The sequence below is a fragment of the Anomaloglossus baeobatrachus genome, chromosome 2, assembly GCF_048569485.1.
Source record: "Anomaloglossus baeobatrachus isolate aAnoBae1 chromosome 2, aAnoBae1.hap1, whole genome shotgun sequence".
NCBI classification, from domain to species: Eukaryota; Metazoa; Chordata; class Amphibia; order Anura; family Aromobatidae; genus Anomaloglossus; species Anomaloglossus baeobatrachus.
Window position 1 is genome coordinate 662,881,128 of NC_134354.1, and position 144,179 is coordinate 663,025,306.

General features: G+C 47.3%; 1 protein-coding gene across 1 annotated transcript; it reads right to left on the bottom strand.

The window, feature by feature from the left end:
* Positions 1–4,791: 4,791 nt before the first annotated feature.
* DCTN2 (dynactin subunit 2) lies at positions 4,792–90,780 on the bottom strand. The gene is made up of 14 exons (XM_075337079.1): positions 90,524–90,780; positions 80,993–81,061; positions 51,036–51,132; positions 33,216–33,277; positions 32,435–32,533; positions 31,972–32,132; positions 12,850–13,000; positions 10,672–10,737; positions 10,543–10,581; positions 9,366–9,443; positions 8,969–9,040; positions 8,634–8,736; positions 7,111–7,202; positions 4,792–5,398 (listed from the first exon to the last, which is right to left on the bottom strand). The coding sequence occupies exons 1-14, from the start codon at positions 90,557–90,559 to the stop codon at positions 5,312–5,314; spliced, it is 1,212 nt and encodes a 403-aa protein (XP_075193194.1). The 5' UTR covers positions 90,560–90,780; the 3' UTR covers positions 4,792–5,311.
* Positions 90,781–144,179: the final 53,399 nt, after the last annotated feature.

Genomic DNA, 144,179 nt, shown 5'->3' on the forward strand with positions numbered 1-144,179 from the left:
GCGACAAAGAAATTACGTTTTTTGGTCGCCGCAAGTGTTACGCAAAATGCAATAACAGGCGATCAAAACGTAGCATCTGCGCAAAAATGGTACCATTAGAAACGTCAGCTCGAGACGCAAAAAACAAGCAGTCACTGAGCCATAGGTGCCAAAAAATGAGAACGCTACGTGTTTCGGAATATGGCGCAAAACGTGCACCACTGTTATTGGACAAACTTGTGAATTTTTTTTAACCCCTTAGATACAAGTAAACCTATACATGTTTGGTGTCTACAAACTCGCACCAACCTCAGGCATCATACCCACACATCAGTTTTACCATATAGTGAACACCGTGAATAAAACATCCCAAAAACTATTGTGCCATCAGACTTTTTTTTTTTGCAGTTTTTCCACACTTGGAATTTTTTTGCTGTTTTCCAGTACACCATATGGTAAAACTTATGGTTTCATTTAAACGTACAACTTATCCCGCAAAAAACAAGCCCTCATACGACAAGATTGACGGAAAAATAAAAAAGTTACGGCTCTCGGAAGAAGGGGAGCAAAAAAACAAAAACGCAAAAACGGAAAGTGCCCCGGGGCTGAAGGGGTTAAAGTACAAAGTGGCTTGGTCCTTAAGGGGTTAATCATTTGATTTATTGATAGACTATCCAATATGTATAGCCTATATTGGGTCTAACGAATGTAATTAACTACCAACCGAAGTGAGTTTTGTAGCAGCTGAGGTGTGTATTATGAAAGGTGTTAGTCATCCGCGTTCTAATTTCCCAGCACTTTCTAATCATACAGGAGATTAGACAAGGAATAGTGATGATCCGCGTCCTGCAACTCGGGTAAAAAAAAAAAAAAGTCTCTTGCGCGGTTGTACACTGTTTCCGGGGCTGCTCAGTATCCTTCATGCATATGCAATATTTTCCCCACCCATCGAAAGTGTCGGCATTCCTGATTGCAGTCAGATGCGCCCCCACCCTGTATGACAGAGTGTCTGACTGCTTTGAATTAGAGACGCTGTCCGTGTGTCTAAATTGGTGTAAATATAAATGAAAAAAATTGGTGCAGTAACCCTATATTAGGATACCCGGCACAGATAAAGCATATGGCTGCAGGCTCCAGCCCCCAGCTTTGCACTTATCTTGCAGCTTTTTTTTTTTTTTTTTTTAAAACAAAAGAAATTATTAATGAAATAATTTTAAAAAACAGGGTGTGGTCCCACCCAAATTTTGAACCTTTACATCAGCACAGAGATAGCCAGTACCTAGCATAGGGTCCGCCAAAAGAAAAATGAATAAAGGCTTCAAGAAAAAGGGACTTGGGGTGCCACATACCATAATAAAGCCCAAATCATATTTCAAATAAAATAATTTTATTAATGGCAAGAAATACATAAGGGTCATGGGGTAATATGTAAAAAGACTTATAAATAACATAAGAACAGGCATAGGCACCGGTTCCAGACTCTACTCTTTCTTCCCCCTTATGAAGCCCTAGCGAGACACGTAGGGGAGCGTTCATTCACATTAACTGATGGGGGAGTACCCCTTTATGTGGTTTTAGTGCTGTCCACTTTTGGAGTGACTTTCATCCCTTATTGAAGCACTTATGCACTTTATATAATGACTCCTGTCATATGAGATGCACTTCCACAATCTTATTAGGTGAACCCATTCAGGTTTATCAAAATAGTCTATCACCTCTTTCACTACTTCTAAGGGAATCTTCTGTGCCTCTTTTCTCTCATTTCCTGTTCTTATGATATTTATAAGTGTTTTTACATATTACCCCATGACCCTTATGTATTAGTCATTAATAAAATTCTTATATTTGCATGAAATATGATTTGGGCTTATTTATTATGGTATGTGGCACCCTAAGTCCCTTTTTCTTGAAGCCTTTATTCCTATTGTGTGGGGCGTGCCAACACAGCCTACAGAGAGCTGTTTCTGTCTCCTTTCCCTTACGGATCTGTTTTTCAAAAGCAAAATGAGCAGGTTCCATATCGGATTTAGAGCAGTTTAAGCTAATACTTAGTATAGGGAGCAGTATATCTTGGATTCTGAGGTCCAGGCCAGCAGTCGTATAACCCTACTGCCCAGGGGACAGTTGTCGTATAGCTTTTCTACCTCGTAACAGCTCTTGGATAGCCCTACTACCCTAGCCCTAGTACCCAAGGACAGCTGTTGTATAGCCACTCTAACCCAGGGACAGCGGTTGTAAACCCCTAATACCCAGGGGACAGCTGTCATATAGCTCTTCTACCCAGGGACAGCTCTCTTACAGCCTGGCCAGTTTATGCATTGCAGTCCAAGCTTGTACCATGTTGCATGGAGATCTGGAGTCCTTAAAATTACAAGCAGCCTTTTTAAAACGCAACCATAATGCTGAAGTGGCCTTGGTGATAATGAGTTTGACATCCCTGCTATAGAAATTCAAAAGAGGCCTGGATGCTTTTCTTCAAAAATATAGGCACTAAATTCTGTTAGTGTTGTTAATCTAGTAAACTAATTCCAATTGGAGTCCAGAAGGAATTTTTACCTTATTTTGGAACAATTAGCATCTTCTTCCTCACGGGGTTTTTGCTTTCCTCTGGATCAACATGTTAGGTTATAGGATGGACAAGCAGCTTCATCTCTCTCTCTCATGGTCGGCCATTAGGGGTTTATGGGGTGCGAGCCACAGCCACGAGTTCCTCTTACCATCAAAGTAAGCACTTACAGGATGTTGTGCTATATGGACAGAGTGTCATTGGATTTTGTGACTCCGGGGCATTTCTCACAATAGCTGATCGCCAGGTGGTTTGGCCAGAGGCGATACATCATGGACCAGGGGTGGTTATTGAATTGGCTGGAGGACAAAGGAGAAATCTACCAAAAGCGACTGTAGATCTGTACTTTGGCTTTGCGGTCAAGCAATGCATGGTTGGGGTGATGAGCGGCCTGCCTGCAGATATTCTCCTAGGAAATTATGTGGGCGATCTACAATGCCGATTTGTGGGTGCAGGAAACACAGTTTGAGTGAAGGAGGACACAAAGGGAAGCTTGTCCTTCCAATCCTACCTCTGTACAAGGGACTATCCATACCTGAGCAACATGGACTTAAGTGACGTTGCCAGAGGTCTGTGACCTCTGGCGTACTCACTTATTAAGGAGGGAGAGGTTGTAATGGTGGAATATGGTGGGTTGTGTATCAGTTTGTGTAGGTTCGTATTTAAGGCGTGGTGCTCTGTCCATTCTATGTATTATTTATCCTGTCTGCAGGGTTATAACCCCCTGCAGTGCTTCTGTCCCTAAGTCTGGAGGAGGGAGCCTGGAATCCACCTAAACGCTCTGCTTGCTTGGGAAATTATTCATTCTGGTTGAGAAGGAGAAGAGAAGCAGGAAGACTGATCCTCTGAGGGAGAAGCTGTGGCTACAAACAGCACCCCACCGAGCCGTTGAGAAACCCAAATTTCCCTAGAGAGGGACTGCTGGAGGATTGTGACTCATCCCCAGGACATTTATCCCATTACTGGACTATTTTACCCTCTGCGTGGTGGATTATTTTAAGGACCATCTGCTTTTGCTTGGAATAAATGTTCTTTGGATTATTCATCCATCTCTCGCTCTGTTGATTGTGTGATATCAGAGAAGGACCCCGTGACAAATTCGTTCTGCGACAGAGCTCAACTGAAATTGCTCTGAAGTCAAATTACATATCCCCGTTGAAATGAATCCGTTCCAGCCCCTACTAATGACCCCTCCCCCCCTATCTTGGTTTATGGCCTCCATCCTGATATTGAATATATGATTACTCCACCCTGGAACATGGCCCCACAATTGCCGGCCGCATGCTTATTATACTCGCCCTCCCTCCGGTCCTCCACAGAGCAGCGTCCTCATCAAATGTAGTCAGCTGATCAGCGTGTCAGTGCACACCACTCGCAAAGTAATCACCTGCCTGTATGAGAGGTGGACGCCACGCTGCAGGGGCATCAGAGGGAAGCTGAGTATAAGCTGCTCGTAACTCACATTCCTGCTCGCATCATGAAGAAAAAAAGATATATTTGTAAGTCGGTGTACTCTTAAGTCAAGGTATTACTGTACTTGAGAATGTGATGATTTTAAGATGTTGAAACAAAGTTTACCATTTTGTTTGGAAAACGGCTAGAGCATCACTTTCTTAATTGAATTTTCCGATTCATTGTGCCTGTGGTTTGGGCAGCATAAAAAGGTAGTTACAGGTTCCATTTAAATGGGTTGTCCGGGACTTTAACATTGATCCTTTGGATAGATCATAAATGTGTGATTGGTGGGCGTGAGATACCCGGCGCGCTTACCAATTAGTTGGTCCAGATGGCACTACTGACAGGAACTACACAGTTGTCGAGTTGCACCACACAGCTAAGTTGACAGAATAGTGTCAATGGCCAGGTATTGCACATCCACGCCTTATTAATTCAAATAGAAGGTTGATGGAGTTGGGCTGTGTAGCTTCGCAACCGAGTAGTTCTGGCTGGCGGAAGCACCGACAAGGGTGCTGGATGTGGCACCCACACTGATCAGGATTAGGTCATCAATGTTGAAGTCCCAGATAACCCCTTTAAGCATTAATTCTTGGATCGTTTATCAAATTAAGTACCTCAAGGCCAGGTGACTTATTTTTCTGTACATTACCATGGTTTTGGTGCTCCCTTGAATGACTTTCCTACAAACATAATAAAATGCAAACTGTGCTACACAGGATTCAGAATCACAGGACACTCATTTTGTAAAGATTACTTTTATGTAAGAAAGAGCCTATCAAGTTCCAAGATTTTCATCCTTATAATTTACTTATGTTTATTAGAGGACAGTTAGTGAAGAACAGATCCCCTCCGGTCAGCAATGCTGTTATAGTAAACGTGGCACTTGGTTCAAATATATCTTTATGGACATTCTGCAACCAGAGGGCATAAGGACATACAGATATAAATAAAAAGCCTAAGAAAGTTGTCTCCTCCCCAGACAGTCCGAGTCCGCATCACAAGTACCAGCATGCAAAACGCAACACCTTGAAAACTTGAATGCTATACTTCCTAGGGCTTAGCCCATGGTAAAGCACAGGTGATTTGTCCTCTTGCATGGCAGGTATAGATCAAGCACTCTAAGCATTACCAGGGGAATGAGCAGAGGAATGCGCAATACAGGATGCTAACGAGACTATATATGTACACAATAGTAAAACTTTCCTTATTAGGCCAAGGGAATTTGGAGGAAATTCTTAGTGCAGCGTTTGTAAGAACTTTTTTTCTTTGCACTTTACGGCATTGAGGCTTGTATGAAGTAATTGAGGCTTATTTGCCCAGCTTTTTTATTCTGGAGTCGATATTTGCAAAGTTATCCTCCACAGTGGCAAGGTTCTCCTTCATGGCCTTTTGGACCTGCAGAGAAAATGGACATTAATTTAATGAAGTCTATACATGTATGGTAGCCAAAACGGCTGTAATGACTTCTCGGATTTTATCAAGACCCGATGTGATGCACTAAATAATAGGAGCTAGACGTTCTACACCAAGTAACGAGGATAAGACGCAACGTTATGGAAGGAACAAGATGCTGTAAAGCATGACTACAGCTGAAGCCTGTATCTGCTTCTGAATGGATCAACATTCACAGGGGTTACTCATTTCCATGGCTATGCCCAATATTGAAAGGGGAAAATGTAACTTTTTTGTATTTTTGAGACGACTGATAAAAAATGATGGACTGCACTATGGAGGTTGGATACTATCCACTGGAATTACGTGTAGGCACCATGAGGGTACGCGCACATGCATCAGATATGCTGCGAGCTCTCTGATACAGAAAAATGTAATGCAAATGGTGTAATTTCCCTACACATTTATGGAGGAGGATAAAAGCAGCAGTGAAACTGTACAGCAGAAGAGGTCATACTGCAGATTTAACATACACAACAATTTCTTGCCGTGGGGTTGTGTAGATTCCCACTGGCACTTTAATATGCTGCACATTTTCTGTTCATATCAGACTCTTCTGGATTTACAGTAAGCGTCTGTTTAATGGCAGCCCTGGGGGACTGTGGCTTGATGAAAAGAAAATGTGCAGTCAATGCACCAACTAAATTGATATTAGACACTGGAGATGAGCAGATCACTTCATTCAACCCTGGTCCAGGTCAGTGCTCTCCAGCTGAGAACAGGAGCTGCGCAAATTTCCTGAGCTTGCTGGTTCCCCGACGCAGCGTTTGATTCACCGGCCTAGAAAGACGTCATCTGTGTGGCATCTAGTGCACAGGTAATGTCTCCAAAACTCAGCAAATCATAAGCAGAGCCTAGCATCTTAGACGTGAGGGAAATTCACACAGCTCCACTCCACGGCCAGAGAGCACTGACCTGAACCGTGGATGTGCAAAGCGATCTGCTCATCTCTGCTAGACACTCGCACATCCAGGACATCTAGAGAGGGACACAGCAAAGGCTGCCAAAGCAGGCAAACAATTGAAAGCGGGGCATGAATTAAAGGGATACTCTGCACAGCCTTTTATGGCCGTGATGCGAGTAACACAATTCAGACCCGGGCCACTAGAGATGGAGCCACGGAAACAGTAATATTATTGGTACGGATAATTCTTAATATTGTGAGACCCTAGAATGATACTGTAATCCATGTGACTTCCAAAGTGAAGCTTGGGGTTGAGATCTCCGAACAGTTTTTACTGGTTTATATTTTTGTATAAACTTAATGGAAATTAAAAAAAGTCTTCCCCTACTACTGAATATCAGCCGGGAAATGAAGCAGGAAATAAATAGTACAAAGCTATAATTGGGAACACATAAAGAAGTAAAACATTGCAAAAATAATCTATAGCTCCTGCCCACCACATGAATGTTTCTATTTAGGCAGAAACACAACAGGAGCTGGAAGCCCAATAGGCAGGATGGGATTATTATAGTGCCATTTATTCCATGGAGCTTTACATGTGAAAAGGATATATATAATAGGGACAATTACAATAATCATGAACAATACAAGGCACAGACAGGTACAGAGAGAGGACTCTGCCCGCGAGGGCTCACAGTCTACAGGGGATGGGTGAGGATACAGTAGGTGGTATGAAGAAAGCATTACATACCATGGCCAGAGCAGTGGTGTTGTCCTTCAGGGAGTTGGAAATCATTAGCTGTGTAGTGTCCAGATGGGTAAGCAGCTGTCCAAACTGCATGGCTGAAACACACAGGAACTGCCACTTCAATATTTATCCAGTGACGTAGCTATAACTGGTAATATGTAATACACAGCTCTCCTATACAAACTGATTTCCTATTTCCAGTACATTGGAGTATTTAGGGATATGCATATAGTCAGGCCCTCCATTATCACACAGTGCAGTTGTTTATTACTCGGTGTAGACCTACCTTTAATATTAGGAATTCACAAAGTCCTTTCTCACATAAAGAGATAAAGGGGTCACAGGACTGCGCCAACCATCCAGAAAAGCAGGAATGTGGATTCCCGCACTCCTTTGAATGCAGCTTTGCTACAGCTCCCTGAATGTGTGTGGTGCCATAGCATCGCTGTGCAGGAGAAATATCAGTGAAGGGGAATGTAGCCTTATGCAAACGTTACACACCCTTCATTTACAGTCTCCGTTTTCAGCATCTTTCCAAATAATTTAAACAATAAGAGGAAGACTGCGGTGCACGGTCACAGTTGTTGCGAATTTAAAAGTAACACTTCAGTCGGCAGACATTACATCTTTCCTGGTTACCAGAATACTGAACAGCCCCATAGAGGAAATTCCTAGAGTGTAGTAGGATGACTCTCGACCGTTACTTTGTGTGAACATTTCTGGGAAATATTCATGGCAACAGCTGTCACCATAAATCTCAAGCCCGCCATACACTTTAGAGAGCTGTTGGTTGAACAATGATTGGACTGATCGTTCGGCTGTCAGCCACCTCTCCCATGCTCGAGTTCTCTATGAGAGAGGGTCACTACCAGACATCTATGGAACAGCTTATCTTATCTTATTGATAGATTGGCATTCCAAAATCGGGCAAGCCGGATCCTTATCTGCACCGGCAATCGTCAGTCAGTGGCCTCCATAAGCTCTCTCTAATCTGTATGGGGGCCTTAAATTGGCATTTTCTAAGGTGGCTAGAATTGGGAAGCAGCAGATTAGGACAACCTGAGCTCCTGCAGCAGAACTAGTCCTAATGGGTCAGCACATTTAGATTATGTGCGCAGGTGTGCGTATTGCATGCAGCTACGCTGCGTTCTGCACCGCAGCGTAACTGCATGCGTCCTGCGTCCCCAACACAATCTATGAAGATTGTGCATGAGCTGTGCGCACGTGGCCTATTAGAATGCAGCGATTCGGCTGCTGCCCGCAGCGTGCGTTCTAAGAAGTGACATGTCACTTCTTTCGTGCGCTTTGCATGCTGTCTATAGGGAGAGGAAGCATGCTGAGCGCACGAATTGTGCAGGCACCGGAGCTTTTCAGCTGCGCTCTGAAGCGGACCTTTTGTGTGCGGTGCAGAGCGCACAGAGCCATACATTGCTAGGCTATCTTGTGCCATAGTGTCAGCAGGATTTCAAAATGAACACCTTTGGGTGCCAATTCTGAGCAGCACAAAAAAAAAAAAAACAGATCACCTTGCTCATGAAGCTGCTTTAATGACACCAGTCTCTGGACAACCTGGGGCAGAGTGCCAGACATGGAGTCCCACTTCTGAACTATGTCATAGAGTTGATGCACCTGGACAGAAGATAATAAAATGAACTTCAGAGTCGGATTCCATATACAGATTCTGCACATTATCTACAACACAATAGATTATACATTATGTAAACACTGAATCCATATACATATGGTGAAAGCCTGGGCTGACATAACTGGATCTGAGGGTGCGGTGCCATCAGATCTGACCCTCCTTAAGTAAACACCTCCCTCATTACCGCTGGGATCCGTGCAGTTAGCACAGCAGTACCTTGCTTTCTGTATCCGCATCCTCAACAGCTGCCTTGTGCTTTGCAATTTCATTCATCTTTCCCAAGACACTCTACAGAACAAAATGCATTAAGGAAACCAGAAGCAGAAGAGGAGTTACGGCTGTTTCACACATCTGGCATTTCACCGGATCCGGCACACTCCAGTACAGTGTTAATAATGTACAATGGCATTGCGGCACGCTCCGGTCGCATGCTCTGGTCACATGACAGCATGTGACCGGAGGTTGCCGCGATGCCATTGTTCTGAATTACACTGTACTAGAGTGCGCCAGATCTGTCAATCCAGCGATGCCAGATGTGTGAAACGGGCCTTAGTCAATCGTTAGGTTTGTAAACTTTTTGGGGATAGTTTTAGGATTTTACTACTGGCCTTACCTGTAGCCTGGCCTCCACCTGGTCAAGTGACGCAACATCTAACATGTTTACTTTAGCCTGTAGGATTTCCACAGTGTCCTGAAAAGACATGGTTCTTACATTACACAACGGTATAAAGAATAGAATACAAACCGAACGCAAAGAGATGCAAATCATCATGTGTAAGCAGAACATAGCCATATTATAGCCGAATGTAATGGCGAATGTCGGTAACTAGATCTGAAAGCAGTGGCCTCTCATAACATGGCGCAGGTAGGTTCTTGTGTGCACCATCCACGTGAGCGATGCCTCATCTTATTTTTGGAACCATTATGGTGCAAAAATTGCCAAGAGACGTCCATGTTACTCCCTCACCTCACTTATTTTCCCTTTTGTAGGGACAAATTGCTGTAAACATTTTACATTTACCTGCAGATTTCATTAATATAAAGTTATACAGGGCATAATTTCTCCTGTGATTACAGCTCGGATGTCTTCTGTTGTAAATGGTCAGACACGATAAATACATTTTCAGAAGGCAGTTTTTGCTCACAAACCGGCATGCTTGACTGAGCTTACATGCTTAGATCATCATCAAAACACTTCATCACTCAGAAAAACAGTGTCAGACATGGTAAAATTCTACATGTTGAATCCTGGTCTCTGCCTACATCTGCCATTATGACAAAACAATCACTGATCTCGGGGAGAACAGCCAGAGAAAACACTGACGGCAGCCAACGAGGGCGCTCAACACAGTGAAATCCTAGGTGCATTGCTCCCTGGGAAATATGCAAAAAAAAAAAAAAAAAAAGTCTATGGAGCCTCTGTTAGGAGTCTCGACACAGAAACTAGCCAGATATCCCTCCGGGAAGGACCTAGCCAAGGAGTGGCTGTTTTTAGGAGACCACCATATTAAGTGGCCCTTTTAGTCAATATCCAACTCTTTGACAAGTTTAAAGATATGGCTAGGTCCTTCCCGGAGGGATATCTGGCTAGTTTCTGTGTCGAGACTCCTAACAGAGGCTCCACAGACTTTTTTGATTTGTACATCTGCCATTATGGAAGACTCTGCACACAGGTTTACATGTGACACAGCCCGTGGTTTTGGATAACTCATCTGATGTGAATGGGCACGGCCAGGAAGCACGATACCTATTATCACATACTCATCTGATCTGGTTATAGATGTCCTTACCATCAGATTTGAACCCTGTAATCCAACAGTGAGGGGGTTCTGCAACAAGAAACGGGAGCAGGGTTATTCATAAAGGTTTACTAACCTCTAAAAGTTAACTAGATAATACTTAAGCCATCTGCAACATACCTGTGTATCCTGATCAAAGCGGACGGAAGCTTCCAGCTCACCCAGCCTCTTCTCAAGCTCAGCTATCTGTAATGCAATGGTTAAGCTATTAGTAACATCACAATAGTTTCTAAGTAGATTGACCCCTATGAAAGGTCATCTGTCACGAGGTTTTTGCTACACATCTCAGTGCAGCATGATGTAGGGGCAGAGACCCGGATTCCAGCGATGTGTCACTTATTTTACTGGATGCAGCAGTCTTGATAAAATCACTTATCTGCAGATCTAGCAGTTCACTGAATGCTGAGCTTTGTATAGCCCCACCCACACCACTAATTGGCAGCTTCCTGTGTAAACTGTGCATAGGCAGAAAGCTGAAAATCAGTGGGGAGGACAAGTTTATACAGAGCTCATGAATAGGGAGGACTATATGGCAGCAGGTTTACTAGTCATCTAGTGAGGATCTCCTGCTGATAAAACATTGATTTTAGCAAAACTACAACAAGCAGCCCAGTAAGCAACATTGCTAGTATCAGGGTCTCTGTCTTTTTATTATGCTGCTATCAGATTATTTGTGGCAGATTCCCTTTAAGGACTACACATACTTTTTTTTGTGTTTTTTATTTTCATTTTCCAGGAGCCATATTTTTGGTATATTTTTCTGGTAGTTATTGTGTTGGGGAAAGATGAAGCTGTATGGGGGCTTATTTTTTGAGGACTTGTCATTGTCACCAGTTTGTGGCACACACTACCTAATATATAACTTATCTATTCTTTATGTGAAGAAACAGACACTAAATTTTGCTGTTTCTTGACATTCTATATTTTACGCTTTTTATTTACTGCACAAATAATGTCTTTGCGTATTCTGTGGTTCAGCACAATTATGGAGATACCAAATTTAAGAAGTTTCATTAATTTATTACTTTATATAAAAAAAATACTGTATTCAAAGACAAAGCTTTAATTCTTTCCTGGCAACGGAGCTGTGTGAGGTCTTATTTGTGCGCTACAGTTTTCCCCTGTTACATATTTTGGTACATGTGAGGCTATCACTTTTAATTTAATTTTGATGAGATGAGCAAAAACTCCCTTTCTAGTATTTTTTTCTGGCATTCTCCATGTAAGATAAATAAGACATAGCTTTATAGTTCGGGGGGGGGTGTCGATGAAATTACAATGATGCCGCATAACTAACTTTTTGGTTTTACTACTTTTGCACAAGAAAATCACTTTTACAATATTTATTAAATTCCACGAGGGGATTTGCACATGCGATCTCTTGATAGCATTGGTAATGCTCTGTACTACCAATGCACTATAGAGATATTATACAGCCCATCAGTGTTATGCCTCACCACAGATGGCAGACCTGGAGGCCATTTTAAGTTCTCCGGATGCCATAAAGTTTGGCTCCCTGAGATAGCACTGCAGGGAGACGCTAGGGTGACAAGAGGGAGCGATCTCTGTCACACACAGCAGTTGCTTTGAGTAATTAAGTGCTGCAAAAACTGGCAACATTTACTGCCCTCTGCTGAGGAGTTACAAAGGTGGAGGAATTACTTTTCAATAAACCCTGGTAATATCCTCAGCTACATTTCTGCTAAACTAGCAGGGGGAATTGAATGTGGTTAGTGTTCACTCCAAGATCACGATGGCACTGTTTGTTAGACTGTGAAAACCCAGTGCAGTGAGGGGAACTGGATTTCTCATGTTTCTGCAGGAGCACACCGCTCCTCTTCCTCCTTCTCTGTCTGCTTGCAAGGGAAGGAGTGGCGCTCCTGAAGATTGCCAGTTTGGGTCACAGCATTGTTACAACACTGTCCCGAACTAACGGCTCTTCCAGGCGTCTAGCACAGCCAGCTTTGCCTCTGCAACATGGAAGCAGCTCTGGGGAAATAAAGCCGGCCAAACCCAGTGATCCAGCCAAGTTCATAGTGCCGAGAGCAGGTTCTAAAGAATAGATTCTACAAGTAGCACTTCCTCCTTGCTTAGGTAACCAGGCACTCTGAGATCGGAAGGTGGCCTTTAACCCTGGTAACCAGCTCTATACAAGAACGGCGAGAATTTTTCATAAGGAGGCAAGTTGCAAAACTGCTTGGCTCTAAAGAAATTTCGCTATTTTACCCATTTAAGAACTTGAGACAATCCGTTTAAATAATAAGTCACAGCAGATGGTCTATCCCTTCCACTACGTACCTTTGCAGACTGGGAAAACTTGTTTTGTTCAGGACGGCAGTGTAATTCATAAGTCACTAATCCTCCAGCATCTTGTGCTGAACCCTTTGCTGGGCTTTTTCCTTCTGGACCTTTTTTGGTTTTAGCAGCATCCAACTGAGTAAGTAAACGCCTACAGCAAAAATCAAAGCAAGACAACATATAAAGATAGTAGCGGATGAAATGACTGTTCACCCTTCCCAGATTTATATACAGTGGAACCTTGGATTAAGAGTAACCTGGTTTGAGAGCGTTTTGTAAGACAAGAAAAGCTTTGTACAAATTTGTAACTTGGCTTAAGAGCAATGCTTTGCAATAAGAGCAAATCCTCACTGTGCACACATCCAGTTTTGTCCTTTCACCGCGCTCTGAAGGTAACTTTCTGTACATATGTACTGTATAAAATATACCACTGTACAGTATACTGTATAGCATGTCAATTTGCATTCGTACTGTAATTTTATATGAATACAGTACATTATTTTGTATTACTGTAATAAGTTTGTATAAATACAGCAAATATTTTTGGGTTGTGGAACGAATTGTTTGCGTTTCAATTATTTCCATTGGGAAAATTTGCTTTCATATAAGAGTAACTTGGTTTAAAAGCGCACTCCTGGAACCAATTATGCTCGTAATCCAAGGTTCCACTGTACTTAAGATTCATTTACACTATCTCACCGGCAACACCAAACGACTGCCGATCAGCAACTGGTTTGTTGACTGTTCTAATGTCTGTTTACGCATAGCGCTCTAAATGTGCACTGTCCAATCATTGTGCATAGCCCGCCAAGCTTTTTGCCTTTTGGCGACACAGAATTATGCGTTGCCAAACTTGATGTTTTGTGCAGCAGAAAAAAGAATTTTGTTTACTTACCGTAAATTCTTTTTCTTATAGTTCCGTATTGGGAGACCCAGACAATGGGCGTTTAGCTTCTTCCTCCGGAGGACACACAAAGTACTACACTTAAAAGTGTAGCTCCTCCCTCTGAGCTTATACACCCCCTGGTGAACCAGATCTAGCCAGTTTAGTGCAAAAGCTGAAGGAGAATAGCCACCCACAAGTAAAAACAGAGCAAGAACCGGAACAACCGGAGACTCTGTCCACGACAACAGCCGGTGATAACACGCGGAACAAGAAATTGCCAACAGGCAACAGGGAGGGAGCTGGGTCTCCCAATACGGAACTATAAGAAAAAGAATTTACGGTAAGTAACAAAATTCTCTTTTTCTTTATCGTTCCTATGGGAGACCCAGACAATGGGACGTATCAAAGCAGTCCATGGGTGGGAAATAAACAGAAAACTAAGAAGTAGGCAGAACCTAACTTCACAAATGGGCGACAGCCGCCTGAAGGATGCGTCTGCCCAAGCTCGCATCTGCCGAAGCATGAGCATGCACTTGGTAGTGCTTTGAAAAGGTATGCAGGCTAGACCAAGTGGCAGCCTGACATACTTGTTGAGCCGTAGCCTGGTGCCTGAAAGCCCAAGAGGCACCGACAGCTCTGGTCGAGTGTGCCTTGATCCCCGGCGGGGGAGGCACCTGAGAACACTGGTAGGCATCCGAAATGGTCGACCTAATCCAACGGGCTAAGGTCGGCTTAGAAGCAGAGAGGCCCTTGCGCCGACCTGTGGTTAGCACAAAAAGAGAGGTGCACCGCCTAAGAGCAGTGGTGCGAGACACATAGATCCGGAGAGCACACACCAGATCCAGAGTATGCAACGCTTTTTCAAAGCGATGAACAGGAGCCGGACAAAAGGAAGGTAGGGTAATGTCCTGGTTAAGGTGGAAAGGAGAGACCACCTTAGGAAGAAAGTCCGGAGTCGGACGGAGAACCACCTTATCTTGATGAAAAACCAAAAAAGGTGACTCCGAAGAGAGCGCAGCCAAATCGGAGACTCTCCTGAGGGAAGTTATGGCCACTAGAAAGACCACTTTCTGTGAAATACGAAACAAGGAAACCTCCCTAAGAGGCTCAAAGGGGGGTTTCTGCAAAACCGTGAGAACCAAATTGAGGTCCCAGGGATCCAAGGGCCGCCGGTAAGGTGGAATGATGTGAGACGCGCCCTGCATGAAGGTGCGAACCTGAGCCAGCCGGGCAATAAGCCGCTGGAACAGTACTGACAGAGCAGAGACTTGTCCCTTGAGAGAGTTGAGGGACAGTCCAAGCTGCAGACCGGACTGTAGAAAGGACAGAAGGGTCGGAAAGGAAAAAGGCCAAGGAGGATGGCCGGAAGAGCGACACCAGGACAGGAAAATTTTCAAAGTCCTGTGATAAATCTTGGCGGAGGAAGACTTACGGGCTCGAGTCATAGTGGAGATGACTTCAGGAGGGATACCAGAAGCCGTCAAGATCCAGGACTCAAGAGCCATGCCGTCAATCTGAGAGCCGCAGAATTCTGGCGGAAAAACGGACCTTGTGACAGAAGGTCTGGACGGTCCGGAAGATGCCAAGGCACCTCTACGGACAGATGGAGCAGGTCTGGGTACCAAGCTCGCCTGGGCCAGTCCGGTGCAATGAGGATGACTCGACGGCCCTCCATTCTGATCTTGCGCAGGACTCTGGGCAAGAGAGCTAGAGGGGGAAACACGTAGGACAGACGAAACTGGGACCAGTCTTGAACCAAAGCGACCGCGGCGAATGCCTGAGGATCGTGGGAGCGAGCCACGTAAACAGGAACCTTGTTGTTGTGCCGGGATGCCATTAGGTCCACGTCCGGAGTGCCCCATTTGCGGCAGATTGACTGAAAAACTGCCGGATGCAGGGACCACTCGCCACTGTCCACGGTTTGACGGCTGAGATAATCTGCCTCCCAGTTTTCCACGCCTGGAATGTGGACTCCGGATATGGTGGACTTGGAGTCCTCCGCCCATTGAAGGATGCGTTGTACCTCCAACATTGCCAGGCGGCTGCGTGTCCCGCCTTGGTGATTGATGTAGGCAACCGCTGTCGCATTGTCTGACTGTACTCGGATGTGCTTGCCCGCCAACAGGTGGTGAAGAGCTAGGAGAGCCAGAAGCACAGCTCTGGTTTCCAGCACATTGATTGAAAGGGCCGACTCGGACGGAGTCCAAGTGCCCTGAGCTCTGTGGTGGAGATGTACCGCTCCCCAGCCGGATAGGCTGGCATCTGTGGTGAGAATCACCGAGGACGGAACCAGGAAGGAGCGCCCCTGGGACAGAGAGAGGGGCCAAAGCCACCACTGAAGAGAACTCCTGGTCTGTGGCGACAGAGCCACTAACCTCTGTAAGGAGGAAGGCCGCTTGTCCCAACAGCGGAGAATGTCCAGCTGCAGGGGACGCAGATGGAACTGGGCGAAGGGAACAGCCTCCATTGACGCCACCATCTGACCCAGCACCTGCATCAGGCGCCTGAGGGAATAACGGCGGGGCCTCAGCAGAGAGCGCACCGCCAGTTGGAGGGACTGCAGTTTGACTAAGGGCAACGTCACAAGTTCCGGCAGAGTCTCGAACTGCATCACTAGGTACGTGAGACTCTGGGTCGGAGTCAGAGTGGATTTGGGAAGATTGACAAGCCACCCGAATTGGGCTAGAGTGGCAAGAGTGAGCGAGACACTCCGCTGACAGTCTGCGCTGGATGAAGCCTTGACTAGAAGGTCGTCCAGGTAAGGAATCACTGCCAACCCCTGGAGGTGCAGCACCGCAATCACTGCTGCCATGACCTTGGTGAATACCCGAGGGGCCGTGGCTAACCCGAAGGGGAGAGCCACGAATTGGAAATGTTCCTCTCCGATTGCAAAACGTAGCCAACGCTGGTGTGAAACTGCAATTGGCACATGCAGATAGGCATCTCTGATGTCGATGGATGCCAGGAAATCCCCTTGGGTCATTGAGGCAATGACTGATCTCAGAGACTCCATGCGAAAATGCCGCACCTGAACATGCTTGTTGAGAAGCTTGAGATCCAGGATGGGCCGGAAGGAACCGTCCTTTTTGGGAACTAGGAAGAGATTTGAGTAGAAACCTCTGAACCGTTCCCGGGCGGGAACCGGCACAATTACTCCGTTGGCCTGCAAGGATGCCACGGCCTGAGAGAAGGCGGCGGCCTTGGAGCAGGGGGGAGTTGAGAGAAAAAAATCTGTTTGGCGGGCTGGAAGAGAATTCTATCCTGCACCCAATGATCGGAGACGTGTTGAAACCACGCGTCGCCAAAGTGGGAGAGCCTGCCACCGACTAAGGATGTTGCTGGAGCGGGCAGATAGTCACGAGGACGCTGCCTTGGCGGCAGCACCTCCTGCGGTCTTTTGTGGACGCGCTTTTGGGCGCCAGTTGGATTTCTGGTCCTTGGCTGAGTTAGTGGACGAGGCTGAGGGCTTAGAGGACGACCAGTTGGAGGAACAAAAGGAACGAAACCTCGACTGATTCCTGCCCTGGACAGGTTTCCTGGTTTTGGTTTGTGGCATGGAAGTACTCTTCCCGCCAGTAGCTTCCTTAATAATTTCATCCAGCTGTTCACCGAACAGCCGGGACCCAGCAAAAGGGAGTCCAGCAAGGTACTTCTTTGAAGAAGCATCTGCCTTCCACTCTCGAAGCCACAAGATCCTGCGGATAGCGAGGGAATTAGCCGAAGCCACCGCAGTGCGGTGAGAAGCCTCCAGCATGGCAGACATGGCATAGGATGAAAAAGCTGAAGCTTGGGAAGTCAAGGAAACCATTTCGGGCATAGATTCCCTGGAGAGGGAATGCATCTCCTCTAGAGAAGCAGATATGGCTTTGAGAGCCCACACTGCTGCAAAAGTCGGGGAGAACGAGGCCCCTGCCGCTTCATATACAGATTTGGCCAGAAGGTCAATCTGGCGGTCAGTGGAATCCTTGAGAGGTGCCATCAGCCACCGATACAACGATCCGGGCTGAGAGTCTAGACACCGGGGGGTCTACCTTTGGGGAGTGAGCCCACTCCTTGACCACCTCAGGTGGAAAGGGAAAACGGTCATCAGAACCACGCTTCGGGAAGAGTTTGTCAGGACAGGCCCTGGGCTTGGTCACAGCGGCCTGAAAACTGGAGTGGTTAAAGAACACACTCTTTGCCCTTTTAGGCGAGGTAAACTGGTGCTTTTCTGCCAGAGAGGGTTGTTCCTCTGATACTGGCGGATTGAGATCCAGTACGGAATTAATGGACGCAATCAAATCACTAACATCAGAGTCACTTTCGGACAGATCAATGGGGTATATGGAGTTAGCCTCCGAGCCCCCAGTAAAGGCATCCTCCTCATCCTGCGAGTCAGCTCCTGAATCAGAGCCGCGGGACGAGGAAGGAGAGGGAACCCTGTGTCTCTTCTTAGAAGGACGGGGTCTGGGCCCTGATGATTAATCCTCTGTGAGCTCCGGTCCTGAGAGACCCCTAGCAGCAGAGGCACCCTGTGAAGGGGGATGATGCATATTCAGCAAAGTCTTGGACAGAAGTCCCATGGACTCAGCAAAGGACTGGGAGATAGACCTAGAAAAGGATTCTACCCAAGCCGCGGTTTCAGCCACAGGAGCAGGAGCAGCTTGACAGACCACTGGGAGTGAGACTCCAGGCTGAGCCAGGTTAGAGCAGGCATCACAATGTGGATAGGTGCTCGGTTCAGGCAGTAGGAGCTTACATGCAGTGCATACTGAATACAGCTTCGGAGCCTTGCTCCTCGTGTGAGACATGCTGCTGGAGTGGGGGCTCTGCCAGAGAATGACCCCCAGAGAGTATATACAGAGGTCCACAACCAGAGGTTGTGGCTTACCAGACCGCTGGAGCGGTGTTGTGTGCCCTCCAGATCCCGAAGCCCGGACCCCAAGCACCTCAGCAGGGATGCTGCAGACCAGCGCTGCAATGACTGATCGCAGGGGGAACGCTAAGAAAATGGCCGCCGGAGCGGACAGGGGGCCGGACTTGCTTAAGGAGCGGGATCTGGAGGACCATAGAGACCTACAGGGGAGGGGACATACACTGCAGTGAGGAGTGTCCCTCCCCTGTGCAGAACGGCCGCCGGGTGGAGCCGAGCCTGTCCATCTGCATGATTGACATGCGAGAGCAGAGAAACCGAAACTAGGCCTCCGGCGAAGCCGGGGCCTAAATTTGAGCGATGCGGCCGGCGAGCAGGCACCATCGGCGCGGTTCTCAGGCGACAGCCAGAGAACCCGCCGGAAATGTCATAAAACACAATCAGCACACTCTCCCACAACAATAAAGTACAGGGACCCCCAATATATAAACGTCTCAGGTACTTAGCTTGCTGAGACGCAGGGTTCCAAGTCCCTGGGGATGAGTGCTCCGGTCCAGCAGGATCCTGAAGGGCTGCGGATGGAGACCAGTCTCCTGCCAAGCATGGAGAACCGTGCTGGCTCCCACTTCAAGCCAGAGCCCAGGAGGGATGGTGAAGGAGCGCGGCATGCAAGGCTTCAGCCTTGGAATCAACCTTAACAACACCGCCGACACAGTGGGGTGAGAAGGGACATGCCGGGGGTCCACTTGGACCCGCTTTTCTTTAAACTCTTTCCAAAAATCAAAAATCAGATGAGAATGCATGTGTGGATGTATGCCTCCTGAACACAAAGCGATAAACTGGCTAGATCTGGTTCTCCAGGGGGTGTATAAGCTCAGAGGGAGGAGCTACACTTTTAAGTGTAGTACTTTGTGTGTCCTCCGGAGGCAGAAGCTAAACACCCATTGTCTGGGTCTCCCATAGGAACGATAAAGAAAAATAATTTCACTCGATCGAGTATTTTGATCATTCATTAGGTGATCGGCTGTTGGTTTATATCGCAAGATTAGAGTTCACAAGTATGTCTAAGGCTATGTGCACACGCTGCGTTTTTATGACGCTGCATTTTTGGCCGCTGAAACCGCACAAAAACGCACCCGCAGCAAAAAACGCATGCGTTTTTACCGCGATTTGGTGCGTTTTTGATCTCTGCGTTTTTCCAATGCATTGCATGGGGGGAAAACGCAGAAAAACGCAGGAAAGAATTGACATGTCCATTTTTTTTTTAAGCTAAAAAACACAGCTTAAAAAAAAAAAGTTGTGTGCGGACAGCAAAAATGAAAACTCAGACTTTGCTGGGGAAGCAAAATCATGCAGTTTTGAGGCCAAAAACGCACCTAAAAAACACGCAAGAACGCCGCGGAAAAACGCACTGTGTGCACATAGCCTAAGAAAGCTCATTCATTATAATCTCGCAAAGTAAACAGACCCAAACATTGCTGGCCAACTCTTCTAAACAGGCATGTTACTTTTAGGTGAGAATACCTCCAGTGCTTACAGTTCTGATTAACACGGGTGATACAAGGGATTGGACAAGTTGTAATAAAACATGTCCAGTCAGTGCTTTCACTGCATGGAAATTATGGGGTAGTCTATCACCACTCAGGGGAACTGCAGGTATAGATGTGTTTGTAATGAGAGAAAGATCAGTTCTGCTGAACGCGATTGCAACTATCAGCCATTACATGTCTCACATTAGTTACCCCACCTTTAAAGTAATAAGTTCTGGAGGCAGACTCACATGCCGATTTGTTTCGCTACCCATACTTCTTCACAGCTAATTTACATAATAATGTGAATTTCTGTGAAATAAGACATCAGATTGCAGATATAGACTGCGGGGGTGGGGGTGTGGGTGGGGGTGGGGTGAGGCAATACTATTGACAAATTACCTGATAAGGAGTTACATATATATTTAAATATATTTTTTTGAAACACGCGAGCATGGAAAGCCACAAGTATAATTCCTGCCATTGTGGCTTGTAACAAAAGAAGGGAATTTTGTTTACTTACCGTAAATTCCTTTTCTTCTAGCTCCAATTGGGAGACCCAGACAATTGGGTGTATAGCTTCTGCCTCCGGAGGCCACACAAAGTATTACACTTAAAAGTGTAAAGCCCCTCCCCTTCTGCCTATACACCCCCCGTGCCTCACGGGCTCCTCAGTTTTGGTGCAAAAGCAAGAAGGAGGAAAAGTTATAAATTGGTTTAAAGTGAATTCAATCCGAAGAAATTTCGGAGAACTGAAACCATCGAACATGAACAACATGTGTACACAAAGAACAACAGCCCGAAGGGAACAGGGGCGGGTGCTGGGTCTCCCAATTGGAGCTAGAAGAAAAGGAATTTACGGTAAGTAAACAAAATTCCCTTCTTCTTTGTCGCTCCATTGGGAGACCCAGACAATTGGGACGTCCAAAAGCAGTCCCTGGGTGGGTAAAGTAAAACCTCGAAATAGAGCCGTAAAACGGCCCCTTCCTACAGGTGGGCAACCGCCGCCTGAAGGACCTGCCTACCTAGGCTGGCATCTGCCGAAGCATAGGTATGCACCTGATAGTGTTTCGTGAAAGTGTGCAGGCTCGACCAGGTAGCTGCCTGACACACCTGCTGAGCCGTAGCCTGGTGCCGCAATGCCCAGGACGCACCCACGGCTCTGGTAGAATGGGCCCTTAGCCCTGAGGGAACCGCAAGCCCAGAAGATCGGTAGGCTTCGAGAATAGGTTCCTTGATCCACCGAGCCAGGGTTGATTTGGAAGCCTGTGACCCTTTACGCTGGCCAGCGACAAGGACAAAGAGTGCATCCGAGCGGCGCAGGGGCGCCGTACGAGAAATGTAGAGTCTGAGTGCTCTCACCAGATCTAACAAGTGCAAATCCCTTTCACATTGGTGAACTGGATGAGGACAAAAAGAGGGTAAGGAGATATCCTGATTGAGATGAAAGGGGGATACCACCTTAGGGAGAAATTCCGGAACCGGACGCAGAACCACCTTGTCCTGGTGAAACACCAGGAAAGGGGCTTTGCATGACAGCGCTGCTAGCTCAGACACTCTCCGAAGTGATGTGACTGCTACTAGGAAGGCCACTTTCTGCGAAAGGCGTGAGAGAGGAATATCCCTCATTGGCTCGAAAGGTGGTTTCTGAAGAGCCATCAGCACCCTGTTCAGATCCCAGGGTTCTAACGGCCGCTTGTAAGGAGGGACTATGTGACAAACCCCCTGCAGGAACGTGCGGACCTGTGGAAGTCTGGCTAGGCGCTTCTGAAAGAACACAGAGAGCGCTGAGACTTGTCCCTTAAGGGAGCCGAGCGACAAACCCTTTTCTAATCCGGATTGAAGGAAGGAAAGAAAAAAGAGAATTTTGTTTACTTACCGTAAATTCTTTTTCTTATAGTTCCGACATGGGAGACCCAAACCATGGGTGTATAGCTACTGCCTCCGGAGGACACACAAAGTACTACACTCAAACGTGTAGCTCCTCCCTCCGGGCTATATACACCCCCTGGATGACAATCTACCCAGTTCAGTGCAAAAGCTGAAGGAGGACATCCACCCATAAGTAGAGATAGAGTAAAACTCGGAATAACCGGAACTCTGACTACTAACAACAGCCGGTGAAACACACGGAACAAAAAAACTGCCAACAGGCAACAGGGAGGGTGCTGGGTCTCCCATGTCGGAACTATAAGAAAAAGAATTTAAGGTAAGTAAACAAAATTCTCTTTTTCTTTATCGTTCCTTATGGGAGACCCAAACCATGGGACGTTCCAAAGCAGTCCATGGGTGGGAATAAACCAAACTGAGAAGTAGGCAAAACCTAACTTCACAAATGGGCGACAGCCGCCTGAAGAATGCGTCTGCCCAAGCTCGCATCTGCCGAAGCATGAGCATGCACTTGGTAGTGCTTCGAAAAAGTGTGCAGACTGGACCACGTGGCAGCCTGACAAACCTGCTGAGCTGTAGCCTGGTGCCTGAAAGCCCAGGAGGCACCGACAGCTCTGGTCGAGTGCGCCTTAATCCCTGGCGGGGGAGGCGCCTGAGAACACTGGTAGGCATCGGTGATAGCCGACCTGATCCAACGAGCTAGGGTCGGTTTAGAAGCAGCGAGACCCTTGCGCTGACCAGTGGTTAGCACAAAAAGTGAGGTGCACCGCCTAAAAACGGCAGTGCGTGACACAGATTCGGAGCGCCCGCACCAAATCCAAGGTATGCAACGCCTTTTCAAAGCGATGCACAGGGGCCGGACAAAGAGAAGGCAATGAAATGTCCTGGTTAAGGTGGAAAGGAGACACCACCTTAGGGAGAAAGTCCGGAGACGGACGAAGAACCACCTTGTCTTGGTGAAACACCAAAAAAGGTGACTCCGAAGAGAGCGCAGCCAAATCAGAGACTCTCCTGAGAGAAGTTATGGCTACTAGAAAAACAACTTTCTGTGAAAGTCGAAACAAGGGAACCTCCCTGAGCGGTTCAAAGGGGGGTTTTTGTAAGGCCGTGAGGACCAGATTAAGGTCCCAGGGATCCAAGGGCCTCCGGTAAGGAGGAATGATGTGAGATGCGCCCTGCATGAAAGTGCGCACCTGAGCCAGTCGGGCGATACGCCGCTGGAACAATACCGACAGAGCTGACACCTGTCCCTTGAGGGAATTGAGGGACAGTCCTAGCTGTAGACCGGACTGTAGAAAAGACAGGATGGTCGGCAAGGAGAACGGCCAAGGGGCATGGTCGGAAGAGCGACACCAGGACAGGAAAATCCTCCAAGTCCTGTGGTAAATCTTGGCCGAGGAAGACTTCCGAGCCTGAAACATGGTGGAGATGACCTCAGAGGGAATGCCTGAAGCCGTCAGGATCCAGGACTCAAGAGCCACGCCGTCAATCTGAGAGCCGCAGAATTCTGGCGGAAGAACGGACCTTGAGAGAGAAGGTCTGGGCGGTCCGGGAGATGCCACGGCACCTCTACGGACAGACGGAGCAGGTCTGGGTACCAAGCTCGCCTGGGCCAGTCCGGAGCAATGAGTATGACTCGACGGCCCTCCATTCTGATCTTGCGCAGAACCCTGGGCAAGAGCGCTAGAGGGGGAAACACATAGGCCAGACGGAACTGAGACCAATCTTGAACCAGTGCGTCTGCTGCGAAGGCTTGAGGATCGTGGGAGCGAGCCACGTAAACCGGAACCTTGTTGTTGTGCCGGGATGCCATTAGGTCCACTTCCGGAGTGCCCCACTTGCGGCAGATTGATCTGAACACTGACGGGTGCAGGGCCCACTCGCCGCTGTCCACGGTTTGACGGCTGAGATAATCGGCCTCCCAGTTTTCCACGCCTGGGATGTGGACTGCAGACATGGTGGACTTGGAGTCCTCCGTCCACTGGAGGATTCGTTGAACCTCCAACATCGCCAGACGGCTGTGAGTCCCGCCCTGGTGATTGATGTAGGCAACAGCTGTCGCGTTGTCCGACTGAACTCGAATGTGCTTGCCCGCCAACAGGTGGTGAAAGGCTAGGAGAGCTAGAAACACAGCTCTGATCTCCAGCACATTGATCGAGAGGGCTGATTCGGACGGAGTCCAAGTGCCCTGAGCTCGGTGATGGAGAAATACTGCTCCCCAACCGGAGAGGCTGGCATCCGTGGTGAGGATCACCCAGGACGGAGTCAGGAAGGAGCGGCCCTGGGACAGAGAGAGAGGCCGAAGCCACCACTGAAGGGAGCTCCTGGTCTGTGACGACAGAGCCACCTGCCTGTGCAAGGAAGAGATCCGCTTGTCCCAACAGCGGAGAATGTCCAGCTGCAGGGGACGCAGATGGAACTGAGCAAAGGGAACCGCTTCCATTGACGCCACCATCTGACCCAGCACCTGCATGAGGTGTCTGATGGAATGACGGCGGTGCCTCAGCAGAGAGCGCACCGCCAGACGAAGGGACTGCTGTTTGACTAAGGGCAACTTGACAAGTGCCGGCAGAGTCTCGAATTGCATCCCTAGGTACAAAAGCACCTGGGTCGGGATCAGAGTGGACTTGGGCAGGTTGACAAGCCACCCGAACTGAACTAGCGTGGCGAGAGTGAGAGAGACACTCCGCTGGCAGTCTGCACTGGATGAGGCCTTGACTAGAAGGTCGTCCAGGTAAGGAATCACTGCCAACCCATGGAGGTGCAGGACCGCAACCACTGCTGCCATGACCTTGGTGAATACTCGAGGGGCCGTGGCTAAGCCGAAGGGGAGAGCCACGAATTGAAAAATGTTCTTCTCCGATCGCAAAGCGTAGCCAACGCTGGTGTGAAACCGCAATAGGCACATGCAGATAGGCATCTCTGATGTCGATGGATGCCAGAAAATCTCCTTGGGTCATTGATGCAATGACCGATCTCAGAGATTCCATGCGAAAGTGCCGCACCTGAACATGCTTGTTGAGAAGCTTGAGGTCCAGGATGGGTCGGAAGGAACCGTCCTTTTTGGGGACTAGAAAGAGGTTTGAGTAGAAACCGCTGAACCGTTCCCGGGCGGGAACCGGAACAATTACACCGTTGGCCTGCAGGGATGCCACGGCCTGAGAGAAGGCGGCGGCTTTGGAGCAGGGGGGGGTGGACAGAAAAAATCTGTTTGGCGGGCTTGAAGAAAATTCTATCCTGTAGCCGTGGGAGATGATATCCCGCACCCACTGATCGGAGACGTGTTGCAACCACACGTCGCCAAAGTGGGAGAGCCTGCCACCGACCAAGGAGGTTGCTGGCGCGGCTAGATAGTCACGAGGAGGCTGCCTTAGTGGCAGCGGCTCCTCCGGTCTTTTGAGGACGCGGCTTTGCGCGCCAGTTGGATTTACGATCCTTGGCTGCGGTAGTGGACGAGGTCGAGGGCTTAGAGGACGACCAGTTAGAGGAACGAAAGGAACGAAACCTCGATTGGTTCCTGCCCTGGACAGGTTTCTTGGGTTTAGCTTGTGGCAGGGAAGTACTCTTCCCGCCAGTAGCTTCCTTAATTATGTCATCCAGCTGTTCCCCAAACAGCCGGGACCCAGTAAAAGGGAGACTCGCAAGGTACTTCTTAGAGGAAGCGTCTGCTTTCCACTCTCGAAGCCACAAGATCCTGCGGATCGCGAGGGAGTTAGCGGAGGCCACCGCAGTGCGGTGAGAAGCCTCCAGGATGGCAGACATGGCGTAGGATGCAAAAGCCGAAGCTTGAGAAGTTAAGGCATCCGTCTCAGGAATAGAGTCCCTGGAGAGGGAATGAATCTCTGCCAGAGAAGCAGAGACTGCCTTAAGAGCCCACACTGCCGCAAAAGACGGGGAGAACGAGGCTCCTGCCGCCTCATATACAGACTTGGCCAGAAGGTCAACCTGGCGGTCAGTGGGATCCTTAAGAGAAGTGCCATCAGCCACAGCTACGACTGTGCGGGCTGAGATTCTGGACACCGGAGGGTCTACCTTTGGGGACTGTGCCCATTCCTTAACCACCTCTGGTGGAAAAGGAAAACGGTCATCTGAACTACGCTTCGGAAAACGTTTGTCAGGACAGGCCCTGGGCTTGTTAACAGTGGTGTGAAAGCTGGAGTGGTTAAAAAAACATACTCCTAGGTTTCTTAGGAGAGGTAAACTGGTGTACCTCTACCAGAGAGGGTTGTTCCTCTGACTCTTGTGGGTTGAGGTTCAGTACGGAGTTAATGGACGCAATCAAGTCACTAACATCCGCATCACCCTCAGACAAGTCAATGGGCGGTAAAAACACGGAGGGCAGAGAGATACAGGAAGAAATACAGGGGAGGGAACATCTCCCCAGAGAGGAGTGCCCTCCCCTCTGCTGGTCGGGCGGAGGGCGGCGCCGTATGCAAAACATGCAGAGAAGCCAAAACCGAAACTAGGCCCAAACTGAAGCCGGGGCCTAGATTTTAAAATGCGGCCGACGAGCAGGCACCTTCGGCGCGGTTCTCAGGGGAAACCCCCAGAACCGGCCGGAATTAACAGTAACGCTAAAGCACATACTGTCCCTCCAATAAAAGTACCCGGGACCCCTGAAAAAACGTCTCAATACTTAGCTTTTGAGACGCAGGGCCATGTCCCTGAGTGGGGGTTAACGCTCCTTCCAGCAGGGACCAGACAGGGCTGCGGATGGAGATCGGCCTCCTGCAAGCAGAGAGGACCGTGATGGCTCCCACTTCAAACAGAGCCTCGACAGAGGATGCGAAGGAGCTCGGCATGTGAAGGCTCCAGCCTTATTAAAGTCAACCTTAACAGCACCCGACAGAGTGGGGTGTGAAGGGACATGCCGGGAGTCCAGACTGGACCCGCTTTTCTTCCAAATCTTTAAAATAAAAAAAAAAAAAAAAAAAAAAAAAATATATCAGAGAATGCAAGTGTGTGATCCTCCTGAAACACAAAGCATTGAACTGGGTAGATTGTCATCCAGGGGGTGTATATAGCCCGGAGGGAGGAGCTACACGTTTTGAGTGTAGTACTTTGTGTGTCCTCCGGAGGCAGTAGCTATACACCCATGGTTTGGGTCTCCCATAAGGAACGATAAAGAAAGTGGGCAAGGCAAATGGCCAGGGAGAAAAACCCTGATCAGAGCACCAAGATAAGAATATCCTCCACGTCCTGTGGTAGATCTTGGCGGACGTTGGTTTCCTAGCCTGTCTCATAGTGGCAATGACCTCTTGAGATAACCCTGAAGACGCTAGGATCCAGGACTCAATGGCCACACAGTCAGGTTGAGGGCCGCAGAATTCAGATGGAAAAACGGTCCTTGAGACAGCAAGTCTGGTCGGTCTGGTAGTGCCCACGGTTGGCCCACCGTGAGATGCCACAGATCCGGGTACCACGACCTCCTCGGCCAGTCTGGAGCGACGAGGATGGCGCGGCGGCAGTCGGACCTGATCTTGCGTAACACTCAACAACAGTGGGCAACAGTGCCAGAGGAGGAAACACATAAGGGAGTTGAAACTGCGACCAATCCTGAACTAAAGCGTCTGCCGCCAGAGCTCTGTGATCTTGAGACCGTGCCATGAATGTCGGGACCTTGTGGTTGTGCCGGGACGCCATTAGGTCGACGTCCGGCATCCCCCAGCGGCAACAGATCTCCTGAAACACGTCCGGGTGAAGGGACCATTCCCCTGCGTCCATGCCCTGGCGACTGAGAAAGTCTGCTTCCCAGTTTTCTACGCCTGGGATGTGAACTGCGGATATGGTGGAGGCTGTGGCTTCCACCCATAGCAGAATCCGCCGGACTTCCTGGAAGGCTTGCCGACTGCGTGTTCCGCCTTGGTGGTTGATGTAAGCCACCGCTGTGGAGTTGTCCGACTGAATTCGGATCTGCCTGCCCTCCAGCCACGGCTAGAACGCCTTTAGGGCAAGATACACTGCCCTTATCTCCAGAACATTGATCTGAAGGGAGGACTCTGGCTGAGTCCAAGTACCCTGAGCCCTGTGGTGGAGAAAGACCGCTCCCCACCCTGACAGGCTCGCGTCCGTCGTGACCACAGCCCAGGATGGGGGCAGGAAGGATTTCCCCTTCGACAGAGAAGTGGGAAGAAGCCACCACTGAAGGGAAGCCTTGGCTGCCCGAGACAGGGAGACGTTCCTGTCGAGGGACGTCGACTTCCTGTCCCATTTGCGGAGAATGTCCCATTGAAGTGGACGCAGATGAAACTGCGCAAAAGGAACTGCCTCCATTGCTGCTACCATCTTCCCTAGGAAGTGCATGAGGCGCCGCAAGGGGTGTGACTGGCCTTGAAGGAGAGATTGCACCCCTGTCTGCAGTGAACGCTGTTTGTCCAGCGGAAGTTTCACTATCGCTGAGAGAGTATGAAACTCCATGCCAAGATATGTCAGTGATTGGGCCGGTGTCAGATTTGACTTCGGAAAATTGATGATCCATCCGAAACTCTGGAGAGTCTCTAGAGCAATGCTCAGGCTGTGTTGGCATGCCACTTGAGAGGGTGCCTTGACAAGCAGATAGTCTAAGTAAGGGATCACCGAGTGTCCCTGAGAGTGCAGAACTGCTACTACTGTTGCCATGACCTTGGTGAAGACCCGTGGGGCTGTCGCCAAGCCGAAAGGCAGTGCCACGAACTGAAGGTGTTCGTCCCCTATGGCGAAACGCAGGAAGCGCTGATGCTCTGGAGCAATCGGTACGTGGAGATAAGCATCTTTGATGTCGATTGATGCTAGAAAATCTCCTTGGGACATTGAGGCGATGACGGAGCGGAGCGATTCCATCCGGAACCGCCTGGTTTTTACATGTTTGTTGAGCAGTTTTAGGTCCAGAACAGGACGGAAGGATCCGTCCTTTTTCGGCACCACGAACAAGTTGGAGTAAAAACCTTGACCCTGTTGCTGAAAAGGAACAGGGATCACCACTCCTTCTGCCTTCAGAGTGCACACCGCCTGAAGAAGAGCATCGGCTCGCTCGGGGGGCGGCGATGTTCTGAAGAACCGAGTCGGAGGACGAGAGTTGAACTCTATCCTGTAACCGTGAGACAGAATGTCTCTCACCCAACGGTCTTTTACCTGTGGCAGCCAGGCGTCGTAAAAGCGGGAAAGCCTGCCACCGACCGAGGATGCGGTTTGGGGAGGCCGAAAGTCATGAGGAGGCCGCTTTGGGAGCGGTTCCCCCGGCGGTCTTTTTAGGACGTGACTTAGACCGCCATGAATCGGAGTTCCTCTGATCCTTCTGAGGCCTTTTGGACGAGGAGAATTGAGACCTGCCCGCGGACCGAAAGGACCGAAACCTCGATTGTACCTTCCGTGGTTGAGGTCTGTTTGGTTTGGACTGGGGTAAGGATGAATCCTTTCCCTTGGATTGTTTAATGATTTCGTCCAATCGCTCACCAAACAGACGGTCGCCAGAAAATGGCAAACCGGTTAAGAACTTTTTGGAAGCAGAGTCTGCCTTCCATTCACGTAGCCACATGGCCCTGCGGACTGCCACCGAATTGGCAGATGCTACCGCCGTACGGCTCGCAGAGTCCAGGACAGCATTAATGGCGTAGGACGCAAACGCCGACGCCTGAGAGGTTAAGGACACCACTTGCGGAGCAGACGTACGTGTGACTGCATTAATCTGCGCATGACAAGCTGAGATAGCTTGGAGTGCCCATACGGCTGCGAATGCTGGAGCAAAAGACGCGCCGATAGCTTCATAGATGGATTTCAACCAGAGCTCCATCTGTCTGTCAGTGGCATCTTTGAGTGAAGCCCCATCTTCCACTGCAACTATGGATCTAGCCGCCAGTCTGGAGACTGGAGGATCCACCTTGGGACACTGAGCCCAGCCCTTGACAACGTCAGGGGGGAAGGGATAACGTGTATCCTTAAGGCGCTTGGAAAAACGCTTATCTGGGCAAGCTCGGTGTTTCTGGACTGCCTCTCTGAAGTCAGAGTGATCCAGAAACGTACTCAATGTACGCTTGGGAAACCTGAAACGGAATTTCTCCTGCTGAGAAGCTGACTCCTCAATTGGAGGAGCTGGTGGAGAAATATCCAACACCTGATTGATGGTCGCTATAAGGTCATTCACTATGGTGTCACCTTCAGGTGTATCTAGGTTGAGAGCGGCATCAGGATCAGAATCCTGATCTGCTACCTCCGCTTCATCATCCAGAGAGTCCTCCTGCTGAGACTCCGAACAGTGTGATGAGGTCGAGGGAATTTCCCAGCGAGCCCGTTTAGGCGGCCTGGGACTGCGGTCCGTGTCAGAGACCTCACCCTGGGACCTATGGGTCACCCCAGGAGCACTTTGCTGCTCCAACTGAGGGGGGCCTGGGGTCAATGATTGAACAGTGCCCGTGGCCTGAGTCACCGGTCTGGACTGTAAGGCTTCTAGTATCTTAGCAGACCATTTATCCATACTCTCAGACAGTTTGTCAGCAAATACTGCAAACTCCGTCCCTGTCACCTGGACAGTGGTAGCAGGTGGTTCCACCTGGGCCACCAGTAGCAGAGGCTCCGGCTGAGTAAGTGCCACAGGGGCCGAGCATTGCACACAATGAGGATCGGTGGAACCTGCCGGTAGTATAGCCGCACATGAGGTACAGGTTGCAAAGTAAGCCTGTGCTTTGGCACCCTTGCTTTTTGCGGACGACATGCTGTTGTCTCCTCTGAGTACAATCCAGGAGGGTATATAGCCAAAAATCAACAGTGCGACCGTACAGTGTAAATGTATAGCATATAAGCATATATATATATATATATATATATGTACACTTCGGCACTCAGTGGGGCCAGCACCCAGGTGCTGCTTACCGACCGCTCAAAGCGGTTGTGTGATCACCAGATTCCCTTGCCTGGGCCTCCCAGAGCCGTGTTGTCTCTCCTCTCCAGCGTCAGAAGTGCTGACAGGAATGGCTGCCGGCGTTCTGTGGGGAGGAGGGGGCCGTGGGCGTGCCCCAGAAAGTGCGGGAATCTGATGCCCCACTGAGCTGAGTGAGGGGGGAGGAGGATACAGAGTATGCTCCAGCCCTCAGCGCTGACGTCCTGTGCAGCGTCCCGCCCTTCCCCTGACTGGCAGGCCTGGGGGCGGGAATATGCGATACTAGGCCGCAAAAGCCGGGGACTAAAGTTATAAGCGCGGCCGGCAAATAAGCGCGGCCGGCGCGGTAGTCCCCGGCGCACTAACACACCCAGCAGTGCTGCAGTGTGTATGGCACAAGCGCTCCATGCGCGGTCCCCCAGGGGGACACAGAGTACCTCACAGTAGCAGGGCCTTGTCCCTGACGATACCCGGCTCCTGTCCAGCAGATTCCCCAGGGGCTGCGGAGGGAGCACGGTCTCAGTGCCTGGAGACCGATTAGGATCCCACTTCACCCAGAGCCCATTAAGGGATGGGGGAAGGAAAACAGCATGTGGCTCCTGCCTGTGTACCCGCAATGGGTACCTCAACCTTAACAGCACCGCCGACCAGAGTGGGGTGAGAAGGGAGCATGCTGGGGGCCCTGTTATGGGCCCTCTTTTCTTCCATCCGACCTAGTCAGCAGCTGCTGCTGACCAAGATGTGGAGCTATGCGTGGATGTCAGCCTCCTTCGCACAAAGCATGAAAACTGAGGAGCCCGTGAGGCACGGGGGGTGTATAGGCAGAAGGGGAGGGGCTTTACACTTTTAAGTGTAATACTTTGTGTGGCCTCCGGAGGCAGAAGCTATACACCCAATTGTCTGGGTCTCCCAATGGAGCGACAAAGAAATACTTGTAACACAATAAGGCACAAGTATCTTTTCTCAGTCTTGAACTTTGTATTGAATGGATGTGTCACATCATAAAGCAATCAATACTGACGGACTGCTAGAGAAGTGAACTATAACAAACAGGCCTAAGTACAAAAAAAACACAGCCCACACAAAATGTCAAGTAGTAAAGTGGATTACTTACTTTGCAAGTGCTCCATCAGGATCTGTCAGGTTGATGGCAGCATCAGGACCTAACAACTTCTCTAGGTGGTTGGACACTAGCTGCTGCTTCAGAGCAGCCACCTGTTTAGCCAGGGCGACCGGAGTCAGCTTCTCTTCAGCGGCCGATTCCTTAACCGTGCTCTGGTAACAGGAAGCAAAAATTAGGATCAATATATTACATAAAGTAAACATCTGTAATAAAGGATTAGAGCTTTACATCTCTTATTGTGTGTCATACTGTACATATGGACCAAAATGTGTGTAACGTCTTGTGATCTTGGCTATGCTGGTAGATTGCCTTCACAGGCTGTTACTGAACATTGCAGAATTGCCCATTATTGTCGGCATGCCTATGTAAGTTGATTGAAATAGGCAGAGGTATTTTTTTTCACCACCTAAACCATCCTTAGTTCTTCAACAAAGCGTCATTGGAAGACACTTGCCTGTATTTTCTCCACTTCTTGGGTGAGTTCCTGGACTTCGTGCAGGAGCCGTTGATATTTCTGCTGTGGCGTTTCTTTCAGTCCTACTCCATCTCCCAGCTACACAACAAGAAGGGAAAATGGAAGATTTAACAAGATGACTAAACAGATGGGTCAACTGACGGCAGGATATTCACATCGCGGCTCCCTGAACTCCACAGAAGAGTCCCGCTGACAAGTCAGGAGGCAATACAGAGCAGGATGCCTTCTCCCATCCCCCATTCAGAATGCAAATCATTCCAGCAAAACCCCACAATACAACGAAGAAACGGTGCAGTCTCAGCAGCTGAGCCTGCGCCATCCGCAGCAGAACCCGGCTGTAATACACCACTGGGGTCCTGGTGCAACAGCCGAGGTCAGGGAGAAATCCCTGCGATATAACCCCTTAAAAGCCATAGTGACTAGCGGCATCTAAGGGTTAAGCTAGGGAGACTTTTGCCATTATAACTGTCCTCTACAATATAGTTGTTGGTGTCCAATGATTTGATATGGCAGCAAAGTGCTTAATTAAAGCCCTTCATTGTGACACCTCATTATACAAATTCGGCCCCAAAAGGGCAAAGAATCTACGACAGATTGCAGCAAATGATTACAATTTTGTTAAAATCACATCAATATGGAAGAACCGTCTAGATAAGGATATGTGCCATCTAGTAAACAGGGAAATGTCACATGTGATGCATTAATCAGACAACAAAAGCAAATCCCATAGTAATAAATAACATTATAGCACGGGACTCACAATTTCATACTCCCCAGACTCATATCCGGTCCTCTTTGTCTTGCTTATACGGTCAGAGAAATCTGTAAATAGGAAAAATTATGTCATTTGACCATAGATGACAGGCACAGTATGAAACACCTTTACATTGTAGTGTATCTGCCTTCTTAAGGAGTCCAAGAAGTCTGACCAAAAAGGGAATCTGTCAGCAGGTTTTTGCTACCTCATCTGAGAGCAGCATGATGTAGGCAAGGAGATTCTGAATGCAACAACGTATCACTTAGATCAGGGTTCCCCAACTCCAGTCCTCAAGGCCCACCAACAGTGCATGTTTTCAGGGTTTCCTTAGCATTGCACTGCTGTTGGAACAAGCACCTGGGCAGGTAATTACATTAACACCTGTGCAATACTAAGGAAATCCCAAAAACCTGCACTGTTGGTGGGCCTTGAGGACTGGAGTTGAGGACCTCTGACTTAGATTACAGGGAGCAGCCATTCTGACACAATTAGAATTTTTAGATTTAGCCATGTAGCAGAGCTGAGAGAAAGCTGCCCCCCCCACACCAGGCTCTCATTAGAGATGGCACATTGACAGTGAGGTGTCAGAGGGAGGGGTGTGTCGGACTGCATTGCACGTGACTTTGTAGTGCAAGCAATGGTAATGGTCCTGCTGCTTAAATAAAAAAAAGCAAATAAACAACAGATCGGATTGTGACAAAACAGACATCCCTGAATCTATTGTTTTAACCCTTGTAGCATGCTTTCTTCAGCTTATATAGCAAAAACCTGGTGACAGATTCCGTTTAACAGTACAAAGTGATGGCACATACCAGACCCATGTTACATGGGAATATCCTTTCAAAACCGTCACAGTCATATAATGCATATAATATAAATTTACGTCATATAGGCACAGATGTGTATGGAGTGTTGCCAGCAGCACGACTAGGAACTTGATTTTTTTGCGCCTTTTTTTCTTCCCTATTTTTCAAGAGCCACACCTATTCTACTTTTCAATTGACATTGCTGTAGGACTTTGTTTTATTTTTTTTTGCAGGACAAGTTGTAGTTTTCAAGGACACCATTCACTTTAAGATACAATGTACTGAAAAGTGAAGAGACATTTTAAAGGGGCGTCAAAAATGTTGGGAGAGGAATGTAAACATTTTTCGGGTTTTGTTTTTACGATGTTCATTGTGCAGTAAAGATTACCTGATTCTAAGATTCTTCTGGATTACGGCACTACAAAACTTGGATTGTTTTGCTTTTTTTTTTTTAATTTTAGTAGTTAAATAAAAAAAAAAAAAAAAAAGGTTTGAAACCACACAGTTGAAATATCAATGGCTCCTCTATGAAATCCAGGAGTTCACCCAAAAAGTGGGGAAAATACAGAAGCGCTCCTTTGACACATGTGGTGTTTAAATGTAAGTCCCCTGCCCCAGTCTTAATCTGTTTGCTGAGTCGCTCCGGTCGGCTTCTGGCAATTTGTGACCTACCGGCATCTCCAATGTTTCCTGAAGGACGTTAGAGGATAAACTGTGGAAGAGAAGCGCAATAGGGTCTTACCCCAGTAGATGGGGGGGGGGGAATCAAGGAGGGTGGTCTTACTCACCTATAGGGGTTGTGAAAGTCACAACGCCTATAACAGCATGTTAAGAAATCCAAGCCACGGCAGCGGACCCAAAATTGGCAGATAACAGAGTAGTAGATAGGGATGTCAAACCGCGCCACTGACTCAGCCGATCCAGGAGATTATGGATTAATGTTGCTTTTATTCATTACACAGATCAAGTCAACGCGTTTCGGGAGGCACAGCTCCCTTCATCAGGACAGACTGGCAAGCAAAACAAATCCTTTTGCTTGCCAGTCTGTCCTGATGAAGGGAGCTGTGCCTCCCGAAACGCGTTGACTTGATCTGTGTAATGAATAAAAGCAACATTAATCCATAATCTCCTGGATCGGCTGAGTCAGTGGCGCGGTTTGACATCCTGAAGGACGTTGGAAGTCACAACTCAACGCAACTCTATGAGATCCTTATTCTGACTCGGAGTTGTTTTGGGATCTTGGGTTCAAATCCCACCAAGGACACCATCTGCAAGGAGTTTGTATGTTCTCCCCGTGTTTGCGTGGGTTTCCTCCGGGTACTCCGGTTTCCTCCCACACTCCAAAGACATACAGATAGGGAATTTAGATTGTGAGTCCCAATGGGGACAGTGTTGCCAATGTATGTAAAGCGCTGTGGAATTAATAGCGCTATATAAATGAATAAAATTATTATTATTATTATTATCTTGTGACATAACTTCTGACTGGTCAAAAGTGACAGACACAAGATGGCACTGTGGGACCGGAGTGTCACCGAAAAACAATAAAGACGACGGCAGGCGCGTATAAGAACAGGGACAGGGGGGCTTACATGTACAAACTCTGGGGTGTCGTAGCATAAGTGCACTAGCACTCATTGTCCCTTGCGATGCAGTTACAGGATGCCCGTCTGTTCCCCCGGCAGTCGGGTGTCTGCTTAAGGCCCTGTGCGCACTGGAAAAAGGAATTTTCTTAAGAAAATTCCGTAGGCACTGAAAGATTACCCCACCCGCGGAAAAAAAACTGCACCGAAATCTGCATGCGTTTCGGTGCGTTTTTTCCGCGGGTTTGTACATGTGTTTTAATGCATTCAATGCAATAAAGCACATTGAAAAAAGAAAAAAAAAAAAGGTAATTTCCTAGAGCGACAGACAGAGCGACAGACAGAGCGACAGACAGAGCGACAGACAGAGCGACAGACAGAGCGACAGACAGAGCGACAGATCAATCCACAGATAGAGTCCCTGTGAGGACACACTGCAGTTCTCCCGAGCGGTAATGTGTTCACATTACTGACTGTGAGAAATGACCTGTGGTTACTCCTGCAGTCTTGTTGCGAGGCTGCATTCAGTACAGTGTGTCAGACGGGGCTGGATCAGTCTGCAAGCGTCGTGGGACATGCGTGGATTACACCGGAGCTGTGTGTTTGGGGGGTGTAATAAAGGGGTGAAAGAGGGGGCTTTTTTGTTATGTTATTTAACCCCTTCACCCCCGGCCACTAAAACACCCTAATGACCGGGCCATTTTTTGAAATTCTGACCAGTGTCACTTTGGCAGGTTATAACTCTGGAACGCTTCAACGGATCCTGGCGATTCTGAGACTGTTTTTTCGTGACATATTGTACTTCAATGTCAGTGGTAAATTTAGGCCGATATTTTTTGTGTTTATTTGTGAAAATTTAGAAAATTTTGCGAAAAGTTTGAAAATTTCGCAATTTTCAAACTTTGAAAATGTATGCCGATAAATTTGAGAGATATGTCACACAAAATAGTTACTAAATAACATTTCCCACATGTCTACTTTACATCAGCGCAATTTTCTAAACAAATTTTTTTTCCGTTAGAAAGTTAGAAGGGGTCAAAGTTCATCAGTAATTTCTCATTTTTCCAACAAAATTTACAAAAGAATTTTTTTTAGGGACCACATCACATTTGAGGTGACAGAGGCCGAGGTGACAGAAAATACCCAAAAGTGACCCCATTCTAAAAACTGTCCCCCTCACATTGCTCAAAACCACATCCAAGAAGTTTATTAACCCTTTAGGTGCTTCACAGCAACCAAAGCAATGTGGAAGGAAAAAATGAAAATTTTACTTTTTAAACACACAAATGTTACTTTAGCCATAAAATTTTCATTTTCACAAGGGAGAAAAGAGAAAGTGCACCCTACAATTTATTGTGCATTTTCTCCTGAGTACGCTGATTCCCCATATGTGGTAAAAATCAATTGTTTGGGCACACGGCAAAGATCAGAAGGCAAGTAGCGCCATTTGAATTTAACACAAAATTAGCTGCACTCATTAGCGGACGCCATGTCGGGTTTGAAGACCCCCTGAGGTGCCTAAACAATGGAGCTACCCCACAAGTGACCCCATTTTGGAAACTAGAGCCCTCAAATAATTTTTCTAGATGTTTGGTGAGCACTTTGAACCCCTGTGGGTTTCACAGAAGTTTATAACGTTGAGCCGTGAAAAGAAAAAAAAATTTTTTTTACCACAAAACTGTTGCTTCAACTAGGTAGCTTTTTTTTCACAGGGGTATCAGTAAAAAAATGCACCATAAAATGTATTGTGCATCTTCTCCTGAGTACGCAGATACCTCATATGTGGTGGAAATCAAATGTTTGGGCGCACGGGAGGGCTAAGGCAAAGAGCGCTATTTGAATTTTTGAGTGCAAAATAAGCTGCACTCATTAGAGGACGCCATGTCGGGTTTGAAGACCCCCTGAGGTGCCTAAACAATGGAGCTCCCCCACAAGTGACCACATTTTGGAAACTAGACCCCTCAAGGAATTTATCTAGATGTTTAGTGAGCCCCAAGGGGCTTCACAGAAGTTGATAATGTTGAGCCATGAATACAATTTTTTATTTTCACCACAAAACTGTTACTTGAACCACGTAGCTTTTTTTTTCACAAGGTTATCAGGAAAAAAAATGTACCATAAAACGTATTGTGCAATTTCTCCTGAGTACGACGATACCTCAGATGTGGTGAAAAGTAATTGTTTGGGCGCATGGTGGGGCTCAGAAGAGAAGGCGCACCATTTGGCAGCTAAATTGGTTGGAATCATTAGCGGACGCCATGTTATGTTTGGAGACCCCCTATGGTGCTTAAACAGTGGAGCTCCCCCACAAGTGACCCCATTTTGGAAACTAGAGCCCTCAAGGAATTTATCTAGATGTTTGGTGAGCCCCTTGCACCCCCAGGTGCTCCACAGAAGTTGATAACGTTGAACCGTTGAAATTTTTTTTTTTTTCCACCACAAAAGTTTTGCATCAACCAGGTAGCTTTTTTTTTTTTTCAACGGTATCAGGAAAAAAATGCACCATAAAACGTATTGTGCAATTTTCCTGAGTACGCAGATACCTCATATGTGGTGGAAATAAATTGTTTGGGCGCATGGTGGGGCTCAGAAGAGAAGGAACGCCATTTGACTTTTCAAACGCATAGACGCAGTGCACTGATCGGCCGCTGCAGGACGCACGTTTGGATGAGATCTAAAAAGCGTCTGGGATACGGAAAAAGAAAGTCACGCCAAAAATTGAGCAGGGATGCAGATCCGTTATGTGCATCCCTGATCAGCGCTCGGCGGGACGCACGGACAGATGCAATACAAAACGCGTTGGGGATACGGAAAAAAAAAAAAAAAAAAAGTCACACCAAAAATTGACCACGGATGCAGATCCGTTATCTGCATCTGTGATCAGCACTCGGTAGGACGCACGGACAGATGAGGTGTAAAAATGGACAGGATACAGGGGAAAAAAAAAAAAAAGTTATACTAGCAGGAGGATCACTGACCAGAAGGCAAGCGAGATGGACAGCTTTACAGGAGCAGCAGGCAGGACGTTGGACAAATCAGCAGAAGACCCAGGAAGAAGGACCCAGGGATGGAGGCAGATGTGATCGGGCCAGTGAAGACCTCGGACGACCCGGTGAAGGCAGGTAAGAGGACGTCGAGGGGAGGGGGAGAGCAGAGGGGGATACCGGAGAAGCAAAGAAGGAAGGAAGCAGAATAGAGAGGACAGGGGAGGCAGGCAAATCGCAGGGGGAGCAGATCGGGATGTCGGGGGGCAGATCGCGGGGGGGCACGGACCATAACGGGAGCGGAATACTCACGTGGAGCAGGAGCGGTGACATCTGCGTCTGCAGCGGCAGCAGAGGTGACGTGGTACCACAAGTACCAGCCAGTGCACGCTGCAGACATGTTGGGGGAGGCTCCCCAGACCAGCACAGGCCTTGTGAGGGCGGCCACCTGCAGATCAGACCGCCCCACTGCACACTGATTGGAGCGACTGCGCGTCATAGCACGATCGCTCCAATCAGTGCTGCAGGGGCTGGGGGCGGCATGTTTGAGGTCCACCTATGATATGCTGTAGCTGCTACAGCATCTCATAGCTGGATCTCACAGTATCGCACTAATTCGGGCATTATTTTTGCCGAAATCGGTGCAAACGATGTGGTTGGCGGTTCAGATTTGAACAGCCAATCACATCGATCGTCTATGGGGGGTGGCAATGCCACCCCCCCCTGGGGTCAAGCAAAGGTCCCCCCTGCTGTAAGAAACAGCAGGGGACATCATTTGAAAGCCGTTGCTATGGCCACAGCAATCAAATGAAGTTTAGGCAGTAAAGTTACGTCCCTGGTCGTTAAGTCACGTTAAAATAAGACGTAATTTTACTGCCCGCGGTCGTGAAGGCGTTAAAATAAAGGATTTTTCGGTGTGTGTGTTTTTTCACTTTACTTATGGGTTAATCATGTCAGCTGTCTCATAGACGCTGCCATGATTAAGCCTGGACTTAATGACAGCGGATCGCTGCCACTAACTCGTTATTACCCTGATTTGCCACTGCATCACAGCAATCGGGAAGAGCCGGGAACACTCCGGGACTGTCGCATAATGGATGCAACAGTCCCGGGGCAGCTGCGGGCTGATATTCTCAGTTGCGGGAGGGGGAATTAACCCTGGCCCTAGCCTTCCCCAGCCTGAGAATACCGGGGCGTCGCTGTGTGTTTACCTTGGCGGGACGGTAAAAATACGGCGGAGCCCGCGGGTTTGTTTATTTTTAATTTGTACGTTTGATTTCTATGTGTATTCTATATGTCTGTGTGTGAGTGTGATCTGTGTGTATTTTATATCTCTGTGTCTGATATGTGTGTGTTTACTCTATGCTCCTCTTCCTCTTCCTGTCATAATGACATTACTTCCCTGCAAAACGCAGGCAGTGATGAACATTATGTCCCGAAAAACACGAAATACCGCAGGGAATAACACAGGAAAACGCAATGAACCACACAGAATTTGCTACCTGCGTTATTCCCTGCGGGATTTCACGATTACATTACAGTCAATGGAGTGAAATCCGCAGCGACGTGCGGAAAAGAAGTGACATGCAATGGTTTTTGCTGCGGGAATCCCGCAGCAAAACATGCAGCTGTCAAAATCCGCCTAGTGCGCACAGGATTTTTTTTTCCCATAGGATTTGCTGGTGAATCACTGCAGAGATGTTATGAACATTTTCTGCAGCGAAACATGCAGCAAATCCGCAGCAAAAAACGGCAAGTGCACACAAGGCCTGAAGCTCAGATATTAGTCCCCCCCAATGAAACCCCAAGGGGGCTGGGCAATATACATATAAACAGTGCAGACCAAAAGTTTGGACACACCTTCTCATTCAAAGAGTTTTCTTTATTTTCAAGACTCTGAAAACTGTAGATTCACATTGAAGGCATCAAAACTATGAATTAACACATGTGGAATTAAATACTTACCAAAAAAAGTGTGAAACAACTGAAAATATGTCTTATATTCTAGGTTCTTCAAAGTAGCCACCTTTTGCTTTGATTACTGCTTTGCACACTCTTGACATTCTCTTGATGAGCTTCAAGAGGTAGTCACCAGAAATGGTTTTCACTTCACAGGTGTGCCTTGTCAGGCTTAATAAGGGGGATTTCTTGCCATATAAATGGGGTTGGGATCATCAGTTGTGTTGTACAGAATTCTGGTGGATACACAGCTGATAGTCCTACTGAATAGACTGTTAGAATTTGTATTATGGCAAGAAAAAAGCAGCTAAGTAAAGAAAAACGAGTGGCCATCATTACTTTAAGAAATGAAGGTCAGTCAGTCCGAAAAATTGGGAAAACTTTGAAAGTGTCCCCAAGTGAAGTGGCAAAAACCATCAAATGCTATAAAGAAACTGGCTCACATGAGGACCGCCCCAGGAAAGGAAGACCAAGAGTCACCTCTGCTGCGGAGGATAAGTTTATGTTCAATCTATTTTTATTGGAAGTTATCAGGATTACAAAAAAAAACCAACATAGAGTCATATAACAAGTTATGCAAAGAAAGCAATCTGCAGAGAGCAGCCTGCCGGTGTCCCGTACAAGCAGCATATCGATTCTTAGGCATTTTCAAAACCTTTGAAGCGTATGTAATGATGAACACAACAAGTTCGTGGATTTGCAGTACCAGAATTGAAATTCAGAGAATATAGGCAAAGAACGTATTCTTATTCAAAACTTCAAAAATTTAAAGATTATGCCGATGTTCAAACTGCTAGTATTGAGAAAAGCAAGCTCAGGAGTAGAAATGTCAAGTTTCAAATTTAGAAGCGGGGATCAAGCAAGCCTAGTAAGTTAATACTTTAGTATTCCCTCGCTCAATGGAAAAAACTTGCTGACCGGAGCCATTAAAGTTATGAATGAAACAACAAAAATATTTATAAAATAATATATACATATCTCTCATTATTCCAATATAAGATCAGGAGAAAATACCATAGGCAGAAAGAGTTTGAAAGAATAAGAAAGGAAAAGGATATGGAGGAGAAAGCAGAAGGAGATGAGAGGAAAATGGGGAAGAGATGGGGAAAAAGAAAGGAGATGGAGAGGGGGAGGAAGGGGGGGGAGGGGGTTCCTCTGAGGTCTACATCTTCAAAACAGTTTATGGAAGTCAGGTGAATCCCTAAACATTATCCAATCGTTCCAGGTCCTGTAAAATTTATCTCTGGTGTCTGCGCCCTCGGCAGCAAGCTCCTCCATCCTACAAATATTTGCCATCTCCATGTACCACTCGGAAATAGGAGGGATTGTGGAAGTTTTCCAGTATCTAGGAATGGTGGAGCGTGCCGCCGCAAGGCAGAACCGCAGAATATCTCGCTTATGATATGTGATAGCGTGAGGTAAGACGGAGAGGAGTGTTATCTTGGGACAGTTCTCAACTGTTTTCCCAGTTATGAGATGGTAGTTCGAGAGTACTTTTTGCCAGAACTGCTGTATTCCTTCACATTCCCACCAAATGTGAGTCATTGTGCCAACCTCCCGTTCACATCTCCAACACATTGCTGACACCGTAGGGAATATTGAATGAAGCTTAGCTGGAAATTGGTACCATCTCGTCAAGATTTTAAAATTCTTCTCCTGTGTGGCGCACGTAGCTGATAATTTATGTGTGAATAAAAAGCATTTTTCCCATTCAGCTGGTGAGATATGTTGTTTCAGCTCACTTTCCCAAGCCAACTGGTAGCCTCGTTTGCCTGAGGTCCCAATTTCATTGAGAATGCTGTACAGCTGAGAAACCGGGCGTTCAGGCTGATCTTTTTTCGTAAACAGTTTTTCAATGGCGTTGTATGTGTCTCGAACTCGGCCACTGGACCCCAGCGCGGATACAAAGGCCTGCAGCTGGAAAAATTCCAACCACTTCCTTCCCCCGCCCAGATGCTGAGCTTGAAAAAATTGGAGGGACGGAACCTTGCCATCAATCAGGATGCTCCCCAACCGGGTGTCCTCCTCTGCCCTCCAGCCGAGAAAGCTTCTTTGTTGATATCCTGGGCGGAACGATGGAGTGGAGAATAAAGGCGTGAGAGGACCAATATGTTGTGTAGGGGATAACTTATTGGATATTGTATGCCAGACCCTAAGAGTGTCTTTGGTGAAGTCTGAGTATGAACCCACCTCAGAGAGGTCAGTGATAGGCAGCCATGGAAGATGATGAAGTGGTATCTCCAGCCCCTCCTGCTCCACCTGTATCCACTGCTTGGAGACCTTGTTAAAATGCCAGTCCACCAGGCGGGACATGGCCGCAGCCTGCATGTAGCCCCTAAAATTGGGGAGACCGGCCCCACCCAGTGCCCTAGGGAGGGTCAGGGTGCGGAGATTGATTCTAGGCTTCAACCTACCCCACACGAAACGAATGATGGCTGATTGAAGGCTACAAAAGAAGCTGGAGGGGGGGGAAATGGGGATAGTGCGGAGGATAAGTTTATCCGAGTCACCAGTGTAGAAATCGCAGGTTAACAGCAGCTCAGATTAGGACCAATGCCATACAGAGTTCTAGCAGCAGACACATCTCAAGAACAACTGTTAAGAGGAGACTTTGTGCAGCAGGCCTTCATGATAAAATAGCTAGGAAACCACTGCTAAGGACAGGCAACAAGCAGAAGAAACTTGTTTGGGCGAAAGAACACAAGGAATGGACATTAGACCAGTGGAAATCTTTGCTTTAGTCTGTTGAGTCAAAATTTGAGATCTTTGGATCCAACCACTGTGTCTTTGTCTGACGCAGAAAATGTGAACGGATGGACTTTACATGCCTGGTTCCCACCGTGAAGCATGGAGGAGGAGGTGCTTTGCTGGTGACACTGTTGGGGATTTATTCAAAACTGAAGGCATACTGAACCAGCATGGCTACCACAGCATCTTACAGCGGCTTGCTATTCCATTCGGTTTGCGTTTAGTTGGATCATCATTTATTTTTTAACAGGACAATGACCCCAAACACACCTCCAGGCCGTGTAAGGGATATTTGACTAAGAAGGAGAGTGATTGGGTGCTACGCCAGATGACCTGGCCTCCACAGTCACCAGACCTGAACCCAATCGAGATGGTTTGGGGTGAGCTGGACCGCAGAGTGAAGGCAAAAGGGCCAACAAGTGCTAACCATCTCTGGGAACTCCTTCAAGACTGTTGGATGACCATTTCCGATGTCTACCTCTTGAATCTCATTAAGAGAATGCCAAGAGTGTGCAAAGCAGTAAAAGCAAAAGGTGGCTACTTTGAAGAACCTAGAATGTAAGACATATTTTCAGTTGTTTCACACTTTGTTAAATATTTCATTCCAGATGTTTTAATTCATAGTTTTGATGCCTTCAATGTGAATCTACAATTTTCAGAGTCGTCAATGCGGGCAGCGGCAGGTCAGTCCTGGTGGAGGCGGCGGGTCGGTGCTGCAGCGGAAGATGCGGTGGTTGTGTGGTGGAGCAGGCCGGTGCAGCAAGTGTCCCAGATGCTCTGTAAGCAGTGTGGGCTTAAAAAAAGTGGTACCCGAAGCGGCACGTGGGCAGATGGAGCTCTCACCCAAGAGCTCCATCTGCGCACGTGCCGACTCTGGGCACCATCATTTGAAGCCCAACCGCAGACAGACCATCTGGGACACCCGCCGCACAGCTAGCCGGCCACTGGCACAGACCGGCACCCGGCCGCTCGCACAGAGAGCCCCCACCAATTCTCCACCTCCCGGTAAGCTATTGTCGGATTTTAAGACGCACCCTTCATTTTCCACGCAAAATTTTGGGAGGGAAAGTGCATCTTATAATCTGAAAAGAAGGGAATTTTGTTTACTTACCGTAAATTCCTTTTCTTCTAGCTCCTATTGGGAGACCCAGACAATTGGGTGTATAGCTTCTGCCTCCGGAGGCCACACAAAGTATTACACTTTAAAAAGTGTAACCCCTCCCCTCTGCTATACAGCCTCCCGTGCATCACGGGCTCATCAGTTTTGGTGCCAAAGCAGGAAGGAGGAAACTTATAAATTGGTCTAAGGTAAATTCAATCCGAAGGATGTTCGGAGAACTGAAACCATGACCCAAAAGAACAATTCAACATGAACAACATGTGTACACAAAAGAACAACAGCCCGAAGGGAACAGGGGCGGGTGCTGGGTCTCCCAATAGGAGCTAGAAGAAAAGGAATTTACGGTAAGTAAACAAAATTCCCTTCTTCTTTGTCGCTCCATTGGGAGACCCAGACAATTGGGATGTCCAAAAGCAATCCCTGGGTGGGTAAAAGAATACCTCGATAAAAAGAGCCGAAAAAACGGCCCCCTCTTACAGGTGGGCAACTGCCGCCTGAAGGAGTCGCCTACCTAGGCTGGCATCTGCCGAATCATCGGCATGCACTTGATAGCCAAAAGAACGGTAGGCTTCAAGAATCGGTTCCTTGATCCACCGAGCCAAGGTTGACTTGAAAACCTGAAATCCCTTACTCTGGCCCGCGATAAAGACAAGAGCGCATCGGGCCGGCGCAGGGGCGCCGTGCGAGAAATGTAGAGCCGGAGTGCTCTCACCAGATCGAATAAATGCAAATCCTTTTCACATTGGTGAACTGGATGCGGACCCAAACAGAGTAAGAAGATATCCTGATTGAGATGAAACGGGGATACCTTAGGGAGAAAGTCCGGGATCGGACGTAGAACCACCTTATCCTGGTGAGACACCAGGAAGGGGGCTTTGCCTGACAGCGCTGCTAGCTCAGACACTCTTGAGTGATGTGACTGCCACTAGGAAGGCTACCTTTTGCGAAAGGCGAGATAGAGAGATCCCGCATCGGCTCGAAAAGTGACTTCTGAAGAGTCGTCAGCACCCTGAAAAGATCCGAGGGTGCTAACGGACGCTTGTAAGGTGGGACTATGTGGCCAACCCCCTGCAGGAACGTGCGGACCTGCGGAAGCCTGGCTAGACGCTCTTGAAAAAACACGGAAAGCGCCGATACTTGTCCCTTGAGAGAGCCGAGAGACAAGCCCTTGTCCATTCCAGATTGAAGGCAAGAAGAAAAGTGGGCAAGGCAAAACGGCCAGAGAGTAAACCCTGAGTCAGCACCAGGATAAGAAGATCCTCCAAGTCCTGTGATAGATCTTGGCGGACGTTGGTTTCCTGGCCTGTCTCATGATGGCAATGACGTCTGGAGATATCCCTGATGACGCTAGGAGCCAGGACTCAATGGCCACACAGTCAGGTTTAGGGCCGCAGAATTCAGAAGGAATAATGGCCCTTGAGACAGCAAGACTGGTCGGTCTGGGAGTGCCCACGGTTGACCCACCGTGAGGTGCCACAGATCCGGGTACCACGATCACCTCGGCCAGTCTGGGCGACGAGGATGGCGCGGCGACAGTCTGACCTGATCTTGCGTAACACTCTGGGCAGTAGTTCCAGAGGAGGAAATACATAAGGCAGTCGAAACTGCGACCAGTCCTGAAGTAGCGCGTCTGCCGCTAGAGCTCTGTGATCCTTGGACCGAGCCATGTATGCCGGGACTTTGTTGTTGTGCCGGGACGCCATTAGATCGACGTCCGGCGTTCCCCAGCGGCAACAGATCTCTAGAAACACGTCCGGGTGAAGAGACCATTCCCCTGCGTCCATGCCCTGGCGACTGAGAAAATCTGCTTCCCAGTTTTCTACGCCCGGGATGTGAATTGCGGAGATGGTGTAGGCTGTGGCTTCCGCCCACAGCAGAATCCGCCGAACTTCTCGGAAGGCTTGACGACTGCGTGTGCCGCCCTGGTGGTTGATGTACGCAACCGCCGTGGCGTTGTCCGACTGAATTCGGATCTGCCTGCCCTCCATCCACCGCTGGAACGCCTTTAGGGCTAGATACACTGCCCTTATCTCCAGAACATTGATCTGAAGGGAGGACTCTGTCGGAGTCCAGGTTCTCTGAGCCGAGTGGTGGAGGAAGACCGCTCCCCACCCTGACCGACTCGCGTCCGTCGTGACCACAGCCCCGGCTGGGGGCCGGAAGGATTTTCCCTTCGCCCAGGAAGTGGAAAGAAAGAGAGACGTTCTTGTCTAGGGACGTCGACCTCCTGTCCCATTTGTGGTGTCCGATAGAAGCGGACGCAGACGAAACTGTGCAAGGGAACTGCCTCCCTTGCTGCCACCATCTTCCTTAGAAGTGCATGCGGCGCCTCAAGGGGTGTGACTGGGCCCGAAGGAGAGAGTGCACCCCTGTCTGTAGTGAACGCTGATTATGCAGCGGAAGCTTCACTATCGCTGAGAGAGTATGAAACTCCATCCCGAGGTAAGTCAGTGATTGGGTCGGTGTCAGTGTTGACATGCCACCCAGGAGGGTGTCTTGACTAGAAGATCGTCTAGGTAAGTGATCACCGAGTGGCCCTTAGGACCGCTACCACTGCAAACGGCACATGGAGATAAGCATCCCTGATGTCGATTAATGCTAGGAAGTCTCCTTGTGCCATAGAGGCGATGACAAGCGGAGAGATTCCATCCGGATCCGTCAGGTTCTCACATGTCTGTTGAGCAGTGGGAAGACCAGAACGGGGCGGAATGATCCGTCCTTTCTTGGTACCACGAACAAGTTGGAGTAAAAACCGCGACTACGTTCTTGAAGGGGAACGGGTAACGCAACTCCTCCTGCCTTCAGAGTGTTCACCGCCTGAAAACGTGCATCAGCTCGCTCGGAGGGCGGAGATGTTGTGAAGAAACGAGTCGGAGGACGAGAACTGAGCTCTATCCTGTAATCGTGAGACAGAATGTCTCTCATCCAACGGTCTTGGACATGTGGAGACCGCTCCCCTGACCTGGACCGCCATGCAGAAGAGTTTCTCTGGCTCGGCTGTGGCCTGTTGGACGATGAGATGGGGACCTAGCTGAGGGTGCTAAGGTCTCTTTGGTATGGGCTGGGTAAGCACGAGACCATTCCTTTGGAATGCTCAATCGATTCATCCAATTGTGCGCCAAACAATCGGTCGCCAGAAAATGGCAAACCGGACAAGAGCTTCTTGGAAGCAGAGACTGCCTTCCATTCTCGTAGCCACATGGCCCTGCGGACTGCCACCGGATTGGCGGATGCTACCGCTGTACGGCAAGCCGAGTCCAGGACAGCATTCATGGCGTAGGATGAAAATACCGACGCCTGGGACGTCGAAGACGCTAATTGCGGAGCAGAGTATGACCGCATTAATCTCAGACAGAGCAGCTGAGATAGCCTGGAGTGCCCACACTGCTGCAAAGGCTGGGGCAACGGACGCGCCTATGGCTTCATAGATGGATTTCATTAGGAGCTCTATCTGCCTGTCCGTGGCATTCTTGAGCGTTGAACCGTCAGCCACTGCTACTACGGATCTAGCCGCCCGTCTAGAGACTGGAGGGCCACCTTGGAACACTGAGCCCAACCCTTAACCACGTCAGAGGGGAAGGGATAACGTATGTTATTAATGCGTTTAGTAAAACGCTTGTCCGGGAAAGCCTTGTGCTTCTGGACAGCATCTCTGAAGCATTGAGAGCCACGTCCGGACAGAGTCCTGGGCTGCGACCTCCGCCTCATCCTCTAGAGAGTCCTCAAGCTGAGACCCTTGATGAAGTCGGGGAAGATTCTAAGCAAGCCCGCTTAGCCGGTCTGGGACTGCAGTCCGTGCCGGAGTCCCCCACGTAATAACTAGAGGTCCCCCCAGGAGCCCGCTGCGTCGCGGACCGAGCGGGGCCTGTGAGCGATCCCGCAGTGCCCGGGGCCTGTGTAAGGGGCCGGTCTGGGCTGCAAGCTTCTAGTATCTTAGCAGACCATATGTCCATAGGCTGAGCCCTGGATTGTGAAAGTGACTCAGAGTTTTTCAGCAAAAGCTGCAAACTCTGTCCCTGCCGTCTGGACAGGGGACGCCGGCGGTTCTACCCGGGCCGAGTCCAACCAGTGCCCCAGGCTCCGGCTGAGCGAGTGCCCTATGGCCTGAGCAATGCTCACAGTGATCACCGAGTATGTACCGCTGAACTGTGAAAATGCATACAATATTATTTATATATATATATATATATATATATATATATATATATATATATATATATATATATATATATATATATATATATATATATATATATATATATACATATACATACATACATACATACATACATACATACATACATACATACATACATACATACATACATACATACATACATACATACATACATACATACATACATACATACATACACACACAGTTCAGCACTCTAGGTGGGCCAGCCCGATGGGAAGAAGCCACCTGGCTTACCGACCGCTCAAGCAGTGTGTGCTGCTTAAAAACATGGCTGTAGGCGTTTACAGGGGAAGAGGGGGGCCGTGGGCGTAACCCCAAAAGTGCGGGAATCTGGAGTCCCGGAGTGAAAAGTGAGGGGGGCGGAGGACGCTCCAGCCCTCACAGTCGGCGTCAGACCGACCGTCCCGCCCCTCCCCCTGACTGGCAGGTCCGGGGGCGGGAGTTTAAGGCACTAGACCGCAAAAGCCGGGGGCTAAAGTTAAAAACCTCGGCCGGCCAGCAGGCGCGGTCGGCGCGGTAGTCCCGTACTACCCCCGCAGTCGCCGCCAAGTCTGAGGCCAAGGTGCTCCATGCACCGTCCCCGAGGGGACACTGAGTACCTATGTGGGGATCTGTGCCGTAGAGTGATTAGTGAGGGGGGCGGAGGACAGCCCAGTCTGCTCCAGCCCTCACTGTCGGCGTCAGCCCGACCGTCCCGCCCTTCCCCCTGACTGGCAGGTCCGGGGGCGGGAGTTTAAGGCACTAGGCCGCAAAAGCCGGGGGCTAAAGTTGAAAACCGCGGCCGGCCAGCAGGCACGGTTGGCGCGGTAGTCCCGTAGCAACCCCGCAATCGCTGCCAAGTCTAAGTCCAAGGTGCTCCATGCACCGTCCCTAAGGGGACACTGAGTACCTGTGCGGGGATCTGTGCCATAGAGTGATTAGTGAGGGGGGCGGAGGACAGCCAAGTGTGCTCCAGCCCTCACTGTCGGCGTCCGACCGACCGTCCCGCCCTACCCCCTGACTGGCAGGGCTGGGGGCGGGAGTTTAAGGCACTAGGCCGCAAAAGCCGGGGACTAAAGTTAAAACCGCGGCCGGCAAGCAGGCGCGGTCGGCGCGGTAGTCCCGGCGTCATACCAATCACTGCAGTCGCTGCAGCGTCTGAGGTCCAGGTGCTCTATGCACCGTCCCCAAGGGGACACAGAGTACCTGTAGATGCAGGGCCCTGTCCCTGATGATACTCAGTCTCCTGTCCGTCAGATTCCCTCAGGGGCTGCGGAGGGAGCCCGGTCCCAGTGCCTGGATGACCGGATAGGATCCCACTTCTCCCAGAGCCCCTAAGGGATGGGGAAGGAAAACGGCATGTGGCTCCTGCCTGTGTACCCGCAATGGGTACCTCAACCTTAACAACACCGCCGACTTAGTGGGGTGAGAAGGGAGCATGCCGGGGGCCCTGTGAGGGGCCCTCTTTTCTTCCATCCGATAAAATCAGCAGCTGCTGCTGACTAAAATGGGAGCATGAGTGCATGTGTGCCTCCTTCAACACAAAGCATAAAAACTGATGAGCCCGTGATGCACGGGAGGGTGTATAGCAGAGGGGAGGGGTTACACTTTTTAAAGTGTAATACTTTGTGTGGCCTCCAGAGGCAGAAGCTATACACCCAATTGTCTGGGTCTCCCAATGGAGCGACAAAGAAATACGATATAATATAATATATATCTCTCTATCTTTATCTCCCGGGACAAGAAAAATGATTTTTGAATAAAATTTGCCTTTTTCGGAGACCCTTACTTTTTCTTGGTACAACATTCCAATTGCTTTTTTTTTTGCACTTCTTTTTAGAGGAAGTGCGGGCACCAAAAAAATTACAATTCTGGTTTTTAGATGTTCTTTTCTTCTTCTTGTTTATCTTACAATTTTAACCTGTTTTAGATTTCGTTTGGGATTTTATGGCCACGATGATATGAAATGTGCTTATTTTTTTATTTCTCCATTATTTAACTGTGAAAAGGCGGGGTAATCTAGAGATATACATCTTTCGAAGTATGGTATCCCCATAACCGTACTAACTTGAGCTTGCCAGATCATTTTTACTGCACAATGAACTGTCAAAGAAACAAATCCCAAAAAAGAATGTTGAAATTGTGGGGGAGTTTTTTTTGTTTTCTTTATTTAACCTCACTTGGATTTTTTTTCTCCCAATCTTTCAGTACAGTGGCTATGTCAGTGGAAAAAATAAATAATAATGTGGATCTTTTAACACTAGAAGTCCCACAGAGGGGTCATTTGACATTTCTACCATTGGAACCCTATGGAGCTCGAAATTCCTGGGACTTCTAGTGTTAAAAGTGAGGAAATAATGACGGAATAAGAACACAAAAAGCACACAGTCACTTAGGCGTTTATGTAATTCACATGGTGTTCGGTACCTTGATAGAAGACACTTACCAAGCCCCTTAGTTCCAATTTTCTTGTCTTTAAATTTATCATAAGCAGCATTGGGGTTGACGATGATGTGCTCCACGCTCGTGCTGGCCAGCTCCTCCTACATAAGAATTGGGGATACAGTTAGAGGTCAGGAGTGACCAGATAACATTTCTCTTCTGTTTCCTACAACTCTTATCACATATAGAAGGGTAGAATAAAAGTGAAGGAAATAAAGGGACGGGAACACAAGAAGCAACAGCGATTTTCTATATATATATTAGGCAATGGTGTGATTTGACTTTTTAGGTTTAGGAACAAATCAGAAGAAATCATGAAGACACAGACAACATGACTCTGAAAGAAAAAGTATTGACTTCTAAATAAATGGCAGCATCATCGATCCAGTACTGCGCTGCAGAGAATTACACGAGCCGTAGATCTCACGCAAACAGGCAGAAGAAAAGAAATCTCCAAGAAATCTCCAGGCTACTGTGATCACACTACCGCATCAAGGGTGCAGCAATTGTTCACCCCTTGTATTAAAAAGTGTTAAAGGGAACCTGTCACTAGAATTTGCGCTATTAAACTAAAAGAATCCCCTTCTGCAGCTCCTGGCTGCATTCTATAAAGGCTCATCTTGCTACTGGCCCCATTTTCAGACCGAAATAACTTTATAAAATATTTCCTTTTGCTATGGTAAGGAGGTTTGCTGGCCCCGTGGGCGGGCTGTATTTCGTCCGTTATCCCCCCCCTCCTGCCGCTGTTCGCCGTCCCCCAGTGTTCATTTACATAGATGAGGTCGCCGCTCTCATGTTCTGCAGTGCTCCGGAAGTCTCATGCATGCGCAGTGGCACTATCGCGGGACTGAGCACCGTTTTCAAATCACGAGCGCCGGTGATGTTATTGCGCAAGCGCGAGATTATGGGCGGGGAAAAATGCTTGAGTGTCCCATTGACTTTCATTATACTTGGCACTCGAGTCAAGCTCGTCCAAGCGTCCTACCTGCTGGTTTTGAGTAACGAGCACCTGAGCATTGTAGTGCTCGCTCATCATTAGATATGACATCATGTTTTTCCGAAAATAAGCCCTAGCAAGATTTTCTGACTTTTTGGGAGTATGCCTAAAATATAAGCTGTACTCCACAAATAAGCCCTAGTTGCAGTTCATCATACTAATAGAATCCTGAGATAGGGATATGTGCAGCCCTTTCAGGATATGTAGCTTTTATTGATGTATGTTGCTCCGTTGTGTTGCTTTAAGCCCTGGAAAATCTGTGAGGCCTCCGTTAATGGAAAATGAATATTTACCCCTTCCCCCGCCCATCCCTCTGTGTCGGTGTAAGTGATTCAGTCAGACTGCTGTATTCCTCTCCCGACGATTGCATCACAATCCTCGAACTGGAAAGCAATTCTCCTGACTGGAGCATGACGGCTGCATAGAAATACATGCGGTCACGTTTGGGTCAGTAGAGCTGCCGGACAGATCGAGGATTGTGATGCAGTCGTCGGGAGAGAAATACAGCAGTCTGACTGAATCACTGACACCGACAGAGGGATGGGCGGGGAAGGGGGTGAATATTCATTTCTCATTAACAGAGGGCTCACAGATATTCCAGGGCTTACAGCAACACATTTGAGAAAGAAAATTTTTGGTAGCCTTGTTTGGACCAATAGTCGTAGTTGAACACTACCAGAGGGCTACTATCGATTCTAAACATTGCATTTTTGCATCCATCTGCTTTTTTTTTCTAAATGTCTTTTCCCGCTCAATGTTGCCAGTGGTGATGCGCCTCATGACTAGTGATGGGCGAAGTCGCAGATAACCAGGACCGGTGGGTCTAACCAAGTTAAAAACAAACAAAAAAAAAAAATAAAAACAAAAACCTTGTGCCGGCCCAGGGTTGAACCCGATTATCTGGCCGGATGCCGGTCCCCATATAAGTCTATGGGGACCTGAATTCAACAATGATAAATCATGGTATAAGGGATACGGGGATAGGAGAAAGCACTTCATACTTACTGAGGCTCTGGTACGGCTGTAACTACTTCGAGGTCGCTCATTCACTTCCGAGGCCACTCATTTACCTTCATGCATATGCACCGCTGTCCCCGCAACTGGCGTCTATGATTGGTTGCAGTCAGACGCGTCCCCACTGTGTCATCTGACTATTTTTAATGTGCCATTTGTGTCTATCGTGGTATAAAAAGAAATAAAAAATTTGGCATATGGTTCCCCCATATTATGATACCCAGCACAGAAAGCTCGTGGCTACAAGCTGTAGCCCCTAGCCATGCGCGCTTATCTTGGCTGTGTATCAAAATAAGAGGAACCACATGCGTTTTGTTTTTTTTAATTAATTTTAAAAAAAAAAACATCGTGCAGTCCCCCCAATTTTGATGCCCGACAACTGGGGGCTGGTATTGTCAGGCTGGGGAGACCCATGCTTATTGGGAGCCCCCCAGCCTAAAAATAGCAAACGCCCGGGATTGCCACATCCATTAGATGTATCAAGCACGGCGCTTTACCCGGCTCTTCCCGATTGCCCTGGTGCAGTGGCAATAAGGGGTTAATGGCAGCCAATAGCTGCCACCAAGCCCTAGATTAGTAATGGGAGGTGTGTATGAGACTCCCCATTTCTAAGCTGTAGGTTAAAAGTAAACACAAAACACCCAAAAAATCCTGTATTTGAAATGAAAGACAAAATCCACCCTCTTTCACCCCTTTATTAACTCCCAAACTTCCCAGGTAATCTACACAAGGTCCCACAATGATTGCAGGTCTGCTACATTTGAAGCTCACAGCAAGCGCCATAGAAATGGGAGCTGCAGGCAGAGACTGAGCGAGCCGCGCAATCAAAGGCGCATGTGGTTCTTATTTTGGTACACAGCCAAGATAAGTGCACAGCTGGGGGCTGTAGCCGTATGCTTTATGCTGGGTATCAAAACGGGGGGACCTTAAGCCAATTGTTTTATTTTTACACCACGATAGTGACCTTCAGACATGGTCTGTGATTTGTTGCAGTCAGATGCTGTCACACAAGCTGGGGGCCTGTCTGACTGCAACTAATCACATGTGACGGTAGGTGGGGAAATCAGTGCATATGGATGAGCAATAATGAGCGTCCCCAGAAGAAGAACGAGCTGCCGTGGGAGCAGGAACAGCCGCACCGGAGCCTTGGTAAACATGAAGCTCTTGCTTCATTCTAATTTTTTATTCATTCATTTTTTTTCCCTCGAATGCAGAATCCAGATCAGAAATTAGAATTCCCTGAGAATTCCGGGCCTGGCACTCTGGTACATTTGAAATCGTGTGGATCCGGATTTTTACTGTCCGGGTTCACCCATCACTACTCATGACGTGATCTTGTGCCTGCGGATCTGAGGTCTCTGTTGAAACTGCCACTATCGCATTCACTCCCTGAAGAAGAGATGCTGCCCGCTACATCCCATCCTTTCTGACCACTTTATATTAATAGATAATGTACTGCAATTTCTTAGAGGGAACCTGTCACGCTGCACAGGCAGCCAAAAATGTCTAATCAATCTGATCTACTCCTGCAGAGCAAATACCATTTTCAACATGACAGGTTCCCTTTAAAGGGTATGTGCCCACATAGAAGATATTATCTGCTTAGTGCAACTGTCAATCAAAAAGCTGCCGAATTTTTAAACTTCACTTTCTTGGAATTGAAAGCCTAAACATCCGAGCTGTCCACTAATGGCATGTAGAGAATCAGCCTGATAGTGCCAGTACTGCACTGGCTTCACCTTATATATGAAAATCCTGATGTTTGGTTCCCTTTAAACCCCTATATGCTGCGATTAATCATAATCACAGTATTCAGAAAGCAGGGATAGGAATCTCTTACCTCTCCCTGGCGATCAGGTCCCTGTAATGCGATCAAAGGGACCCGATCGCTGCCATGACAAGCCTGGGTTACTGAGCTATGGATCACCTCACACACCATGCATCCGGCATGGTCTGTGAGACAAAGTGTCAGTGCTTTGTGTGCATCACTGACAGATATATTCCACCGTAGTGCTTGAGCAAAAGCAATGCAGTGGATTATATCCGCAGGAAAAAAAAAAAAAAAAAAAAAAACAAATAAAATCGACATGCTGCTTTTTTCTGCACGAAAAAAAATCTGCAACATGTGCACAGCAGTTCAGGATTCTCCGATTTTGCTGGGATGTTTTTACTTGCATACAAAAAAAACAACAAAAAAAACAACAAGCTGGCATCATTGCTGCATAATTGGTTAACAAACCAAACAGCTTCCCAAAAAACACACACAGAAAATAACAAAAAGCCATGCAAATCGGGCATTCTTCTTTAGCATTTACATGGTAATATAGTCTAAGCTAGCGCACCATAAACATGGTGCAGGAAACCATCATTAGGGCTTGGTTGACAAACTGTTTTTGCTGTTGCGCTTTTTATGGGACCAGCAAAACGAAGGAGACTGGATATCTCATGCACACGCGGCTTTCTTTTCCTTTTTGCCAATTCTTTCAGCATTTTCCATCCATTCTAATGAGAAGTAAAATATCATGCAAAAACGTGCATTTTATGGAGCGTTTTCCTGCCAACACTCTGGTATTTGCAGCAGTAAAATCTGCTGCAAACATTAAAACTTGAGCTTATCCCTTTAGCAATAACAAAATCGGCAAAAATCACATCAACATTTTCTAATCATTACACGAAAGATACGAAAGTAGCACAAGAACGAGCGTCTCTAGTATTAGTAAGGCACAGACGAATGTATACTACTGCAGACAAGACAGGCAGCCGAGGCACGCAGGGAGGCAGACACAATGACAGGCTTCTTACCAGCTCCTTGCAGGTTTCCCAAGAGGTGAATGACAAATAAACAGTTAAAAAGGAGGGGAAAAAAAAAGAAGATTTGGCATTAGACAAATACACATGCGACAATGTATAGGTGTACAGCGCCCAAAGACATCAGAATCCCAGACAAGATTTGGATTTACAAATCTTAAGATCTCGTCACTAAATTACTGGTCACCCGTGTGACAGCCGGAGGGAGAATGGCTACATCATTAACAGGAAAGTCAGATTTATACATTATTAGTTTCTGAAAAAAACTGGATAACAGCCATCATAGCATCAAAACGGGTCCTAACCCAGCCTTTCCACACTTCTGTAAAGAAAGTTTTCTAAGTTAGAGCAGTGTCAGGCAACGGTAATACAGATGCAGAATTTATGGCTGCAAGACCAGAGCCATCCATGGGTCTATTACCTAATATCATAGATCTCGATGATGCTGTCAGATTAGATCCGGGTTGGGATCAGGAAATGCAGCTGCAATATGGATGCAAAAATGGCCCATTATTACACATGTCTGAGACTGGCCCTGACAATACAGAAGTTTGGGAGAGTTGGGTGACAATGCCTGTGAAGGTTTGGGGGCAACACTAGCAGTCAGAACGTTTTTCCAGACACTAATACTGATCAATACAATTTCTTAAAGGGAACCTGTCACCGGATGTTCCTAATATTTACCTAACAGTCGGTGCGGAGCAGAATGGTCGGATGGCGTCTCCGTTCTCCGGGTCCTGCGCCTCCTGTTTCGGCCATCTTTGTCCTTCTGAAGCTGGTGTGTATGACACGTTCTACGTCATCTACACTAGCCGACAGTGAGGTCCTGCGCAGGCACACTTTCATCTGACCAGTCTGTTCTGCACCAACCATTAGGCAATTATTATGAACATCCGGTGACAGGTTCCCTTTAAATGGAACCAGACAGCAAGATTTACTCCAGAAATTGTTAGGAGAGCAGTATCAGCCTCATAGTAACATCTTTAATATAAAATGTGAGAATATACTTGCTGTAAACTAAAGTTTTAATCTCTGCACTTCAGTTCTCCGGACTAGTCCCGGAGCATCGTCCCTCATCACTTCGCTGTCAGCACCCCCCCGCAGCGTGATTGGCAGAGATCAGGGTGGAGGAGAACATGTTGTCCCTGTGTTCTCTCTGCACACGCTGGCTGTCAATCACACTGCGGGGACGTGATGACAGTGAAGTGCAGAGATGAGGGACAGCGCTCTGTGACTAGTCCGGGGAACTGAAGCGCCGAAAATAAAAATTTTGCAGCAAATACATTCACAGATCTATAACAAAGGACATTACTATGAGGCCGATACTGCTCTCCTAAACACTTACGGGGTAAATCTTGCTGCGTGGTTCTCTAACTCAAGTGAAATTTTCGGCTATAGGATGAAATTCTGTTCTCCACTGTGACCTCGTATATGAGGGTGTTGTATTAGGCAATGGCATTTATGGCAGATACAATTAGTTGCTGGAAGCATTATCATAAAGGCTTAGCTCAAAGCTTTAGTAATTTATTAGTGCGGTGAAATGAAATCCATGTACAGACTGGATGGGTTAATACAGCCTTGTGAATGACGCTGCAGCAGACAAATCAGCAGAGACAAGGACGTGTGATATAGGATCTGAATACAGGTCTAACGGTCCCTTCACCAGGGGCCGACCCTCCGCTCTAATAGTCATGTACTGATGTCCCTGCATCCATAGGCATCAGTAAGGTTCTGCCGATCGATGGGTGTTCTCTGGCCTAGAAAAACTTCCTTCTTGCAGTCAGGAGAATCAGGCCATCTCCATATACTAGATTATCGGTGGGTTCATATACATCTGATGTGTGCCAATCTTAAAGGGGTTGTTCACTACTCTGTTCTCAATTGTTTTATACCCCATTATAAAACTAAAAACAGCCTATTCTGCCCTCCGGGGACGGCACTGGGTCTCCCGGGGCTCATGTGATGTTATGTCACATGAACCCTGAACACAATCAGCGGCTGCTTCATTCTCACTTCCTCTGGACAAAAGTAACTCAGAAGCGAGAGCTGCTGTTGCTCTTCGTCTTCCTCCAAACATCAGTTCTGTTCAAAGGAAGCAAGACAAGCGTCTGCCGATTGGCTGCAGGGCCCATGTGATATAATGTCACGCCAGCCCCAGGAGACCCAGCTCCCTCATCACTGGAATGGTGCCAGCACCAGAGGAGAGTACAGGCTGCTTTGATTTCGTAAGGGGATATATAGCAATTAAGAAGTCTGAGTAGTGTACAGCCCCTTAACCCTTTCAGCCCCCGGGCATTTTGTGTTTTTAAGGTTTTTTTTTCTCGCTTACTTCCGAGAGCCGTAACTTTTTTATTTTTCCGTCAATCTTGCCATATGAGGGCTTGTATTTTGCGGGACGAGTTGTACTTTTAAATTAAACCATACGTTTTACCATATAGTGTACTGGAAAACGGCAAAAAAAAAATTCCAAGTGCGGAAAAATTGCAAAAAAAAAAAAAAAAGTATGATCGCACTATAGTTTTTGGGATATTTTATTCATAGTGTTCACTATATGGTAAAACTGATGTGCCATTGTGATGCCTGAGGTCCGTGCGAGTTTGTAGACACCAAACATGAATAAGTATACTTGTATTTAAGGGATTAAAAAAAAAAAAAAAAATTCACAAGCTTGTCCAAAAAAGGTGGCGCACGTTTTGCGCCATTTTCCAAAACCCATAGCGTTCTCATTTTTCGGGATCTGAGGTTCAGTGACTGCTTATTTTTTGCGTCTCGAGCTGACGTTTTTAATGGCACTATTTTTGCGCAGATGCTACGTTTTGATCGTCTGTTATTGCATTTTGCGCAAAATTTGTGGTGACCAAAAAACGTAATTTAGGCGTTTGGAATTTTTTTGCCGCTACGCCGTTTACTGATCAGATTAATTGATTTCATATTTTGATAGATCGGGCATTTTTTGAACGCGGCGATACGAAATGTGTATATTTTTTATTTTTTTAACCCTTTAAATTTTCAATGGGGTGAAAGAGGGGTGATTTGAAAGTTTTTTTTTGTTTTTTTTTAAAACTTTTTTTTTATTTTACTAGTCCCCCTAGGGGGCTATAGCGATCAGCAATCCGATCGCTCTGATCTATCTGCTGATCACAGCTATACAGCTGTAAACAGCAGATACGGTCACTTCCTGCTTCACTGGCCTCCGGGCCCTATCTGCAGGTCACAGCTACAGAGCTAAGATCTGCAGATTTGGTGCTTTACCTTCAATGCCGGCTGTATTCCGGCATTGAGAGGAAGTGACTCATGTTAGCTACAGGCGTCATCACATGACCCTGTGCTACCATGGCAACCACCGAAAGTCACGTGGTCATGTCACGTGACTTCCGGTGGGGGCGGGGTAAGTCACTGTCATGGCGGCGCGCATATACATCTCTCTGCCGCCAGATTTTGGCAGCGAGATGTAAGGGGTTAATGGTCGCGGGTGGAAGCGATTCCACCCGCGACTAGCAGGCACACATGTCAGGTGTTGAAAACACCCGACATGTGCGCGGATCGCCGCGACCTGCCCACGGCAGGGGGCGGGGATTAACCTCACACGATCCATGACATACCCAGTACGTCATGGGTTGTTAAGGGGTTAAGAGATGAGGCTAACAAAAAATGAATGTGCCAATAGTTTGAAATATAAATCCTCATCTCGATAATGCACAATATGTAGCTGGGCTGCCCCACAGTGGTCATCTATCTATCTATATATATTTATTATCAAAATTATATAATGTATATATAATGTATGAGGGGCAATGGTGAATTACCCCATTCAAATCAGTGAGCACCCACACTTTGGGGTACTTTGCAAAACATATTTGTTAAAAGGGAATCTGTCAGCAGGTTTCCGCTTTCTCATCTGAGAGCAGTATAATGTAAACAAGGAGATTCTGAATCCAAAGATGTATCCCCTTAGATTACTGCCTACAGCTGTTCTGACAAAATCAAAGAATTTAGATTAAGGAACACAGCAGATCTGTCTCTGCCCACACCAGGCTTTCCATAGAGATTGTGAGGTGTCAATCACAGCAAGGGGGGCGTGCAGGACTGCTGTGTGCATGAGTTTCTAGCCCTCCAATTTTAATCAAAGGGTAATGAACCCTTTAGCTTACATAAACGATAGCACACACACAGATAAGAGAAACAAAAGGTGTTTTGTTTTTTTTTTTAAACTCTTACAGCTTTCCATCCTCAGCTTACATAGCAAAACCGTGCCGACAGATTCCCTTTAACTTAATATATTAGTGTAATTACCTAAAAAGGTTTCTGCATAAGTCTTTAGTGTTTACCAACATCTCCATTGTGAGTGGGGAAAAAAAAAAAAAAAAAAATGAAATAGCATATACCCACCTATTGTTCCACCGTGTCCCCCACAGATCCCCTTTTCCTCCAGTATGATTCCACCAAAAAACGTAATTTTGGCGTTTGGAATTTTTTTGCCGCTACGCCGTTTACTGATCAGATTAATTGATTTTATATTTTGATCGGGCGTTTCTGAACGTGGCGATACCAAATGTGTATATTTTTTATTTTTTTAACCCTTTAATTTTCAATGGGGTGAAAGGGGGGTGATTTGAACTTATGTTTTGGTTTTTTTTTTACATTTTTTAAAACTTTTTTTTCACTTTTTTTTATTTTACTAGTCCCCCTAGGGGGCTATAGCGATCAGCAATCCGATCGCTCTGCACTATCTGCTGATCACAGCTATACAGCTGTAAACAGCAGATATGATCACTTCCTGATTCATTCGGCTCCGGGGCGAGTGAAAACGAAAGTGACTCGTCATAGCTACAGGCGTTATCACATGACCCTGTGCTACCATGGCAACCACCGAAAGTCAGTTGACTTCCGGTGGGGGCGGCGGTAAGTGAAATTCATGGCCGCGCGTATATACATCTCGCTGCCAGACTTTGGCAGCGAGATGTAAGGGGTTAATGTTACGGGTGGAATGCAATTCCACTCGTAAGGCCAGAGTCACACTTGCGAGTGCCTCGCGTGTAACTCGCGCAAGTCTCTCACTGAATCACCCGGCATGGACTCACACTCTCAGGACAGGAGCATCTCAGCTGCATAGACATACATGCAACCGACCCCGCTCCTGTCAGGAGAGTGCGAGTCCGTGCCGGGTGATTCAATGAGGCACTCGCAAGTGTGACTCTGGCCTAACATGCAGGCACACATGTCAGCTGTTGAAAACAGCTGATATGTGCACGGATCGCCGCATCCTGCTCACGGCAGAGGGCGGGGCTTAACGTCACACGCCCCATGATGGATATACCCGTCAATGGTCGTGAAGGGGTTAATACATTAATCGATAAAAAAAATCCTAGTGACAATCTACAAATAGAGTAGGGTCGATCTGTGGAAGTTTCAAGCCATGTCTATGGCAGGCTAGAGGCTTATACTGAGATCACACTGTGGAATTAAATAATGCTATGCGCGTCTGGCTCTAACAAATAACGGCTGTTTAACAGGCAGCTTACAAATGTGACCGAGGTCTCCAGCGGTTTGAAAACTATAAGTTCAAGCATGCCCTAACACATACTATAAAAGGGTATTCCCATCTCCAAGATCCTATCCCAATATGTAGTAAATGTAATAACCGCAATATTAGCAAATGCCACAAAATCAGAAATATAGTATTGTTCTCCTGATTAGCTATATCACTTACCTCATGTGCAGGGCATTATAGTAGCTTAAGTATCCATGGTTACAACCACTAGCAACTGTCACTATATGTGTGTGGTCATAACCATGGATACATAAGCTACTGCAATGCCCTGCACATGAGGTAAGCAACATAGCTAATCAGGAGAACTATACTACATTTCTAATTTGCTAACCATTATTAAACCTACCTCATATTGGGAGAGGATTTTGGAGATTGGAATATCACTTTAAGCTTCGAGCTGACGTTAAGCATACACTAGCATTGATTCCATTTAAAATAGATTAGTTTTGCTTTTGTATCAAAAAACAGAAGCAAATATGGATGCAAACTTAGTTTAATTTGCATTTCAATTGATCAGTCACATATAGTTTTTCTGCTTAAACACTTATGTGAATCCACATTCACAGTCGTGAGGTCACTGGCCCGGCTTATCTCCCCATGTGAGCAGAGCCGGACCACCACTTTAAAGAGACGATGAAGGGGGCTTATTCACATAACCATATTTTATGGTCTATATTATGGTCACCAGGCTTGAACAGTCACATAGGCAAATATGAGGCTCTTGGTTTGGGTCAGGAGAGGCAGCATGGCCGCTATATGGTGTTGTGAATAAGCCCTCAATCATAGACTTGTTTTATGGCTATTATTGTAAGGTCAATGAAACCAGCGTGTAATCAAACTTTCATGTAATGGGATGTGATTGTAGACCGTTCCGATGTCTATGGCGATGGTCACCACTAGGACATATAACATTGCAAGTATTTCATAAATCACAATAGTTCTTAGGAACTGGAAAATACCATGTGTCACTTTTATAAAAGCAAAGAATAAGGGTACCTTCACACTTAGCGATGCAGCAGCGATCCGACCAGCGATCTGACCTGGTCAGGATCGCTGCTGCATCGCTACATGGTCGCTGGTGAGCTGTCAAACAGGCAGATCTCACCAGCGACCAGTGAACAGCCCCCAGCCAGCAGCGACGTGCAAGCGACGCTGCGCTTGCACGGAGCTGCCGTCTGGAAGCTGCGGAGACTGGTAACTAAGGTAAACATCAAGTATGGTTACCCGATGTTTACATTAGTTACCAGCGCACAGCTGTGTGTGCAGGGAGCAGGGAGCCGCGCACACTGAGCGCTGGCTCCTTGCTCTCCTACCATAGCTACAGTACACATCGGGTTAATTAACCCGATGTGTAATGCAGCTACATGTTCAGAGAGCAGGGAGCCGCGCACACTGCTTAGCGCTGGCTCCTTGCTCTCCTAGCTGCTGTACACATCGGGTTAATTAACCCGATGTGTACAGCAGCTACATGTGCAGAGAGCCGGAGCCGGCAGCACAGGCAGCGTGAGAGCTGCAGAGGCTCGTAACTAAGGTAAATATCGGGTAACCACCTTGGTTACCCGATGTTTATCTTGGATACAGCTTACCTCAGCTGTCAGACGCCGGCTCCTGCTCCCTGCTCGCTTCATTTGTCGCTCTCTCGCTGTCACACACAGCGATCTGTGTGTCACAGCGGGAGAGCGGCTTTGAAGAAAACGAACCAGGGCTGTGTGTAACGAGCAGCGATCTCGCAGCAGGGGCCAGATCGCTGCTCAGTGTCACACACAGCGAGATCGCTAATGAGGTCACTGCTGCGTCACAAAAAGCGTGACTCAGCAGCGATCTCGGCAGCGAGCTCGCTGTGTGTGAAGCACCCCTAAAAGAAATAAAGGATTGGTCTTAATCAAATGGGCAAAGATTTCAACACAATTTCAAGATCTGGTGTAAGATTGACAAGATTATGTCATATATGAATCAATGGAGATTAAAAATCAAAATCCATTGCATGCATTCCCCGTCATTACATACACACACAGCATGCAGAAAAGAAGCATGAGTGGTCTTACTTGTGCAAACTAGTGTCCAGGCAAGGTGGTCAAAAAGGGAGGGTGAGAGTGTTAGGAACAATTGTCATGGTGCACATCTACACAATTACACATGGATGATTTCCCAAAGCAGTAACCTATGAAAGACGTCATTCTAAGGGGCAATTGGAAAATAAAAGGGTAACAAAAAAAAAAAAAAAAAAAATGGCTCCCAGTACTGAGCCAGGTCATCCGCAAAAAATGACGTTACTTGCCAGAAATACCTGGTTATTGGCCACTTAAAAGGAACACTAACCCTAAAGAGTAATGATACAAGATACTAAAAAAGATAAACATGGCCACGCTGATTGTTTCAGTAAAGGGATTGTTCTCTACCTGATGAGTCCTTAAATAAAACTGGATCCCATGTAAAATAAAAATACCATTATTTACCTTTCGACGCTCTCATTACATAGTTATATTAACGCTGCAGCCTATCAGCAGCTTCTGATTGGCTGCAGCACTCATGTGCTATAATACCTCGCCGGGGCCAGCAGGCACAGCACTGATACAATAAGTCAGTAAAGAAGGATTTTTGTGTACTCACCGTAAAATCTCTTTCTCTGAGTCTTCATTGGGGGACACAGGACCATGGGTTATGCTGCTGTCACTGGGAGGCTGACACTAAGTAAACAGAAAAAGTTAGCTCCTCCCCAGCAGTATAACCCCTGAGCCGGAGGCGGGCTCAATCAGTTTAGTGCACAAGCAGTAGGAGGAGAATGAAACCATTCTGGATAATACAGATAAAAACTATGAATAATAGTCGTATGACCAGTGGCCTGGGGAAATAGCCACTGAGGTAACCGACAGGTAATATACATAACAAATAACAAGCAGGGTGGGTGCTGTGTCCCCCAATGAAGACTCAGAGAAAGAGATTTTACGGTGAGTACACAAAAATCCTTCTTTCTCTATCGTTTCATTGGGGGACACAGGACCATGGGACGTCCAAAAGCAGTCCCTGGGTGGGAAGAAAAACCATCACCGGAGATAGGAAGGCAACCGCTTCCCCGTCGGGCTTGCGCCAGACTTACAAGCCCTTACGTTGTTACAGGTGTGCCACTGCCACCCGCAAACCCTACTCCAAGGCTGGCCGATGCCGAAGCTTGGGTGTGAGCCTGGTAGAAACTAGTAAAGGTATGCCGACTAGATCGGGTGGCGGCCAGGGAACCTGGACGGTCGACATCTGGAGTCCAATCGTCCAAGGGAGTACCCCTTGCTCGGTAGACCGCGGCGGAAGTCCGCCCTTCATGCGATAGTCTTCACATATGGAGTAATGGATCCATGCGAAAAATCTGGCCCCTGGCGCCGAAGGTGGACTGGTTGTCGGTGTAACCGAACCGGGTGTCCTGCAGACATGTAAGACTGAGGGCTCATACCAGTTCTGGAACGAAGTAGGCCCCTTTCCGGCTGAGAGAGGAGACTAGAACCGAAAACCGAATACTAAACACCTCTTCTGGAAGGAAACAGCGAGCTGCCTTGGACAGAAACGAAGAGTTCTGGCCGGAGCCTCCCCTTGTCCTGCTGGAGGCGCTGGAAAACAAAAAGGGAGGAAGAACAACAAGAGGGCTGTCCGCCCTGATGCTGTCTGTAACAACGAGATGGCCACGAGGAGCCCACCTAACAAAAACAGGTGGAGCCGGGAAAAAAGGGGGTACCTTGAACGAACCCCCCACTGGAAAAAAGAACCCACGTTCTTAGGGAACGATGAAACAGCCGAGCCAGATGAACGCTTCTCTGAGCGAAGGCTCTGATTGGAGGACGGAAGTGAAAAGACTCCGAAAGAAATCGAAGCGAAACGGGCCGACACCTGGCCGATACAGGGACGCGCGAGAGGGCCGCATTCGGATCTGACTGGAAGAATGCCAGCAAAAAGGAGGGAAGATGTGGTCCTCACCCACCGGGGGAGCTCTTTCCTAGTGGAAATAGATCCTGGAGGAAACTGGATTCCCGGCCTTCAACGTTGTCTGTAATCCTCTTGTCAACAGACCTGACCGAGGCAGTACCCGGGATCCACTGGTGAGGCCGCCGAACTTGGGACCTTTGAGTCCTGGTAGAGGAGAGGGGCCCCGACACGGAGAACTTGGCGGTCGGGAAGGAGCCCCGGGGCCTCCGTGAGGAGTTGAGTAGGCTATGCGAACTATGCTCGCCTGGGTCACTCCAGAGGCATCGTTGCCTTGGTCCATCCTGAGAACCCTCGAGACCATGGGAAGCTGCGGGAAGATGCAGGAGAACCTGAACAGGCTACTGACCGGTCGAGGGTGTCGTCACCTAGTCCAGAGCAGGTGGTACACTCGAAGCACTATTGACTTGAAAATTGGAACGGGAGAACAATAATTCCACGACTGGAGGTCTTCCCTCGCCCGTGAACTGACTGGTGACTTCCCTGTTGAGGAGCCCTTTCCCCAAGGGAGGTCTTTCCTACCGAAAAAAATCGGCCGTCCAAAACGTCCATGCCGGGGATGGACTGCCGAGATTAGCGAGTTAATGGACCCGTCCCAGGGCAAAATCTTCTTTGCCTCTTCCTTTGCCATGACACTCTCTGCGTCTACCTGGTGGATGATGCACGTCACCGCTGTGGCATGGTCCGACTGGAACCTGATTGGGCAAGGCCCGACCCAGAGAAGAATTGTAGCCGTGCTAACCGGATGACTCTGGCTTCCGGAATGTTGAAGGGAAAACAACGCTCTAGGGCTGTCCCTCGGGACCGTGCCGAGGAAAAAGTGGGGGTAGCATACCCTAGCATGGGAGACTGGTGATGGTTGATAATATCCTCCAGCGGAGGGAAGGGAAGCTTCTCAAGGGACGATTTCGAAGACTGGTCCGCTATGAGAAGATTGGCGGATCAACTGTGAAGACGGAACCCTCTTTGTCTCCGATCTTCAGTGTGGTCCACTGGAGAGAAAAGGATGAAATCTGGTACGTGCACCGTCACCATCACCTGCACAGACTGCCGAGGGCTCGCATAGCCAAAGCGGAAGCGGGTGGCAAGGGTACGCGGGACTCTGTGCCAGGAAGGAAACTATTCCTGCGTGAGGAGTAGCTACCCCTGACCGGGCTCGAAAAAACTGTGCCTAAGGGATGATGGACCGAGCCGGGGTCTGGGAGGACTCGTTCCGGTATCTCAGCTACCCTAGTAGCGGAAGTGAATATAACGGTCTAAACCTCAAGCAAGGAATCTTGAAGGGAGAACCCTGGGCCTCCCGGCCGTACTTGGGCGTAGAGAACCTGGCAGCCCTGTAGAGTAGGGTGCGCAGGGACAGAGATCCCTGCCAGCGCTCTTACAAAAAACTGGAAAGGTCCACTGCCACGCAAGGTGGAGGGGCTGTTGGAGGGAAGGAGGCTTCCTGACGAGAGCGGCGTGAACGGGCTGGGACCTAGTGTGAGGGAACGATCCTGATGCCTCTGGGTCGATGCAGGGAAAGGGATGAACCCTTCCCTTACGTAGTCTAGGGGAGAGAAGTACTCTACCCTGACGTAGCCAAGGGGGGCCACTGAACTCGCCTATCTTCAGAGGGGCGTTCCCTAAAGTCGGAAGAGAAGTTAGTGACCTCCTAGATGCCGAATCTGCGTTCCTGATCCCTAGTCAGAGGTCTCGACGGGTGGACACACTGACGGTAGAGGCACAGGCCGAGCGGCAGGCAGGCCCCAGGTATGTGAAGAGAGGGTACTCACTGAAGATGATAACCAGTCCTGGGACGGCATAGGTGGAACTTGGTCCGCTGCGTATGGAGTTCGCTGATTCTCTGAGGGACGCCACGTTCGGGATGAGAACCCGGAGGAACACAGGCGGGTCGACTACGGGGTGGGGTGCCCCTTTCCATTTGGAGCCCCCTTTCTAGAAGGGGTAATGACAATAAAAGGACTTACCACTGGTAAAAATCGAGGCCTGGGATTATCCGTGATAACGCAGTCCCACGGCGAACTGTATTCCAATGAAACCGCAGGGGTCTGCCCTCTCCGTCTATGCAAGGCGACTGCCCCCTCTCTCCAGAGCCCTTCGGGGGAATGATAATGACAAAAACACACGACTTACCGCTGGTAAACGCCGTGTCTGGTAGATGTCTGTGATCAAAGACTCCAGTGTAGCATGGCCATACTCTCCGAAAACCCCTTTGGAGAAGGGAATAATGACAATGACATGGCTTACCGCTGGTAAACGTCGTGTCCGGTGGTTGTCTGTGAACACGCGGTAACTCGGTGAACTCTAGATGTCCCCCGAGCACATCAAGGGTCTGCTCCAAACGCCCTAAAGGAGACCTGGGTGCACGGAGAGAAGAGGGGCTGACCGTAGCCTAACGTCTTGACTCACCGTTTCTAGCATGCTATTCGTCCTGCGCCAAAACATCCAGGCCCTGCTCGGAGTCCAGCGTAGATGGAAATCCTGGCCAACACCCGAGGGGTCGTAAGACTACCGTAGGAAGGGCAGTCTGGACCTGGGGAATAAGGTGGAAACACTGGGGGGCCACGAAAGACGAGACCTGGCGGGTCCGCTTCTAGCCTAGGAAAAAAGGTCCCTGGTACGGGACTCGTCTCCCCGAGGGAATGGCGCCGTTCTGTGGATGGTATGACCAAGCGTCGGCGGGGGACGCAGCGCATGTGCACGAACCCGAGGGACGTCAGCGAGGGAATATATGGCCTGAGACAGGGCGTTAACCAGCCGGCAGGGGCGAGATACAGGGGCGAGCGGTGCCAGGGACTGCGGTAGCTGTCAACACCAATCTGCCATTATGTGCGGAAAATTACCATTAAGGGAGACGCAAACTTGAGGTACCGGTCCCAAATAACTAAAAAGAACTCAGCTCTGAGAGCTCTATAGACTAACCCTATTGGGATGTGTCTTGATGCAAAGCCCGAAAAAGGTACCTGAAGGGTTAAAAAAAAAAATCTAATGTACAAAACGCAAACCCTGAGTAAAAGAAAAACCCCACTGTATTTAATAATCCTGGAAAACTTGGGTCTATTTTCCCCTGATATACTGGCTGCTGCAGCGTCAGCAAACCGCATACCAGGAGTTTGACATAATCCCCTCTTTTTTTTTTTAAATGAACGCTGAGGAGGCTGGAGGCGGGCCCAGGAGAGCGGGAAAAAACATCCACCGTCCCCACTGTGATGCCTGGGGCTGAGCGGAGGGCGGAGACGGAGCGGCCGGCGGCCAATAACGATGCGGTGGGGGGCGGGCCTGTGACGCCGGAGACAGGGCCGAAGCCGGGGCCTAAATTTTGAGGCAGCCGGCGCATGTGAATCAAGAGACCGCGGTACTACTTGCGGGAGCGGCGGCGCGGCAGCTGGTACCGGCCGAGCACTGCAGGTGTGGAGAGGAGTCCAGCGCCGGATGGAGACGCGGCTGGGGCGCCCGGTGAGTAGGCCCGGACTGGGGCGTAAATTTGACACAGCCGGCGCAGGGAAAGGTAGAGACCGACGGTCCTACCTGCGGGAGCGGCAGCGCGCAGCAATGTCCGGGCACCGGCCGAGCCCTGCCAGTGTGGACTCCAGCGCCGGATGGGGGCGAGGCCGGGGTGCTCGGTGAGTAGGCCCGGACCGGGGCCTATATCTTGTAGCCGCCCGGGAGAAGGTAGGGGGAGTGTCCTACCTGGTCGGCGGCGCCGCATCTGGCAGTGTGCAGGCGTGGAGCTCTGCACCTGTGTCCGTGTGCTCCGCACACCGGAGGGCTGGCTGCGGGCCGCAGAAGAAGAATGAGGCAGGCAGGCAGGCAGGCAGGGAGATGGACGCCGGTGAGGGTAGGGAGCCCCTCTGTAGTGAAGCAGCGCTGCGGGCCCGATCATCATCCAGACGCGCTGCGAGGTCCAGTCCCTGCTGTATGCCCCTTGCACCCTTTGGGGTGATACCGCAGGGTGAATAGGGGGTGCCCCGTAAGGATTAGCCCCGCGTGCCAACCCGGGAGTGGTACCGTGGAATTGGACGGGGGAGAGGGCCCGACAAGTCAAGCTTCTGCGACCCAGGGGAGTGGTACCCACACGGGCTGCGAGAGCTGAGGTAGAGAAAACGATACCTGCAGAAAAAGAGAAATCCAACAGATGAGAGCGACGAGCGTCGCCGAAAGAAAAAAGAAAAAATATACGCAAAAAATCAAGTGGCTGAAGGGGGCCCAGTCGGCCCACATCAGCCTCCTACGACACTAAGCAAAAAACTGATTGAGCCCGCCTCCGGCTCAGGGGTTATACTGCTGGGGAGGAGCTAACTTTTTCTGTTTACTTAGTGTCAGCCTCCCAGTGACAGCAGCATAACCCATGGTCCTGTGTCCCCCAATGAAACGATAGAGAAATCAGGCTTTTCATTTACATAGGGACCAGCTGCATATAAGGAGGGGTTGTCCACGTAGTGTACAGCCCATTGGACATGCATGTATCTTGCCATTTTATAGAAAGCCTTTAGCAGTTAAAGGGGTTTTCAGTTTTTCCTGTATACAATATTTACTACCTTTCCAAAAGGATAGAAAAGAAATATATGAGTGACGGGATATGGCTGCAGAGACCCCCAATGTTCAGGAGTGACCCCAAGTACTGAAGACAGTGACTGGTGGACTAGTCGCACATGATCACTACTACTCCAGTCACACAGTGGACGTTTTGTTACCCATTCTCATGATTAGTGGGGTCCCAGAAGCCGAATCAATTGCAATGGTCCAATTACTGCGGGTCCCGTGCACAGGTGATGTATTCTGTAAATGGAACATTTCCTTTACTCCCCTCCTTATGATAACAAAGGGCTACTCCAGAATAACATGCCACCATCCCATTCAATGTTATGGGAATATTATACTGAGGATGTGGGACAATTTTTAATGTTGGGAATAATTATTTTGAAGGGGCGGTCATCCATACACAAAAAAAATAAATAAAAAAAATCTATAGTTCTATACTGAAACCTCACAATCCGGTCTTGGAGGTTTTTCCTGTTTGGAATTTCAAACCCACAAATGCCCGTCATGTGGCAGGTCTGTTTACTGTGGAGTTTTGCCACAAAATCTGCAGTAGAATGAATTCTGCTTTTTGTTCTCTCATAAAAGGCGGTTTTTCGGTCTAGTGTATTTTTTTTATGGGACCAAGAACTGACAAGCAGTTGCCATCTCCCTGCCCGATGCCGGTTCAAAGTGATTAAGGAACGGTCCTGATCGTGATTCTGCCATTTCTTGTCAACAGAACAGCTCTTCCTTGTCCGGGCTGCTCTGTTGACGGCGTGACTGCTAACATAATGCTGACCGACGGCCCAGCCGGCTCACTTCAGTTATACTGGTACAGCGGAGCTTGCCTGTCAATCCGCATGACATCAGTAGTCACATTCAGTCAACAGAGCAGAAGAGAAGAAGCTGCTCTGTCAACCAGACATCACTGAAAAGCACAGAATCGCTGGTAGGAGCGGCCAAAGATCACTGAGAACGGTGCCAGGCACAACAGCAGGTAGTCAGCAACTACCTTGCTGTAATTTTTTAAGCCCTTAAGAAAAGAAGGGAATTTTGTTTACTTACCGTAAATTCCTTTTCTTCTAGCTCCAATTGGGAGACCCAGACAATTGGGTGTATAGCTTCTGCCTCCGGAGGCCACACAAAGTATTACACTTAAAAGTGTAAACCCCTCCCCTCTGCTATACACCCTCCCGTGCATCACGGGCTCCTCAGTTTTGGTGCAAAAGCAGGAAGGAGGAAACTTATAAATTGGTCTAAGGTAAATTCAATCCGAAGGATGTTCGGAGAACTGAAACCATAACCAAGAATAATTCAATCTGAACAACATGTGTACACAAAGAACTAACAGCCCGAAGGGAACAGGGGCGGGTGCTGGGTCTCCCAATTGGAGCTAGAAGAAAAGGAATTTACGGTAAGTAAACAAAATTCCCTTCTTTGTCGCTCCATTGGGAGACCCAGACAATTGGGACGTCCAAAAGCAGTCCCTGGGTGGGTAAAAGAATACCTCGGTAAAAAGAGCCGTAAAACGGCTCCTTCCTACAGGTGGGCAACCGCCGCCTGAAGGACTCGCCTACCTAAGCTGGCATCTGCCGAGCGTAGGTATGCACTAGATAGTGCTTCGTGAAAGCGTGCAGACTCAACCAGGTAGTCGTCTGACACACCTGCTGAGCCGTAGCCTGGTGCAGCAACGCCCAGGACGCACCCACGGCTCTGGCAGAATGGGCCTTCAGCCCCAAAGGAACCGGAAGCCCAGCAGAACGGTAGGCTTCAAGAATTGGTTCCTTGATCCACCGAGCCAAGTTGACTTGGGAGCTTGTGACCCTTTACGCTGGCCAGCGACAAGGACAAAGAGTGCATCCGAGCGGCGCAGGGGCGCCGTACGGGAAATGTAGAGTCTGAGTGCTCTCACCAGATCTAACAAGTGCCAATCCTTTTCACGTTGGTGAACCGGATGAGGACAAAAAGAAGGTAAGAAGATATCCTGATTGAGATGAACAGAGGATACCACCTTCGGGGGAAATTCCGGAACCGGACGCAGAACCACCTTGTCCTGGTGAAACACCAGGAAGGGGGGCTGTGCATGACAGCGCTGCTATGTCAGACACTCTGCGGAGTGACGTGACTGCCACTAGGAAGACCACCTTCTGCGAAAGGCGTGAAAGAGAATATCCCTCATTGGCTCGAAGGGTGGTTTCCGAACAGCCGGTATCACCCTGTTCCGATCCCAGGGTTCTAGCCGACGCTTGTAAGGAGGGACTATGTGGCAAACCCCCTGCAGGAACGTGCGTACCTGAGGGAGTCTGGCTAGACGCTTCTGAACAAAAAAAAAAAAAAACACAGAAAGCGCCGAAACTTGTCCCTTAAGGGAACCGAGAGACAACCCCTTTTCCATTCCGGATTGAAGGAAAGACAGAAAGTGGGCAAGGTGAATGGCCAGAGAGTAAAACTCTGATCAGAGCACCAGGATAAGAAAATCTTCCACGTCCTGTGGTAGATCTTGGCGGACGTTGGTTTCCTGGCCTGTCTCATAGTGGCAATGACCTCTTGAGATAACTCTGAAGACGCTAGGATCCAGGATTCAATGGCTACGCAGTCAGGTTGAGGGCCGCAGAATTCAGATGGAAAAAACGGCCCTTGAGACAGCAAGTCTGGCCGGTCTGGTAGTGTCCACGGTTAGCCTACCGCGAGATGCCACAGGTCCGGGTACCACGACCTCCTCGGCCAGCGAGGATGGCGCGGCGGCAGTCGGATCTGATCTTGCGTAACACTCTGGGCAGCATCGCCAGAGGGGGAAATACGTGAGGCAGTGGAAACTGCGACCAATCCTGAACTAATGTGTCTGCCGCCAGAGCTCTGTGATCTTGAGAACGTGCCATGAATGCCGGGACCTTGTTGTTGTGCCGGGACGTCAATAGGTCGACGTCCAGCTTCCCCAGCGGCAACAAATCTCTGAAACACGTCCGGTCGAAGAGACCATTCCCTGTGTCCATGCCCTGGCGACTGAGAAAGTCTGCTTCCCAGTTTTCTACGCCCGGGATGAGAGCTGCGGAGATGGTGGAGGCTGTGGCTTCCACCCACAGCAGAATCCGCCGGACTTGCTGGAAGGCTTGCCGACTGCTTGTGCCGCCTTGGCGGTTGATGTATGCCACCGCCGTGGCGTAGTCCGACTGAATTCGGATCTGCCTATCTTCCAGTCATGGCTGGAACGCTTTTAGGGCTAGACACTGCCCTTCCCTCCAGAACATTGATCTCTAGGGAGGACTCTGCTGAGTACATGTACCCTGAGCCCTGTGGCGGAGGAAGACCCCCTGACAGACTCGCGTCCGCCGTGACCACAGCCCAGGATGTGGGCAGGAAGGACTTTTCCTTCGAGAAGAAGTGGGAAGAAGCCGCCACTGAAGGGAGGCCTTGGCTGCCCGAGAAGGAGCAACGTTCCTGTCCAGGGACGCTGTCCCATTTGTGGAGAAAGTCCCATTGAAGTGGGCGCAGATGAATCTGCGCAAACGGAGCTGCCTCCATTGCTGCCACCAACTTCTCTAGGAAATGCATGAGGCGCCTCAAAGGGTGTGACTGGGCTCGAAGGAGCGATTGCACCCCTGTCTGTAGTGAACGCTGTTTGTCCAGCGGAAGCTTCACTATCGCTGATAGAGTATGAAACTCCATGCCGAGATATGTCAGTGATTGTGCCAGTGTCAATTTTGACTTTGGGAAAATTGATGAACCACCCGAATCTCTGGAGAGTCTCTAGAACAATGTTCAGGCTGTGATGCCATGCCACCCGAGAGGGGGCCTTGACCAGTACATTGCCTGAGATAGTAGGACCGCTAGGCGCAGCGCAGGAAGCGCTGATATTCTGGTACAATCGGCACGTGGAGATAAGTATCCCTGATGTCGATTGACGCTAAGAAGCCTCCTTGGGCCATCAAGGGCGATGGCAAGCGGAGAAATTCCATCCGGAACCGTCAGGTTCCCTGTCCGTTGAGCAGTGTGAAGTCCAGAACGGGCCGGAGTGATCCGTCCTATCTGGTACCACGAACAAGCTGGAGTAAAAAGCCGCGACTACGTTCTTGAAGGGGAACGAGGAACGCAACTCCTCCTGCTTTTGGAGTGTTCACCGCCTGGAAACGTGCCTCGGCTCGCTCGGGGGACGGAGATGCTCTGAAGCAACGAGTCGGAGGACGAGAACTGAGCTCTATCCTGTGACCGTAAGACAGAATGCCTCCTACATCGGTCTTGGCCCTGTGGGGACCACTCCCCTGACCTGGATGCAGAAAAGGTTCTCTGTGCACGGCGGAGGATGAAAATACCACCGCCTGAAACGTCAAAGACGCTAATTGCGGAGCACCGGAAGACCGCATTGATCTCAGACAGAGCAGCTGAGATAGCCTGGAGTGCCCACCCCTGCAAAGGCTGGGGCAACGGACGCGCCTATGGCTTCATAGATGGATCTCATTAGGAGTTCTATCTGTCTGTCCGTGGCATTCTTGAGCGTGGACTCGCCAGCCACTGCTACTACTGATCTAGCCGCCAGTCAAGAGGCTGGAGGGCACCTTATGACACTGAGCCCAAGCCTTAACAACGTCAGATGTGTTATAAGGCGTTCAGTAAAACGCTTGTCCGGGAAGGTGTGCTTCTGGACAGTATCTGTGAAGCCTTAAGAGCCACGTCCGGACAGAGTCCTGGGTTGCGACCTCCGCCCCATCCTCTAGAGGGTCCTCAAGCTGAGACCCTTGGAGAAGTCGGGGAAGATTCCAAGCAAGGCTGCTTAGCCGGACTGGGACTGCGGTTCGTGCTGGAGTTCACCACGTAATAACTAGAGGCCACCCCAGGAACACGCTTCGTCGCAGACCGAAAGAGGCCTGGGGCGATCCCGCAGTGCCCGGGGCCTGTGTAAGGGGCCGGTCTGGACTGCAAACTCCTAGTCTCTTAGCCGACCATTTGTCCATAGCCTGAGACATGGATAGTGAAAATGGCCCAGAGAGTTTCTCAGCAAAAACTGCAACTCTGTCCCTGCCGCCTGGACAGGGAACGCCGGCGGAGCTCAACCAGTGCCCCCGTCTCCGGCTGAGCGAGTGCCACATGGCCCGAGCAATGTTCACAGTGACCACTGAGGATACATATGTACAGCCGAACTGTGAAACTGCATACAAACATTATATATCCATATATACAGTTCATCACATATACAGTTCATCACTCTAGGGGGCCCAGCATCGAGAAGAAACCCCCTGGTGTACCGACCCTGAAGCAGTATGTGCTGCTGAAAATATGGCTGTCGGCGTATACAGTGGAGGGGGGAGCCGTGGGCATAACCCCAAAAGTGCGGGATCTGGTACCCTGAGTGAAAAGTGAGGGGGGCGGAGGACACCAAGTGTGCTCCAGCCCTCACTGCTAGCCTCCGACTGACCGTCCCGCCCTTCCCCCTGACTGGCAGGGCCAGGGACGGGAGTTTAAGGCGCTAGGCCGCAAAAGCCGGGAGCTAAAGTTACATACCGCGGCCGGCCAGCAGGCGCGGTGGTCGCCAAGTCTGAGGCCAAGGTGCTCTCTGCACCGTCCCCAAGGGGACACTGAGTAACTTGCGGGGATCAGCGTGCTCAGTGAGGGGGGCGGAGGACAGCGAAGTGTGCTCCGGCCCTCACTGTCGGCGTCAGTCCGACTGTGTCGCCCTTCCCCCTGACTGGCAGGTCCGGGGGCGGTTTAATGATTGAACAGTGCCCGGGCTGAATCACCAGCCTGGACTGTACGGCTTCTCCAGTAGTAGCCAAAAATGCACAGTGCGACCATACAGTGTAAATCAAGCATACAAGTAATATATATATATATATATATATATATATATATATATATATATATATATATATATATATATATATATATATATATATATATATATATATATATATATATATATATATATATATATATATATATATATATATATATATATATATATATTTTACACTTCGGCACTCAGTGGGGCCAGCACCTCAGGTGCTGCTTACCGACCGCACAAGCGGTTGTCAGAATCCCTGCCTAGGCCTCCCAGTGTTGTCTCTCCTCTCCAGCGTCAGAATTGCTGACAGGAATGGCTGCCGGCGTTCTGTGGGGAGGAGGGGGCCGTGGGCGTGCCCTAGAAAGTGCGGGAATCTAGTGCCCCACTGTGCTGAGTGAGGGGGGAGGAGGATACAGAGTATGCTCCAGCCCTCAGCACTGACGTCTTGTGCAGCGTCCCGCCCTTCCCCTGACTGGCAGGCCTGTGGGCGGGAATAAGCGAAACTAGGCCGCAAAAGCCGGGGACTAAAGTTATAAGCGCGGCCGGCATATAAGCGCGGCCGGCGCGGTAGTCCCCGGCGCACTAACACACCCAGCAGTGCTGCAGTGTGTATGGCACAAGCGCTCCATGCGCGGTCCCCACGGGGACACAGAGTACCTCACAGTAGCAGGGCCTTGTCCCTGATGATACTCGGCTCCTATCCAGCAGATTCCCCAGGGGCTGCGGAGGGAGCACGGTCCCAGTGCCTGGAGACCGATTAGGATCCCACTTCACCAAGAGCCCTATAGGGATGGGGAAGGAAAACAGCATGTGGCTCCTGCCTATGTACCCGCAATGGGTACCTCAACCTTAACAACACCGCCGACCAGAGTGGGGTGAGAAGGGAGCATGCTGGGGGCCCTGTTATGGGCCCTCTTTTCTTCCATCCGACCTAGTCAGCAGCTGCTGCTGACTAAGATGTGGAGCTATGCGTGGATGTCAGCCTCCTTCGCACAAAGCATGAAAACTGAGGAGCCCGTGATGCACGGGAGGGTGTATAGCAGAGGGGAGGGGTTACACTTTTTAAAGTGTAATACTTTGTGTGGCCTCCGGAGGCAGAAGCTATACACCCAATTGTCTGGGTCTCCCAATGGAGCGACAAAGAAAATAAGATTCTTGGATAACTCCTTGAAGTATCAGCAAGATCCTTGACCTTACGCTGCTGGATCACTAGAGTAGCATTATTCGGAGTCTTCCCCTTTCAATATGAAGAACATAATCAATGACTTGACTGGTGCATTTGAGTTGCCCATTATGAGCCGGTCTGTAGGGCAATAATATGACTATGTTGGGCCAACCTTGGCTTTGAGCTGTACACACTATAACAAGGCCGAGTCTCAGCCGCAGTAATACACGGAGCAGCATGTACCACAGCACCAGGCAATGAGGAAACTAGTTTGACATTCATAGTTTTTGCTTTGGGATATCAGAACCAGAATTAATAACACAGTTTAGTCAGGTTACATGTTCTTTATGGTCAGAAAAAACCCTGTTGTGAACTTTATTAACAATATACAATATCAATGTATAACTTTAGTCCTTAATGTGAGATAACTGGTGCAAAACACTCTAAACCCTGGCAAAATGGAAAACGGGAAAGTGGATTTAAGCAGCTGAACCTTTCCATGGATCTGGGTAGTAGCACGTTTTGCTAAAGAACTTTGTGTCATTCCTTCCTTCACATGAATCCGTCACGATGGAACCATCAGTGTGAACACTCGCTTTTATTTTCTTACATGGAAATTTGTAGCGTCTCAATTTCAGCACAAAGTAATTTTTAAAAGGGTAAGGCTATGTGCCCACGGGGGAAAAGTGTCCTGCGGTTATATCCGCAGGAGCTCCCAGAAAACCGCAGCACAACTTTGTCTGTTTCCACGCTGCGGTTTATTTGCGGAATGTCCTGCGGATATGCTGCGGTATTCTGCATTGAGGATACAGTACCATGGCTTCAGCACCGCATCCTCAATGCAGAACAAGTGCTGAGTGATCAGGACGTTCATACCTCCATCACGCAGCACTTCTCTCCCGTCTCCGGCCGTGTTTACACTGTGAAGGAGAAGGTGGGAGGGCCTGAACTAGCTCCGGCTGTCACATGACCGGAGCTCATGCAGGCCCCGCCCACCTCCTCCTTCCTGCTCCTGTGCACCGAGGGAAAATGACCGGGTGTCTGCTATCAAGGCAGGTAAGTATGGGACCAAGGCAGGGGATTTCCGCAGGTATAATTGATATGCAGTTATGTGCGGCTGCGGGATATCTGCAGTATATTCCACAACCGCACATTCCACAACGTGGACACAGCACTCCCCATGTCCCATAGGATAACATGGGGAGTGTCTGTACATGCTGAAACCTGCGGATTTATCTGGAAAATCCATATAAATCTGCAGGTTTTCGGCGGCAAAATCCGCAGAAGCAAGCTCCCGTGGGCACAGGGCTTTACTGCGCTATCCTGTAACTGTTCACAATAAGCTGTCCTGTGTGTGTACATGAATTACATCACTTCTGACCATTGTAACTTACATTCTCCGCAGTTTTCCCCTCTCCATGCGCTATATTTCATTTACAATCCACTCTGAGCTGGGGAGAGGAGACTAGCTGCAGTGATTTCTCCCATACAGAGCACAGAGAGGGGAAAGCCTGCTCTTCATTACCTTTTTGGCTCACAGAGAAACTGCAGTAACATGGAAGACATTATACAGCAGAGCTGAGCCGCCTTGATCTGAATCAAGCTCTGACGTGCAATAAAACTTGTTAGAGCTCTGCACTGGGTTTTTCCCTCTCGGACTCTGCCTTTCCTGCTGCTCACTCCCCTCTCCAGAGAGTATAATGGGCCATGTCACATTCACCTGCAATCCATCTCCTCTGAGCAAAATGGACTTGAATTACTTTTTCACATTGAATGGAGGGGAACAAGTATATAAGTGGGGAAGGAAGCAAATTTCTCTGATAACTACAAAGATTCCTATAATCACCTGGACTTTAATAATTTATGAAACGTTTGTTGAGGAGTTCCCATCATTTTTAGCCATCAAAGACTTTTAGCATATGGCCAGCTTTAGGGCTCACTTTACTAGCAACGTCTGCAGTGGCTGCGTCCATATTGTATCCATGAGAACTGGGTCTTAGCAGCAATAATTTATATAAACATATCTTAACCTGTGAGTAATAAGCACTTCTATTTGTGACTGAGGAGATCTTATATTCCATAGTCCTAGGGCTAAGGAAACAATATGCAGATTTTTATTTTAGAGAATGCTACATCTGTAAATATGTGTCACTAACAACAACACGATATTATAACTTCCCAGTTTTATCCTGCCCTAGAGTAAGAACTTCGTATACAGTACATTGTACTATATATATTCATCAGTAGTCTGTGGCCACCGAACAGGAGCCCTGCAAACCTTCTACTTGATGGCAACCCCAACATCTCTACTGACTAGTAGGTCCGGCATAGTGTTGTGCATACGTCACGTCCCAATGAGGACATTGCACCAGGCCACCAAATCAAAAAAGGTGCCGGGTATGCAGGCAGATAAGAGGGGGCTCACAGGGCTAATAAATACATACGATGGCTGCTAGACTACGGCCAGTGAATAGCGCTGTTCAGCTCTAATATATAGTAACTTGAACCGCACAAAATAGTTTAGGCGTCATTCTGGCTTGTATCGGAGGTTCCAAATTAGAGAAAATACCGCTTTCCACCGGAGATCCACGATCTGTGACCTGGCCTGAATTAGCACAGCATTGCCAACTTTGGGATGCAGAAGTATTCATTTTAATGGAATCCCCATTATATATAAGATATTAAATATCTAACTTCCTCACTTTGCACATCTAACAATCCTGTATATGACATCAGAGATGCCATTCACAGGGTAAAAAAAGGCACTAAATTCTTACTTGTAGGTCTCCACTACTGGCATTGCTCTCATCTCAGGGACTCTATAGATTATCCGCTCCCTCTCCATTTATATTAAAGGGAAAATTTCATTTGAAAACATTCTTCTATATAAGACACTGCTGAGAGCTGCAGATCGGTATGCGTTCAGGTCCTGAGATGCCACCGCCATCACTCTGAAGGGCATAGGTCTTGTGTGTAGACCGCACAGAGCGGTGTATGGGCTCAGCAGGGTCTACACCGCTGGGCGCAGGGGATGGGCTCTTCATAGGGAAGTTTTGATTTATGGGTGAAACAAATCTAGTTAGGCTAAGTTCACATTTCCGTTGATTTGTATCAGTCACATGCGTCGCTTGACGCATGTGACTGATGCGCTGTTCAACGCTGTACAACGGATGACAAAGAACAGAATTCTTTGTCGGATTCCGTTGTGTGCGGGGGGGCGGAGTTCTGGGGCAGAGCCGAGCGGGGGGCGGGGCCAGGCGCTGAGGATGTCAGTGGAAGTGCTGCGGTCTGCATGGCTGGGGACAGGTGAGTGTATCTGTGAGTGAGTGAGTGTGTGTATGTGCATGTATGTATGTATGTATGTATGTATGTATGTATGTATGTGTGTGTGCACATGCAAAGTGCGGGAGGGGGCGGAGCCGAGCAGGGGGCGGGGCCAGACGAGGGTGTCAGTGCTTGTCTGCATGGCTGGGGACAGGTGTGTGTGTGTGTACATACATGTGCGGAGTGCGGGAGGGGGCGGGGCCGAGCGGGGAAGTGTCGGCCTCCCTGCACACGTAACCAGCCTAAATATCGGGTAACAGCAAAGCACCCGATGTTTACCTTGGTTACCCGATATTTACCTTGGTTACGGGCCTACACCGCTTAGCGCTGGCTCCTTGCACCGTAACCAGGGTAAATATCGGGTAACCAACCAAAGCTGGTGACGTGTGCAGGGAGCCAGAGAGCATGCGCAGCGAAATCCGACGGATCTCGCTGCTCAAAAAACGTTACATGCTGCGTTCCCCCCGCCCGGCGGTCAGTCGTTCCACGACTGATCAGTCGGGCGGAGGGTGCAACGCAGCATCATCAGTCACAATCCGCTGCTCATACAAGTCTATGGGAGCAGCGGAATCCGCTAAACGGATTCCGCTGTTTACAAGAGCAGCGGATTGTGACTGATAGATTTTAGCGGAAATGTGAACTTAGCCTTAAATGTTAATCTAGATGTCCTCAAATGTCAATGGCTAACTGTGTCCCTATCCCAATCCTCATCTGTAGGGCTGGGACACGGTCAGGTAGAGCTGGAGTTTGCCTGTCAGTACCTGCACGGTGTTCTCTATTATACTATGGAGTTCTCCGCTGTCCTGAAGAATCTGCAGTAACGATAAAATATTTCTTACCGCATCAAACTCTGCCTGGTCGTCTTCTGGCAAATCACTCGTCTCATAAACATCGGGCTCATTCCTTGCCTGAAACAAAATAGATAAAGAAAATTAAATAAAATCACCCCATTTCTCTAGATAATACTAGAGTGGAACGTATTACCATTTTATTCCAGAGTTACCCCAATCATTCATTAGAAAGTCCTTGAACCTCACAAGTTAAACTGCTTTACAACTGTAGATCTTTCTGGGAACTACCCACATGCATTTGAACACCTACCAAGCAACCAGCAAAGGTAACCAACATCACCGATGGGGGGGGGTGACCTCCAACATCACCGATGGGGGGGGGTGACCTCCAACATCACCGATGGGGGGGGGTGACCTCCAACATCACCGATGGGGGGGGGTGACCTCCAACATCACCGATGGGGGGGGGTGACCTCCAACATCACCGATGGGGGGGGGTGACCTCCAACATCACCGATGGGGGGGGGGTGACCTCCAACATCACCGATGGGGGGGGGTGACCTCCAACATCACCGATGGGGGGGGGGTGACCTCCAACATCACCGATGGGGGGGGGTGACCTCCAACATCACCGATGGGGGGGGGGTGACCTCCAACATCACCGATGGGGGGGGGGTGACCTCCAACATCACCGATGGGGGGGGGTGACCTCCAACATCACCGATGGGGGGGGGTGACCTCCAACATCACCGATGGGGGGGGGTGACCTCCAACATCACCGATGGGGGGGGGGTGACCTCCAACATCACCGATGGGGGGGGGGGTGACCTCCAACATCACCGATGGGGGGGGGGGTGACCTCCAACATCACCGATGGGGGGGGTGACCTCCAACATCACCGATGGGGGGGGGGTGACCTCCAACATCACCGATGGGGGGGGTGACCTCCAACATCACCGATGGGGGGGTGACCTCCAACATCACCGATGGGGGGGGTGACCTCCAACATCACCGATGGGGGGGGTGACCTCCAACATCACCGATGGGGGGGTGACCTCCAACATCACCGATGGGGGGGTGACCTCCAACATCACCGATGGGGGGGTGACCTCCAACATCACCGATGGGGGGGTGACCTCCAACATCACCGATGGGGGGGTGACCTCCAACATCACCGATGGGGGGGTGACCTCCAACATCACCAAAAGATGCCTATGAGCGATGGTGACCTCGAATATCACCAGAAGATGCCAATCAGTGCAAGCCCCAGAGCATAGAGAAGCTGTCATGTGACACGTGCATGGGGAATACTGGGGAATTGTGACTGGGGGCACATCACACCCTATTACTATTGGGCAGTCACATAGAGCAACTGCAGACATCTTCTGAGACCGGACAACCACTCTTAGGGTATGTGCGCACGTTGCTTTTTACCTGCTTTTTACCTGCTTTTTTGCTGCTTTTTCTTCTGCGCTGTTTAATGCCAAAATGGATGTGTTCTTCTATTCAAGCAAAGTCTATGGGAATTTGGGTTTCTTGTTCACACTATGTTGTTCAAAATGCTGCCTTTTTGTGGCAGAACTTTGGTCAAAAACTCAGCTTTTCAAAGAAGCAACATGTCAATTGTTTTTGCCATTTGGGTTTTGCACTGCAAAGCTGAGTTTTTGACCAAAGTTCTGCCACAAAAAGCAGCATTTTGAACAATATAGTGTGAACAAGAAACCCAAATTCCCATAGACTTTGCTTGAATAGAAGAACACATCCATTTTGGCATTAAACAGCGCAGAAGAAAAAGCAGCAAAAAAGCAGGTAAAAAGCAGGTAAAAAGCAACGTGCGCACATACCCTTAGGCTACTTTCACACATCCGGTTTGAGCACTGCGGCTCAATCCGGCTGTGAAACCTATGCAACGGATGCGGCAAAAACACCGCATCCTTTGCATAAGATTTTACATGCGGCCCGTCCGTTTTTTTTCCGGTTGCGGCACGCTACTGAGCATGCGCAGTGGAAGAAACCGCATGTGGCGGCCGGATGAGTTTTTTGCCGCATCGCGCCGCATCCGGCGTCTATAGGCATGCATTGAAAAATGCCCCGCAGCGGCCGGATGTGGCGCAATGCGTTTTTTTTTTGCTGGAGCAAAAAACGTTGCAGGCAACGTTCCATCCGGCCGCGGCATCGGCTAAATCTGCCGCATGCGGCAAAAAACGGACCGACCACAAGCCCATGCGGCACAATACGACACTAATGTAAGTCTATGCAAAAAAAAAACGCAAACGGCGGCAAAAAAAAAACGGTTGCAGTTTTTCTGCAGAGCGCCGTATTGTGCCGCAGAGCAAAAACCGGAGGTGTGAAAGCAGCCTAAGGCTATGTGCCCACGGGACTCTGTATCTGCGGATTTTTCTGCATCAAAATCCGCAGCTTTCCCCCAAAATTCGCACCTTTTTATAGGTGCGGATTTGACGCGGATTTTGTTGCGGAATTTGTGATTTTTTTTTAATTCAATTGAATAGGAAAAATCCGCACGAAAATCCGCAACAATAATTGACATGCTGCAGATTTTTCCGCACGAAAATCTGCACGATTTCCGCTGCGGAAAAATCCGCAGCGTGGGCACAGCATTTCCCAAATGCCATAGAAATGGCTGGGGAGTAGCTGTGCTGCAGATTTCTGGAAAATCCGTGGCTTTTCCGCGAGAAATTTTCCGCAGCGTGGGCACATAGCCTTAGGCTGCTTTCAAACCTCCGGTCTCTGCAATGCGGCACAATCCGGCACTTTGCAGGAAAAACGGAACCTTTTTTTTTTGCTGCCGGTTGTGTTTTTCCTGCATAGACTTTAATTAGTGCCGCATGGGCTCGCGTTCTGTCCGTTTTTTGCCGCATGCGGCAGATTTAGCCGATGCAGCGGCCGGATGGAACGTTCCCTGGCACGTTTTTTGCTCCGGCAAAAAAAAAAAAAAAAAAAACGCATCCCTATGGATGCCGGATGCGGCAAAAAACGCATCCGGCCGCCGCATGCGGTTTTTGCCACTGTGCATGCTCAGTAGCATGCCGCAAGCGGCAAAAACCGGACCAGCCGCATGTAAAAAACTTATGCAATGGATGCGGTGTATTCACCGCATCTGTTGCATAGGCTTCAGAGCCGGATTGAGCCGCACGGCTCAAACCGGATGTGTGAAAGCAGCCTAATTCTTTGACAATATTAACATATACAAATACTATTAATTCGTGGACGCAGCAATGTTGGACATGATTCACTCTTCTTTTTAAGTACTGTAATTGATTAAGGCCGGTTTCACACATCCGGCTTTTTGCCGTTTTGCCGGATGCGGCGCTCTCCCGTACAGTTAATACAGTACAGTGACAGCGCAACAAGCGCCGGTCACATGCTGTCATGTGACCGGCGCATGTGACCCGGAAGTTACAGCGCTGTCACTGTACTGTATTAACTGTACGGGAGAGCGCCGCATCCGGCAAAACGGCAAAAAGCCGGATGTGTGAAACCGGCCTAAGCTGGAAACAAGGGAAGGAGCACGACTCATGAATGCAGCTGATGGATCTCGGGGAAATCAGTCATAATCATGACTCCAAACCTTACAAACAGGCTACAAATATTGTAGGAAAATATCAGACATCACAGACGGGAAAGAAGCAGCTCTCCGGGTAAACCCCACCCGATGCTTGTAACATGAAGGCACTGCAAGATGAATGGTGACTAATGGGGATAAGGAGAAATGAGAATGGTTTATCCAGCTACGAGCCAACTCAATGATAAAGGCTTTTACTGATGATACTGAGCCATTTCTCCTTAATGGGGTCCGTCCACCTTACAGACAATGGCACTGTAACGGGGGTACTCACTCAGCTTGCCTCTCAGTTGCATCGAGGTAGGCACAGGAGGTACTTTGTATAAAACATTCATGCGGCTTTATTAACAGCTCATAAAGCATGCCATCAGAACAGAAAAATAAATGGCAATTCAATGCAAGAACACAATATACACGTTCCCAAAAACGGCACTTCCATGTCAGTCCAGCAAGTCCCAGTACAGACTTTTCACAAGAGGGCTTCTCACCTCTGCACGCTGACCCCGATAAGTATATCGAACCCCCACTCATGGGTTCATTCCTGAAGGTTTCACAACACCTCCACACGCAGACCATGTGCCAAACAGACGGGCCACATGGTTTAAAATGGTGTCAATCAGCCACATGTCAAACACTCCCATAGGCGGAGGTATATGGATAGCCAGACCCGCCAATCTCTCTGGCTATCCGTAAGCCCTGGCCCAGAAATGCCCTAACAAGCCTTGTGGAACTACAAGTGCTAGAGCAGATATCTAGGCTTACACCATTTTCATAGAACACACACCCTCCGCCATGTTACAGCACATACACATCTGACAGAGCAGGTACCACCTCTGCAGCCCGCAACTAAGGGGAGAATGGCGCACAAATGTGCGCCAGTGTTCAAGTGTGGACCGTGATGTATGGAGAGGCCGAGGGTCTCCAGATGAGGTGGCCGGTCCATGGACAAATGTCTGCATGCGGTATCAGGAGGGGAATGGAGAATGAGGTGGCGGGAAAGTGCCCATCTCTCTGCATTCACTTTGATGGGAGTTGATAGAAATAGCTGAGCAGCTGTGTCACGTTCACCACAGCGTTCTGATTTTTGTTTTAATGGGCTCACCGGATGGTGCAGGGACTTGCCAAAGTCCATTGTAACCATAAGGCCGGGGCCACACGGGGACTACTGCGATCCCCTCGCATGACACACGGCTCACGCTGGCAGTACAGCGGGAGCAGAGTGTCACTGCGACTGAGGTCCGATCATGTGAGCGGACCACCGCTGAGGAGGGGAGGGAGGGATTTATCTTTCTCTCTCCTCCGTAGCCAGCTATTGCCATTCTCGCCCTGCACTCGCGGTACACCGGTGTAATGCGGGTGCAGTGCGATCTCTCGCCCCATAGACTTGAATGGCTGCCAGATCGCATTACAGTCTCAGCATGCTGCGATTATTTTCTCGGTCCGATTAGGGCTGAGAAAATAATCGCTCATGGGTGCTGACACACAGGCTAATATTGGTCCAAGGGGAATGGGATGTTTTATCACACTTCACTCGCTCTGATTTTCATGCCGTGTGGCTTAGCCCTAAAAATAAAAACATACAACACTAACGCTATGTTTTTTATGGCTGTCATACACAATGGACGAGACAACGCTCTTCTGCTTCCTGTGCGCTACCAACAGTCCAGACCACCGACATGGATGCAGAGATCGCTTTTTCCCTCTGCAGCATCAGAGGAGCGGTGGGGACTGCAGCCGACCGGATCCAATGATCCCACCAGTTTCAGAGCAGGGCTTACAAATTGCAGGTTTTTACAAGTGATTTGCAGTTGTAATCATTTATCATCATGAGAATAACTCTGTAAAGTCAGTGGGTCTGGTCGATCTTAATCCAATGTGTATGGATTTGGGGTGAGAAGAGTTGGGCACATTGAATTTGAAAAATCAAATATTTTGTTTTCAGGGGGGAGACATGTATGGCTGCAGCTTTCACCCCTCTCCCCATTCAGGACACAAATCTAAGCCAAGTTATTCAGGGGTGTGTGGGGGGGGGGGGGGGGGGAGTCAGGAAAGACAGAAGTCGGATGAACAGTCACTGGACCAACAACTTTCATTGTGTTAACCACGATTATTCAGCTGGTAGTAGAGGACTGGTCCAGTAAGGCCTAAGCCATATGGCATGAAAATCAGAGCATTCCAAACATCGCATTCCACTCAGACCAATATTACGCTATGTGCCAGCACCCATAAGCGATTATTTTGTCAGCCCTAACTGGACGGAGAAAACAATGGCACCATGCTGCGGGTATAATGCGATCCTTGTTTCTCTCACACCCATTCAAGTGTATGGGGCGAGAGAAACATCGCACTCACTCGCATTACACCGGTGTACTGCAACTGTAAGGGGGCGAGAAAGGCAATAGCCATCAACGGAGGAGAGCGGGAGATAAATCCCTCTTTCCCCTCCTCAGCGCTGGCCCGACCCTCCTCAGAGCCGGCCCGATCGGACCTCAGTCACAGTGACACTTGCATGACACTCGGCTCCTGCTGTGCTGCCAGCGTGAGCCGAGAGTCATGCGAGGATCGCACTAGTGCCCGTGTGGCCTGGCCATAAGGAGTAGCTTTGGAAAATGTGCAGCATCCCAAGGTGCTAAGCCTCCATCAGCAGACGTGCTTATAGGTGTTCACACACATTACTGCCAAGTCAGACGACTAACCGGCATCTACGGGGCCATGATTAGGATTCTTGGTGCTGGGGACTTTCGATGTGTTCTCCTACTCAGAACACTTGCATCTCCGCAGCATAAATTGACAAACTGAAGGTCAGCTCATGCTGCACAAAAAGAAGCACAGCGGGCAGGAGATTTCTATAAATCCATCCACTGTACTTGTAATGTACAACGCAACACTCTGCGTCCAAAATGCTACCAATCCCGATAGGGGGCGCCCAGCATAAAGGTGTAGAGGCGCCCGTAATGCACATTTATCAAGCGAAAAAAAATAAATGAATGGTTAAATTTAGCTCTGCCATCTGGAAAGACGCCTGCTGTGTATATCTATTTAGTATCCACCAATCCCAGTGATACATGCAGGACAACCATATAGTGTGTGGGGGTCACAAGATTCCCCCCCCCCCCCTTACCCATACATACACACTGCATTTCTTCCCAATTATGGGGGGTTCGGTAAGGACAGACATTACTGATGGGAGGAATCATCTGCACTGCTGTGCGGTCCTTAATGTTAATACCACCAAGACCCTAATAGAAATCTAAGCAAATGATCAAAGAACAGATCCACCATACCAGGCCGGTATTAGGCTATGTGCGCACTTTGCTTTTTACCTGCTTTTTCAACTGCAGCGTTTAATGCCAAAATGGTTGTGTTCTGCTTTTCAAGCAAAGTCTATGGGAATTTGGGTTTCTTGTGCCCACTATGCAGTTCAAACTGCAGCCTTTTTGTTGCAGAACTTTGGTCAAAAACTCAGCTTTGCAGTGCAAAACCCAAATGGCAAAAACAATTCACATGTGAATTGTTTTTGCCATTTGGGTTTTGCACTGCAAAGCTGAGTTTTTGACCAAAGTTCTGCAACAAAAAGGCTGCAGTTTGAACTGCAGAGTGGGCACAAGAAACCCAAATTCCCATAGACTTTGCTTGAAAAGCAGAACACAGTCATTTTGGCATTAAACGCTGCAGTTGAAAAAGCAGCAAAAAAGCAGGTAAAAAGCAAAGTGCGCACATAGCCTTACAGGGAATCTGTCGGCAGGTTTTTGCTATGTACTCTGGACAGCATGCTGCAGGGTTAAAAAACAAAAATCAACTGTCTCTCTTATCAGGCTCTGTGCTGTTGTTTACTTAAAATTAAAGGCTTTATCACCTAGTCATTATCATTGATGAACTAGAAAAATCACTACACTCCAGTCCGACACCCCTCCTGCCGTGATTGTGCATAGACAGTGAGGTGTCAATCTCTAGAGACTGGTGTGGGCGGGGGGCGCTCTCTGGGCTCTGCTGCTTCTGATAAATCTAAAAACTGTGTCAGAACTGCTGCAGACAGTAATCTAAGGCGGGCTTTGCACACTACGACATCGCAGGTGCGATGTCGGTGGGGTCAAATCGAAAGTGACGCACATCCGGCGTCACTTGCGATGTCGTAGTGTGTAAATCCTAGATGATACGATGAACGAGCGCAAAATCGTCGTCATCGTATCATCTCTGCAGCCTCCGACATTTCCATAATGCCGGGGGAGCGACAGGTACGATGTAGTTCCTCGTTCCTGCGGCCGCACACATCGCTGTGTGTGAAGCCGCAGGAGCGAGGAACTTCACCTTACCTGCCTCCCGGCTGCAATGAGAAGGACGGAGGTGGGCGGGATGTTTACATCCTGCTCATCTCCGCCCCTCCACTTCAATTGGCCGCCTGCCGTGTGACGTCACTGTGACGCCGCACGACCCGCCCCCTAAGGAAGGAGGCGGGTCGCCGGCCAGAGGGACGTCGCACGGCAGGTATGTGCGTGTAAAGCTGCCGTAGCGATAATAATCGCTACGGCAGCTTTCACTATATATCGAACGTGCGACGGGGGCGGGACTATCGCTGCAGCATCGGTAACACATTGTTACCGATGTTGCAACGTGCAAAGCCCGCCTAAGTGATACATCATTGTAACAGAATCTCTTTGCCTGCATCATGCTGCTCTCGGATGAAGGTTCGTAAAATATGCTGACAAATTCTCTTTAAAAGTGAACCTGTCACCAGGTTTTTCCCCTATAAGCTGCAGCCAGCACCAGTAGGCTCTTCTATACAGCATTCCAGAATATTGTATATAAGAGCCCAGGCCGCTCTATATAACATAAATAAAAAAAATATCTGCATCATACTCACGTAGGGGACGGTCTGGTGCCTACTCTCTTCCTTCCATTGCCATCCTCCTCCTTCTTCCCTGCCCCGTGTGGATGACACATCCTACGTCATCCACACGGAGGCCTCCATTGCGCTGCTGCACTTTGAGCTGCCTGGCTGAGAGCAAAGTATTGTAGTGCGCATGCGCGGAGGTTCTTTGACCTATCCTCGCTCCTGCGCATTACTGTACTTTGCTCTGCTCTCAGTTGGGCATATCAAAGTGCACATGTGCAGGACCACAACGTCGTCTTGTGTGGATGACATCGCAGGTGTCATCCATACTGGGCTGGGTAGAGGGAGGACGGAGATGGCAGCAGAGAGGAGGCGCCGGACCTGTGAGCAGCGACCCCCATCAGACCACTCAGCGCTGCAGGGGAGTAGAATAAAGGTGTTTATTTTATACAGCGGCCTGAGCTCGCATATACCGCTTTCTGGAATGCTGTATATAAGGGCTCACTGGTGGTGGCCGCTGCTTATAAACCTGGTGACCCGTTCACTGTAAAGGAATTTTCTAAAAACTGCAAAATTTAGGTTAAAGCAAAGGAAATGGCACACAATAACTACAATCAAATAAGATCCCTTCTTCCAGTCCCCGGCTGGTCTGCACCCTGCGGTTAGGTGACTCCGCCAATCACTGACCTCAGCACTGTACGGCAGTGATTGTCTGCAGTGGTCACGCTTATTGTTGAGGCAGTAATGCGGCTTTGATTTATTAACGTTTTTAACCTAATTTGTGCCAATTCCTGGGTTATTCACAAGACAGCAGGTAATCCCATAACTGCAGGCGTCCGGTCACTGGACCCCCGCAGCCCCCCACCCTGTATGGAGCAGACATGGCGGCCCCTGCTCCATCACTATGGCATTGTACTCCGCTCTCCGCCAGTCCCATAGACAGTGATTGGAGCAGGGGCTGAGCCATCTCCCCTCCATACAGGACGGGGGTCTGCGGGGCCCGGATCCCACCATTAGGGAATAACCTGCTGTTTTGGGAGGAACAGACACCAGTGTTATCTGTGGAGCCCCCAGTACAGGCCCCTCTACCGCCTGCACTACAAGTCCCAGCACACCAGGCCTGCACACAATGGCGGCAGGACACGGCCCCGCTCCGGCTACTCACGATGCCCGGCAGGTCGGCGTATTTGGGATCGGCCATGTCTGCTGTGTACACTGACAGGAGGGCGCGGCTCAGGGCAGGAGGATGACGCGGCTCCCGGCACCAGGGGCGGACACACCGGGCTCTGGACCCACAATATGTCCCGGGGGACCGGCTCACAGGACACGGCACACCGAGGAGCCCGGGGACGGCGGCGGAGCGCTACCGAGCAGCAGATACCGGCAGCACAAGCTCTCGCGAGAGGACCATGCGAGAATCCCATGAGAAGGCGCGGTGATTGCCGGGAATTGTAGTCTTATGTCTTCAGCTCTCACAGCAGAGAGAGGGCAGTGGTCAGAAATGGTTTAAAACCGCATGATGCTTTTCTTTATGGAGTTTGTGGAAGACTTTTTCTTTTCCTGATGAGGTTTTACAAAAGTTTTTTTATCCCTAAAGTTTTCTTTGCAGCCTCTGATTCCTGAGCGGCGTCATCCACCTGAAAGAAATGACATGGACTTTCTTTTCTTCCCCCGGGCATCTTTCATAACCTCTTCAGAAAAAGAAAAATCCTCCAACAACTCAAGAATTGTATTTCTCAAAGAAATGAGTTTTTTGAAGCCGGCTTTAAGTTTAACCCCCTTCACCCCCGGGGCATTTTCCGTTGTAATTTTTTCCTCCCCTTCTTCCCAGAGCCATAACTTTTTTTATTTTTTCATCTATATAGCCGTATGAGGGCTTGTTTTTTGTGGGATGAGTTGTACTTTTGAATGACACCATTCATTCTGCCCAATATTGTACTGGAAAACAAGGAAAAAAATCAAAATCCAAGTGCAGTAAAATTGCAAAAAAAGTGCAATTGCATAATTGATTTTTATTTACCATGTTCACTATATAATAATACTGACCTGGGAATATGATTCCCCCGTTCAGGACGAGTTCGTAGATACCAAACATGTATAGTTTTATTTTTATCTAAGTGGTGAAAAAAAATGCAGATATTTGTAAAAAAAAGAAAAAGAAAAAGAAAATAGCGCTTTTTGGATAAATGTGACGCTTGATCGCCTGCTAGAGTATTTTAATGCAATGTTGTAGCGACCAAAAAAAACATACTTTTTTCGTTATTTTTGTTTCTTGCTACTCCGTTTACCTGTCAGATTAATTGATATTATATTTTGATAGATCGAGAATTTCTGAACGCAGCGATACCAAATGTATGTATTTTGTTTTTCTTTTATTGTTTTATTTTCAATGGGGCAAAGGGGGATGATTTGAACTTTTAGGTTTTTTGGGGGGGGGTGTTCATATTTTTTTAACTTTTTTTTTTTTTTTACATTTTTTAATGTATTTACTAGCCCCCTTAGGGGACTTTATGCCTGCAGTGTCTGATCAGGAGAAATGCTGTGTTCCTTTGAGTGCCTTAAATCTCAATCTACGCAGTTGCCACCACCGACGCAATGGACTTCAGAAAAATGGCTGCATAGCCAACGCATGTGCGGATTGAGATCTCAGAGAGCCAAGATCTCAATCGGCACGTGTGCGCCGCCTCCACAGCTATTTTACTGAAGTCCATCCTGTCCACCGCTGGGACATCAATGGCGCCCGCCTTGCGCCACCGCAACACCCCCTCTCCCCCCCAGCCTTGGGTCTGCAGCATCTCCTCACTCATGCCAACGTTAACTTCCTGTAGCAGCGACCTTGCCTCCTGTGACCCCACTCCACCGCCGACATGTGCCCTGGGCAGCTATATCCAGAAACTAATATGCATCCGCATGTTCCCCACAATTTTGAGGGGAAAAAAGTGCGTGTTATAATCCGTAAAAGTGGTGCACAACGTATGCACATTGCCTTAGCGGCTCATAAGCACTCCATAAACAAACTCAGCGGGAGCATTGCCTAAGGCCTCTTTCACACGTCCATTTAAAAATCGCACGTGTTGCCCAGCCTGTTTTGTCCATCTGTGTGGCCATCCATGTGTACATGTTTGTCTTCCATATGTTAGTGTTTGTCTTCCATGTGTGACTCCCCTGGACTATTCAGGTCGTCACAGGGTACTGCACAAACTGCCCTCCCCATGCAGTATTCAACCCCTCATGGTTCTGGGTCTCCAGCCTGCAGTGTTGCCTCCATCAGCATTCACAAATCCTAGATGCACTTTGCACCACACCTGTCAGGCACACCAGTGGGCTGCTTAAGCAGGAATAGGGCTGTCCACCTAGGGGTCAGACAGGGAGGTGGGAGGTGTCAAGTTCATTGAGTTGAGTGGTAGCCCTCGAGCAGTAAGGAGCTCTGAGGAAGCTGGGAGTTGGAGCTTCCAGGGGAGAGGAAAACTAGGTCGCAGACGGTGGTCTGGACCTAGAGGAGTCGGACCCCCGGTCGCAGGGGATTGAGGATAGGTGTCTGGGACTTGTCGAGGAGGACAGCCGGCAGCCTGGTCCTACCACCGGTCCGGGACCGAAGGCACAACGGGGTACACGGACTCTAGGTCGGGGAGAAGCTTCAGGCAACCCAGCAATTAACCTGAGGAGGACAGGGCCTTTATGGACTGTTCCCACCAGCTCCAGAATCGGGGCACTAGTGCAACGAGGGGGATAGGGCTTTCCTTGCAAGCAGCCCACTGAAATCCCAAGCGTGAGCCCTGAGAGCAGGCTCCTCCACTTAGCCACAGTGGGGTGCGGAGCCCGGATAGCTCCAAGCTACCGGACCACAACGGACAATCTAAAACTTAGTGCCAGGAGGCAGGTTACGGACCACCATCAGCACTGTAGGGGACGGGACCCGGACGAGCTCCCTCGAGAGGCAACGGCGTACAGAGACTTGGTTTACTCTGTTGTCAGCGTCTGCTTCATTGCTGAGTGAGTACCCGACTGACCCCTGCACTGTGTCCCCGCATCACCATCCAGAGGCCCGGGGCCTACCCCTACCCGTGGAGGGCAACGTCACATAGCTGCCCCACTCCATCACCTTGGGTACTCCCATACGGCAGCGGCGGTACCGGGCCCGGGAGGAAACGCGTGATACTGAAATGAATGGTTTATGTGTAAAAGATGTGCAAAGCTAGTAAAATGATAGATAAATAGCTTGTACAGCTATTTAGTAGAATTATTAAATAATTAAAGTGAAAAAATGACATGGGTTCTCCCCTAGTTTTCATAACCAGCACAGGTAAAGCTGCAGCTGCCGGCTGCAACCCTCAGCTGTCTGCTGTGCCTTGTCTGGGTATCAAAAATAGAGGCGATCTTATGCAGTTTTTATTTTATTATTTAAATAAATAATAAAGAAAAGGGGGGGACCCCCCATTTTTTTATAATCAGCCAAGGTACAGCAGACAGCTGGGGACTGATATTATTAGAGTGGTTATTTGGCCCTTCCTAGCCTAAAAATAGCAGCCTGCAGCAACTCCAGAAGTGGAGCATCCATTAGATGTCCCAATTTCGGCGCTGAACCCGGCTCTTCCAATTGCTCTAGTGCGGTGGCAATCAGGGTAATGCTTTATGGGGTTGATGCCAGCTGTGTAATGTCAGCTCTCATCAAGCCCTGGTGTAGTAATGAGTAAGCGTCTATCAGACACCCCCATTACTAACCCAGTAGATGTAAACCGACCCCCCCCCAAAAAAAAAATATATTTTTAACACACAACTGACACAAGCCCTCATTCGCCAATTTATTAAAAAAATTAAGTTCACTGCTGCCGGCGATTCTCACACAGCGCAGCGTAAGAGACGGCAGGGACTGCTGTTCCAGCCTATGGGGCTCGTTCTGTGAACATTATTCATAGGCTGGGCTAATGAGTCAGGGAACGTTGTGGGACCTTTATGTGAATTACAGGGGAACGTCATGGCTGTTTCAATTTTTTTTAATAAATTGGTGAACGAGGAACTGTGTCCTGTCTTTATTTCTTTAATTCTCTCCTTTTCTGTCTTTCAGGTTCGCTTTTATAGACTACTGCAGATTTGTTGGATAACGTCAGAACTTCAAGGCTTTTTTTTTTTAAATAAATTGGTGAATAAGGGCTAGTGTCGGGGGGGTGTTTATTTTAAGTAAAAAAAATGTGCAGGTTTTTTTTTCTATTTACATCTATTGGGTTAGTAATGGGGTGACTGAGAGACACCCACCCATTACTAATATCAGGGTTTGATGATAGCTGTCAATTACCCCAATTGCCACTGCATCAGGGAAATCGGAAGAGCCGGATTCAGAGCTAGAATTGGCACATCTAATGAATGTGCTGTGCCATGCCTGGGGCGGTTGCAGGCTGGGAAGGGGCAAATAACCATGGACTTTCAAACCCTGATAATACTGGCTGTCTGCTGTACCTTGGCTAGTTATGAAAAATGGGGGGACCTGACTCGTTTGTTTTTAAATTATTTATTTAAATAATTAAAAACTAAATAAATAACAGCATGGGATCAACTATCTATCTATCTAGCATTTATCTATCTTTTAGGCCCCCTTCAAACGTCCATGATTCCGGTACGTATGACGTTCATTTTCATACGTATCGGAGAGACGGACATACGCAGAACCATTAAAATCAATGGGTCTGCGCGCACATCCCTATTTTCTCAAAGACGTGTGTCCGTGTGCTCCACACAGCAACATGTCCTGTTTTTTCTCCGGCAGCATGGCTATTACACGGATTGCACACTGATGTGATCTGTGTGACATGTACCGGAGAAAACCCGTTTTTGAAATAAAATTATTTTCAATAATCACCTGTCTCTAGCCCTGCTGTCTTCAGCGCTGCTGTTACTTCCGGGCCCGCTCATTATGCTCATGCATATTCACTGCACCGCGGACCCAGAAGCAACAGCGTCGGAGACAGCAGCCCTGGGGACAGGAGAGTATAGACGTTCCTGCTGTCCGTGTTCTATCACAGATACCACACGGAGAGTACACTGAGAGCACACGCTGAACATACACAGGGAACACGCACACACATACGCACTCACACCATGAACTGTTAAAAACATGCATTTTTATTACGGAAGTGTGAAGGGGCCTTACACTTAAAAAAACACTAATTTCAGTATCATGCCATCCGTGTTCTGTTTGTATTTGATCTGTGCTGCTGGAAAAAATAGATTTCTCTCCGTGTGAAAATACAGATGTGTGAAGATCTTCAGTGATTGTAAATAGTATGCGTGTGAACTTGTCTCTGGTACTTTTGAATACGGACCAGAGACGACAGGACATATGAACGAGGCCTTAGGCTGTGTGCAGACAGAGCTTTTGTAGATGATCTGGTACAAAAACTGCTACGAAAAAAATGCTTGAAACACTCCTCCAATTTATTTCACTGTTGCTGCTGTTTGCTGCTCATGTGAGTTTTTAAGTGTTTTTTTTTCCACTTCAGTATTAAAAATCACTTTCTGGGGCGTGGCTTAGCCGGGGAAGAAGAAGGATGCACATGGAGGAGCTCCTGCATCTCAATTTGTAATCTAGTGACATCCAATGCCGATCCTTAAGAAAAAGTGGCCCCAAGACAAAATCCATCTCCCTACATCTGCTGTGGAGCCCAGGAAAACAACTTTGGAGCGTTGGGGAAACTGAGTGAGTAGCGGCCTGATTACAGTGCTGAAGCCAGGGCCTAAAGTAGCAGCCATACCAACCATACAACTACCAGTCCCCAGAGACTAGAAGGGTGCAGCAGCACTGCGATTTACTGACAGAAGAAGCATTGCTCCAAGCTCCCTCCTGCCCCACTGCCTGCAGGGACTGAGGGAGAAGGCCAGAAGAGAGAGGGCTTGCTAGATGTATGGGAGCAGCTGCCATTAGAATCCATCAGAGAGGCACAGCACCTGCACCACTCCGACCTCCCTCCCCCCCTTCATTTCTCTTGGCTGGAGCTAGAGAGAGGGGTTCTGGAGGAGAGGAGGCCTGCGCCCAAGGATAAATATCACCTAATTGCTCCTGGATTGGGTTGCCACCTGAGAGAGTGGGGCCCCAAGTTCCCCCTGCACCTCCATTTGTAACACTGTGAGGAGAGGGAGAGAGACTGCTGATAGCAGAGCACAGCAGATAGCTACACCATCAATCAGCAGAGGTACCTGGAAAACAGGAACAGAGACACTGGCCTGGGATCCACTCCTGTACTGGGGTTTACAGAGAGGAGGGGAAGGCTCAGGGAGAGGAGACAGAACTGTAAGGGGTTAAGTTCCTAGGACAGCACCAAGACCAGAGCGGCCTGGTTCCCTCCCCCGTGCTCATCTGGACAATAAAAGACCAGCACAGGGGAAATTTAACTCATCCCAAGCTGCCTGTTGCTGGATCGCAGATGCTGCTCACCCCATGTTAATGCAGCAAAACGTAAGTGGCTGGACATAAAACCCCTCTAGGTTATACATTGATATATAAAAAGTACAGCTAGAGCTGACGATTCTAAGCATACAACAAACAGAAGCTCCAGTATAAGGTGCAAGAACAATGTGCAACAGTGGGGAACAGTGACATCTAGTGGTCAAGATAAGAAAAGGGCTGCAGCAGCTGAGATATAGAAAGTTAAAAGGGGAAGGGGAAAAAAAAAAAAGAGGACAAGCTTTCTCCAAATGCGTTAACCCAACCTACTTTCTCCCAGCAAAGTTCTATTAAGACCAGGTCTAGAAAATGGGGAAAAACTACAAATTACAATTTGACGAGCCAAACAAAACCCTGAAAACTCCAAAGAAGAACCAGGAAGGGGCTAAATCTAAAAAACAACACAACCAAGAGATGTCAGCACAAAAATCCAGACAAGCACCAACCACCAACTTCACACTGTCAGACAGTGATGAGGATGAAGAGACACTAAGCGGAAATGCCAATCTCATGGAACACATCAAAGCCCTTCCTACAGCAAACTGCATCAGAAACCTATTTAAGGAATTCACGCAGACCATAAAAGAAGAGATGGCTGAACTTAAAAGCGACATAAAACAGATCTATACAAGAGTTCATACCCTTGAAAACGACTTTGACCAAATTACAACGCACTCAGAGAGAGAGTGACAGAAATCCTGATCGACAAACAAAAAGAGATCTTCTTGCAAAAACTTCATATAGATGATCTCGAGAACAGGTCCAGAAGGAATAACCTTCGAATTCGAGGATTACCAGAATCAGTAGAAGACAAAGACATTCACACAGCCCTTACACAGATATTTAATACCCTACTTGGCAAAAAAGAAACCATTGACATAGGGTTAGAAAAAGCCCACAGAGTTTACAAACCCAAAACAGCAAACTGGGATAAACCAAGGGATGTTCTATGTTGTTTACAAAGCTTTAAAATAAAGGAACAAATCTACCAAAAAGCGAGCTACACCCGCAAGGTTGAATATGAAATACAAATCTATCAGGACCTTTCAAAGCTCACTTTAGATCTGAGAAGACAATTACAGCCCTTAACAAAAACACTGAGAGAAAAAAAATATAATCTACAGATGGATGTTTCCTTTTGGTTTAGCTATCTCCTTTGACAACAAAAATCTAATAATCAGAACTCCAGACGATCTTCCCTTTGTCCTCAATAAGTTGGACTTAATGCATAGAAAGATACCAGATTGGACCTCCGCTGAAGATTTCCTTCACTTGTCTGCACTACCTAAACGTGACAAATGGACCACAACATCACCACCCAGAGCAAGTAAAGTGAGAAAACTGAATCAGGGGACAAAGAAGACTCCAAGAAAAAGACAAAGGGAACAAGATGAAAATGGATGATGACTCTCCAATACCTTTATATACCTGACCTCATTATTCATGTTTAAGAAATACCCTGATGAGAAACGGAAAAGAAAAGATATTCATAAAAAAAAAAAATCCTTTTTTTTTTTTCCTCTCTCTCTCTCCCTCCTCTCCCTCTGTTAACCTTCCACCCAACGTTTTCGTTCGGGGGGAGGAGGAGAGAATTGGAGAGAAGTCGTAGTTTTGTCTAAGTTTACCATATGATTGCGTACGTTCCCAATTCAGTTCCTGTTCTAAAGACATTAAATTTGTTGAAATAGAGACATCGGGACTTAGTCCTCTTTCTATCTGCCTGTTATTTGTGCATATCGTTCAATCAATCAATCAAGTCACAATTCTACAAAGAACTCTCTTGGACGCTCATGACCTCTATCCTCATCGTTCAAGCAACAGAACCGAAGACCATTGGTTGTAACTATACAAATATGGAATGTTTGCTTTAATTGGTTATTATTTATCATTTATAACTGACTTGTTATCTCACCCTCTTACATTACATTTACTGATAAGACTTAGCTGGGAGATAGTGCCCCCTAGTTCACTTCACTGAAAGTGTCAAGTACATACAGTTAGGTCCAGAAATATTTGGACAGTGACACAAGTTTTGTTATTTTAGCTGTTTACAAAAACATGTTCAGAAATACAATTATATATATATATATATATAATATGGGCTGAAAGTGCACACTCCCAGCTGCAATATGAGAGTTTTCACATCCAAATCGGAGAAAGGGTTTAGGAATCATAGCTCTGTAATGCATAGCCTCCTCTTTTTCAAGGGACCAAAAGTAATTGGACAAGGGACTCTAAGGGCTGCAATTAACTCTGAAGGCATCTCCCTCGTTAACCTGTAATCAATGAAGTAGGTAAAAGGTCTGGGGTTGATTACAGGTGTGTGGTTTTGCATTTGGAAGCTGTTGCTGTGACCAGACAACATGCGGTCTAAGGAACTCTCAATTGAGGTGAAGCAGAACATCCTGAGGCTGAAAAAATCCATCAGAGAGATAGCAGACATGCTTGGAGTAGCAAAATCAACAGTCGGGTACATTCTTAGAAAAAAGGAATTGACTGGTGAGCTTGGGAACTCAAAAAGGCCTGGGCGTCCACAGATGACAACAGTGGTGGATGATCGCCGCATACTTTCTTTGGTGAAGAAGAACCCGTTCACAACATCAACTTAAGTCCAGAACACTCTCAGTGAAGTAGGTGTATCTGTCTCTAAGTCAACAGTAAAGAGAAGACTCCATGAAAGTAAATACAAAGGGTTCACATCTAGATGCAAACCATTCATCAATTCCAAAAATAGACAGGCCAGAGTTACATTTGCTGAAAAACACCTCATGAAGCCAGCTCAGTTCTGGAAAAGTATGCTATGGACAGATGAGACAAAGATCCACCTGTACCAGAATGATGGGAAGAAAAAAGTTTGGAGAAAAAAGGGAACGGCACATGATCCAAGGCACACCACATCCTCTGTAAAACATGGTGGAGGCAGCGTGATGGCATGGGCATGCATGGCTTTCAATGGCACTGGGTCACTTGTGTTTATTGATGACATAACAGCAGACAAGAGTAGCCGGATGAATTCTGAAGTGTACCGGGATATACTTTCAGCCCAGATTCAGCCAAATGCCGCAAAGTTGATCGGACGGCGCTTCATAGTACAGATGGACAATGACCCCAAGCATACAGCCAAAGCTACCCAGGAGTTCATGAGTGCAAAAAAGTGGAACATTCTGCAATGGCCAAGTCAATCACCAGATCTTAACCCAATTGAGCATGCATTTCACTTGCTCAAATCCAGACTTAAGACGGAAAGACCCACAAACAAGCAAGACCTGAAGGCTGCGGCTGTAAAGGCCTGGCAAAGCATTAAGAAGGAGGAAACCCAGCGTTTGGTGATGTCCATGGGTTCCAGACTTAAGGCAGTGATTGCCTCCAAAGGATTCGCAACAAAATATTGAAAATAAAAATATTTTGTTTGGGTTTGGTTTATTTGTCCAATTACTTTTGACCTCCTAAAATGTGGAGTGTTTGTAAAGAAATGTGTACAATTCCTACAATTTCTATCAGATATTTTTGTTCAAACCTTCAAATTAAACGTTACAATCTGCACTTGAATTCTGTTGTAGAAGTTTCATTTCAAATCCAATGTGGTGGCATGCAGAGCCCAACTCGCGAAAATTGTGCCACTGTCCAAATATTTCTGGACCTAACTGTATACTGTCGAAAAGTACTACATCCTAGGTCCACGCCCCCACGGACCGGAAAATCCACTATTGCAGATTACACTGGGAGGGATTGGCTTGGCTTACTCTATCCCTTCCTGCTGCAAATTTTCTTTGTTTTTTCATTTTTCAATTTGAGAAATCCACAACGTCTCAAGGCTATGGCTAAGAGACTCAAATATCTCACACTCTATCCTATACTAAATCTTTTTCACCCTTCCCAGATACCTACCCAAATTTCAAAGATGAATTATCAATTATTTAATGGTAACTATGGCTAATCTTAACTTTATAACGTTCAATGTTAAAGGCATGAACATCCCCCAAAAAAGATCACAAATACTGAGCTATCTTAACAAACACCAAATAGATATCGCTCTTCTCCAGGAGACTCACTTCAAGAAGACGTACACACCAGTAACAAAAAATAAGGTCTACACCAGATGGTTTAATGCCAATTCCCCAATCAAGAAAAATAAAGGGGTCTCGATTATTATCCATAAAAAGATACCCTTTAACCTCAAAGACGTCATTTATGATCCAGACGGCAGGTTCATCTTCTTGAAATGCCAACTATACAACTCCTTATACACAATCATAAACATCTACGCCCCAAATACTAACCAGCTGCCCTTCTTTAAGAAAATATTCAACACTCTGCATCTTTTTTTCAGAAGGGAATATAATATTAGGAGGGGACTTCAATATCCCCCTACACCCTCCATCAGACACCTCAGATGGACATTCAACAATCCCAATTAAAACAGTAAATTTCATTGAAAATCCCTCACAGAATTACTTCTGGTCGACAGCTGGAGGATCTCATACCCCTCAACCAAAGATTGCTCTTATTACTCACAAGTCCATAAGAAATACTCCAGAATAGATTATCTATTCATACCCCATCAACTTCTAAGCAATGTTGAAAAAATACATTATGATATAATATTACTTTCTGATCATGCCCCCCTACTTTTAAACATAAAGCTTTCACAAGGCAGAAGACGCCCACTCAATTGGAAACTCAACAATAGTTTAATAAAAAAACAAAACTTCTCAAGACTACATAAGATTGTCCATCCAAAACTACTTTAGAGAAAATTGCTTCAATAACATATGTGACCCTAACGTTTGGGAAGCCCACAAAGCAGTTCTACGAGGTACTTTAATAGAATTCGGCACTAGAACCAAAAAAGAAAGAGAAAAAACAACAATTTCCCTTCTAGACCAAATAAAAAAACTTAGAAGGACAACATAAAACAAAATCAAAACACTTCATTACAGAAGGACTTATTCAAGCTAAGATCTGAGCTCAGAGCTCTTTTAAATCAAAAAAGCGAAAAATACCTTAACTATGCAAGGTTTCGATCCTATCTTTACTCCAACAAAAGTGGACGTAATTTAGCAAACATGATTAAAAAAACAAATAAATACAACATATATCACAAAAATTAAAAATACGAATGACAAAGTACATCACAAAACTGAAGACATTGCTAATATTTTCTCTTCATACTACTCTAACTTATACAACCTCACAACAGCACAAGAGTCTCAAGAGGAGAAAACAAAACTCATAAAAACTTTCCTAAAAGATCTGAAATTACCTAAACTCACAACCCAACAAGTACAAAATCTAACGATCCCAATATCCTCCCAAGAAGTAGAATCATCCATAAACTCAACTCCGGGAGGGAAAAGTCCAGGCCCGGATGGTTTTTCAATTGAGTACTACAAAATTTTTAAAACAGAACTAGTTCCACATATGACGAACTATTTTAACTATATAAACAAGAATAAACCATTCAATAAAGAAGCCCTAACAGCTCACATAACTCTAATCCCAAAAGAAGGAAAAGATCCATCCCTTTGCGGAAGCTATAGACCAATTTCGCTGATTAACAATGACGTAAAACTGTATGCCAAAATCATAGCAAAAAGAATGCAAAACATAATACCTGATCTTATAAACCTAGAACAAGTGGGATTTACAAAAGAGAGAGAAGCAAAAGATAATGTAATTAAAACACTAAATGCCATTCAATATGCAAAACATAACAATATTGAAACTGCAATCATCACATCAGATGCAGAAAAAGCTTCCGACCGCGTCAATTGGCTATTTATCGAACAAACTTTAAAAAAATTTGGTTTCCCACCCTTATTCGTTGACAAAATCCTGGCACTTTATACCACCCCAACCGCAAAGCTAAAAATAAATAATGAACTCTCCTCTAGTTTTAACATAAAAAAATGGAACCAGACAGGTCTGTCCCCTTTCACCACTTCTATTTATTCTAACAATAGAAACCTTTCTCCAGAAAATAAGACAAAATCCCAAGATCTCAGGCTTGAAATGCAACCAAATAGAATACAAATCCGCGGCATTTGCAGATGACATACTTTTCATTTTAACGAAACCTTCAAATTCAATTAAGGCCCTGTAGCGGGGTGGGGGTCCCCCAGGACGACAATGAGGCAGTGACCCAAAACAGTCTGATCCAAACAGTTTTATTGTCCTTGCTGTACAGGAAAAGTCATCCGGAACACAGCCAAGTTACTCACAGTCCATACGGTTCTCCGTCACACAGGCACGGCTTGCCGTAGGAGACGGTCTTACTATACTCCGTTTTGTTATTCCCGGGGGTCCACAGACCTGTGTTATAGTTCCACACAGGCCTGAACTCTCTTCAGTTTCCTGCTCTGCAGCTTACACAACACGCTCTGCCCCACCCAGGCCTTTACAAAGAGCTTTTAAATGAGAACTGTGGACATGAGCCACCTGCATAACCCGGCCTGGAGGTTTCCGGACTGACCACTATGTAGGGCTCTAATATGTTTCTGTGCGCATTCTGGGAGATACGTACCGTCCGTCACATATCAATGGCCCCGCTATCTCACAGCCCTTACCGCAGATTTCAAGTTATATAGTGAAGTCTCCAACTTCAAAATAAATTTTTCAAAATCCCATTTATTAAACATTAACATTCCCCCCAAAATATGGAAAGATGTATCAGAATCATCCCCTTTCAGTATTAGCAATTCCATCACCCACCTAGGCGTAAGAATTAGCAACTCCCTGTCTCAACTATACGATCTGATTCTCAAGCAACTTTTTCACAAAATAGAAGCCGACATTTCTGCTTGGAGCAGTTTACCAATCTCGTGGTTTGGGAGAACCAATTTAATCAAGATGATCATTCTGCCAAAATTCTTATATCTTCTACAAGTAATCCCTACAGATATCCCACAACATTTCTTCAGCAAATTGAAAAACATGATCTCAAATTTTATATGGCTTAAAAAGAGCCATAGACTAAAGTACACTATACTGACTGCTCCTAAATCTAAAGGAGGTACAGGACTCCCAGATTTTGAACGCTATTGGCTAGCCACACACACAGCCAGACTCATGGAGATGAGGACAAACCCCCCTAGAAAACTGTGGACTACCTTGGAAATCAGCAACTTAAAAGGAGACCTATCACATTTTCTATGGCCAACCCCTCACAACAGATTCAAATATAAAGACATACTGAACCCTTTTACCAAAGTAACACTTAAGCTTTGGCACAAATTTAATAAAAAACTAGATCTAATTCCGAACATTTGCAGAGCCACCCCCATTTTACATGTAATCCCGCAAAAATGTAGACTCCTAAAAAACAAAATTAGGACATCAAAAAATCTCTGCAACATAACACTATCAGAGATAATCCATAACCATGAACCATTAACTATACAAGAGCTAAAATCCATCTTTAATCCAATAGATTTAAAAGATAAAGACCTAGCCATCATTAGAGACCTAGCTTCATATCACATCCCAGATATTTCCCCTTCAAACCCGTCCCCCCAACAAGAATTTCTACTACATGCTCAAGGGAAGAATAGGCTAATCTCAAAAATATACAAGCTACTATATAACACTTCAGAAAAACCTTCATAGGCTATGTGCGCACAGTGCGTGTTTCGCGGCGTTTTTGCGCGTTTTTCGGGTGCGTTTTTGGCCTCAAAACTGCATGGCTTTGCTTCCCCAGCAAAATCTATGAGTTTTCAATTTTGCTGTCCGCACACAACTGTTTTTTTAAGAGATCAAAAATGCAGCAAAACGCAGCCAAAAACGCACCAAATCGCGGTAAAAACGCATGCGTTTTTTGCCGCGTTTTTTGATGCGGGTGCGTTTTTGTGCGTTTTTAGCGGCCAAAAACGCAGCGTCAAAAAAACGCAGTGTGTGAACTTAGCCATACATTAACAGATGGGAAATTGAACTAAGCACCACCTTCAACCCTAGTGAAATTCAAATGATCTTCAACAACGCCCACAACCTATCAACCTCATCTAGATATCAAGAACTCAACTATAAAATTATCTCACGGAGGTATAAAACCCCAGACATTCTCTGCAAAATTGACAACTCCTTGTCGCCACACTGCTGGAGATGTAATCAAATGACTGGCACCCCTTCACACATTTGGTATCATTGCCCAAAAATAGCAAAATATTGGGATTCCGTTAAAATTCACATAGAAAATGCTCTCAAGACCAAACTCCCTTTCAACCCAAACTTTATTATCCTCAATCTAGATCTACAAAAGGAACACCTAAACAAACTCTCAATAATACCTCATCTCATAAATGCAGCAAAACGTCTAATAGCCAGACACTGGAAAGAAGGTGATGCACCGAGTCTAACCGAGTGGTTCAATGAATCAAATCTTATAAGTATACATGAAAAAGCCCGATTGCATTACACTAGGAAAAATGCGAAGCTTTTAGAATCTTGGGACAAATGGGACAGATACCAGAAGCTAACTAAAATCTCTTGACAAATTTGCTCATCCAAAGATAACACATTAGCTCAGAAACCGAATAGACAGTTAAAGGGGTGGTTCACCCATTTTTTTTATTTTCTGTAGGAGTTATACTTACCTTTCTAGGCGTCTTCTCCATTGGCTTCTGTTTCCATTTCTGGCACTGAGCGGCGCTATGCTGCACGCTCAGTGCCTGTCACATGACCCCCTGGAGCTGTGGCCGCCGGAGTCCTCTGACGTCCCGGCATTTCCGGGCTCTCAAACTGGACGGGTACGTCATAGGATGCCGGCGCCACTCAGATTGAGTGACAGGGCTGTGGGCGGTGACTACTGCACGTCACAGCTCAGCATCGAGGGGAGGATCCGGAGGAAGTCAGTCTGGAGCCGGAAGCGTCCTGCAGATGGAGAGGAACGGGGCGCCAGTGTGCAGTACAGGGGGGGTCTTCAGCTGAATCCCCCCCCTGCACGTAAGTATGTGATCACACTGTCCACCTGCCCGCTCTGCTGCGATGTCAGGAGAGCGGCCGGTGTCGGGCAGTGTGATCGTGTGCTCCTCCCAGCAGCAAGACACTGACAGCCATGTCACCGCTGTGCTCTGCCATCTGTCCTGCTGCATGGGACCAACTGTCTGCACTCTGTCACCTGCACCACAAGTCACAGAGTGGAGACAGTTGGTGACAGAGCACCTCTGCCCCCCCCTCTTCTTTCCCCACTCTCTTCTCCCCCCCTCTCTTCTCCCCCCTCTCTTCTCCCCCCCTCTCTCTTCTCACCCCCTCTCTCTCTTCTCCCCCCCTCTCTCTCTCACCACCCTCTCTCTCTTCCCCCCTCTCTCTTCCCCCCCTCTCTCTCTTCTCCCCCCTCTCTCTCTTCCCCCCCTCTCTCTCTTCCCCCCCTCTCTCTCTCTTCCCCCCCTCTCTCTCTTCTCCCCCTCTCTCTCTTCTCCCCCCTCTCTCTTCTCCCCCCTCTCTCTTCTCCCCCCCTCTCTCTTCTCCCCCCTCTCTCTTCTCCCCCCCTCTCTCTTCTCCCCCCCTCTCTCTTCTCCCCCCCTCTCTGTCTTCTACCCCCTCTCTCTCTTCTCCCCCTCTCTCTCTTCTCCCCCCTCTCTCTCTCTTCCCCCCCTCTCTCTCTCTTCCCCCCTCTCTCTCTCTTCTCCCCCCCCTCTCTCTCTTCTCCCCCCCTCTCTCTCTTCTCCCCCCCTCTCTCTCTTCCCCCCCCTCTCTCTCTTCTCCCCCCTCTCTCTCTTCTCCCCCCTCTCTCTCTCTTCCCCCCTCTCTCTCTTCTCCCCCCTCTCTCTCTTCTCCCCCCTCTCTCTCTTCCCCCCCCCTCTCTCTCTTCTCCCCCCTCTCTCTCTTCTCCCCCCTCTCTCTCTTCTCCCTCCCTCTCTCTTCTCCCCCCTCTCTCTTCTCCCCCCCTCTCTCTTCTCCCCCCTCTCTCTCTTCTCCCCCCTCTCTCTTCTCCCCCCCCCTCTCTCTTCTCCCCCCCTCTCTCTTCTCCCCCCCTCTCTCTCTTCTCCCCCCTCTCTCTCTCTTCTCCCCCCTCTCTCTCTTCTCCCCCTCTCTCTCTTCTCCCCCCCTCTCTCTCTTCTCCCCCCTCTCTCTCTCTTCTCCCCCCTCTCTCTCTCTTCTCCCCCCTCGCTCTCTCTTCTCCCCCCCTCTCTCTCTCTTCTCCCCCCTCTCTCTCTCTTCTCCCCCCCCTCTCTCTCTTCTCCCCCCTCTCTTCTCCCCCCTCGCTCTCTCTTCTCCCCCCTCGCTCTCTTCTCCCCCCTCGCTCTCTTCTCCCCCCTCGCTCTCTTCTCACCCCCTCGCTCTCTTCTCACCCCCTCGCTCTCTTCTCCCCCCTCTCTCTTCTCCCCCCCTCTCTCTTCTCCCCCCCCCTCTCTCTTCTCCCCCTCTCTCTCTCTTCTCCCCCCTCTCTCTCTCTTCTCCCCCCTCTCTCTCTCTTCTCCCCCCTCTCTCTCTCTTCTCCCCCCTCTCTCTCTCTTCTCCCCCCTCGCTCTCTCTTCTCCCCCCTCTCTCTCTCTTCTCCCCCCTCTCTCTCTCTTCTCCCCCCTCGCTCTCTCTTCTCCCCCTCGCTCTCTCTCTTCTCCCCCCTCGCTCTCTTTTCTCCCCCCTCGCTCTCTTCTCCCCCTCGCTCTCTTCTCCCCCCTCGCTCTCTTCTCACCCCCTCGCTCTCTTCTCACCCCCTCGCTCTCTTCTCACCCCCCTCGCTCTCTTCTCACCCCCTCGCTCTCTTCTCACCCCTCTCGCTCTCTTCTCACCCCTCTCTCTTCTCCCCCTCTCTCTCTCTTCTCCCCCCTCTCTCTCTCTTCTCACCCCCCCCTCTCGCTCTCTCTCTTCCTCGCTCTCTCCTGGCATGGTCAGTACAGAAATCTCTCCATCGTGGAGGGGTGAGAGGGAGTAATAAACATGGAGTCCCTACTGTGTCTGTGTATTTATTTCTAATAAAGTATTTTTCTCTGTGTGATGTCTTTTTTTTTTTAAAACCCTTTGTTGGAGATTCTTAATGGCCAGGTTAAACTTGGCCTGACATTAAGAATCTCGGGCTTTATACCAGCTGGTAAAACATAGCTGGTATTAACCCCAGCGTGCCACCTGCCACCAGGGCCACTGGAAGAGTTGGATACAGCGCCTGAAGATGGCGCTTCTATGAAAGCGCCATTTTCTGGGGTGGCTGCGGACTGCAATTCGCAGTGGGGGTGCCCAGAAAGCTTGGGCACCATTCACTGTGGATTCCAATCCCCAGCTGCCTAGTTGTACCCGGCTGGACACTAAAATTAGGCGAAGCTCACGTCATTTTTTTTTTTAAATTATTTCATGAAATTCATGAAATAATTAAAAAAAAGGGCTTCTCTATATTTTTGGTTCCCAGCCGGGTACAACTAGGCAGCTGGGGGTTGGGGGCAGCCCGTAGCTGCCTGCTGTACCTGGCTAGCATACAAAAATATGGCGAAGCCCACGTCATTTTCTTAAAAACGTTTTCAGGGAAAAACCTTTATAAAAAAAAAATGCTTCCCTGCATTTCTATTGCCAGTGAAAGTAACACCAAGCAGCGGGGGCTAGCAGCCAGTAGCTGCTTTGGTTACCCTTAGCAATAGAAAATGCAGCGGGAGCCCACAAACAATGTGATTTTTTTGTTTTTTTATTTTTAATGATTTTTTTTTTTAAAAAAATCGGCATGGGCTTTGCCCATCGAGCACCAGAGCATTTTACTTCTCATTCATCCCAAGTAATCAGATGACTCCAGTGTCGGCCGATTACTTGTTCTGTGTCCCCCTGCATCCATCGCAGCGTGTACGGGCTGTGAGGTCAGCCGAGTGGAGACAGTGACATGCTCTGCTCTGACACATAGTGTGCTGCATGTCACTATCTTTCACCACTCTGGTACTTGTTGTGCAGGTGACCGGATGCTACATGTCACTAACTGTCTCCACTATGGGACTTGTTGTGCAGGTGAGAGTGTATACAGTTGGTACTATGCAGCAGAAATCACAGAGTGGGGCAGTTAGTGACATGTATCATCCGGTCACCTGCACAACAAGTCCCAGAGTGGATACAGTGACATGCAGCACACTATGTGTCAGAGCAGAGCATGTCACCAACTTGCTCTGCTCTGTCACCTGCGGTGCTGCATGTCACGTTTTTGCCGCGATTTGGTGCCTTTTTTGCTGCGTTTTTGCTCACTGCGTTTTTAATCAGTGCACAATGCCATTAAAGATTGTTGATGAAAAAAAAAAAGTTCTGATGTCATTTCCTTATTCAAAATGTTCATTGTATGCAGGAGAGCAGACAGCAGCTGCAGAACTACAAGGCTCAGCATCCTCCATTCACTAGTGTATGCAGGAGAGCAGACAGCAGCTGCAGAACTACAAGGCTCAGCATCCTCCATTCACTAGTGTATGCAGGAGAGCAGACAGCAGCTGCAGAACTACAAGGCTCAGCATCCTGCATCCAGGACTGTATGCAGTTTTTTACCCAAAAAGAAAAAAAAAATGACGTGGGCTTCGCCATATTTTTGTATGCTAGCCGGGTACAGCAGGCAGGTACGGGCTGCCCCCAACCCCCAGCTGCCTATTTGTACCCGGCTGGGAACCAAAAATATAGAGAAGCCCTTTTTTTTTTAATTATTTCATGAATTTCATGAAATAATTTAAAAAAAAAAATGACGTGAGCTTCGCCTAATTTTAGTGTCCAGCCGGGTACAACTAGGCAGCTTGGGATTGGAATCCACAGTGAAGAGTGCCCAAGCTTTCTGGGCACCCCCACTGCGAATTGCAGTCCGCAGCCACCCCAGAAAATGGCGCTTTCATAGAAGCGCCATCTTCTGGAGCTGTAGCCAACTCTTCCAGCTGCCCTGATGCCGGGTGGCTAGCTAGGTAATAATGGAGTTAGGGCTAGCTGTATATTATCAGCTAGCCCTAAGCCCGAAATTCATGGTGTCACGCCAATATTAGACATGGACACCATGAATTTCTAGTAATGATAAAAAAAAAAACAACACACAGAAAAATATTTTTATTAGAAATAAAACACAACACAATTAGTGACTCCATCTTTATTGAAATAAACCCCCCTCCGCAGTAATCCTGGGTTAGGGTCCCGCGCCGTCCAATCAGGATCCAATATCATCTGATCGGTTTGCTGGAAGGCAAAGCGATCAGATGATGTGTCAGGTTAAACTACGTGAAGCACATCACACATCAGCTGATTGTATAAACGCCGATTATACAATCAGCTGAAGCATCAGTGCAAAAAAAATAAATAAATACTCACGTCTGTGCTGATTACCGGCAGCTCCTGCAGCGGAGTCTGATCCTGGCCCATCACTGCAGGAGCTGCCGGTAATCAGCTGATGAAGTCCCCTGACGGCAGGATCAGCTGATAGCCGGCCGGGCGCGAAGAAGCCGGCGAGACTACGATCAGCTGATGCGTCAGGTGACTGCATCAGGTGATCCACCGCCAGGTCCTGCAAGCTTCGTACGTGCCCCGGGGAGACTGCACACAGCCGAAGCGGCGGGACCGAGACAGGGGCTGGAAGCAGGCATGGCACCGAGACCCTGCAGACAGGTGAGTATGACATACACACACACATACACACTCACACACACACTGTATATATACACACACACACTGTATATACGCACACACACTGTATATACGCGCACACACACTGTATATACACACACACACTGTATATACGCACACACACTGTATATACACACACACACTGTATATACGCACACACACTGTATATACACATACACTGTATATACGCGCACACACACTTTCTTCCCCTGGCTGTGTAGAGCTGCTGCTGTCTGTATGATTGATCTCAGTGCATCCACAGGGAAGAGGCAGGGAGGAGGGTTTGGGTGGGAGCAGAGTGGGTGTATTAGACACAATGGGTGTGTTAGATAAGCCAGACACCGCCCTAGAGCCACAAAGAATTCTGGGACTTGTAGGAACTGAACACAGGAAGTCAGAGGAGAGATTAACCCCATCAGAGCTGGAGCCAGCAATGACCGTGTGCTGCTAGTGCACAATAAAAGCTAATTTTGCTGAAAAAACATAATAGATGTGTTGAGGGGCACATATTAGCAAGATTTATCAGAAAAAAAAAAATCGGTTTTGGTAACTGGACAACTTCTTTAAGCAAAACAAACACGTTGCTCATACACATCTCTGAAAACAAAGCCTTTTCATACTTTCATATATATAAATCCTAGTAACCAGACACCTTAGAAATAGGTGGGAATCTCACCTTTTTCCCCTTCCCCTACCCCCTCTACATTCCCAACCTCTTGTCCTCTCTTTACTTTATACCAACCTCACATCTCCATCTCTCACTCTTTCCTTTCCTTTTCTCTGAAAAATACATGTTTATGCTTATTTGTTGTTGCTATTTCATTTCTGTAATATTAAGAAACATCTTAAATAAAGAATTTACAAAAAAAAAAATAAAAAAAATCACTTTCTGAGAAAAATAATAATGCATGCCATTTCTTTGAAGTGGCTTAAAAAAAAAAAAGCAAAAAAACCCCAAAACACTTCGGGAACATAAAAACTTCTCCAAAAATTCATCAAAAAAGGAGCGTTTCCCAAAATGAGTTCTGTTTGAAATCCGTGTGGTTTCCTGAGGAGACGCTTTGTCTGCACATAGCCACCGCAGGAGCCACGTGTTTTGCACGGGTTTCATTAACGTATTCTAAATTCTGTGCAGTTCTTATTCTTCAATCACTGAGGGTTGTTTTTTTTTTTGGTACTTGTAGTCTTTTTAATGGTGCTATTTTTGGGTACATATATCATTGATGGACTGTAGAATCTTTTTATTTATTTATTTTTTTAAGGGTATGCAAAAAATAACTTCTGCATTTTTTCAGGGTTTGATTTAAGACGTCAGTTTTATAGCATTCTCCGCTGGTATAAGCGGCATATTAATTTATCTCTGCAGTTCAGCACAAGTGGGGCAACAACAATTTTTTAAAATATTTTAGTACTTTAGCACATTCAAAATGTTAAAGACAAAAACATGTTTTTATGTTTCCATTTTGTGATAGACAATATCTTTCCTTTTCATCTGTGAGGTCTTCATTGCAGGATATATGATCACTTTTGTTCCATTATTTGTGATATGAAGCAACCAGGGGAAGGATCCAGCTCAGACTCCAAGGATTTGAATAAAAGGCATTTCTTTATTTCAACTTTGTTAAAAATAATGTATCCAAAAAGGTATAATAACACCGGCTGATAACACTGACAGATGATAGATGATGAAAAAACTACGCGTTTCGGCGGTACGCCTTCATCAGGTCATCTATGACATCTACTACAGCGGTTGTCAGGGCGGTGACTTCATGGGTTCATCAGAGTTCATTGGGAATTCCGATGACCTCCTGGCCGTTACTGCACACACTGCTGCTGAATACTCACCTGTCCCCGCGGTGCTGTCCTCGGCGGTGCTGTGCCCGGTGCGGTCCCTGCGAAGCTCCAGCTTCCAGCTCCTCAGTGCAGTGAATAATCAATGAATATAAAGAGCGGCGGTCAGGAGCGGGAGGCAGCAGAGCTGGATACAGGCGAATATAGAAAATCTTTTTTATTTAAATGACCCGTGTTTTCTTCGATTCATGTCACACTGATGACACACGGATCACATCAGTGTGTGATCGGTGTGACACCCATGCTGCCAGAGAAAACGGACAAGTCTCCGTGTGTGCGTGTGGGGCCACATGGGGTTACACAGTCCGTGGGAAAACACGGACATGTGAGGAACACCATAGACTGACATGGGTACGTGTAGCATCCGTGTTAAAAATGGATGTCACACGTACCTGAAACACGGACGTCTGAAACCAGCACTGAAAAGCAATGTTTAAAGTTTATGTTATGGTGTAATGTGTTTAAACGACCACTAGGTGGTGACAATGTGTAAGCTGCTTCCATGGTACTCCTGGGCTGGAGGGAGTTAGTGAAGGGGAGGGGCTTAGTTTGAAAAATAATGGTAGAGAAGTCACTTAGTGTGAGGAGAGTCCCTGACGGAGAGTGACAGACTGTGTCTGTGAGAGACGTGGTGGCGAAGAAACACCAGGCTGCGCTTCAGCCAGACAGCAGGCTCTGCCACGACTTACAAGGCCCACGACCGCCCCTTTAACATATCCATGATTACGACCACTCATATAGTGACAGTTAGTTGTTCCTGGTCATAACCATAGATACCTAAGCTACAATACTTTGCACATGAGGTAAGCTAATCAGGAGAACTATACTACATCTTTAACTGGTGGTATGTGATAATATTAGTATTACACCTACTACAGGTGGTGAAGAGAAAAATCGATAATTATCAGATTAGGGAATTGTGATTGTCCATAAGGGTATGCTCAGACAAGCATATGACGAGTGCAGTGCAAGAAAATCTCGCATTGGAATCCACCTAAACGCTCTGCTTACCTGGGGAATTATTTAGTCTGGCTCAGAAGGAGAAGAGACAAGCAGGAAGATTTATCCTCTGTGAGAGAAGCTGAGGCTCCCCAGAGAGACCTTGACAATTATCGCTTACTGGACTGTATCCGTGTTCCTGTACTACTTTATCCTCTGTGTGGTGGATTATTTTATGGACCTTCTGATTTGCTTGGAATAAATGTTCTTTGAATTATTCACCCATCTCTTGGTCTGTTGATTGTGTGATATGGCAGAAGGACCACATGACAACTGATGGCAGCGATGGGATCAACAGAGCACAACCTAATGGAGTACGACCCACAGAGTGAGTACAGAAACTGGACCGTATCCAGTCTACAGGAGAGAGCCAGAGATCTGGGCCTGAACCATCAGGGAGGAGATGTGGAGGGGTTCTTCAAGGACTTTGAGCAGCAGTGTGCTGTGATGGAGGTGCTCCACTCTGGCTGGATGTGTTTGTCAGTGGGACTCCTGAACGGAAGCCTGGCAGAGGCTTATCGCACCATTGATTCACAACAGAACAGGGATTACAACATTGTAAACTGCACTATCCTGGATTACCATGCTATCACCCCAGACTCACATAGGGCACAGTTCCTAGACCTCCCATGCACCATGGGGGGATCGTTTAGGATGTATGTCCATAAGATGTCCCAGGCATGTTGGAGATGGCTGGAAGCAGAAAATGGCTTCACTGTGGAAGATGTTATACAGGTATTTTTTATAGAAAAATTTCTTTACAAGTGCCCTTCAGAAATACGATTATTGGTCAAAGAGCGCACGCCGTGCATGTTGCATGGAGCTGCAGCCCTGGCTTATGAGGCTCTTACTATCCAACCGCAATGGAGGAGGCTTCTGGACAATAAGCCACAGCCTTCTCCTGTGCCCCGGCCCCCTCAGGTTATTTCTGGCCTGCTCCTGCGCTTGGCCCCCTCAGGTTATTTCTGCTACTCCAACCAGCCGACTGATGATAACCACAGCTCACAATCTTGGGCCCCAACAGTTCCGAGCAAACCCTGTGGGAATCACAGAGAAGAGATGTTATCAGTGCGGACAACCTGGGCACCTGCAATCCAGTTGTCCCGCAGGGACTCGGAGTGACCCCCATGCACCTCCACCTCGTCTGGTGCATTTTGTGCATTCCATCCTGCCGAGGAAGAGTTACCACCACTTCCACTGGAATGTACCGCTGACTCCTGCACCATAGATGCCCCTGTTGGAGTGTATGGCCTCCGGCCTTTGTCACCAGTTTCTCCTACTGCCTTCTCCAAAATGCACATTGGAAGGAGTATGACGCAGCGCATATGTTATCGAAGTGGGCAGCCTGGGCATTTGCAAGACACTGCCCTGAGGGTCGATTGAGGAATGACCTTGCACCAAATCGACCTGTTCATTCTCTACAGCCAAATACAATAGATGAAGAGTTCTCACCCCTTCAAGTTGACTTGCCTAATGACTCAGACACTCCTGGTCTGCCACTAGGGGTTTATGCGGTGCATTTAAGCATGTAAGCATTTACAGGAGGTTGTGCTGGATGGATGGATGGTCATTGGATTTTGTGATTTTGGGGCATTTATAAAAATAGCTGATCCCAGAGTGGTTCGGCCAGAGGCGATACATCATAAACCGGGGATTGTTATTAAATTGGCTGGAGGACAAAAGAGGAATATCCTAAAGGTGACTGTAGATCTGGACTTTGGCTTTGGGGTCAAGCAATGCGTGGTTGGGGTGATGAGGTGCCTGCCTGCAGATATTCTCCGAGGAAATTATTTTGGAGATCTACAATGCCGACATGTGGGTGCAGGAAACACAGTTTGAGTGAAGGAGGACACAAAAGGAAGCTTGTCCTTACAATGTTACCGGTGTACGAGACTATCCACAGCTGAGCAACATGGATTTAAGTGAGGTGGCCAGAGGTCTGTGTAGACCTCATCGTGCACTCACGTATTAACCCCTTCACAACTGGCCGATTTTTTTTTTGCTTTACGTTTTTTTTTTCGCCATTCTTCTTTCGAGAGACGTAACTTTTTTATTTTTTAGTCAATATGGTCATGTGAGGACTCATTTTTTGCGGAACGATCTGTACTTTTAAATGAAACTATGAGTTTTACCATACAGTGTACTGGAAAATGGCAAAAAAATCCAAATGCGGTAAAATTGCAAAAACAGTGCAATAGCACTATTGTTTTTGAGATATTCTATTCACTGTGTTCACTACATTGTGAAATTGATGTGTGGGTGTGATGCCTGAGGTCGGTGCGAGTTCGTAGACAGCAAACATGTATAGGTTTACTTTTATCTAAGGGGTTAAAAAAATCAGACGTTTGTCCGAAAAAAGTGGCGTATGTTTTACGCCATATTCTGTGACCTGTAGCGTTCTCATTTTTCGGGATATATGGCTCAGTGATGACTTATTTATTGCATCTCAGGCTGATGTTTTTAACGGTATCATTATTGCGCAGATGCTACTTTTTGATCGCCTGTTATTGCATTTAGCGCAAAATTTATGGCGACCAAAAAATGTAATTTTGGCGTTTGGATTTGTTTTGGCGCTACGTCATTTTCAGATTAATTGATTTTATATTTTGATAGGTCAGGCATTTCTGAACGCGGCGATACCAAATGTGTGTATATTTTTTATTTTTTTAACCCTTTAATTTTCAATGGGGTGAAAGGGAGGTGATTTGAACTTTTAGGTTTTTTTGTTTTTTTTTTATTTTTTAAAACTTTTTTTAATATTTTTTTTCATTTTACTAGTCCCTCCTAGGAGGCTATATGGATCAGCTGTCTGATCGCTCTGCCATATCTGCTGATCAAAGCTACACAGCTGTGAACAGCAGATAGGCTCCTAAGCTGTCTCACCCAGCTCTCGGCGGTGTGAGGCAGAGAGTGGGTCATGTGATCTACAGGAGTCATCATATGGCCCTGTGCTACCATGACAACAACCGGAAGTCACGTGATCATGTCATGTGACTTCGGATATCGGCCTGTGAGTAAATGTTTATCGCAGATGCCATTATAATGGCGCGCCATTTAAGGGGTTAAACGGCACAGGCGGATAACAATTCTGCTTGCGCACATCTCATTTTTACAGCTGAGATGGCCAGGCACACATCTCAGCTGTAAAAATGAGATGTGCGCAGATTGCTGCAAGCTGCTTGCAGCAGACTGTGGGCAGCAACACTATAACTGCTAGGACGTAAGATTACTGGCTGCGGTCATTAAGAGGTTAAGAAGGAGGGAGAGGTTGTGATGGTGGTATATTGTGGGTTGTGTATCATTTTGTGTACACTACAGTTCAAAGATTTTGGGTCACTTAGATATTTCCTTATTTTTGAAAGAAAAACACTTTTTTTTTCTTCAATGAAGCTAACATTAAATTAAACAGAAATACACTCTATACATTGTTAATGTGGTAAATGACTATTCTAGCTTCAAACGGCTGGTTTTTAATGCAGTACATTCAACAGAAATTGCCGCAGCTACCCTCCCCTGGGCCTCCGCCGTGTTGCTTATGCAGACGGCAGACGGTAATCCTCCACATACACTGGGCAGGTGGTGCCTATCCCCCAAGCAGAAAAAGTTCCTGGATAGAGTCCAACAATAGAGATAGGGCAGCACTCACCAGCGTCCAGTAAAAAAGACTTTATTTATTCATGGTGCAGGTAAAAAAGCAGGAGCAGAGTTGACAGCAGGTCAACAGGTTGGACCCGAGGAAGCGTGAGTACACGCGAAACGGCTGTCGTCCGTGAGGGGGCCCTGCTGTCAACTCTGCTCCTGCTTTTTACCTGCACCATGAATAAATAAAGTCTTTTTTACTGGACACTGGTGAGTGCTGCCCTATCTCTATTGTTGGACTTTTTAATACAATATCTACATAGGTGTATCGAGGCCCATTTCCAAAAACCACCACTCCAGTATTCTAATGGTACATTGTGTTTGCTAACTGTGTTAGAAGGCTAATGGATGTTTAGAAATCCCTTGAAAACTCTCGTACAAGTATGTTAGCACAGCTGAAAACAATTTTGCTGATTAGAGAAGCTATAAAACTGACCTTCCTTTGAGCTAGTTGAGAATCTGGAGCATTACATCTGTTAGGTTCCATTAAACTCTCAAATTGGCCAGAAAAAGAGAACTTTCATGTGAAACTTGACAGTCAATTATTTTTCCTAGAAATGATGGATATTTCATGGGAGAGATTGGCAAGAAACTGAATATTTACTACAATGGTGTGTACTACTCCCTTCAGAGGAGAGCACAAACAGGTTCTAACCAGAGTAGAAAGAGAAGTGGGAGGCTCCGCTGCACAACTGAGCAACAAGACAAGTACATTAGAGTCTCTAGTTTGAGAAATTGACGCCTCACAGGTCCTCAACTGGCAGCTTCATTAAATAGTACCCGCAAAACGCCAGTGTCAACGTCTACAGTGAAGAGGTACTCCGGGATACTGGTCGTCAGGGCAGAGTGGGAAAGAAAAAGCCATATTTGAGACTGGCTAATAAAAGGAAAAGATTAATATGGGCAAAAGAACACATACATTGGACATAGGAAGATTGAAAAAAGTGTTATGGACAGACAAATCGAAGTTTGAGGTGTTTGGATCACACAGAAGAACATTTGTGAGACGCAGAACAACTGAAAAGATGCTGTAAGAGTGCCTTACGCCATCTGTCAAGCAGGGTGGAGGTAATATGATGGTCTATGGTTGCTTTGGTGCCGGTAAAGTGGGAAATTTATACAAGGGATTTTGAATAAGGAAGGCTATCACTCCATTTTGCAATGCCATTGCATACCCTGTGGACAGCGCTTGATTGGACCCAATTTCATCCTACAACAGGACAATGACCCAAAGCACACCTCCAAATTATGCATGAAGCATTTAGGGAAGAAGCAGGCAGCTGGTATTCTATCTGTAATGGAGTGGCCAGCCAGTCACCAGATCTCAACCCTATTGAGCTGTTGTGGGAGTTTGACCGTATGGTACGTGAAGTGGCCGCAGGTCTGACCGCGGCTGAGTTCCCATAATCTGCGCCAACAAAATCCCCATGCTCAGATTTTATGCAAGGGTACATTTCTTTACTGGTAAACATTTCAATGACACACGCAGCTGGCTTAGCAGCACAGATAATCAGAGTTTGCTATACAGGTCTCTAACTTCGGACACACGGCACAGAACACAAAAAAACCCAGCAATGATAAACAAGAATTCTGTCCCTGACTTGCCCTATGGGTTACATTACCAGTCCAAAACACAAGGAGGGAGGGCTCCCACGTAGCCGGCCTGGACTCCGGGTACACGGCGGCGACTCCAAGGAGCAGAGATGGGGAAATCTTCAGCCCCCTCACCAGAGGACTAGCTTACAGTCTCTTGGAATGGAGGAAGGAGACGGTCCGGAGGTCCCTTGAGTCCAGGATCACATCTGCAGCAGTTCTGGCAATCCCTCACACGTCAGCGATGAGGGCAGTCCGAGGCAGGTCTGTTCAGGTACAGCTCCAGTAGCTCAGTGTTTTTTTTTCCCCGCACTTTTTTCCTGTACAACCAGTGCCTGTGGGAGGGGATCAGATTTTACAGCGTCCGCCCCTCGAGCAATTTCAGCACTTGTCCACAAGGTGGCATGACCATCCTGTGTAATGTCAGTCTCCATGTCTTTTTCAGTCACAACACAGTCAGAGCTGGTCGCCTCGTTACATATCCCCCCACTGAAAGGTTGGCAGTCCCTGTCAACATTCACAGGTTCCAGGGCAGCGAGGACTGAGGCTGTGGCAGGGGGAGGTTGAGAAGCGGGCCATACATACTGGTCCCTATAAGACTGCCCAGGAGGAACCCCGGCAGTGGTGCGGGTAGTACGCCGCAGAGGTTGATTTCCCTCCACTCTATCACCGGTTACACTCTCTACTTCCATCAGTTCCCTATAGGGAGGGCCAGTCTGCGCAGGCGGGTAACCAGTCCCGGAGTCAACAAGGTCACTATGCTGAGTAATGTCAATGGTGTCAGTCATGTCAGCAGTGTCGTCCTCACCGGGTACTGTGGTCAGGGAGTCAGGCTGGGATCGGCAGGGGCGCAACATTCCGGTGCAAGGTGCGAGAGTTGCCGCTATCTTCGCCCCGGACTCTGTTCACATGACTATCAGGGAGGGGCGCTCAACTACCCGATAGACTTCAGCTTCCCACTTAGCTTGGAGTTTTCCTTGAGGCTTCTTAATACGAACCAGGACTAGCTGTCCTACTTCTAAGGGTTCTTCCTGTACGGGGAGCGGGTCAGCATGTCTCTGGCCCCGGATTTGTTGGCCTACCAGTCGGTATGCAGTTTCCATCTTCTGACGATGAGTGTGTAGCCAGGATGGATAGGTACCGCCGGTATTTTTTTCAGGACTGGTCAGGTTTAGGTCATGGTCAGGGTGTGTGGGGTAAAACCCGTCACGGAGTGGACTTGATTGTTGTAGGCCCACACTAGATCCGGGAGGAATTGGGGCCATTGGTCTTTCTTGTCATCGGCTAAGGTGCGGATCAACTGGAGTAGAGTCCGGTTAAAGCGCTCACACGCACCATTCCCCTGTGAGTGGTAAGGGGTAGTTCTGGACTTCTCGATCCCATACATCCGATGCAGCTCCTCGATAATTTGACCTTCAAAACAAGCCCCCTGATCAGAGTGCAACCTCTCCGGACACCCATAGACCTGGATGAACTGTCAACAGATGGTCCGCGCAGCTGACTCGGCAGTCTGATCTTTGGTAGCAACAGCAACTGCGAATTTTGTGAAATGGTCTACCATAACCAGACAGTATTGGTAGCCACCACTCGCCGTCCCAATCGACAGGTAGTCCACCATCAACAGCTCAAGGAGCCGGGATGTCTCAACTGTTTAGACAGGTGCACGCTGTTCAGCGGACTTGTAAAGCTCACAGGTGCGACAGGCTTGGCAGACATCTTCAACCAGCTTGCGGAGTCCCGGACAGTAGATGGACTGTTGAACCCACCAGAAGGTCTTGTCTATTCCAAAGTGGCCGTTCCTCTTGTGTGCTTCTCCCACCATCTCACGGGCCATTTGGGCCGGCACTACAACCTGTAGGCACTCCTCCAGCATGTGGGATAGGAAGATCCTCCGGTATAGCACTCCTTCTCTCAGAATCAGATGATCCCATTGGTTGAGCAGGGTCAGGGTACTGGTGGACAGTCGTGACTGCGTGTCAGAGGACGGCTTCTGCTGCTGCTTCACCCATTGTTTGAGTAGGACACATTCAGCATTCCGGTCCTGGATTCTACACCATTCCTGTGGGACAGTGGGGACCCTACTGGAGTGCCAGCCTCATCCACAGCATACTGGCGGCAATCCATCATCTGCCGGGCTAATCTTGCGAAGTCAGGCATCTTGTCTCCTTCCAGCTCTTCGTCCCGGTCCTTAGTGGGCGAGGGAGATGTCCTTCTGGACAGGCTGTCTGCATTCTGATTTTCAGCCCCAGCTCTATATTTAATCTTGTAGTTAAACTTGGAGAGCCGAGCCATCCATCGCTGCTCCATAGCCCCAAATTTCGCATTTTCTAAGTGGGCCAAAGGGTTGTTGTCCGTCAGGACTAGTACTTCTGTCCCCGTCAGATATCCGGCAAATTTCTCAGTCATTGCCCACATCAAATAAGGAATAACGTTTGGAACTCCCTTCTATGTCTGAACTGGGTGCAAAAACCTAAAAAAACATCACTATATGGGGATAAGGTATGCACACCAGTGACTATGCAAGGGGAATACATGTAATAGCAAAAACTGCTGTGTGAATACTGACATGAAAAATTCAATAGCTATATGTAAAAATGAAATGGGAAAAATGGAACCTGCATTAGTGCCTTGAATATATGAATAAAGAGAAATTTAGCTACTGAATTGATCAATGCAATAGAGCCCCAACACTACGCCAAAGTATTTCTCTACGTTGGGGTCCCTAGCTTGTGTGTGTCCTCTCATGCAGCCCACATCAAGGCCAACAGCTCCAGCCGGAATGAACTGTAATTGGTGGGATTCTTTTCACCTTCATGTAGGGACCTACTGGCATAGGCTACAACGCGTTCCTTGCCTTCTTGTACCTGTGAGAGTACTGCCCCCAGACCCTGTAGGCTGGCGTCAGTATGTAATTGAAAGGGCAGGGTGTAATCTGCATATGCCAGGATGGGGGACGACGTCAATGCACCCTTTAGAGCTTGAAAGGACTCTTCTTGGGTAGGCCCCCAATTGATGCGGCGTCCTCTGGGACTGTTGGTGGTCCCTCGAAGCAGGTCGTGCAGTGGTGCGGCAAGCCGGGTGAAGTTCTTGACGAACCGACGGTAGTAGCCTGCCAGTCCCAGGAAAGCCCTGACCTCCTTGACAGTTGTGGGCTGGGGCCAGTCCCGTACGGCGGCTATTTTCTCTGACGATGGTTGTACACCTTCGGCCGAGATCCTGTGGCCCAGGTAATCGATCTCCTGCTGTAGAAGACGGCACTTGCTGGGTTTCAACTTCAAGCCATGTTCCCTTAACCTCTGGAACACACGGCCCAGCTTCTGTAGGTGTTCTTCGAATGTGGCTGAATAGACCACGATGTCATCAAGGTAGATGAGGGTGAAGTCGAAATTGAAGTCTCCCAAGCAGCGCTCCATCAGCCTCTGGCAAGTTCCCGGCGCGTTGTTCAGGCCGAAGGGCATCCTGTCAAACTCGTACAGGCCCATGGGTAGGATGAAAGCGGTCTTTTCTCTGTCCTTCTCACTCATGGGTACCTGCCAATAGCCGCTGGCCAGATCCAGGGAGGAAAAGTACTTGGCTTTCTTCAGAGCCGTCAGGGATTCTTCGATCCTCGGCAAAGGGTATGAGTCCCGGGTGGTGCAATCATTCAGGCGGCGGTAGTCCACACAGAACCTCAGGGATCCGTCTTTCTTTTTAACTATTACCACCGGTGCAGCCCATTGGTTCTGGCTCTCTCGTACCACTCCGGCATGGAGCATAGAATTCAGGAGGCTTTTCACTTCTTGGTATTGCTGGGGTGGTATCTGCCGGTATCTCTCATGGATAGGAGAAGCGTTACCCGTAGGGATCTCATGTTGGATACTGGTGGTGCATCCAAAGTCAGTGTCATGCCGGGCAAAGGACGCCTGGTGTTCCTGTAGTAGTTTTTCCACCTGTGACACTTCCTGTTTAGAGTATTGGGATGTATCCAACTGACACTTCTCTAGCAGCTCTTTTCCAGCTTCAGTGTCATCTGTGGCGGTGGCTATGGCGGAGACAGTCACTGTCCAGTCTCCCTCTGTCGATGGGGCAAACTGGAGGGGGCCCCTGGGATTCACCTCTGTAGGTAGGGCGTAGACTCTGGCGAGCTGTGTCCCCGCTTCTAGGTCGACGCCTACACTAGCCGTATTGCTCAGACGGACAGGGATCCTTCCCCTCTTCACGACAGCCAGAGTGCGAGCGACTAATGGGTTCAGTTTTCCCTCCCTCAGGGTTTGTGGCTCAATCAGTACCTCCACGCCTTCAAGCGGTCTTGTGGTGCTAAGGGGTAGCGAGATAATTGTCTCCTTTTCAGCCGGTAAGGTGATCCTAGTGTGGCGAGGCGAGGCATGGTGATAGTAGCTATGGGCCGTTGTTCCTCTGCCATTTGCTGTAGGCTGCAGGCCCGAACCACTCTTCGGAATGCTCGGCGGGTGGCCCCGTGTGTGGTAACTTCCTGCCAGTACTTGGGTCCCTGCTTGGTAAACATTACCAGGTCCAGGTCTTTCAGGATGTTCATCATAATAATCATGGGCATTTCCGAACCGAAGCCTTCTTTGACCACGATTATCCCCCTCTTCCCGAGGTCCTGTCCACACATTTCGGTGCTCATCCAAGCTACTCCCGTTACTGGAATGGGTAGATTATTGGTCGCTTTGATCTTGATGACGGTACTTGGGTCATAAGCAGCCCGTGGTTGTAGATATTTCTCGTAAAACTGTTCTGAGATGGTGGACACCTGGGATCCAACTCCCTCTAGCATTACTTTCAGTGTAGGGCTTTTTGATGCAAGCTTGCTCCTTTGTTGGCTCCTTTTCTCCGTAGTCTTCCTGGTCGAGTGAGCCTCCTCAGCCGGGGTGTCTAGTTTAAAGGTGCCCGCTGTTGAGAGACACGGCTTGGCGGTTCTAGTGAATAGGCCTGGGGTTCCATCCGCTGTTTCGAGTGAAACTCCGCTTGCTGGGGTGTTTGAGAGTCCATTCGATGGAACGGCTGCGGGTTGGGTTGGAAGGAGTTCTGGGGGCAACGGTTTGCTCTGTGACGGGGGTCACCACATGTCCAGCACTTTCCCATAGGCCGGCTAGGTTGTCTTCTCACTTGCCTATCCGCCTGTTGGTCTAATGTGAGCTGCAGCACCTGCTTCTGTAAATCCGCCACCATCTGCTTCAGTTCCTCCGTGTCGCTGTTTGGAGTATTTGTACTGTACATGGATCTGCAAGTAGCGGTATAAGTCTCTGTTCCCGTAACAGGTCCCCTAGAACGTTCTATGGCTTCTTGTTTAACCTCAGCAAATGTAAGGGTTGGATTTATCCGGAGTAAGTCCTGCAATGAGCGGTTGAGATACGGATCTCTCAGTCCTATTACGAATTGGTCCCTCAGCACCAGGTCGCGGGAGGATGTACCAGCTAGATTTTCTCCATTTTTGCAGGCTTGTTCCAGCAGTACTTGGAGGGCGTTCACATATCGGGGAATGTCCTCCCACTTGAGCTGTGTACGCTGGAAGAACATGTAGCACAGTGTTCCCAGGTATCTGGTCGGCCCATAGGTGTTCTCTAGCACCCGCAGCAAGTCATCTAATGTACTCTGGCCCCTAACCGTCTCCAGTCTGACCGTCGTCCATGCCTCCCCCTCCAGCGTCAGCATAGCCATTTCTGCTAAGGTCTTAGGATCAACATTATACATTTCCCCCACTATCCTAAGTTGTTCCACCCATTCAGGTACAGGGTAATTCCGTCCATTAAACTTTCTTACTTGATTTACAATAGACGCCGGAGGAGCTGTCTGACTATAAGCTACCACCGGGAGGGGATTTTGCTAGTCACAGATCCTGCCGACTACGCCAGATGAGGTGGCCGCAGGTCTGACCGCGGCTGAGTTCCCATAATCTGCGCCAACAAAATCCCCACGCTCAGATTTTATGCAAGGGTACATTTCTTTACTGGTAAACATTTCAATGACACACGCAGCTGGCTTAGCAGCACACATAATCAGAGTTTGCTATACAAGTCTCTAACTTCGGACACACGGCACAGAACACAAAAAAAAACAGCAATGATAAACAAGAATTCTGTCCCTGACTTGCCCTATGGGTTACATTACCAGTCCAAAACACAAGGAGGGAGGGCTCCCACGTAGCAGGCCTGGACTCCGGGTACACGGCGGCGACTCCAAGGAGCAGAGATGGGGAAATCTTCAGCCCCCTCACCAGAGGACTAGCTTACAGTCTCTTGGAATGGAGGAAGGAGATGGTCCGGAGGTCCCTTGAGTCCAGGATCACATCTGCAGCAGTTCTGGCAATCCCTCACACGTCAGCGATGAAGGCAGTCCGAGGCAGGTCTGTTCAGGTACAGCTCCAGTAGCTCAGTGTCTTTTTTTCCCCGCACTTTTTTCCTGTACAACCAGTGCCTGTGGGAGGGGATCAGATTTTACAGCGTCCGCCCCTCGAGCAATTTCAGCACTTGTCCACAAGGTGGCATGACCATCCTGTGTAATGTCAGTCTCCATGTCTTTTTCAGTCACAACACAGTCAGAGCTGGTCACCTCGTTACATACGCAAAAAGTGCTCATTAAACCAATCCAACTTGTGGAAGGGGCTTCTGGAAGCATGGGGTGAAATATCTCCAGATTACTTCAGCAAATTAACAGCTAGAATGCCAAAGGTCTGCCAAACTGGAATTGCTGCAAAGGGAGCATTCTTTAACAAAAGCAAAGTTTGAAGGAGTTCACCAAAGAGAAAGGGAAAAGAAAACAAAAAGTGCACCGATCTAAATGTAGCTGTATAAATAATTCGTAGGTGAATGTTATATTTTCAAACACTCACCTTTAACAACCCTTGTTAACTTGCTTATCGATCCTTTAGGATCTCAAATTTCAATGGAGAGTTTCTTCTTCCCAATCGGTATGCTGCAGACTCCTGGTGGCTATTCTATAACTCAGCCCAAGTTACCATAGGAATAATATCAATGTCAAATCCTCCAGGCTGTGTGCGCTCCCAAACAATTTGATCATACAGGCTGTTGTTATTTCCTGTACAATTTTTCATTATTTTTAGAAGAACAAACAACACATTCGACAAACAAATATCTTCCTCAGGTATTGAGGAAGACATTTGTTTGTTGAAACGCGTTGTTTGTTCTTGTAAGAATGATAAAAAATTGTACAGGAAATAACAACAGCCTGTATGATCAAATTGTTTGGGAGCGCACACAGCCTGGAGGATTTGACATTGAAATTTGAAGGAGAAAATTATTATTTCAAGTAAAAATCATTATTTCTAACCTCGTCAATGTTTGGACTATATTTTCTACTCATTATGCAATTCATTTGATAAATAAAAGAATGATTTTTCATGGAAAAGACATAATTGTCTGGGTGACCACAAACTTTTGAACTGTAGTGTAGGTTTGCATTTTAGGCATGGTGCTCTGTTCATTCTATGTATTATTTGTCCTGTCTGCAGGTTAATAACCCCCAGCAGTGCTTCTGTCCCAACGTGTAGGGGAGGGGGGCCTTGAATCCATCTCAAACTGTTTTTTTTCAGGGATGCAGACTGAAGTGATAAAAGCAGTGCTGAATGCAGTGTGAATGTAGTCTAAAGGGGGTGTTACACGCAGCGATATCGCTTGCGATATCACTGGTGAAAGCACCCACCCCCGTCGTTTGTGCGTCACTGGCAATTCGCTGCCCGTAGCACACAAAATCGTTAGGAGCCGTCACACGCACTTACCTGCCTAGCGACGTGGCTGTTGCCGGCGAACCGCCTCCTTTCTAAGGGGCGGTTCATGCGGCGACACAGCGGCGTCACTAAGCGGCCGCCCAATAGAAGCGGAGGGGCGGAGATGAGCGGCTGTAACATCCTGCCCACCTCCTTCCTTCCGCATTGCCAGCGGCTGGAGGTAAGCTGTAGGTCGTCGTTCCCGAGGTGTCACACGTAGCGATGTGTGCTGCCTGGGGAACGACGAACAAGCTGCGTCCTCTACAATCAACGATTTTATGAAAATGAACAACGTGTCAACGATGGACGATTTGGTGAGTATTTTCCATCGTTGCCGGGCGTTCATGCGTGTCACACGCAACAACGTCGCTAACGATGCTAACAGAATCCGTGACCCCGGCGATGTATCGTTAGATCCGTCGTGTGACGGGGCCTTTAGACATACACACTTACTAGTGCATCTCAATAAATTAGAATAACCTCAAAAAATTAATTTATTTCAGTAATTCAATACAAAATGGAAATGCATATATTATATAGAGTCATTTCATACAGAGGGATCTATTTCAAGTGTTCATTTCTGTTAATGTTGATGACTATGGTTTACAGCCAATGAACATGCACATAGACTGTCCCTATAAAACTTAAATACTTTATTAAATTACTTAAAACCACACCATGACTACTAAAAGTGCACAGGATAGATTGCTAGCCCTCAATAGCTGCACCTATCTGTGCACTGCCTAACAGCGGGGGTTGGCACCCTAAAAATGTGATATGGTGCCCCCACTCCGCGACGACTCTCCCTTCTGCCCCTGAAGTCCCTGCCGGAAAAAAGGCGCAGTGCCTAAGATAAGTGCAACAAACAAATTGGTGTGACGGGTGGGAAGTAGGGAGGAAAAATCAAAAACTTATCTCATTGATGTGAACAGAATGGTAATTTCAAGCCTCAACGCGTTTAGGAATAATGCTGGTGTCCAAGGGAAAACACCCTATTCAAAGAGATATCATTGAATAGGGTGTTTTGGTGTTTTCCCTTTGACACTAGCACTATTCGGGTCTGCAGTGTGCTATTTATCAACAGGATCCCTCTTTGAATCAGCCATTAAGCTACAGAGGGTTTTCCTGACCCACCATTGTAGTTTACTATTTGCCTCCTGAGGAACCCACTTCTGGGAGAAACGCATTGAGGCTTGAAATTACCATTCTGTTCACATCAATGGAGATAAGTTTTTGATTTTTCCTCCCTACTGTCCACCTGCCACACCAATTTGTTTGTTGCACTTATCTTAGGCACTGCACTTTTTTTCCGGCAGGAACTTCAGGGGCAGCAGGGAGAGTTGTCGCGGAGTGGGGGCGCCATATCGCATTTTTAGGGTGCCAACCCCCGCTGTTAGGCAGTGCACAGATAGGTGCAGCTATTGAGGGCTAACAATCTATCCTGTGCACTTTTAGTAATTAGGTGTGGTTTTAAGTGATTTAATAAAGTATTTAAGTTTTATAGGCACAGTCTATGTGCATGTATATTATTATTCCCTAGCTGTTATCACATATATGAGTCCTATAGCCAATGAAAACCCAAAAGTCATTATCTCAGAAAATTAGACTAATTACCACAAAACACCTGCAAAGGCTTCCTAAGCCTTTAAAATGGTCCCTTAGTCTGGTTCAGTAGGCTACACAATCATGGGGAAGGCTGCTGACTTGACAGATGTCCAGAAGTCAGTCATTGACACACTCCACAAGGAGGGTAAGCCATAAGAGGTCATTGCTTAAGAAGCTGGCTGTTCACAAAGTGCGGTATCCAAGCATATTAATGGAAAGTTGAGTGAAAGGAAAAAGTGTGGTAGAAAAAGGTGCACAAGCAACCGGGATAACCTCAGCCTTGATAGGATTGTTAAGAAAAGGCCATTCAAAAATTTGAGTGAGATTCACAAGGAGTGGACTGCTGCTGGAGTCAATACTTCAAGAGCCACTGCACACAGACGTGTCCAAGACATGGTCTACAATTGTCGCATTCCTTGTGTCATGCTACTCATGACCAATAGACAACACCAGAAGCGTCTTACCTGAGCCAAAAAGAAAATGAACTGGACTGTTGCTCAGTGGACCAAGGTGTTGTTTACAGATTAAAGTACATTTTTGAATTTCATTTGGAAATCAAGGTCCCAGAGTCTGGAGGAAGAGTGGAGAGGCCACAATCCAAGCTGCTTGAGGTCTAATGTGAAGTTTCACAATCAGTGTGATTTGGGGAGCCATGTCATCTGCTGGTGTAGGTCCACTGTGTTTTATCAAGACCAAAGTCAGCGCAGCCATTTACCAGAAATTTTAGAGCACTTCAAGCTTCCCTCCGAAGACAAGCTTTTTGGAGATGGAAATTTCATTTTCCAGCAGGACTTGGCACCTGTCCACACTGCCAAAAATACCCATACCTAGTTTAATATCCACAGTATGACTGTGCTTGAGTGACCAGCAAACTCACCTGACCTAAACCCCATAGAGAATTTATGGGGTATTGTCAAGAGGAAGATGAGACACACCAGACCCAGCAATGCAGACGAGCTGAAGGCTGCTATCAAAGCAATCTGGGCTTCCATAACACCTCAGCAGTGTCACAGGCTGATCGCCTCCATGCAACACAGCATTGATGCAGTAATTCATGCCAAAGGAGCCCCGACCAAGTATTGAGGCATTTACTGTACATACTTTTCAGTAGGCGCCAACATTTCTGAGGTTAAAATCATTTTTTTCAGTTGGTCCTTTATAATATTTAAATTTTCTAAGATAATGACTTTTGGGTTTTCACTGGCTGTAAGCCATAATCATTAACAGAAATAAACACTTGATATAGGTCACTCTGTTTGTAATAATTCTATATAATATATAGATTTCCCTTTTTGTACTGAATTACTGAAATATATTAACTTTTTGATGATATTCTAATTTATTGAGAAGCACTTGTATTTCTATCCTGTCTTAGTTTTTGGCTGTTTTTTGAAGGTCAAATAGAATAACATGCTGCACTATTTTTTCCAATGAAAAGAGAAATCCATTATAAGAAGATGATGGGAAAAGAAGACAGGTCATGACAAACTATAATGAACCTGTCGTAGCATTCATTGATCCAGTAATTATAGAAGCGATGATGCCAGTATAAACAAAGCAGAAAAATTACAGCGGCATCATTTTTTTACATTTATAATTCACTAACCACTTTGATAAACAAAAAGACAAAACTAACGAAGACTGATGTGAATTCATGCATTTTGGAAAAAAAATAGTTCTGTAATACTTAATATACGTCACAATAATTACTGTAATTGTGGTTTTCAAGGAGTATGTTGAAATTATTGGTAAGTTTTCTATTTCCAAAGTAGGAATTTCTCAGACTACTTACTGCAGCAGTGCTGTGCCGATTTGCGGATCTTGCTATGGTCACTTGCCTGCCCCTCTCTCCCTTTGCTTTGCCTTGTGTATCACTCCTGGTTGTGTATGGTAGACACCAATTTATGACATGTACGGTATGCACCAAGTGACGTCATGTACACTGGAGATCAAAATTAGAGAACACACAATTTCCTAAATGTTAAGGTCATTGTGTAGTCCTATGCGATTATATCCTAACATGAGTAAACTATAAGTATTTTAAGCTAATTTCATCAATTTATTTTTTTCAAAAGCAAATAATAAAAATGTAAATGAGATAAATGTAAAAGAACACTGATCAAAATTGGAGAACACTTTCAGATACCTGCAGGTTATTGGTGTTAATCTGGCACCTGGTGGTAATTTTTTTAATTATCAGACAAACCCTAAAAATGGTGTGCAGTTTCAAAGTGACTGAAACCTTCGGCCAAAGAGGTGACCCTATCAGCCATAGCAAGAGAATTTGGTTCTTCCAAGTCTGTAATTTTGAGAATATTGCATCTTTACAACATCACAAACTTTTTCAAGTCCCCCAAGAAGGATGGTCGCCCTCGAAAGACAAATGCAAGAGAGGACAGGATAATGCGGAGAATCTCCATGGGTAATCTTTTGAACACTGCAGCTGGAATTGCTTGCCAGTTCAGCACTGAACAGGGTAAGGATCTGTCTCGTCATAGTGTCACAACGTTTAAGAGCATTTGGACTGAAAGCCCACTCTGCACTGACCAAACATCTCATTAGCAGAAATAATTAAAAGGACCATGTTGTGTGGACAGAGGAGAAGTCGTCCACAGTTCATTTTAGTGATGAAAGCAAGTTTAAATTATTTGGGTCTGATGGGAAACAACAACAAATGGCTCCTTACTTATGTTCATCACGCAATCAGCCAGCAATTTTTATGCAGGACAATGGACCCTGTTACACAGCAAGACGGGTAAAGCAGTTCCTTGAAACCGAAAACATTGTAACAATGAAATGGCCAGCCCAGAGTCCTGATCTAAACCCAATAGAAAATCTTTGGAAAATCCTTGGTGAACTGTGGAAGAAGCTGGAAGAGTGGACCAAAATCGCACCAGAGCAGTTTGAGAGACTAGTTATGTCCTGTGGCCGCAGATGTGCTGAAGTCATTCAAAGCAAAGGCCTGTACACTTCCTACTGATTGATGGCTCTTGTTACTTTCAGAAAATTAAATAACCAAAAAAATCCATGAGGGTTAGTCAGAACAAAGTGTACATATATAATATAACCAACGAGAAACATGTACAGTAACCCATGGGAAATTTTGCAATCCACACAAAACTGAATAAAAAACGGAGAAAAAAAGTGGATATAATGCAAAAAAATTTACAAGTTTATTAATGCTTGATACACAGACACAGTAACAAAAGATACATCAGTAAGAGGTGACAGAAAAAAGCAGAAGCACTATTGGCGCAAATGTACAATGTAAAAATGAGCACATAACCAAAGAGCGTATATAGGTACAAGGTAACATATACAGTTAGGTCCAGAAATATTTGGACAGTGACACAAGTTTTGTTATTTTAGCTGTTTACAAAAACATGTTCAGAAATACAATTATATATATAATATGGGCTGAAAGTGCACACTCCCAGCTGCAATATGAGAGTTTTCACATCCAAATCGGAGAAAGGGTTTAGGAATCATAGCTCTGTAATGCATAGCCTCCTCTTTTTCAAGGGACCAAAAGTAATTGGACAAGGGACTCTAAGGGCTGCAATTAACTCTGAAGGCGTCTCCCTCGTTAACCTGTAATCAATGAAGTAGTTAAAAGGTCTGGGGTTGATTACAGGTGTGTGGTTTTGCATTTGGAAGCTGTTGCTGTGACCAGACAACATGCGGTCTAAGGAACTCTCAATTGAGGTGAAGCAGAACATCCTGAGGCTGAAAAAAAAGAAAAAATCCATCAGAGAGATAGCAGACATGCTTGGAGTAGCAAAATCAACAGTCGGGTACATTCTGAGAAAAAAGGAATTGACTGGTGAGCTTGGGAACTCAAAAAGGCCTGGGCGTACACGGATGACAACAGTGGTGGATGATCGCCGCATACTTTCTTTGGTGAAGAAGAACCCGTTCACAACATCAACTGAAGTCCAGAACACTCTCAGTGAAGTAGGTGTATCTGTCTCTAAGTCAACAGTAAAGAGAAGACTCCATGAAAGTAAATACAAAGGGTTCACATCTAGATGCAAACCATTCATCAATTCCAAAAATAGACAGGCCAGAGTTAAATTTGCTGAAAAACACCTCATGAAGCCAGCTCAGTTCTGGAAAAGTATTCTATGGACAGATGAGACCAAGATCAACCTGTACCAGAATGATGGGAAGAAAAAAGTTTGGAGAAGAAAGGGAACGGCACATGATCCAAGGCACACCACATCCTCTGTAAAACATGGTGGAGGCAACGTGATGGCATGGGCATGCATGGCTTTCAATGGCACTGGGTCACTTGTGTTTATTGATGACATAACAGCAGACAAGAGTAGCCGGATGAATTCTGAAGTGTACCGGGATATACGTTCAGCCCAGATTCAGCCAAATGCCGCAAAGTTGATCGGACGGCGCTTCATAGTACAGATGGACAATGACCCCAAGCATACAGCCAAAGCTACCCAGGAGTTCATGAGTGCAAAAAAGTGGAACATTCTGCAATGGCCAAGTCAATCACCAGATCTTAACCCAATTGAGCATGCATTTCACTTGCTCAAATCCAGACTTAAGACGGAAAGACCCACAAACAAGCAAGACCTGAAGGCTGCGGCTGTAAAGGCCTGGCAAAGCATTAAGAAGGAGGAAACCCAGCGTTTGGTGATGTCCATGGGTTCCAGACTTAAGGCAGTGATTGCCTCCAAAGGATTCGCAACAAAATATTGAAAATAACAATTTTTTTTTGGGTTTGGTTTATTTGTCCAATTACTTTTGACCTCCTAAAATGTAGAGTGTTTGTAAAGAAATGTGTACAATTCCTACAATTTCTATCAGATATTTTTGTTCAAACCTTCAAATTAAACGTTACAATCTGCACTTGAATTCTGTTGTAGAGGTTTCATTTCAAATCCAATGTGGTGGCATGCAGAGCCCAACTCGTGAAAATTGTGTCACTGTCCAAATATTTCTGGACCTAACTGTAACACCATATTAATGTGTCCCACTATTCTCATTTGGTATAGTACAGATTAGAAAAAAGGGTACACAAAGTCCATCTATGTAGACAGTCTGTGATACCACAAGTACAAAAAATATAACAGGCAAGTGACAATAAAGACAGCTGTGCTACATACCAACCCAATACAGGGTGTGTTGGAGTAGTGCAAGATCTGGGAGAGCCCCCCCCCCGGGGGTGGGTAACGTGCGCTTCGTGTATTAAGATGTACCACGCTTCATCCCCCTGGTCTGATGAAGCGTGGTAGATCTTAATACGCGAAAAACGCGTTACCCACCCCCTGGGGGGGGCTCTCCCAGATCTTGCACTACTGGCACTTTATTTCCAACACACCCTGTATTAGGTTGGTATATAGTACAGCTGCGTTTATTGGCACTTGCCTCTTATATTTTTTGTACTTGTGGTACCACAGACTGTCTACATAGATGGACTTTGTGTACCCTTTTTTGTAATATGTACTATACCAAATGAGAATAGTGAGACACATTATTATGGTGTTATATGTTACCTTGTACCTATATACGATCTTTGGTTATGTGCTCATTTTTACATTGTACATTTGCGCCAATAGTGCTCCTGCCTTTTTCTGTCACCTCTTACTGATGTATCTTTTGTGTAAATCAGATTTTATTCAAATAAAGAACATGTTTACAAGTTATAGGATAGGCAACATATGATATAGAGTAGAATAACTCAAATCTTGGAGGTAATAAGTAATACAACACTTTTCTACTTGCATAATAATTCCTTTGATTACACACTTCAGGTCAGACCATCATCACCCATGTAATAGCTTTTCTTTGGAGATGATGCTCACTGGGTGACCAACAATCCGACCCCCATACAAAAATGTATGCAGCCTCGTTTAGAAACGGGAGGCAACGTAGATGCACAAAGTCCCTGAGATGGCAATCCTTTCTAACAATGTAAACATAACATAAAGTGTACAAAGAGGAAAGAAAGATGAGAAAAGAGGAAATGTAGGAGGAGAGGGAAAAGAAAAGAAGGACCAAGAGATGTCTCGTCTGGGTCGTGTGCAGCCCCCGACACTTTTGTTTTGTGGAATGGACAATCACAGAGGTCTCGCGCCCCCAACTGAAGCTTGAAGCCACAGTGCCAGGTCTGGTGTCTCTCTATACATAATCCACGGCGCCCACAGCCTGAACACTCGCTCCCCCGAGTCAGACGTCTGGCCGACCAGCTCCTCCATCCTATAGATCTGGTTAATCTCGGCCACCAATTCAGCCCGCGAGGGCACTTTGGTCTGCCTTCAGTACCTTGGGATTAATCTCCTTGCCCCCGTCAAAAAATGCCTTAACAGGCTTCTCTTGAAGTTGGCGATCGAGATATTGCTTAAGGATAGAAGAGCCAGTTCCGGCGTCGGCTCAAACCTAGTGGATGACACTTTATTCAGAAGGGCAAACACGTCTAGCCAAAAATATTGTATGAGAGGACAAGACCACCACATGTGGATGTATGAGCCTCTATCGTTTGAGCATCTCCAGCATTCTTCAGAGACAGATGGGAACATGGAATGAATTCTGGAGGGGCAGTGATACCACCTAGAAACTATTTTGTAGCCCCGTTCCTGTGACACTACATCCAGCGACGACTTGTGGGCAAAGAGTAATATTTTTGAGCGTTCCTCATGCGTGAGGGATCTCCCCAAATCCACCTCCCATTTCAAGAATAAAGGGGCATCATCCTCCCGTCCAGACAACTCAATCTGGAACATTTTGTATAGCAAGGCAATGGTGTGTTCCAGAGGCACTCCCCCCAGACACAGAGACTCAAAGGGCATCAAGGGCCAATAAAAGTTAGTTTGTGGTGAAAGGGAGTTAATAAAGCTCTTCAATTGCTCATAACCAAGCCAAGCTCCTGCTGGAGTGCGGTTGTCAGAAAAGAAAGAATGAAGAGGCCTCATACCCACATTGGACACAAGATCCCTCATTATGGACACCATGCCTCTGGACATGTGAAGAAATATGTTGCCTGCTAAATCTGTCGGGAGTAGAGAATTATCGTGTAAAGGTGTCAGTGGTCCAGGTATAGTGGAAATGCCCAGGAGTGCGTTCGAACTCCTAAGAAATGAGGACAAGCTCTTTACGAGGAACGGCCTGGCCTGAGTGCATGGGTGCGAAGGGGCTGGCGACCACAACGCTACGAGAGGGGCGCAGTCTGTTTGAGACATCTCCACCTCCACCCAGCGCTTAGAGGTTTTGTTATGATAGAGATCCAGAAGGCATGTTCCCAATGAAGCAAGGTGATATTTTTTGAGGTCTGGAAGGCCTGCCCCCCCTCCGCAAGTCTAGGCTTGTTCAGGACTCTATAGGCCAGCCGAGGGCGTCTGTGTGCCCAGATGAATCTGGTTGTGGCTGTTTTTAATCGTGAAAAAAGGGAAGCTGGCAAGGGTATGGGAATTGCCTGAAAAAAATATAACAGGAGAGGCAGAATATCCATCCTTATGGCATTTATCCTGCCTAACCAGGATATTGGCAGCTTATTCCATTTCAGGAGATCCGCCTCTATCTTCCCCAAAACTTTAAGGATATTAGCTTCGTACAAGGACGAGACATCAGCAGTCAAGTCAATGCCAAGATATGACAATGATTTAACTTGCCACCTAAAGGGGAATGACGCTCGAAGCTGATCGATCACCTGGTGCGTGAGGGAAATATTAAGTGCCTCTGACTTGCGCATGTTCATTTTAAAATTGCTCAGGGAGCCAAATCTGTGAAGTTCCAACATAATGTTCGGTAAGCTCGTCACTGGATTTGTTTTGAACAGCATCAAGTCGTCTGCTAAGAGAGCTAGTTTATCCTCCCTGCGCGGAGCCGGGACCCCTTTAATTGATTGGTTGGACCTTATTGCCACAGCCAAGTTTTCCATTGTGAGAACATAGAGCAGGGGGGACAACGGGCACCCCTGCCGCGTTCCATTCTTGATGTCAAAGGAATGGGAAATACCCCCGTTAACCTTAATCTGAGCAGAGGGGTTCGTATATAAAGCAGAGATTCTATGTAGCATTGTTTGCTGCAGACCAGCCACCTCAAGGACCTGGAACATGAACTCCCAGTGCACCCTGTCAAAGGCCTTTTCTGCGTCCACCGACAGGATGTACGTGGGTAATCCAGTCCTCCGCACTCTATCAATCAGGGATATTGCACGTATTGTGTTATCTCTTGATTCTCGTCCTCTAACAAATGCTACTTGATCAGTGCTAATCAGACAGGGAAGAAGCGGCTGCAGTCTATTTGAAATGAGCTTGGCATACATTTTAATATCTATAACGATCAATGATATTGGTCTATAACTCCCACACTGGGAGGGGTCTTTACCTGGCTTGGGGAGGACAATTATGTGGGCTGCCAGCGCCTGTTTCGGGAAGGATCCGCCATTGGATACGTAATTACAAGTGGACAAAAATTGGGGGCTCAATTGGTCAATAAAGCGCTTATAGAAACCCGCTGTAAACCCATCAGGCCCTGGGCTTTTCCCAATCTTTAAATCTTTACTGATGTATCTTTTGTTACTGTGTCTATGTATCACGCATTAATAAACTTGTACATTTTTTGCATGATATCCACTTTTTTCTGTTTTTTATACTTTCAGAAAATGTAGCTATAATCTTTCACTGTGCTATAGTCATTGTTGTTCTCCCTTACAAAAATAACCTTCAATTGTTGATCGATGTAGATTACATTATTTCTGAAAACAGCCAGTGATCATACATTGTTCTCTAATTTTGATCTCCAGTGTACATACAAAGCAGGATGCAGCTTGGAGGTGAAGATGGACAAAATACAGACAGAGAGGGAACATGGCCAGATGGAGTTAGCGCCGACATGATGAAAATTGTATTAACCTGAAAAGGAATTTCACATAGTTGGAAGTACCATTTGTAAACAAGTATATACTACTATATACTCCACTACTAGGATAACCTCTTCTCAGTCTTTATGTTTCCCCTATGTAAATTAAAAGTTATAATCTAACTCAGTGTCAGCATTATTCCAGTGGTGTCGGCACTGTCTTCCCTGGTCTTCACTCTACCCACCTTTGCACGTATCATATACATCTGGCGGAAGAGAGAGCGCAGAAGCGCTCACTTCTTCCAAATATAAGTGCTTTCCCTGAAAGCGGTGAGAATGAAGCGGACGCTGAATGGCCTCCGGATGTGCGTGGCGTCGCACAGTTGGACAATCCCAGGAGAGTTAGTGATAACACAGCTGGAACGGCGTTGGCACTGGAGGCGAGTAAGTGTATATGTTATTATTTTAAAGGGAACCTGTTACCAGATTTGTCGTCTATAAGGTGCAGCCACCACCAGTAAGCTCTTATTGTTATGGACATGGTTATGGACTGTTATGAACAGTATTAAGTATCATATGAAGATAGCCAAAAACAGGACTCAAAATGGCGTTTGAACTGTGCTTAGATACGGGACTTTCTGGTCATAAGTGATTCATGCTGACTTAGCTTAACATAAAATGATGAAACACATGTACATATATGTCTCAGAATAAGCTCTTTTTGCCATTTACCCAATAGAAGACATGTTACGTATTCTTGGCTCCTATCCAACTGTACTTCTTTAAAATAAAGCAGTCATCTTTTCAACCCTTATCTGTGTTCATTTCTGGTCTGTGTAAATGAATAGCATGCATACAACTGACAAATGACTCATGATTTGGAATGCAGACAGGTTTAAGACGTGGATGCATAACTTGAATTGCATCACCCTAAATTATGTCCCCCTTATCAGATGACGAAACATCTGGATGAAAGACAGCCGTGTTGTCACCTCCATTTTCCAAACAGACTACATGAGGAGGGAGATTGCGCAACTCCACAAAAAGGTAAGAAAATGTCTTATCTTACCTTATGAACCCTCATGTGTTTCTGTTTGGAAGGGGGGATGTCGGCTGCCCCAGTCCAGACACTTGATGATCGATCTCTGTGAGATAAAAGTCCTAGTGCGAATCCGGTCATAATATCTTTTAAAACGTCTGCATAATGTACTATGTAATGTGTTTCTTTATCTGTTCCGAGAAAAAGCGAAAGTATTGAGCTCCATTGGTTTTAGAGAAAAGGGGGAAGTAGTGATATAAGCTGAATTCTGGTATGAAGCAAGTTATATGAAGAACTGTTTTTAATGATGTAATTGGCGAGTTCAGTCACTTGCATTCTATTTTGTCTGTCTGCAAATAGCAGAGTTGCTTGTGGAAAGCGGATGTGAGTTATGAGTTATTATTACGTTACTGTACCCAGCTGTGTTATGTGAAACGAGTAACTAGTACTTTGGAGAAGTTAACTGTTTTCGGCAGTAAGTAGCTACAGTTACATCTTTGTGTGATGTGTCCAATCAATAATTTATGTAATTGATAAGGTGTAGGGATACTGGTCTTCCACAGAGAGATTTTAAAAGGGGGGGTTTCACCAATTTTCTACTAAGTACTGTCTGATGGTAAGAGCCCTGGCTGTATTTTAGTGGATGGTAATGTGTTCTTTTATGACCCTAGAATAAGAATAGCATTATGGAAAATCCTTAACCTCGTCCTTGATCAAGTTCTTGAGTTTTGGATGGACCGTCTTTATGAGGTGTATGTAGTGCAAACAGACGTTGGTACTTGTAATATCAATGTACAGCTGGCATATAGCGAGGGTGAATGAAATGTCTTGCCACCCACGTGATACTGGTTTTGGCATGCACTCTGATTCTTTCTGGAAGCAAAAGTTTTCAGACTAAACATTCACGCTAGAGTAGTGGTAGATGATCCTGTTGGTGTGTTGTTGACTGAGATAGAATCTAGACATTTGTATAATCCTGTGAATGTACGCAGTTTCTGAGGAAGAAGGAATAAGGGAACACCTGAGAAATGATGAAATTGCAAAAAGAGAAGTGTTACTTTTTGTATTTGAAGATCTGTGAAATAAGGTCAAAGGAGACCAGCAAATTTAGCATGTTGGAAAAAAAAATGGAAAATTCTCCTGGGGGGCAGGAATGGCTGCTTCAGGGGGAGATTAGATGAGGAGAGATTGAGGTATAGGATGTGATATTGATAAAACATCAAGGGAAGTGAAAATATTGAGATGAATTGAAGAAATGTAATTCTGCATCTAGTAACTACACTACATGTATATTGCCTGTCTGTGAAAATGGCTTCTCCTAGGCCCATTAGAAGGCAACGCACTCCACCCTATAAGCTGTCCCCATAGGTTGGACTTGTGTACTGTCTGAGGAGCACTGTGTGCACGTAAGCCCACCCCATTATTTCATGTCTGTTGAATGCAGATTGCACGCCTCGTGTCCCTCCCTCCCAGGCCTCTTCAGACGCCATTTTACCCTAGTCAACACCTAATTCCTAGTTCCTTTTTTGGCGGCCATTTTAACTCATTCACTACAGACTTCCTCTTTGAACACCATCTTATCCTAGCCAACACCTATCTCCTTTTTTGCAGCCATCTTAGGACCCAAAGCCACTGCTCTGTTTATTGCTGGTGCAGCAGAAGCTGCAGAGGAGGGACATAAAGGCCTGAAATCCATATATGAGTTTGTGCCCCATTGTGTTCCCAATGATGAACTTTAACAAAAGGACATTGCTGATAGTCCTAAGAATTTTTTTTTCCTTCAATTTTGCATATTTGTTTTTGTTGTACCTAGTATACAATTTATTACACCATATCAGTGGACTGCTCACTATTTTGTTCTGTTAGAGATTGAATATTTTTCTGCCTATCGCACTTGCTACTTAGCCTAGTTTTGAGATAATCTCTCTTGTATATTATCCTGCCTGGTATCTTGCACAAGAGTTCCCTGATGTAGTGGGTGGAGGATCGTGTGATCCTAAGGCAACTAACCAACTGTGTATTATTTACTTCTTATTTCATCATCAATATATGTTGGGGGCTTTAAATATCTCTTTGGGGCTGCTCCAAGGCAAGTTAGGAATTCTTTATTTTTCTTTGAGGCTAGCTAGTTTCTTAAGCATCTAGGTAGAGTAGGCACGCTCCACCGCTATTTCTAGTTGTGTATATACAGTTAGGTCCAGAAATATTTGGACAGTGACACAAGTTTTGTTATTTTAGCTGTTTACAAAAACATGTTCAGAAATACAATTATATATATAATATGGGCTGAAAGTGCACACTCCCAGCTGCAATATGAGAGTTTTCACATCCAAATCGGAGAAAGGGTTTAGGAATCATAGCTCTGTAATGCATAGCCTCCTCTTTTTAAAGGGACCAAAAGTAATTGGACAAGGGACTCTAAGGGCTGCAATTAACTCTGAAGGCGTCTCCCTCGTTAACCTGTAATCAATGAAGTAGTTAAAAGGTCTGGGGTTGACTACAGGTGTGTGGTTTTGCATTTGGAAGCTGTTGCTGTGACCAGACAACATGCGGTCTAAGGAACTCTCAATTGAGGTGAAGCAGAACATCCTGAGGCTGAAAAAAAAGAAAAAATCCATCAGAGAGATAGCAGACATGCTTGGAGTAGCAAAATCAACAGTCGGGTACATTCTGAGAAAAAAGGAATTGACTGGTGAGCTTGGGAACTCAAAAAGGCCTGGGCGTCCACGGATGACAACAGTGGTGGATGATCGCCGCATACTTTCTTTGGTGAAGAAGAACCCGTTCACAACATCAACTGAAGTCCAGAACACTCTCAGTGAAGTAGGTGTATCTGTCTCTAAGTTAACAGTAAAGAGAAGACTCCATGAAAGTAAAAACAAAGGGTTCACATCTAGATGCAAATCATTCATCAATTCCAAAAATAGACAGGCCAGAGTTAAATTTGCTGAAAAACACCTCATGAAGCCAGCTCAGTTCTGGAAAAGTATTCTATGGACAGATGAGACAAAGATCAACCTGTACCAGAATGATGGGAAGAAAAAAGTTTGGAGAAGAAAGGGAACGGCACATGATCCAAGGCACACCACATCCTCTGTAAAACATGGTGGAGGCAACGTGATGGCATGGGCATGCATGGCTTTCAATGGCACTGGGTCACTTGTGTTTATTGATGACATAACAGCAGACAAGAGTAGCCGGATGAATTCTGAAGTGTACCGGGATATACTTTCAGCCCAGATTCAGTCAAATGATGCAAAGTTGATCGGACAGCGCTTCATAGTACAGATGGACAATGACCCCAAGCATACAGCCAAAGCTACCCATGAGTTCATGAGTGCAAAAAAGTGGAACATTCTGCAATGGCCAAGTCAATCACCAGATCTTAACCCAATTGAGCATGCATTTCACTTGCTCAAATCCAGACTTAAGATGGAAAGACCCACAAACAAGCAAGACCTGAAGGCTGCGGCTGTAAAGGCCTGGCAAATCATTAGAAGGAGGAAACCCAGCGTTTGGTGATGTTCATGGGTTCCAGACTTAAGGCAGTGATTGCCTCCAAAGGATTCGCAACAAAATATTGAAAATAAAAATATTTTGTTTGGGTTTGGTTTATTTGTCCAATTACTTTTGACCTCCTAAAATGTGGAGTGTTTGTAAAGAAATGTGTACAATTCCTACAATTTCTATCAGATATTTTTGTTCAAACCTTCAAATTAAACGTTACAATCTGCACTTGAATTCTGTTGTAGAGGTTTCATTTCAAATCCAATGTGGTGGCATGCAGAGCCCAACTCGCGAAAATTGTGTCACTGTCCAAATATTTCTGGACCTAACTGTATAGTCAAGGGGTGCTGCTTGTTAGTTACCAATCACTCTTGTGCTCTTTTTCCATGGTTTTAGGGGATCCTAGTTTGTGGAATCTCAGTATTCTCCTGACCCCAATTTACACCCGATGCTCTTCTATACAAACCTGGGTATAGTCCTTTGTATCAGGTCTCCGAGAGCCCATATGTAAACTGCAGATGGAACTCCTTATACAGAGTGAAGAACCAAGACACTGTGTTTCAAGTGGCAAGTGGTGTGGAGATGAATCTATCAGCTTCCAAGACCACCCCATGTACAAATGTACTGCATTCACAGTCACCTGAAGAGTATCATCACGTTATCTCCAGTCCTGGCTACCAGAAGTCATTATGCCTTGTTGCCATGGAGGAAGACAGCGGCCTTTTGGATACTACTCAGTCAGATTGGATCTAGTCATCCATGAAACACTAACCTAATGCACCAGTTGAAGATCAATGCGTCGCATGACATCACTGCTCCCTGACAATGTCACCATCTCCCGGTGTACGGTCCTTAATCCTGCTACATTTCTCCCTCTTCCAAGGGTGGAGTGTTCCACCTCTGACACCTTGGTGGAAGAGGTAGTCAATTCTGGCACAGCTCTACATGATTTCCTTGCTCTCCTGAGGCACGAAACTTCTGGATTCAATACACTGACGCATACTCCCTTGAAAGACCCTGACTTAACCCCTTTGTGGATGGATCAAGATATGCAGATCAAGAAGGACAGTTCCACATGGTGTTGGTAGCAGAAGACGCTGTGCTGATAGAGCAGTCGCTACCCACATCCCTGTCTGCAAAAGAAGCAGAGGTATGTGCTCTCATTAAAGCCTGCAAGATGGCAACCAACATCTACTTTGTATGGAAGACAAGAGACTTGATCACCGCCAATGGAACTGTACGCCACCATGAGGCCACAGAAGAACTGATGGAAGCTTTGCTATTGCCAGACAGAGTTGCGGTGAGCTGGGTTGAGGCCTACATTGGAGGAATCAAGGGAACAGTAAGAAATGCCCTCGCTGACAGATCAGGACATATATATATCTTAGAATAAACTCTTTTTGCCGTTTACCCAAAAGAAGACGTGTTACGTATTCTTGGCTCCTAGCCAACTGACTTCTATATTATTCTGTACTTCCTTAAAATAAAGCAGTACACCCCACAGGGCGTACTAACATGCTAATGGAGCCAACTGGCAAGGGGAACTAATTCCCAGGGAACTAGTCCCCTCGCTCATTAGCATATGATAAAAGATCTTTAGAAATACTTTTTCTAAAGATCTCTTTATCTATGCTAGTGTATACAGGGACAGTTAAGGGTGCTTTTGTCGCTGGCGGAGGGGCCGCGCTCGCTACGTTCGGGTCCGCTGCTGCTGCTCCTTGGTGGCTCGAGCGGTGGGCCGGACCCGGGGACTCGAGCAGCGCTCCTCGCCCACGAGTGAAAAGAGGGTGGTTTGTTTTGGGAAATAGTTCGCGACGCCACCCACGGGTCGTGGTGATAATGGGCACCACCGCTGCTCGTGACGGGGATCCCGGGAGTGATGGTAGGGAGCAGCTAGGATGTTGTCCCCTCCGTGGGTAGGGGTTGGTGACCCCGGGGCCCGGTTGCGGAACGGGAAGGCTGGATGGCTGGGGTGCAGGGTTGCAGGGGCAGCGCGGCGCGGTGCCGGATGGCACTGTGGTACTCAGGTACAAAATCACAGAGTCTCTGGTAAACCAAATGGCTGGATGGACGGGTCCTGCAGCCGGCTGCAGTGTCTTTGCTCCCCCCGGACAGGTTGATGGTGGCTGTCTTTCCCTGCACCTGTGTATGTATGTGTTGACTCCGTTGGCTTCCCACTGGTAGTCCGCTTCCCGGCGTATAGGTACCGGAGGAGCCCTTTTGCCCGCAGGCACAGGCCCTTGGATCTCTAGCCTGTGGCGGTGGCTGTGTATCCTCACGGTGTGGACTGTTGCCTTCTGTCGGGTCTTGGGTGTTAGGAAACCCCTGGGGTTCCGGTCACTTTCGCATTTCTCGCAGTTTCCTCTGCCCCCGAAATCTGCACCCTGTCATTGTGTCTGCATCTGGACTGCAGGGTGATGACCGGAGGAGCTCACTGACTGCTCTGTTGGGGTTATTGGACTGTTTTATCATCCAAGGAGTCCTGTGAGGATCGTCTCTATCGTATGCTCCTTGAGGCTTGAGATAAGTGGCTAATTTTGTACCCTAATGACTGGCTGCTTTTCACCCCTGTTGAATCTATTCCCATTATTATATGTATAAATAACCTGTTACTCCGGTGGTTGACAGAGATCTGGGACTCTCTTTTAGGCCCTTTATGTACTGGATTTAGTTGAGAGATATCGGGATTATATAAATTCAGGGATTACTGGCTTCTTGGTTTTACATGGGACTGCCAGCATGTACTATTGCATAATTGTTGCCTTTTTTGAACTAACCTCTATTCCACTCCTGAAGAACCTCAGATAGATGAGGGGAAACGCGTCGGGTGGTTTCTGATAGGAGCCGCTTATATCTATCTAGGTGGTTTTTTCTTGGGTCATTGTACCCCTTTGTTTCCCAATTTAATTATATTGGATATAATGTACTGTTAATCTTTATCTTGGATTGTTGGTTCAGCTTTGTAATTATCCTCTAGACTGTCACCTTATTGTTAGGGTCTGGTTAGGGCCTACAGGGACAGCCTACGTTGAGCGGGGGCGCCTATTGCGCAGGTTTTA

Excerpts from the sequence above, each read along its gene's own strand:
- DCTN2 (XM_075337079.1), bottom strand. The coding sequence starts at position 90,559 with ATGGCCGATCCCAAATACGCCGACCTGCCGGGCATC. Across the intron at positions 51,133-80,992 it reads ACCAGGCAGAGTTTGATGCG|GAGGAGCTGGCCAGCACGAG; the intron begins GTAAGAAATATT and ends ATTCTTATGTAG. Across the intron at positions 7,203-8,633 it reads AAAGCAGCTTCATGAGCAAG|CCATGCAGTTTGGACAGCTG; the intron begins GTGATCTGTTTT and ends TGTGTGTTTCAG.